This window comes from Loxodonta africana, chromosome 6 (genome assembly GCF_030014295.1).
Source record: "Loxodonta africana isolate mLoxAfr1 chromosome 6, mLoxAfr1.hap2, whole genome shotgun sequence".
NCBI classification, from domain to species: domain Eukaryota; kingdom Metazoa; phylum Chordata; class Mammalia; order Proboscidea; family Elephantidae; genus Loxodonta; species Loxodonta africana.
The window spans coordinates 74,215,828-74,360,006 of record NC_087347.1 but is presented as its reverse complement, the minus strand read 5'-3'; the positions used below and the strand labels follow the sequence as shown (position 1 = coordinate 74,360,006).

Genomic DNA, 144,179 nt, shown 5'->3' with positions numbered 1-144,179 from the left:
ATGACCGTGTGAAGCCATCAGGATTTTCGCTTTTTTTCTTTCTTTTTTTTAATGAGCAGTGGCTGGTCAATACGGAACTGAGGAAAGGAAATCTATCTCATCTCTAGCTGCTAAAGTATGAGCCAGAGCTGCTGCTAGCCATGATACCCATCTCACAGAGGAACTGGTCTGAAAAGATCAGCAGATACATGGGAAGAAGTGGAGCAGAGGAACAGAATGAGACTGAATCATGTTCAAAGCCCTGTTCCAGTTGCCCCGACTGGCAGCTCTATCCAGCATTTCCTGTACTTTTTCCTCTGAGTCCGCAAAATCTGGTTGCTCTTTAGAATTTGATGTTGAGGCCCCTCACCTGGAGACTCTGATTCAATTGGCCTGGGGAAGAACTTTGGCAAAGGTATGTTTTAAAGCTCCCCGGGTGATTCTAATGTGCTGCCTTAAGCTCACTCAAGTTGAGAATCCAACAGCAGCCATATAACAGAGTCCTAAAATGGGTTCTTGGGAACCACCAATCTAGGGGAAGAGGCAGACTAAGCAAAGGGCTGGGACAGACTTCTAAGAGGATGGCATCTACAGAGGGACTAAAGAAAGGGGGGCCAGAAGGAACACTCCAGCCTTTGGTGACCTCTCTGCTCCCTAAACTCTGTGTCATAACATTAAAAAGAAAAAGTTGCTAGTGAATTAATTTCATCTCATGGCAACCTCATGTATGTCAGAGTAGGACTGCTCCATAGGATTCTCGAAGGCTGGTTTTTTGAAAGTAGATCACCACACTTTTACTTTGAGGAGCCTCTGGGTGGACTCGAACCTCCAACCTACCATTTAGCAGCCAAGTACATTAACTGTTTGCACCACCCAGGCACCACAAAAAACTCCTTCTGAAGTATATGTAGGTTTTAGTCTTGGTTTGGTCTCTGATTGTTTCCAGTGAGTTAGTTCTCCCTCTACATTGGTTTGGAGTCTTTGGGTGGTACAGATGGTTAACACTCTAGGCTGCTAACTGAAAGTTTGGATGTTTGAGTCCATCCAGAGGTGCCTTGGAAGGAAGACCTGGTGATCTGCTTCTGAAAGGCCCCAGCTTTTGAAAAACCTGTGAAGCACAGTTCTATTCTGACACACATGGGATTGCCATGTGTCAGAGTCAACTCAGTGGCAACTGGTACGAAATTTTATGCTCCTTAAGGGCAGGGATGATATTTAATGCCTCTTTCATGTCTTCAAAGCATCAGCCACTGTACATGTGTTTACTGGCATTCCAAGATGTTGTTGCTCTTGTGAGGTGCCATCTAGTTGGTTCAGACTCATAATGATTGTCTTAATTTTCTGGTGCTGCTATAACAGAAATATCACAAGTGGGTGGCTTCAAGAAACAGTTGTTTATTCTCTCACAGCCTAGTAGGCTGGAAGTCCTAATTCAGGGCACCAGCTCCAGGGAAAGTTTTCTCTCAATGTCGGCTCTGGGGGAAGGCCCCAGTCATCAATTTTCCCCTGGACTAGGAGCTCCTCAGCACAGGGACCTGGGGTTCAAAGGACATGCTCTGCTCCTGGCACTATTTTCTTGGTGGTATGAGGTCCTCCTGTCTCTCTGATTGCTTCTCTCTTTTATATATCAAAAGAGATTGACTTCAGACAACCTAATCTTAAAGATTGAGTCCTGCCTCTAATCCTGTCACATGAACATCATCCCACAGCAACCCTACGTAGAGGTAGGATTTATAACTCATAGGAAAATCACATCAGATGACAAAATGGTGGACAATCACACAATACTGGGAAGCATGGCCTACCCAAGTTGATACACATTTTGGGAGGACACAATTCAATCCACAACAGTGACCCTATGTACAACAGAACAAAGCTGTGCCTGGTCCTGTACCATCCTTACTATCATTGCTATGTTTGAACCCATTGTTGCAGCCACTGTGTCAATCCATTTCATTGATGGTCTTCCTCTTTTTTGTAGACCCTCTACTTTGCCAAACATGATGTCCTTCTCCAGGGACTGGTCCCTCCTGATACCATGTCCAAAGTACATGAGACAAAGTCTCACCATTCTTGCTTCCAAGGAGCATTCTGGCTGTACTTCTTCCAAGATAGATTTATTCTTTCTTCTAGCAGTCCTTGGTATATTCAATATTCTTCGCCAACACCATAATTCAAAAGCATCAATTCTTCTTCAGCATTCCAAGATACAGAATGATTAATTGGTATCCAAATATGTGCCATAATTAGTTGGCCTTGTCTTTCAAACTGAAGTCTTCCCAACTTCTTCCTTGTATGTAAGGAATTTCCTAGGCTGTTCAATATCTGTCCTCGGCATGTATTTTGGAGGAGGAGGGTATCTTAGTTATCTAGTGCTGCTATAACAGAAATACCACAAGTAGATAGTTTTAGCAAGCAGAAATTTATTCTCTCACAGTTTAGGAGGCTAGAAGTCCAAAATCAGGGTGTTGGCTCTAGGGGAAGGCTTTCTTTCTCTGTTGGCTCTCGGGGAAGGTCCTTACCTCCTTTCAACAATTGTGGGCCTGGTGTTTCTTGGAGATCTCCTTGTGTTTTTGCATCAATCTTCCCCTGTATCTAGGAGGTTCTCAGCTCAGAGTCCCCAGGTCCAAAGGGTGTGCTCCACTCCTAGCTCTTCTTTCTTGGTGGTAGTGAGGTCCCTCTCTCCCTGCTCAATTCTCTCTCCTTTATCTTCAGTAAGATAAAAGGTGATGCAGCCACATGTCAGGGAAACTCCCCTTATATCCATCAGGGCTATGACCTGAGTAAGGATGTAATATCCCACCCTATTTTAGTTAATCCTGCCTCACTAACATAACAAACATAACCTAATCCTGCCTCGTTAACGTAACGGCTCACTCCCAAATGGAACCATAACCACAGGCATAGAGGCTAGTTTTTACACACATCACAAAATGGAGGATAATCACACCATACATGGCCTAGACAAGTTGACACAATTTTTGGAGGGAAATGATTTGTCCCCACAGAGGGGAAGTTTCGTCAAGTGCTTATTTTATAGTCCATACCCACATCTTAGTCCAGAGTGGATAGAACATGCCAGAAGTGGGGGATCAAGAGGTTTGTGAACTCTCTTGCCTCTTCAGGTTCAACAACTTGTTCCCTTGAAATAGAAATAGCTGCTTGTGTTTTTTCCAAGGTCAGGCCCTTTTCTCAAAAATGCAATTAGTTGCTTGTGGAAAACTGACACTCCCTTAAGAGTCCTTAGCAGCTGTCTGCTCCACAGCAATAGTAATTATTCTGCAGCTTTCCTGCGAAATTCCTGTGATGATCTCTGCCTGGGCCCGGAACTCCTGCAACACATGCGCACTGGAGTTGGCAGGAGCCTCACAGAGCTCATTGGGTGGTAGCCCCTCCTCTTCTCTCAGGAGGACTTGTCCTGGGAGGCTTCCAGGCAGACCTTCCACAGCTGGTGTGAGGAGACCCGGAGAGTGGGTGTAGAGCTCTCAGGCTGAGCCTCAAGGCAGTTCTCCCTGAATTCAAAGAATCTTAAGCACAATAAGAGACTAAACTGAAGGTTAAGCAGAGACACAAGTCTTGCCACTTAAAGTCATCACACACACGCACAAAAAGGTACATGACAGCTTGTTAACAAGTAGAAGATCCTTCACAAGTGTAAACACTATCACTCTTATTTTGCAGTATTATTATATGGGTGAGAGCAACAAGATATTCCAGAGCCCTTCTGTCAAAAGCCCTTGGTCAGGTGTCAAGAACTTGGCTGTGGTCTTCTGGACTTTATTCTGCCTCCAACTTGCTGTACAGCCCATGACAATTCATTAACTGTTCTGGGCCTCAGATTTCTTAGGCTGGGTATCTATGGTCTCATCCATCAACATTTTTAAATTCTCCAAATTATTTATTACCTAAGGTCAACAGTCAATAGCCTCCAAATAACATGTGTGGGAAACTAATTATAATCAGTGGCAAGGATGGTAGGAGGATTTTAACAAGTGACTTGAATTCACACACGTATCATTTTTTTTATTTTTTTGCGACGTGGCCAAAATGAAATGTTAATTGAGGGAAAAATTATAGCCCCCCAGTTGTAGGCTCCCTAGTTGGATCCCTTTAGTTTAGTGAGATAGAGAACTCATTTTTCCAACTCATTTGGGAAGTTCGGTGTGCTCCATTTCTCTCTCTCTTCCCCTTCCCACAGTCTCAATAGTATCCAGAGGTGGTTTCTCCCAGCATGTCTGGGAAAGACACGAGGGAGGGGGATGCTAGTCAGGTCAGCTGCCCCACACAGCACACCCAAAAATGGCATTAAGCAAATGGGGAGGAATGCCTACCCAGAGAGCTGCCCCTCCCAGGTCATTCTGAAGAGGTGGAATCCAGCCAGCTCCTCCCAGCTGGCTTGGAAATCAGATGCCTCAGTGATTGATTTCACCATCTGACTCCAAAAGACTTGCACACTAGGGTAAAAGGGATATCTCTCAAGAGTGTGATAATCCACGCTTCCTGATAAGGTTTCCAAACACCACTCTTCCCAGTTTCTTTCTCACTTGAGAGCAGGTTTTTTCTGTGGAGTCTAAAAACACCTCTCAATGCTATAATGAAGTTGGCTTCTACTTTTTTTGTTCCCAGAATATGAAGGACTCAGAATTGTGGCTTGTCTCCTCCATGCTCCCACAGCACTTTGTGCATCTCTCTGTTGACAAATATCATGGTGTATTTTACTCGTTTGGGTACTTTTTCCTCATTTGACAATGATCTCCTCAAGGGTAGGAACTGTGCCTTATTTGTTCCTGTAGACTCAACAATAGTGTAAAGTTCTTAATGCAAAACCACCCAGTATTGCTGTGGAGTCAATTCTAATGAAGTCATGGTGACCCCATAAGTGTCAGAGTAGAACGATGCTCTATAGGGTTTTCAATGGCTGATTTTTCAGAAGTGACCCCCAGGCTTTTCTTCTGAGGTGTCTGTGGGTGAACTCAAACTGGCAATTTTTCAGTTACCATCAGAGCACTTAATCATTTGCGCCACCCAGGCCCCCCCCCCCAACACGTTGTTGCTGATAGTTGTCCATTGAGTCATGTTAAATAAAGGTTATTTGAACAGCATGTTTTGTCATGTACTACATCAGGGAATTTTGGTGATTTTTTAGGAAAAGTGGGGCCACAAAGAATCAAAATATAAAGATCCATGTCTTTTAATGGGCCAGTAGGGAAATACAGTTGACTTCGTGTTCGGAATGTTGTTCTGAGCCTGAGTTAAGAGTTGGAGACCACTTTTGATTTCAGTATAATTAAATTCTTGGTTAAATCCAGTTTTCTGTCTTACAAATAAGATTCTAAAGTCTCCTTTGGACAGATATTAGGAAACAATCCTATGGCAACTTAAACATGTAGATGCATGTTTGTTTATCCATTCATAAATATTTGTAAAATGTATATAACAAAATTAGTCTTCTTTTATAAACAGATAGACTAGATATAAATCCCTTTAACTTTCTTTAAACTCCATTGTTAAAAATAAGTTATACCTTTAAATGAGATAACAAAGATAAACCTATGGTATAAAAAAAAAAAAATTTTTTTTATATCATAGGTTTATCTTTGGACCTCTCCTATTGGCTCAGTGTTTGTGACCCGTCCCTGTCAGAAGTTCCGGCCAGCCTTCCGGTGGCTGTCTCCATGGTGATTGGGAAAGAAGCCTTAGGCCCCGCACTCAGCCTTCACCTGGCCTACCTGGCCTCTTTAGTCTCATCTAGACCGCTGTGTGGATGAAAGAAAGAATGTCGGCCAATGACCACATGTCCTCATTGCCTTTGAAGGATTAGGCTCCTTGCCTGGGCAGAAGACAGCCAACGTCAGCCTGAGCCTAGACACCTAGTGAATATGGCATACCAAAGTTAGGTATTTTATTATTTTAATGTAAGTATTTTTTTTTAATGAAGTGGCATGCTTCTCTGTTTACAGTTAATGCCAAAAACTCTCTACCGCCACTTTTTATTAAATTAAAAGCAAGTAAAAAATAACTTTTGAAAAATTCTCTAGCTAAATATACAAAATAATTTCATGTGTCTGAAGCACAATCCCTTGATATAGCAAGGCAAGTAACATTATCTTCAATGTATAGATGAAAAAATTGGTGGTTAGTAGCAGAATTTGGCTTGATCCCAGGGCCTCTTGCCTAATCTCTTTACAGGGAACTAATTCTGAGTTTAGTAGCCTGTGAGTTCTCCTTTTTGCTTCTGACTCATTCCCTTTGCTTCCCATGGAGTTTGCTGAAGAGGATTCTATAACCATGATAATGGGCTCCAAAGCTTCCTATAAAATGGGGCTGGATTAAAGGGCTGAGAAGAGAGAGGTTATAGGGAAAATAGTATGCATTTCATTACTTACTGGTGTCTTCAAAACTCTTGAGAAGGTTTGGCTCATTCCATTAGGGATTGAGAGGGTCTGATGTTTTTATCAACCCTGGTGAGCAAGGCCTTTTTCAAAGCAGGCAGCCTCTCAGCCCCTGCCCAACCCCTCTCCCCTGCCTCAGCACTGAAGACAGAGTTCCATCAACCACCCTAACTTTCCTCCTCCCTCCATGCCTAGATTTGATATGATCTGGGTCTCCCTCCCTCCCTTCCTCCCTCCATCTATTGGAATTAGACATAGTATGTGTTTTTTTTTTTTTAATGTGGTTTCACATTACCCTGGTGTCCCTGAGGATAGGCACATAAGTCAACCCATTTTAGGGTTATTTTGCTGTTTATGATGGGAAGGTAGATGAGACAAACCTTATAAAGCGTAGAGAGCTACCATCTGGGAAGCAGGGCCAGAATTAGGGTAAACCGAGTAAGGATGAGCCATGCAAATACATTCGGATGCTAGCTTTATGTAAAATTTTGATGTTTTGTTTATTGTGCATTTTTTGCATTAATTTCTATTTTTTTAATATTGCATTAAAATATTATTTATCTTGACTACCAAGGTTTTTTTTTTTTTTTTTTTTGGCGTGTTATTACATTTTGGCTGAGTCATCTGTGTTTCAACCATCAGTGCTGTCAGATTGGATTTAGCTGTGGGGTCTCACATAATTGACACATAAAATGATGATCAATCATTTTTTCTGAGCTAACAAAATGCCCAGCACAGGGTAGGAATTCAACAAGTAGAGGTTCTCTCAAGTATGGAAGCTTCTCAAAGCTTGAGGGTATGTTTAATATGTTTAAATTGAATGTGGTAGGTGAGCATGTCGGTGGATCTCTTCTCCACTGAAATGGAAGTATTGTTTTTACTTCTGACGAAAGCGAGCTGTTAGCTTCCTCCTTTGGGTTCCCAGAAGTATTTGGTCCTGAACTACAGCATGTACTTGGTTAATGTATCTTTTCATATGTCTGTCTCTTTCAGGACTGTGATTGCTCTATGCTTTATCTTACTCTGTTTCTCCCTATCACCAAGCGTGGTGTCTGGTCTTAGACCTGCTCATTAAGTGTTATGGAGTGAATGAATACAGTCAGGCGGTGTTCCTGACTCCTGCAAAATATTTCCGGGAGACACCTTAGCATGGTGCTATTTGTTGACACGAACTTTTTATACCAGAAATCCTCTATTAAATCAGAGCCAAGTGCTTTCTGTGAACGCTATCTAACTCTTTCTTCCAATTTTCCCACTTGTGAGATTTTGATGTACATAGGGCCTAGTCATTTAGAGAAATCCTCAGTAACTGACCACAATGTTTATCCCTTTCAAACATTATTTTAGTGACTGAAAGTTTCTCTTGCATTGATCAGGTCCTTTTTGGTTGCAAGTGACATAATCCAACTGTTATGGATTGAATTCTGTCCCCAAAAAAGTGTGTATCAATTTGGGTGGGCCATGATTCCCGGTATTGTATGATTTTCCTATATGTTGTAAATCCTGCCTGTATGATGTTAATGAGGGAGAATGGTTGGCATTTGTGTTAGTGAGGCAGGACTCAATCTACAAGATTGGATTGTATCTCGAAGCAATCTCTTGAGATATGAAAGAGAGAAGCTAGCAGAGATAATAGGGGACCTCACACCACCAAGAAAGTGGAGCTGAGAGCAAAGGGCATCCTTTGGACCCAGGGTCCCCGTGCAGAGAAGCTCCTAGTCTAAGGGAAAACTGATGAGAAGGCCAACAGAGAAAGAAAGCATTCCCCTGAAGCTGATGCCCTGAATTTGGACTTTTAACCTAATTTACTGTGAGGAAATAAACTTCTCTTTGTTAAAGCCATCCACTTGTGGTATTTCTTTTATAGCAACACTAGATGACTAAGACACCAACCCAAATTAGCTCAAGCAAAAACGGAAATTGGCTCAAATGCCAGAGAAGTCCAGGGATGGATAGAAGCCTATGAATGGATAGCAGTTCCAAGGGCTGAAATGATGAAGTCAAAACCTCATCTTTCACCACTTGGTGAAGATGGTTGTGAGCATCAAGGCTTACATGCAACCAACTTAGCCAGTCCCAATGAGAAAGAGCTTTTAACATTGACCGCACCAGAGAAGTCCTGGGAATGATGTCAGTCGAGCCTAAATCACAAGCCCACCTATGAACTGCTCACTGGGGCCAGAGGAATGTGATACTTCAGACAAGCCTGGGTCATATTCCCATACCTGTGATGCAGGAAGTCTCACCTGAACTGCAGCAGGCCTGGTACCCTCATGAGAAAGAGAGGCACCATTACAGAAGGATGAGTGTGGGTTCTGAGTGGCAGAAACCACAGATGCCCACTATGCTTGTTACGTTGGATTTACTTTGTTACTTCTTTTCAACTTAATTCTTATTAATTTATTTTCACTTAAGTTACCAGTAATTATTGGAGCAGTTTTATGGTTTGACATTAATACGTTTTTTTTTTTTTTCTTCCCTTTGGGAAATCTTTTCAGGTCTTTCCTATGGTTGCCTGTTTTCTTGGTCTGTTTGTATTTATTCACGAGTCTTTCTTATTTTGTCTTTGGCTTATTGGTTGGTATTCATCATCCAGGTTGTATCTCTGGCTTCTGGCTATTAACCACAGTGTCCTCTGTGTGTGTTGTTTTGAGTCTTGACTATCTTCAGATGTCACTTCTGATGGCTTTTAGATTACTTCAACAGTAGGCTGCCTCATTTCACAGGGCCTGCTTCTGATAAGCCACACTGGGCACACGTGACTTGGGTGCTCACTAGGGGTATCTGGTGAAGGAATGCAGATATTCCCAGATATGCACTGCACTCTCACACCTCCGAGCTTTTGCATGGGCTGTTATCTCTGTCTGAAATGCCCTTGCCTGGCCAATTTCTACTTGCCCTTCAAGAGTCTAATCAGGCATCACTTCCTCCAGGGAGCTCCCTGGCCATCCAGTCTGGGTAGGGACGAGATTCTTTAGTAATCAGCCAGTATAGCCAGGTATGGAGCCCACCGTTTGCTGCTAGAGTCAGTTCTGACTGATCAGGTAAATGTCTAGAGTAGCACCCGTGGTTAGTGTCCTGCTCGTAGTTCCCACTGTATTCCATGTGTGTCCCTATTATGCCCCTGTCACATTATTTGGCATTCACCTATTTGCTTAGGAGATTGGGAGCTTCTTGAAAATAAGGGCTATGTCTTTTTAACTCTATGTCTAGTGTCTGGAACATAGTAGGCCTTTGATAAATGTTTGAAAAATGACCCACCCCTCCCTTCGAAGTCTTTTAGGCTGTCTACATGGCCCTGCTGTTCCCACATCTAGAGCATCCATCACACTGTTGCTATTTGTTTATGTGTCGCATTTCCTCTGTTGCATTGTAAAGTTCCCTGTACTAATCAACTATGTCTTTATTCATTTCTGTTATGTGGTGCCTAGTCCAATACCTGGCATGTATGGTAAGTTCTAAATAAGTATAGAATATTTTTAAACTTATATCTCTTTATTTAAGAAGTTTCAAAGTGGCAAACTATTATATACCCTTTTGTTTGTATCTACTGAAATACTCGGTTGGTTTAATATGAGCTAAAACCATGCAACTTTTGTCAACATTTGTTTTGGATGCTCTGTAAATGTCCTGAGGTTCAGACTATTAAGTAGCATCACATGATATGTCTTTATATTCTTGCAGAAGTGGTCCAAGACTTTGGCTAAGCTGGGATTCCAAGACCCCAGTCTGGTAGTGGAAGTGGATGGGGCTGGGTTTGAGTCCAAAAAACAAGGGTAGGGCTGGCATCAAGTCCCTACTGGTAGGTGGAAAGCAAGAACTGGATTCCACCTGGAGAATCCAGAAGGCAGAAGAGGCTAAAAACAGCCTGAGGCTTTGAAAGAAGGTACTGGAAAGTCTGTGGAGGCAATGGGATGCGGCAAGAAGTCCTTGTCATTGCAAACCTGCCATTGATTCTACGGATGGAGAGGGACTGGGGCAGTGGGAAAATTCCAAAGTAGACAGGAAGAAATTGGCTTCTTAGCAGTGACAAGTTATAGGGCCACCACAACACACCACTAGTGTCAGGAACCAGAGGACATGGTGTAGATAGTACATCCCAGACAAGTGTACCCTGAACCTCTCTCAGCCAGGACACCTATTGCCTTGATGATGGAGGCCACATACAGAAAGACAGACTGCAAGATGGGAGTTCTTGGTCTCTTCTGTGCTGGGCAGCTCAGATTCTGACAGCAAAGTCTCCTCCTCATCCGCAAATGAGGTGAAATCCGCTTAAATCTGAATGATTAATAGCATGTCAGATGCCATCCAGATAAACGATCACAGACCCAGGCCTAGGTACTATCACAGGGACAGATGATGAGCCCAGGCAGTCATTAGCACTAAATGAGTGCCAGTGGGCTCACTCTGTGCTGGATAAATAACTGAATGTAAGTATTAGGGAAGACTGGGACAAAACTACAGTGAAGAGAAAATGGGAAAACTCGCTTTTACTTTTTTTTTTTCTTTAATCATTCCAATTAAGGTTAACAGGGTTTTTAAGTACAGAGAAAACAGATTCAAACCACTTTCCTCTCGGAAGGAGAGGCTTTCTTTCCCAGCCAGTTTACGTCAGAGTAAGAGATGAAGTTTTGTAAAAACAATGTCTTTATTTCCTATGTATATTTCCTTGTTTCGAAGAGAGCTCTAATGTGTTTTCTTGGTGGGTTCAAAGACGAGATTGTCTTGGAAAAATCACAGCTTCTTTGGAAGGTCAACCAAGATATGAAATCCTTTCCACTAAATCTTTGCCCTGCTAAGCTGAGGAACCACTTCCAAGCTGAGAATTGAATTTCCTGAGTGGGGAGCAGGGTTAGTGAGCTTTCTGGCTCAGGTGGTTTTTAATTAAAGCAATTTATATTCAGAGAATGTGCACACAGGCAGGCTCACACAAAATCAATGAGGTCAAGAGAGGAGACAGGGAAAAAAACCTAATATAACCAAGAAGGAAAACTTATGTGGAAGGGTAAAAAAAAATTTTTTCTGTTCTTAGTTTCTGTTTAAAATATTTGTACAGAGTCTTATTTCAGCCAAAATTCTAAATGTTCTGTATATTATTTTCTATTCTCCCCCTACCCCCTTGCCCTAAAAATAAGGCTGAGTTGGTTCTAGATTAGGCATCGTTCCTTATTTTTCTTACATTTGAACAAGTACATAGTTTGAGTGCCTAGTTGAACACATGGGGTAATTTGTTGCCACTTTCCTTCAACCAACCCAATGGGAATGAGGTATTCATAAGTCTCCCCTTAAACAGGCTCCATGATTTTATCATTTCCATGAAGTTTGCTAGCATATAAATATGACCCTACATTCTTTTATGAAATACATAAATTCTTTTTTATGTATTTGGTTCTTTTCTGGAGGGCGAAGGAGAAAAATGTCAAACTCTCATTGTTCACTGTTTCTAACAGACCTCTTTTGTATAACTAGTCTGACTTTCCAGCACAACGTTCCAAACTGCAGATAATAGCTTAAAAGGCTATCTAAACCCATTCTGTTATGTAGATGAAAGAAAGTCTTTAAAATTAATCTATGGCATCTCTGAATAAAAAAAGAAGGGCACTCATCCAGCGAACTTCCTTGGGCCAAAGTGGTGAGCAAGCAGAACAAAAATGCCAAGATTCAGTTCCTCAAAAATCAGAGTTCGACATAGCACAAGGGCAGCAGATTGGCAGCTAGATTTTTGCGGCTGATTCGCCACTGCTTGGAAATATGAAACAACATCACACTATCCTGGAAAGACAATTTTATAAACAATTTTTTCTCTAAATTTATTTTTATTATAGCAAACATTATATTAAGGAATAGAATGCAAAATTCAGCAATATAAGAGGTTTAAAGAAATTTTTAATTCATAGCATCAGTTAAAATGGCATCTGCCATTAGGGGCATTCAGGTGAAAAAGTTTTAGAGGTACTCAATTATCAGGACTAATAAGCATTCAGGGGACCCATTTACAAAATAATTGTGTAACTCAATATTGGTCCTTTACCAAGCAATAAAAAGAAAGCATAATAAAAATACAGATCCCATTAGTGATAACATACACACACACACACACACACACATGCACAACAAAAATATAAACTACATAAGAATAGAAATATGCTGGACCTATATGTAGAAAGGAAACCCTGGAGGCATAGTGGTTAACAGCTACAGGGGCTAACAAAAGGTTGGCAGTTCGAATCCACCAGGTGCCCCTTGGAAACTCTAAGGGCAGTTCTACTGTGTCCTGTGGGGTTGCTGTGAGTTGGAATCAACTGAACAGCAAGAGGTTTGGTATATGTAGAAAACAATTTTTTTTTTTGAGAGATGTAAAAGAGGATTTGAATAAATGGAGGAATATACTGTATTTCTACCAGTTAAGACACAATATTTTTAATAAGCCAATTTCTCCTAATTAAGCACTAATTTTTAATACATTCCTAATAAAAAAATACCAATGGAATTTTAGGGCGAACAAGAGAAAAATATTCTAATGTTCATTTGGAAAAAAAAATCATGTAAGAATATGTAGGAGAATCCTGAGAAAATAGGATAACGATGTAGGACTTATCCAGCTTTTAAAATGTATCATAAAGTTATTTTGATCAAAACAATATGATACTATCACAGGGATAGATAAATAGGATAGGAATAAATAACAAATTATTTGATTACCAGTTTGTCAGACATACTCAGAGGTGAATATATATAGTTGGAGTTTTTGTCCCCAAAAAGACTCTTACCGCCCAGACAAATAGATTTCCACTGAGCATTTCTTCAGTTTCTCAGCTATACCCTGATATACTTAAATTCCCAATCAATGGACTCAGTCTAGGCTTAAGCTTAGAAATAACTACCGCATGTTAAACTGTACTCCGCACTCTAGGGGTAGATCCTGCTAGTCCTAAAAGATTTCGTGCACAATTGGTCCAAAGATGGACATGTGTCCTACAATGACCCAGTGAAGTCTAAGAGAAGGACTTACCTAGGAATAAATCTAACCAGGGATGTAAAGGACTTATATAATGAAAACTATAAAACACTGGTAAAAGAGATTAAAGAAGACTTATTTAAATGGAAAGATGGTCCATGTTCATGGATTGGAATACTTAATATTGTCAAGATGTCAGTACTACTCAAAGCAATCTATAGATTCAACAACATCCCAATCAAAACTCCAACAGCCTTCTTTACAGAAATAGAAAAACCAACCCTCAACTTGATATGGACTGACCAGAGGCCCCAAATATCTAAAGCAATGTTGAAAGAGAAGAACAAAGTAGGAGGACTCACACTTCCTGATTTTAAAACATACTCTGTTGTTGTTAGGTGTTGTCCAGTTGGTTCTGACTCATAGCGACCCTTTGTACCACAGAGTGAACAAAACACTGCCTGGTCCTGCACCATCCTTACAATCATCGTTAGTATATTAAACGTGACTATACAGCTATAGTAATCAAAGCAGTCTGGTACTGGTATAACAATAGACACGTAGACAAGTGAAATAGAATTGAGAGTTCAGAAATAAACCCACACATCTATGGTCAGCTTATTTATGACAAGGGTGCTAAGCCCATTCAATGGGGAAAGAAAAGTCTCTTCAATAAATGGTGCTGAGAAAATAGGATTTCCACATGCAGGAAAATGAAACAGGATCCATGCTTCACACCATACACAAAAACAAATTTGAAATGGATTAAGGACGTAAATGTGCAAACGAAAACAATAAATTCTTAGAAAAACAAGCAGGGACAACATTGTCAGGCCTAGCTTTCAACAATGGATTATCTAATATAATAACAAAAGCACAAACAGCAAAAGACAAAATCAATAAATGGGACCTCATAAAAATTAAAAACTTTTGTTCATCAAAGAGAAGGACTTGTGTTCCATGTTTGGGAAAGATAGCCTCTCAATTTAGAGTATTCTCTCTTTAGATGTAAAAACATGGACACGAAAGCTCTAATTACTCCTGGGAACCACTTTTCAATCACAATGTGTCATGGATTGAACTGTGTCCGTCAAAATTATCTGTCAACTTGGGTAGATCGTGATTCTCAGTACTGTATGATTGTCTACCTTTTTGTCATCTGATGTGATTTCCCTATGTATTGTAAATCCTATCACTATGATGTAATGAGATGGATTATTGGCAGTTATATTGATAAGATCTACAAGATTACATAGTGTCTTAAGCCAATCTCTTTTGAGATATAAAAGAGAAGTGAGCAGAGAGACATAGGGACCTCATACCACCAAGAAAGCAGTGCTGGGGGCAGAGCATGTCCTTTTGCGTTTCCTGTGCTGAGATGCTCCCAGATCAAGGGAAGACTGATGACAAGGATCTTCCTCCAGAGCTGACAGAGAGAGAAAGTCTTCCCTCAGAGCTGGTACCCTGAATTTGGACTTCTAGCCTACTGGACTGTGAGAGAATAAACTTCTCTTTGTTAAAGCCATCCACTTGTGGTATTTCTGTTATAGCAGCACTAGATGACTAAGATACAAGGGGAAGCAGCCTTAGGATAGAGTTAATGTTATGGACAGTAGAACAAAAAGAATCTGAGTTCCTATTCTCTTAAGTCAACCAACCCTGAAGCCAGCCTACTTTAGGGCTTCATTTTTATCAAGATGGGGCCCTGGTGTTGCAGTGGTTAAAAGCTCCATTGCTAATCAAAAGGTAGGCATTTCACATCCACCAGCTGCTCCTTGGAAACCCTATGGGGCAGTTCTACTCCATCATATAGGGTCCCTATGAGTCTGAATCAACTCGATGGCAAACAGTTTGGTTTTATTTATCAAGATGATAATTTTCCTTTTAGCTTAAACCAATTGGAATTGGCATTTCTATTATTTACAGCCATGAACATTAAGTTCAAACAACACCTAACTATAAATTTTCATTTGAGGTGACTTTTTGGCATACACTAATATTTTCGATGATTCCTTCTTCTAGAAATACTTTCCTCTCTTGTCTTCTGTCACACCGCTTCCTCCTGGTTCTCTTTCTAACTCTGATCTTGCTTCAATCTCTCTTGCTGGCCTCCCACATGGTGGTAATAACCAGGGTTTACGTACACCCCTCCCCAGAGAAATTTGGCAATATCTGGAGACATATTTAGTTGTTACACCTGAGAGCAGGGAGGGAAAGTGCTACTCGCATCTAGTGGGTAGAGGCCAGGGATGCTGATAAACACCTCACAGTGCACAGACTGGTCACCCACAACAACGAATTATCCAGCTCAAGATGTCAGTAGTTCGAGGCTGAGAAACTAGTTCTTTCAGGTTTGACCTCCTGCTAAGAATTTGCATTTCTACCTTAGATATACTGAATCAGAATCTATCATATTCCTCATTCTATCCTTGATACTTGCACAGTGCCTGGAATATAGTAGGTGTTCATTGTTTGATGAATGAGTAAATGAATATATGAATAAATGTGCATTTAAAACTCTGAATAATATTAGGAAGATCCACCAACTTTAAATCTCTGTTTGAAAGTTACTGATAAAATTCCTTTACAACAGCAAACATTGGGATGAGATTTCCTATTTAATAAGACTATCAAAGCCAGTTAATGCCTTTGCTCAGTGTTTATCAAATTTGATTAATTTATGGATTGCTTTCAGTGGAAAAAAGTCTTATTAGCACCAAGTGATGACTCAAATTCTTTTTTTTCAAGCAACATTACTTAAATATAGACAAACACAAAACTAGGTATAACCTCTTAGATTTATGACTCTTAAGCAAGCATAATACTGATGTACATTTATCAGTTAAATACCCATAACACCAAACTCAATAAAATTCAAACGAGCAACATGTTAAACATTTGATAAATTTCATAAATATTTTATGGAAACTAAGTTGCTCATGCATCGTTTAATATTTTCCCCATGGAATCCTTCACTATTGCAACTCGAGGACTGAATTTTTTTGAATTTTATTCCCAAGAAAGGTGACCCAACCGAATGTGGAAATTATAGAACAATATTATTAATATCACTCACAAGCAAAATTTTGCTGAAGATCATTCAAAAATGGCTGCAGCAGTATATCGACAGGGAACTGCCAGAAATTCAGGCTGGTTTCAGAAGAGGACGTGGAACCAGGGATATCATTGTTGATGTCAGATGGATCCTGGCGGAAAGCAGAGAATACCAGAAGGATGTTTACCTGTGTTTTATTGACTATGCAAAGGCATTTGACTGTGTGGATCATAACAAATTATGGATAAACATTGCAAAGAATGAGAATTCCTGAACACTTAATTGTGCTCATGAGCAACCCTTTCATAGATCAAGAGGCAGTTGTTCATACAGAACAAGGGGATACTGATTGGTTCAAAGTCATGAAAGATGTGTGCCAGGGTTGTATTCTTTCACCACACCTATTCAATCTGTATGCTGAGCAAATAATCCGAGAAGCTGGACTATATGAAGAAGAACGGGGCATCAGGATTGGAGGAAGACTCATTAACAACCTGCGTTATGCAGGTGACACAACCTTGCTTGCTGAAAGTGAAGAGGACCTGAAGCACTTACTGATGAAGATCAAAGACCACAGCCTTTAGTATGGATTACACCTCAACATAAAGAAAACAAAAATCCTCACAACTGGACCAATGAGCAACATCATGATAATCGGAGAAAAGATTGAAGTTGTCAAGGATTTTGTTTTACTTGGATCCACAATCAACAGCCATGGAAGCAGCAGTCAAGAAATCAAAAGACGCATTGCATTGGGCAAATCTGCTGCAAAGGACCTCTTCAAAGTGTTGAAGAACAAAGATGTCACCCTGAAGACTAAGGTGCGCCTGACCCAAGCCATGGTATTTTCCCTCACTTCATATGTATGTGAAAGCTGGACAATGGATAAGGAAGACCAAAGAAGAGTTGACGCCTTTGAATTGTGGTGTTGGTGAAGAATATTGAATATACCATGGACTGCCAAAAGAATGAACAAATCTGTCTTGGAAGAAGTGTGGCCAGAATGTTCCTTAGAGGCAAGGATGGCGAGACTGCGTCTTACATACTTTGGACATGTTGTCAGGAGGGATCAGTCCCTGGAGAAGGACATCATGCTTGGCAGAGTACAGGGACAGCGGAAAAGAGGAAGACCCTCGACGAGGTAGATTGACACAGTGGCTGCAACAATGAGCTCAAACATAACAAAGATTGTAAGGATGGCTCAGGACCGGGCAGTGTTTCCTTCTGTTGTGCCTAGGGTCGCTATGTGTTGGAACCGACTCGACGGCACCTAACAACAACAACAACAAGTTGCTGATGTTTAGTTTAATAATAGAAAGATGCGTTTGGTTGTTTTATGTTTCATCAGTTGGTTTTATTCTCTTGAGCTTGAGTGTGATGGACCAAGTCGTTGCGGTTATTTTCAGTTCTTATAGTTCTGTTTTTAGCCATTGATCCATTATGTTAACTGCCCAATTAATTTAGTACATTGTCTTGTATACATATAGTGTGTAGTACTGTATATAACACCTAAGATTGAGTGTTTTCAAAACACATCTCAGGCATGAACCAACTTATCCCCCTTTAGAGACAGGCACTGCTAACCCTATTCACTGATGTGCAAACTGAGGCAGAGAACAGTACTCCTGGGCACAGAGAAAGTTGTGATGAAATTTAGATTAAAGGTCAAAATTGCACCTAATTTTGAGGGAAGGTGGGATCAGTCACAAAAATTAGTCAGCCTTTGGTTTACTCTGACAATCTTTTAGGCTTTATATTTGTTTTGTTTTGTTTTAAATTTCTGGCTAAACAGGATTCCTTGATATCTCACACCTCGACACACAGACTGTCATCCAACATTTGTGCAAAATACACACTCCCTATAGCTCATTGGCATATGTCCTCTTCAGCTACGAGGAACTAAATGGAAGCTTATAGCTTGTCTGACACCATGAGAGCCAGCACTCGGCTTGCAAGGTGTTATCCACATCTAATTATAGGCCTGCCAGGTGAATGCTTAGCATGGTGAACGGTTACCAGTTTTTCTCAAGTACAGGTGTCCCTTCTTTTTGAGCTACTGCCAGGTGCTCAGCAGCCGTAAGAACCCTTCGGATAAATAACACCTGAGGTTAAATCTCCTCAACTGTGGCATGTGGAGGCACAGCCCTCAGGTATCTGGGCGTAGACATGCCTAGTCAGAGTGAGACTGGAGAGAATGTTCCTTCAAAGCAGACCAAATTATAACCACCTCCCCCAAGTATCAAGTGAACACCACACTAGCCATAGTTACTATTGTAACTATGCCACAGTCACTATTGTAACCAAAAGAAATCACTGGATCATGGAGAGCACCAGAGAGATTGTGCCAAGTACATTCGTAATTAGTGCTAAGTTTAGTATTAAACAGGTTTTTCCTATGCTTGAGACTTTTCTACAACTCAGCGCAATAACATTAGAAAATAATTTCTGTTCCATAATTTTTATTAATAACTATGGTAAGAACTATAATCCTATTTTAAAATTACTACAGTTGACTTATTTGCATGTTTGGGGTAACCCGGCAAACTAGTCACAGCAAGCCAAGTTACCCTCATCCTGTATTTATATTATTTTTGTGTTTTGGATCCTGAAAGTAGGGCTTAAGACATTATTAAGAGGGAGTTTGACCTATGATTTTTAATAAGGAGCTTCTTAACATTAGTCAAAGTTTAAAACCCAAATATTTATAAACATGTCCCTACATGCATAAAAGGGAGGATGTAAACCAAACTGTTAACAATGATTATCTCAGGGGAGTGGTATTGGACGGGTAGAAAATGTCACTTTATGTTTTATACACTTCTATTTTTTTTTTTTGTCTAAGTTTCTTTTTTTAATAAGGAACATGCGATTCATACTTTAACTTTTTAAAAACATCATTTCATTTGTATTAATGTTATTTGCTTATCAAAAGTTAAACTGGTTGCATACTCATGCCATGAGCAAGTCTGATTCAAAGCGTATTAGAAGAAATTGATCTGATTTGATTGACTTTACACACATGGGGTCCCCATGAGTTGTAGTCAACTCTGGAAACTTTTTTTTTTAGCAGAGATAGGCTAACAAAACTAAGGGCAGAGTCTCTCTCTACAACAAGGGGGATACTATCTCTCCTTTTCTTCTCATCCAAAGCCCTGTATTGAGTAGTATGAAACCAAGAAAATTGCAATAAGATTGGAACCTGGGTAGCAAGCGTCAGATCCTATTAAAGTGGAGAGGATCTGGCTTTAGTGGAAGTGTGATCCCAGGACAGAGTCACGGAATTGTCTGAACCTCTGCCAAGTGTTTGCTCTACAACTTTATGATTTCTGGACAAATACAATTTCCACAGTTGTGTTCCACTGCAAAGCTCTGTGAATTCTAATGTGTTGGGTTGTTGTTGAGAAAAAGAACATGCCACTTCCATTCTAATTTGGCTTGCTGGGGAAAATAGTAAAATTAACGGGGCTCACAATCTGGTCCTGATTCTGTCCTTTACTCTTTATGGGCCTCAGTTTCCCACCTCAAAACATAATGTAGTGGATGAATGGTGCCACCCCCAAAACATGTGTTGAGATCCTAACCCCTATACCTGTGGATATAATCTAATGTGAAATAATGTAATTACTTTATATCTACTGTAATATAATTACCCTTCATAATGCAATCTGATATTATATAATCAATCAATAGGTTGAGGTCATACCAGTGTAGGGTGGATTCTAATCCTAATCACTTCTAAATTATATACATATTAAAAAAAAAAGACAGCTTAGGCAAATACACATATTGGAAGATAGACACTCTGTGAGGACCATCTATAAGCCAAGGAACTCCAAGAAACCAAGGAATGCCCAGGGCTACCAATAAAGGCGGAATCAACACTGCCTAGATTCTGATTTGGACTTCTAGCCTCCAGAACTGAGAGAAAATAAATCTCTGTACTTTAAAGATCCCCACTGTTGTTCTATTACAATAAAAAAAAGGAGAAAAAATACCCTTCTCTTTATTTTTATTTTTTTATTACAATAGCACTGAGAAACTAAGACACATGAGAAGATCGAATTTTACATGATCTCTAAGATATCTTTTAGTATGAAAACCTTATGATTTCTAAAGTGGTCCTTAAACCAAAAACTTTGAGTGGTGAGTACCATACACAGGAACAGATTATCCAACAAGCAAGGTATGCACGGGTTTATTTGCTCTTATTGATCCGTAGTGTACAATTTCACACAGGTTTCACCACATCTTTGAAATTGTGCTCTACAGATTAGTAAGTGCGAGTAACCTCGCGCGTACCTTGCTTATTGTAAGTCTGTGCATACCTTGCTTGTTGGTTAATCTGCCCCTGACCATACAGGTCCTTTCTCATACTTTAAAAAAAAAAAAAAAGCTCAACTTTAATTAAACACAGTAACTCAGTCAGCTATGCAGAGAATAGCCAGTTTAAATCGCTTTATAAGGATGGAAATGGGAGAACTGAGAGAAATGGTGTGTTCAAGGTTTCTCATGAAATGAGCATGGATTTGAGATTAGGTTTCAGCCCTCCATGCTTTAACATGGAGACAAGGCTGCCTTCAAGCCTCCACAGCACAGTAACTCAGAATAAGGAGCGCACATCACCCGCCCTCCTTCAAATTTCATCCTAACCCAGGGCAGAGCTGTGTATAGTGCAGGCAGAGGCAGAGTGGCACCATGGCCACTTTGGAGCCACTCTCTGGTGGGTTCCTGAAGGGATTTGATGAATCAGCCTTCGCCTGACTCTCTCAGGTGTTTGAGCTGCCCATGACAAGGTCTTGTAAGAGTAGAGAAAGGAGGCTGCGCGTGAAGCGCCTTAACTCTTGGTCACTCTATTGGCCATGCTCAACTTGGGTCATTCTGAACCAGGATGTGATTCGATGACAACCATCCTTTTATATACTATATTCTACAAAATAAGAGAGCTCAGAGTGACCTTTGGAAATCATCTGAAAGTTGAATGGTAAGTTGACCATTTCCTACAACACATTTCCCTTCTTTGCTAGTTTCTTTTTCTTCCTCTCTTTTTTCTCCGTACTCTTCCTATTTCTTCCTTATCTGACTCCCGGTTTCCCATAGTGCTCATGGATGGGCCTTATGTATTTCTGCTGGAGGCTCAGATTCAAAGAGGCTCTGAGTCCTATTCACCAACTACCCAAGACTGCCAGGTATTTTCTAAGTTTCTTCTTAAAGGTCTCCAGTACTAGACATGCCTTGGCCTTCTTCTGAAGCCTGTTAACAAATTCTTCCTTTTGACTGACTGACAGAAAAGTTTTGACCAAAGCACATTTCTATGTCTGTGAATACAAGAGATAATCGTGATTGAAAACCTTCCATATCCTTGAAGACAATAAAGAAGTCACTCATTTGCATTCTGCTCTCCGGACCATATAACACCAATTTCTGTAAGGCATATTACAATAATTATGATTATTCTTAGAACCCTGGCAGGAGATTTAAATCTTTTTTTAAAGGGTAATTAAAATGACACTCTATCCTAATGGGGATCTCACTAAAATATAGCAGAAAATTAAAAAAAAAAACCTCCTACTCTTTAAAATCACAACTGATAAATATATTCCTTTTCATATATGCCAATATCATTTTGGATTTTAACAATGGTTTCGTATTGGTAAATTAGTCTTCATTTTTCTTTTGTAAATCTGTTTCCATTTCCTGTTTTGAAGTAGAGAAATTCTGCCTAAAGTGAACCATTTTTCATTGTGTTAGGCTTTTCTGTTTACAAGGAACAGAGACCCTCTCAAGTTATTTAAGGCCATGGGGACTTGTTGTAAGGGTACCTGGAATCACAATGGAAACTTGACAGCCATGAGAAACCATTGCAGCTCAAAGCACTGCTGCCCTTTGGTTTCTTATATCCGTTCGTGCATATATCCTGTCCCCCTTTCTCTTTTACTTCTGCCTCATTCTTCTCTCTTTACTAGCTGCCTTGTTCTGCTTACTCAAAGCTTCTGTGCCTTCCTATGTTCACATAACCAAAATGGCTTCTCCTAACCCTTCCCTATATCATAACCTTTCAACTTTAGTTACTGTTGCCAACTGTATCACTCTGTTTTCCAAAGCATATTCCCAAGAGCCAGGGTCTGAGAGGCCCAGCTCATCTTTTAACTCCAGCCTGTGAGCCAAATCCCACTGGGTCAGGTGCTTACCCATGTCCCATCACCTGTGGCTGAGCATGGGAGGTCGCAACTCAAAGAACATGACCCAGGGAGTGTAGCTGATTGTCAAGCACTGTGATTAATAAATATCTCTGGTACATTTTAAGTGAATTGAATAGTTTTTATACAACTTTTCTCCCATTTTTTGAGTTAGTTTGAATTTCCATTGTCGTCCAGAATATTATCAATTCCACTAGATTTACTGTCATCTAAAAATTTGGGGCATATATTTTAACCCTTTTTTGTCCAGCTAATAAATAATGATATCAACTTAAGTTGTAAGAGTGAACCCCATGGGATTGTGTTTAGAACATGATAGGTGGACACTGTGCTATCGACCCCCTACATTTTAGTTCAGTCTTTAAGCTGTGACTCTAACTCATACCAAATAACGTCGAAAGACAATACTTTTTCTTGATTGGTAACTTAAAGAATCACATGGATGAAGAACTAGTTTGGTGTGGGGGTCAGGCATGCAGATTCTGGAGCCAGAACACCTGGGATCGAATCCTGGCTCTAACACTCCAAACTGTAGAGCCTGGGAGAGTTCTATGACTCTGCTGTTCCTCGCTTACCTCATGTCTAAAAACGGGGACACTAGGATAATACAGGGTTACTGTGAAGATTAAATGAATCAATCAATGTAAGATATTCTAAACAGTGCCTACTACAGGGTCAACACTCCATAAGTGTTAGCTGACATTGTCATAATTTCACAATCTTTTGTGGAATGCCTGTGATATAGCTTAAGCTAATTTCAGGTAGGTTTTTGTGAATTTTATAACCACAGTGGTCTTAACCAAAAAAAAAAAAATGCAGCTGTATTTCACATGTCACTTTCTATTGGTCTATGTGACTGCAATTTTCTTTTAGAAAGAAATTAAGACTGGTTTGTAATGCCAAGCTCTTTACAGAATCATGCTGGTCATTTTCTGTCATCTTCATACGTATTATTTCATAAATTTTCTGTTATATTTTTAACTGCCGGGGATCATATGAACAGTAATTTTACTCTATTAGTACAATTGTTGTCTTCTAGAATATTAGCAATTTATTTTATTTATTTCAATTAAAGATTCCTTAATTTACTTTGAAATATTTTACAAAACTAATTCTTTGAGTCTTGTGGTGACCTTGCTCTTTGCATTTTCCCCCTGTGTTACTTCTAGGTATAGTGACTTGAAGCTGTAATCATACTGGTGGGACAGTCTATACTGAAATAGACTCAACTGGCACTCTTGACTCCAAGTACATGAACTGCTGAAAAACAATGAAATGTGGTTGCTACTGGTTATCTTGAACCAAACTACAAAAATTCAGCTCCAAAGTTCTGTCATAGTTAATATACTTGACTTGCTAAGTATCCATATCAGGTTCACTGCCTCTAAGCAGGCAGCCTCTCCTAACCTAGCGGTAAACATTTTGATTGGCGACAAGTGTTTCCACATCTGCTTATTTGAAGCACAAGCCCTTTTCTTTTTTTCGAAGAAAAATTGAGATAAGGCAATATCATCAGCTTCATTCATTTCACTTGCAGTTTCAGCTAGTATGCAAATACAAGTCTCGGAGGACCAGAAAATGTCTTAATTTAACACAGTATTATAACTGCACTGCCCAATGCTAGGGGGTGATGGGAAATCGGCATTCCTAATGGAGTTGTGGTGAATACTCATTTTTCCATCTGGAAACTAAGCGTGTGTGATTTACTGGATTGAAAACTGGTGTGACTTCAGTGCTGTAACTACATAAAGTTTACAATCTTGAGAGTGTAATTCACCTTAAAAAATCAATGTTTTGCTCTAAAAGTGTATAAATGAGAAATAGAACTGAATCAGTGGCTAAAATTAATTAAGCTCATTTTTTGGGGGGTGATCTGGAGCATAACTACTTAAAAAAAAAACTATGGGTGGGGATGCAAGAGCACAGTTTGATCACCATTACGAGGGGCCATAGGAACTTGGAGACGTTCTCTGCTCATTTCTTCGCAGGATTCCAATTTCAACAAGAGTTGCCAGGATCTCCTTAGACATACAGAATATTGGGGAAAAGGAAGGAAATTGAGTAACTCAAAGACCTTATGCCATAAATAAAATTCTGTAGTTAGGATTTGGTTTGAAAACTCCCTGGGTATTGACAGCTCTTTCCTCTGGTAGAATCACCCTTTGGAAACTAACAGGCCTTGGATTTGTATCTCCGACTGTTCTGCACAAATGAACCAAAGTAGGAATCAGTTGGAGTCACTGAAGCTTAACACACTCTAGCTATTGTTTACAAGGCTTCCATGAAACCCCTGTGCCAAACTGATTAGATTTACAGTTCATTCGATAAGCTTCTCTGCTCATGGCACATGAGGCAGTGAACCTTTTCACAAGATGAAACTAGATCTGAGGCTGGGGGGACCCTTCAATGAAGAGGGAGGCTGAGAGGCTTTGGTGGGAGACCTTTTAAATTTTTAGAAAACCCCCCTTCTGCCAGGATTCTTAGGCTGGGTGTTGAAATGACACGTGGGGATTTGCCCTCCTGCTTACCACAAACTCTGCAGTGACATTTAGAAATTCTTTGTGATCATGGGAATGTTAATACCAATAACAAGTAGGAACTATAAAAGAATCTCTAAAATAAAGATGAAGTGGGTCAGGGAGCACTGTGTGAATCAGTGGAAGCTATCACCAGCTACATGATGCCAGACAGATTGGCTTTTGTTCCCCCCACCCCATACTACACACTAGAGGAAATTGTATAAAACCTACCCTATTGACTATTATTGAGCAGTTGCAAATAGTCATTGAACTATGAAATTATCATCCCCAAACTTTATCTAGTTACCTTCAAGCAAGTATAACTGATTTCCTTTCTCAAAAAACATGGCTCATTAGCTTTACCAACCATGGCTCCATACTGCAGACTTCCTACTGAAAATGGTGGCAGAGGAGGTGGCTGGCTGAATAGAAACTCAGCCTGCCCACCAACAGAGGAATCCCACGTGGAAACTTTATACCACACTAGTTTGGTTAGCTATTGCTTCATCACAAACTACCTTAAAACTTAGTGGCTCAAACAACAACTATTTTATTGTATCTCACAGTTCTGTGGGTCAGGAATTCAGGCAGGGCTTTACTGGGTGATTCTTCTACTCCACATAGCATTGGTTGAGGCTACTTGGTGGTTTTCAGCTGGTGGCTAGGCAGGTACATAAGGTCCAAGATAGCTTTATTTCCATGCATGGTGTGTTAGAATGAATAGCTGGAAGACTGGACTCAGCTGGACCTCTCTCTATTAGTCTCACGGCCACTGCACCATGGAAGTTAGACTTCTTACATGGTAACTCATGGTCCAAGAATGAGTGTTCCCACAATTTCAGGAAGAAGCTAAAAGGTTTATTATCCTTTAACCTTGAAAGTCCCAGAATGTCACATCTGCCATATTTTAGTCAAGAAAGCCAGTCCAGATTCAAGGGGATGGAAATTAGACTCTACCTCTCAATGAGAGGAATGTTAAAAAAAAAAAAAAAAAAAAAACCAGTCTGGTGCCTTCTTGAATCTGCCTCACTGTCTTTTGTGACCTTAGAGAAAGAATTCAGTATTATAAGTCAAATTATTTCTCAAACCCTTACCTAATAATGTAAAAAAAAAAAAAGAAGACGAAAACTCTCCAAAAACCCTTATGTAGTGCAAAATAAAAGTGGTGTATTTCTTATTCAAAAGATCTTATATTCCATACCTGGCCTGTTTTTTCTCAGAACATAAGCTGTGAATTTATTTAGTTGGAGCCCCTACTTCTACCCATGTGGCTTTTAACCCCTGTGTGCATTGAGTGCTTAATAATATGTAGTAACAACTGAGAGATCCTTTAAGTGGAAATATATGATTGACAATGATCGCACAGGTTTCAAATGGATAACATTTGGCTGGCAATTCTATCAACCTTCAGTAAATCGCAGAGAAAATTAATGTTTATGTAAAAAACATAATGTTATGTTTATGTAAAAAACATAATGTTATGTTACAGTATAGTCTGTAAGTACTAAACTCTGGGATTCATACATAGAATGCCGTCTTAGTTTCTTAGTGCTGCTGTAACAGAAATACCACAAGTGGATGGCTTTAAAGAACCGATACTTATTTTTCATAGCTCAGGAGGCTAGAAGTCCAAATTCAGTGTGTGGCTGTAGGGGAAGCTTCTTTTTTTTGTCTATTTCAGCTTCTACCCGTTGCTGTCAAGTCAATTCCGACTCATAGCAACCCTATAGGACAGAGTAGAACTCCCATAGGGTTTCCAAGGAGTGGCTGGTGGATTCGAACTGCCAACCTTTTGGTTAGCAGCCAAGGTCCTAACCAATGTGCCACCAGGGCTCCATATGTAGCTAACAATCCTTGGAGTTCCTGGGCTTGTAAATTCATCTGCCTCTGTCATCATCAGATAAAGCCCGTCTTCCCCCTTATGTGCTTCTTCTGTGTCTAATCTGCTCTTTTTATAACTCAGAAGTGATTAGGATTAAGACATACTCTATACTAATTATGGCCTCAATAACATAACAAAGAAAACCCTATTTCCAAATGGGATTATATCAACAGGTACAGGGTTTAGGATTCTAACACATATTTTGAGGGGACACAATTCAATCCATAACAGATGCCTCTTGCCCTTGTTTATCTCATGGTCTATCATTTTATTGCCATAACCACACTCCCTCCAAATTATCCACTTCTCCAGAATTCTCTATAAACTATTTGTGGCTTTGAACTGCACCATATCATCCTTGCAAGTGCCAATAAAAGCCTGTTTCCTTCAGAGTCTTTTAATTTCCAATGCAATAAAAAGTCACATCTGTGGTATTGCTTCGAGTTCATAAACCTCAGCAGCTGTTTCTGGTGTGATACTCAATGCATGTCTTCTCCCAGAATTCTCTCCCTGAGAGGACCTGTCACCACTGAGTGTCCTTCTGTCTTGGCACGTGCAATTGGAATTGGGAGAGGGCAGGGGGCAGAGGCTGACCCCCAGTTATATACTGTTGGGGGGTTCATGAGTTGTGGTGAAAGTGGAGTGGGGAGTCTCTCATCTGAATCATTTTCTTCCAACTTATGTCACCATGTTGTCCCTTTGCCTGTTTGGTGGCAGCACTGTGAGCACCCAGGGATGATAGACCAAAAAGAGGAACGAATATGTTTTCCAATTTTGGGAATCTAGCCCTCCTAGGAGCCTGCTGCTTTGTTCACAGGACTCCCAGATTTTCAGTCATCACACATACCCCCTTCACCAGCACTCCCTCCTCCTCCCTATACTTCCCCACCTCTGCCAACTGCTCTGCTAAGAATTTCCACTCCAGATTGCTGCAATCCACTTTCACTTTGTCCTAGCTATGTTTGAACCATTGGTAGGATTACAGCATCAGAGACTTTAGGTCCAAAATGGTGCCTTGTTAATCTGCCAACTTGGTGCTGGGCATTTCCATCTCCATGAGAATTACTGATCTTTAGAGGAAGCTGGATAGGGAAGATGTGCCCTTTGGATAAAGTGCACTATTGGGTATGCTCGGTTGTAAGCATGTAATACAAGGCGTGACACATTTTCTAAAATAAGCTCCAGTGAAGCCCACTGGCCTAAAAGTGATGATGGGTGAAAAACCTTAGGTCACATAGTGGGTCATTTTTTAGTACCTTGAATATCCCAGGACCTATGTTTGGTGCTGGGGGTACAAAGATGAATAAGGCATGGTCCCGACTCTGAAGGAGTTTAGTAGGCAGGCAGTCTTGTAACCAGATAAATCACAGCATAACTCAATATGAGGTAGGAGAGATGTGTGTGCAGTGTGGGCAAACAAGAGGGAGCCTGGGCAGATGGAAAGGACATCTACTTAATCTTACCCTCCTCTGAGAATATTTAGCCTAGGTAGCTGGTGACTGGGATATAGATATAGATATGGAGACATAGAGACAGAGATACTTAGATATATATGTAGAGATACATACACATCTCCTTTTAACGAACTTTTGAAAGTATTTCAACTTGAGAATATAGTAAAAAAAATCACATGTAACGTTCAAAATATTTTTTGCTGTATTTGAATTATTTGAAAAATACTATTGGAGCTGTTTGTAACTGTTAAAGACATTGTGGGCTGACTATAGTCAGCACATAAAGCAAGCCTCAGAGAAGTAGATGTATTTTGGTTATTTACAGAGTGTAAATTAGGAAATTCTAAAAGGCCTTCAAAAATCAAAGAGCTGACTGTCTTCAATACTCTCTTAACTCCTTTTCAACCAATGTGGCATATACCCAACTGTTTCTGTAACCAATGGCAACCGGGGGTGGGTTGGCTAGTTGGGGAAAGTAAACTTCATCTGGAGCAATGAGGTGGGGGTTCTAGTTCCTAGTAGTGTCCAAGGTTGAAAGAATTCACTCTGTTTCTTTGGCTGGGTAGGGCAGGAAGCCCCATGGTTAACCTGTCTTTTCCATCCTTTGTAACAGGAAGAATAAGCTTCATGTGTTTATGTATGAACCTAACTGAAAACATGTTACCAGTGGCTTTTTTCCTGCCAGATAACATATTTGATCAACATCGCACTTTGTGAACAGCTACAGTTCCTTCTTTGGTAGGCAGGAAATTTGTTCTTGGCAGACCAAACGTCTGCCAAGGCTGAAAGAGGGTCTGAAGGTGTGGTCTGCCTTATGAAATCAGATGTCGGGAAATCCTGAGTCTTAATTTGGTCCCAGTACTGACATTCCATCTTACGAAAAGTCTTTGTTTTGGTGTCTCCATATATAAAATTAGGACAGTGGCTTTTGCATTGTGGAGATGCAGTGACTTTAGTGTTTCTAAAGATATTTGAGAACGAAATGCGATATAAGTACCAGTGAGCCTATTTTTTCCTTTTTTAGCAGGGAGCATGCACTGGGTTTTGGTTAGCAGGGAATATGCAGAAATACACCATATAATGCTGCAACGTTTGGCCCTTCACTTCTGGGCATGTGGTGTGGGACAGTAAAACCATTGTTATAGGAACATTCTCAGCTTTTAGGTTGTCCAAATTTCTGCATTCTTGTTCTCCCTTCTTTATTATGTGTTCTACACAGCGGTATGTTCACAGGGCAGAATTTATTGCATTGCTTTCAAGTCTCTTGTTAATGTGCTAGGAGAAGCAACCTCTTCAATACAGTGAATGTTTCATTATTTATATGCAAACAACTTGCTTACCAGAGAAATTTTGCATATTCTCCCCATCAATTTATTTTAAATAGTACAAACTGCTTAATATTAGCAGTAAGATGTAGTCAGTAAGATAAAACTCCAGGAAAAGAATTATTTTTAAATTGGCTATGATTTGGGGTAATCAGAATAGTGTTATAAACCCACCAACCAAAGTGGGTTGGTGGGTTTATAACACTAATTCTTCTCCTCCCTAGATAGAAAAGATTGTGAAAAGAAGAATCTCTCTGCATTCATCTTTTTCTCTGACCAGGCTTCCTAGCTGGCATCACAACTTCAGAAGAGACAGACAATCCAAAGTTTGGGATCCATTATTTCTTCTCCAAACAGCGGCAAGATCTAGATGGAAGTGTTCCAGAGCCGCAAGCGAGGTACTACCTTCCTTCCACCCAAACCTCAGGCACTTAGAAATGATTATGTCACAGGGATTACTTGCCATCTATAACCTAGCAGATCAGTGGTAGAATTCTCTCACCTTCCAAGTGTGAGAGCTGAGTTTGATTCTCGGCCAATGGACCTCATTGCGCAGCCACCACCTGTCTGTCAATGGGGTCTTGTGTGTTGCTATGGTACTGAATAAGTTTCAGAGGAGCTTCCAGACTAAGACGGACTAGGAAGAAAGGCCTGGCAATCTACTTCTGAAAATTAGCCAGTGAAAATGCTATGGGTCACAAGAGTCTAATCTGCAGCTGATCATAGGGATAGAGCAGGACCTAGCAGTGTTTTGCTCCATTGTGCATGAGGTCGCCCTGGGCAGCTAATGACAATATTAATGGAAGGAATGGTTTATCTTGCCCATTGAGATGAAGTGAATGTGGGACACAGCTGTCCTCATGGGGCATATTCTCTCTCCTTCATAGGCTTAATGCTCCTTACTTGAAGCCCTCTGTGTTTTATTTTCTAATATACTTTATTCTTCATTTTCGCAGCTGCCATTTTATTCAGCATTTACTTAATGCAGACATTGTGCTATACGCCTCATATACATAATCTCATTTAATCTTTGTAACAACCTAAAGAGGTAAGAATTCTGGCCACTTTAAAGATTAGAAAACTGAGTCCTAGAGATATAGGGTAACTTGATCCAGTCCCTCAGCTAGGAAGTGGGTGAGGCTAAGCTGTCTTTCTTGAGTACCTGCCTTGACCTGAATTAACACACTCCAGAGATCTTTTTTTTAGAGATCACACATTTAAGCCTTGACTCAGAATCAGCTTGTCTTTTATGTCTTTCACTGAAAAATATTTTTTTAATGGAAAGCAAACACATTTCTTCTTTAAAGAAATTAAGAAAATTAGCCTTTCAAGGTTGCTTTGCATGTGGTGTGAGATACAATAGCTTCATGTTTGTTTCTAATGATGGTGGGGATGGAAAACCAAATTTGCCATGCAGGGATTTCACCAAGCCTTGGGAGCTCCATTATTAAATTCAACTTGATTCATTTAAGGTTTGAGTTTATTTCTGGCTGGCAAAATATGGCTTCCTGGCAGAGCTTTGAACCAATTTTCTCTGGTTCAAATCCCCGCTGATAATTTGCATTTCTAACAAGTTCCCAGGTAATGCTAACACTGCTGGTTAGGGACCAGTTCTGAGAACAACTAGTAGAACAGTGGTTCTCAAAATGTGTTATACCTAAGGATCACTGGGGATCTTGTTAAAATGTAGATTCTGATTCTGTATATCTGGGGTGGAAAGGAAAATTCTCAGTAGGGGTTCAAACTGGAGCAAACCGGTTCAAAGGCCTGGCTTAGAAAAACTGCCTCAAAACAAACTTGAAAAAAACAATTCCATCTAAAATGACGATATGGAACACTCTACAACATGTTAATGAGCTCATGGTAAGTGAATTATAAACATTCAAATGAAATTTACTTAAAAGCAGGTATAAGTGTTAAAATAAGGCACAGTTGGCAGTTTGGATTCTCCTGACCCCAAATAAAGGGAGGTCTACCCCTATAAAATATGCTGTGACTTAAGTAACTAAAATGTTCCCCCTTTTAAACTAATGCATTAATGTTCAGTGTGGAAGACAAAACCCCTGAGCCCTTTTATACAGGGCTTTGAATGGGTTCATTCCAGTTTGACCCCCTGCTGAGAACTCACATTTCCACCCCGGATATAGTGAATCAGAATCTACATTTGAACAAGATCCTATCCTCTTGTTAAAATGTAGATTCTGATTCAGTATATCTGGGGGTAGAAATGCAAATTTTCAGCAGTGGAGTCAAACCAGAATAAATTGGCTCAAAGTCCTGCCTTGCCTTGCCTTTATATAGAGACAAATAAAAAAGAAATACAAAAGGACTCTTTTTCTGGGAAAAAAAAACTACCATTGAATAATAGAATTACTACTTAATACAGTTTACTATATATCTCTAGTTTACAAAACTATAGCTATATTGTGGGTTAATGCATGGCTCTTATCCGCCATATTTTGAAAGCCTGTATACAGGTGGAAGTTTTGGTTTTGACACAGAATTTTAAGTGCTTTTAAAAAAAAAAAAGTGCTTTACATAACAATAACTCTCTTAATCCTTTAAGGCAAGGCAACTCTGGGGTAAATGCTACTATTATTCCCACTTTATAGTTGGGGAAACTGAGGTGTAGAGAGATTGATTTGCCTAAGGTCACATAGCTGGTGTGTAGTACATGTAAGATTTGAACTATGAGCTTGGGTTCAGTTGACCATGTATTTTGATACATGACCTCTCATTAAAAGGTGCCACAGAATCTGTAAAGTTGTTGGTATAATGCAACCACAGAAGGAGAATAAAAAGGTATCTTCAATAACTAACCTCTATGGTGTGTAAAAGCAGTAAATAAGATATTCTCTGCTGTTGGTAATGATGAAGTCACTGTAGCAGTGAACCTGATAGCAAAATGATTAAAGTAGGTCTCAGGAAATGGAAAATATATCAGACATAACCTGGGCTCCACAGACTTTACTACACATGACCAATATTTAAAAATTATTTGAAAGTTCCCCACCAAAGGTGGGATACAAAACAAGTAATTTTCTCTTGGAAAGTGTATTGGTAAAATATAAGGATTCAGAATCTCTCATTTGAGTGAATACTTCTATTCATAGCTTCCACTTAGAGGTGATGTTCAGTTTTTTAAAGTTTCTTCTATGATATAACTGTGTTCCTGAGTATTTCTTTTTTCTTGTTTTTTAATTAGCAATTTTTGGAACATGACACAATTTTTTCAGTTAACTGGATTTTTGGATCCCTTGGTTTTTTTGTCTTGCAATGTGTACATCTTGGGTTTTTACATGTATGTGTGCACACACACACTTCATGTCCTAAATGGTCAGCACAACTTTATCTTCAAGCTATCTCTTTCCATTTGAGTCCAGACAAATGTCTTCCTATCCTAGATTAAAAAAAAATTTAAACTATGTACTCCCCTCCCCAGGTCTTTATTTCATAATTTTTAGGGCTCTCAATTCTTTCATTCCTTTGGTCCCAGACACTGAGATCCTCCTCAGCAGATCCTGAAGGATCTCAAATCCTATCTTTTATTAGCAGGGCTTTGAACTCGTTCATTCCAGTTTGAACCCCTCCTGAGAATTTGCCTTTCCACACCAGATACATTGAATCAGAATTTACATTTTAACAAGAGTCCCACATGATTCTTATGTATAAAATTTTGAGAACCACTGCTCTACTAGTTGTTCTCAGAACTGGTCCTTAACCAGCAACATTAGCTTTGCCTGGGAACTTGTTAGAAATGCAAATTCTCAGCAGGGGTTTGAACCAGAATGAATCAGTTTGAAGTCTTGCTTGTGAGACACCTCTCTTATGTTGGCCCAATTCTGTTTTACTAGAGAAATGACATCTGAAGGTTGGAAAAAAATATCAAGCAAACAATAACCTAAAAAGACCATGAGCGTAAAGTCCAACAACCACTCCTTAGAAAAATTTTCAATAAAATAGATACAGAAGGGAAATTCCACAACATAATAAAGGGCATCTTTATACAATTTTTTTTTTATACAAAACCAACAGCCAACATCATTATTAATGGAGAGAGGCTGAAAACATTGCCCCTGAGAACAAGAACAAGACAAGGATGCCCTTTATCACCACTCCTATTTAACATTGTGCTGGGCAGTCCTAGCTAGAGCAATAAGGCAAGAAAAAGAAATGAAGTGCATCCAGATTGGTAAACTATCCCTATATCTGGATGATATGACACTATACACAGAGGACCCAAAAGACTCCACAAGTAAGCTACTGAAACTAATAGAAAGATTCAGCAGAGTAGCAGGATACAAGATCAACATACAATAATCAGTTGGATTCCTATACACAAATAAAAAGAACTGTGAAAAAGAAATTGGGAAAGTAACACCATTTATAATAGTTCCTAAAAAAATAAAACACCTAGGAACAGATCTAACTAGGGACATAAAAGACCTATACAAAGAAAACTACAAAACACTACCTCAAGAAACCAAGAGACTTAAATAAATGGAAAAACTTACCATGTTCATGGATAGGTAGACTCAACATTTTGAAAATTCTACCCAAAGCAATCTACAAACACAATGCAATCCTGATCCAAATGCCAACAGCATTCTTTAATGAGATGAAAGAACATCATTAACTTTATATGGAAAGGAAAGAAGCCCCGGATAAGTAAAGCACTATTGAAGAAGAAGAAAGTAGGAGGCTTTGCACCACCTGACCTCAGAACCTACTCTACAGCTATGGTAGTCAAAACAGCCTGGTACTGGCACAATAACAGACCCACTAACCAATAGAACAGAATTGAGAATCCAGATGTAAATTCATCCACCTATGGTCACCTGATCTTTGACAAGGGCCCAAAGTCCATTAAAAGGGGAGAAGACAGTTTTTTTACCAAATGGTGCTGGCGAAACTGGATGTCCATGTGTAAGAAAAATGAAACAGGACCCATACCTCACACCATACACAAAAACTAATTCAAAATGGATCAAAGACCTAAATATAAAATCTAAAATTCTAAAAATCATTGAGGAAAAAATAAGGACAACGCTAGGCGCCCTAATATATGGCATAAACAGAATACCTAACATAACCAAAAATGCACACCTAGCAGAAGATGAACTAGATAAATGCGACTGTTAAAAATTAAACACTTACGCTCAACAAAAGACTTTTCCAAAAGAGTCAAAAGAGAACCTACTGACTGGGAAAATTTTTTTTGGCTGTGACACATCCAACAAGGGACTAATCTCTAAAATTTATAGAGAACTTCAACATCTCAACAATAAAAAGACAAACAATCCAATTAAAAAATGGGTAAAAGATATGAACTACCGTTTCACCAAAGAAAATATTCAGGTGGTGTCTTAGTCATCTAGTGCTGCTATAATAGAAATACCACAAGTTGATGGCTTCAACAAAGAGAAATATATATTCTCTCACAGTCTAGCAGGCTAAAGTCCAAATTTAGGGCATCAGCTCCAGGGGAAGACTTAATCTTCTCTGTCAGCTCTGGAGGAAGGTCCATGTCATCACTCTTTCCCACTTGAGGAGCTTCTCAGCACAGGGACCCTGGGTCCAAAGGATGAGCTATGCTCCCAGTGCTTGTCCCTCTGTCCCTCTGCTTGCTTCTCTCTTTTATATCCCAAAAGAGATTGGTTTAAGATACAACCTAATCTTGTAGATTGAGTCCTGCCTCATTTCCATAATGCCCCTAATCACATCTTATCAACATCATAGAGATAGAATTTAAAACATACAGGAAAATCACATCAGATGACAAAATGGTGGACAATCACACAATACTGGGGATCATGACCTAGCCAAGTTGACAGATTTTTTGGAGGGACACAATTCAATTCATAATAGGCAGCCAAAAAACATATGAAGAAATGCTTGCAGTCATTAGCAGTTAGAGAGATGCAAATCAAAACTACAATGAGATACCATCTTACCCAGACAATACTAGCAATAAATCAAAAAACAGAAAATAACAAATGTTGGCAGAGTTGTGGGGAGATTGGAAATCTTATACACTGTTGGTGGGGATGCAAAATGGTACAACCACTATGGAACATGGTACGGTGCTTCCTCAAAAAGCCAGAAATAGAAATACCATATGATCCAGCAATCCTACTTCTAGGTATATACCCTGAAGAAAGAACAGACATATGCACACTCATGTTCATTGTAGCATTATTTACAATAGCAAAAAGATAGAAATAACCTAAGTGTCCATCAACAAATAAATAAACTGTGGTACATACACACAATGGAATACTATACAACAATAAAGAATAATGATGACTCTGCGAAACATCTCACAACATGGATGAATTTGGAGGACATTATGCTGAGTGAAATAAGTCAGTCACAAAAGGACAAATATTGTATGAGACCACTATTATAACATCACGACAAAAGGTTTATACACTGGAAAAAAAAAAGAAAAAAAAATTATTTGATGGTTACCAGGAACGGGAAGGAGAGGGAGGGAAAACTACCAATTAGATAGAAGGCATGTGTTAATAGTGGCAAAGGGAAAGGCAATACATAATATAGGGGAAGTCAGCAGGACATGACCAAGGCAAGAGAGGACAGAGAGGAACACAAGAATAAAGAATAACTATATAAAAAAAAAAATTTATAGTAACTGGTAACTACTATAGCTTAGATAATCCTGCAACAGCAGTGTCTTAGGCTGGGTTCTAGAAAGCAAAACCAGTAAAGCATATAAATATATATGTAAACCAAAACCCAAACCAAACCTGTTGCTGTTGAGTCAATTCCGACTCATAGTGACCCTACAGGATAGAGTAGAACTGCCCCATAGGGTTTCCAAGGAGCGCCTAGGGGATTTGAATGGCGAACCTTTTGGCTAACAGCCATAGCTCTTAGCCACTATGTCACCAGGGTTTCCAAATATATACATATATAAAAAAGAGATTTATATCAAAGAAACAGCTCATGCGATTGTACAGGCTGGAACGTCCCAAGTCTGTGGATCAGAATAGAGGCTTCTCCAAATTCATGTAGCCACAGGAGCTGGTGAACCCAAGATCAGCAGGTCAGAAAGCAGGGCTCTTGTTCACAGGCTATGAATACCCACGAATCCCAAGATTGGCAGGCAAGACAGTAAGGCTTCTCCTGATTCACGTAGCTGCAGAGGCTAGTGAACCCAAGATCAGCAGGTCAGGGAGCAGGGCTCCCCTCACAAGCTGTGAAGATCAATGAATTCCAAGATTGGCAAATAGTCCCAAGAACCAGAGGGCAGATGAACAGGAGTCACCTGCAGGATCCAGAGGGAGCAAAAAGGCAGAATGTCTGCTTATATTCGAATGCAGGCTACACCCCCAAGGAAACTCCCTTTCAAGTGGTTGGCTACTTACAGCAGATCCCATCATGGGAGTAATCACATATAAACAATGAGAATCATGGCCCAGCCAAGCTGACACACAATTTTACCCATCACAAATAGTATTAACAAATAATAATTTATGAACGAATAAATAGGTAGATACGCCAAGAAGTGTGGGAGGGTATAAATGAATATACCCACCAGCAGATACAGGTGCTACATATTTCTACATAAATGACTGTAGGTGCAGCTCATATAGAGCACACAACAGATAGTCAGGGAAACCTCTTAGACATAACCAAATACCTCACGGAGTGAAGTTCCTAGGCTAGACGACAAAGGACCATAGGCTCGGGGCACAATTTAGTTCATGAAGACAGTGTTCTCTGTCCTACTTTGGTGAGTAGTGTATGGGGTCCTAAAAGCTTGCAAGTGGCCATCTAAGATACAGCCATTGGTCTCTTACCACCTGGAGCAGAGCAGAATTAAGAAAACCAAAGACCCAAAGGAGCAATTAGTCCAAAGGACTAGTAGACCACATGAACCACAACCTACACAACCAAGACCAGAAGAACTAGATGGTGTCTGGCTACCACTGCTGACCACTCTGACCTGGATCGCAACAGAGAGTCCTGGATACAGTATGAGAAAAACTGCAGAATTAAAAATCAAATTCACAAAAAAGATCAGAGTTACTCGTCTGACAAAGTCTGAAGAAACCCCTGAGACTATGGCCCTAAAATACCCTTCTGATCTGGATCTGAAGCCATTCCCGGATACCATCTCCCAGCCAAACAACAGACAAGCCCATAAGATAAACAATAAACACCCAAGAGGAACATACTCCTTAGAACAATTAATTATAGGAGATCAAAAGGGCAATGTCTTCCCAAAAGCAAAGATGAGAAGCCAGAAAGGGGTAGAAAATCAGGGCTAAAGGCAATGGGGAATCCACGGTGGAAATGGGGAGAGTGCTGACATATTGTGGGGCACGAAGCCAAGGTCATGAAATACTTTTTGTACAAACTATAGAATGAGAAACTAATTTTCTCTGTAAACTTTCACCTAATGCTCAGTTAAAAAAAAAAAAAAATGACAAGTGAGTCACAAAACTTGATTGTTATAGTTAATCAGTCAGGAAGAGCTGACATTCTTTAAAGAGATCATTGGTAAGCCTGAGAAGTCTCTGAGTCTAACTCAATGTCAAGTATGTTTGGTATCCTAGGCAGAAGTTTTGTGATAAGTAGGGGTGTGGCTGATCAGTTGTTCGTCTGTGATGGGCACTTGGCATAGTCCAGAACAAGCCTAAATCTAATCCTTATTTTTCTTTATCCCAATCTCCTTCCACACAAGTATCATTTAATTCAGCAGCACGATATATTTAGTTGCAATATTAACGTGTAACTTAAATTTTCAATTTGAACACAATGAATATCTGGAATCAAGTAGATGACTCTCCCCCATGTGTCTGTCAGTTTGTCTGTGGGGGCTTGCGTGTTGCTGTGAAGCAGAAAGCTATGCTGCCTGTATTCAGATACCAGCAGGGTCACCCATGGAGGACAGGTTTCAGCTGAGCTTCCAGACTAAGACAGACTGGGAAGAAGGACCCTGCAGCCTACTTCTGAAAAGCACTAGCCAGTGAAAACCTTATGAACAGCAGCGGAACATTGTCTGATATAGTGCTGGAAGATGAGCCCCCCAGGTTGGAAGGCACACAAAAGATGACTGGGGAAGAGCTGCCTCCTCAAAGTAGAGTCGACCTTAATGACATGGATGGAGTAAAGCTTTTGGGACCTTCATTTGCTGATGTGGCATGACTCAAAATGAGAAGAAACAGCTGCAAACATCCATTAATAATCAGAACATGGAATGTACAAAGTATGAATCTAGGAAAATTGGAAATCATCAAAAAATGAAATGGAACACATAAACATCGATATCCTAGGCATTAGTGAGCTGAAATGGACTGGTATTGGCCATTTTGAATCGGACAATCATATAGTCTACTGTGCTGGGAATGACAACTCGAAGAGGAACGGTGTTGCATTCATCGTCAAAAAGAACGTTTCAAGATCTATCCTGAAGTATACTGCTGTCAGTGATAGGATAATATCCACACGCCTACAAGGTTTTTTTTTTTTTTTTTACAAGGAAGACCAGTTAATACGACTATTATTCAAATTTACGCACCAACCACTAGGACCAAAGATGAAGAAACAGAAGATTTTATCAGCTGCTGCAGTCTGAAATTGATCAAACATGCAGTCCAGACGCATTGATAATTACTGGCGATTAGAATGCAAAAGTTGGAAACAAAGAAGAAGGATCCGTAGTTGGAAAATACGGCCTTGGTGATAGAAACAATGCCGGAGATCAAATGATACAATTTTGCAAGACCAATGACTTCTTCATTGCAAATACCTTCTTTCGCCAACATCAACGGCGACTATACACATGGACCTCACCAGATGGAATGCACAGAAATCAAATTGACTACATCTTTGGAAACAGAAGATGGAAAAGCTCAATATCATCCATCAGAACAAGGCCAGGAGCCAGCTGTGGAACACACCATTAATTGCTCATAAGCAAGTTCAAGCTGAAACTGAAGAAAATCAGAGCAAGTCCACGAGAGCCAAAATATGACCTTGAGTATATCCCACCTGAATTTAGAGACCATCTCAAGAATAGATTTGATGCATTGAACACTAGTGACCGAAGACCAGACAAGTTGTGGAATGACATCAAGGACATCATACATGAAGAAAGCAAGAGGTCATTGAAAAGACAGGAAAGAAAGAAAAGACCAAGATGGATGTCGGAGGAGACTCTGAAACTTGCTCTCGAACGTTGAGCAGCTAAAGCAAAAGGAAGAATTGATGAAGTACAAGAACTGAACAGAAGATTTCAAAGGGCCTCTCGAGAAGACAAAGTAAAGTATTATAATGACATGTGCAAAGAGCTGGAGATGGAAAACCAAAAGGGAAGAACATGCTCGGTGTTTCTCAAGCTGAAAAAATTGAAGAAAAAATTCAAGCCTTGAGTTGCAATAGTGAAGGATTCCATGGGGAAAATATTAAACGACCCAGGAGGCATCAAAAGAAGATGGAAGGAATACACAGAGTCATTATACCAAAAAGAATTAGTCAATGTTCAACCATTTCAAGAGGTGGCATATGATCAGGAACTGATGGTACTGAAGGAAGAAGTCCAAGCTGCTCTGAAGGCATTGGCGAAAAACAAGTCTCCAGGAATTGATGGAATATCAATTGAGATGTTTCAACAAACAGATGCAGTGCTGGAGGTGCTCACTTGTCTACGCCAAGAAATATGGAAGACAGTTTCCTGGCCAACTGACTGGAAGAGATTCATATTTATGCCTATTCCCAAGAAAGGTGATCCAACCAAATGTGGAACTTATAGAACAATATCATTAATATCACACGCAAGCAAAATTTTGCTGAAGATCATTCAAAAATGGCTGCAGCAGTATATCGACAGGGAACTGCCAGAAATTCAGGCCGGTTTCAGAAGAGGATGTGGAACCAGAGATATCATTGCTGGTGTCAGATGGATCCTGGCTGAAAGCAGAGAATACCAGAAAGGATGTTTACCTGTGTTTTATTGACTATGCAAAGGCATTCGACTGTGTGGATCATAACAAACTATGGATAACATTGTGAAGAATGGGAATTCCAGAACACTTAATTGAGCTCGTAAGGAACCTTTACATAGATCAAGAGGCGGTAGTTCAGACAGGACAAGGGGATACTGATTGGTTCAAAGTCATGAAAGGTGTGTGTCAGCGTTGTATTCTTTCACCATACCTATTCAATCTGTATGCTGAGCAAATAATATGAGAAGCTGGACTATATGAAGAAGAACGGGGCATCAGGATTAGAGGAAGACTCATTCATTAACAACCTGCGTTATGCAGATGACACAACCTTGCTTGCTGAAAGTGAAGAGGACCTGAAGCACTTACTAATGAAGATCAAAGACCACAGCCTTCAGTTTGGATTGCACCTCAACATAAAGAAAACAAAAATCCTCACAACTGGACCAATGAGCAACATCATGATAAACGGAGAAAAGACTGAAGTTGTCAAGGATTTCATTTTACTTGGATCCACGATCAACAGCCATGGAAGCAGCAGTCAAGAAATCAAAAGATGCATTGCATTGGGCAAATCTGCTACAAAGGACCTCTTCAAAGTGTTGAAGAGCAAAGATTTCACCCTGAAGACTAAGGTGTACCTGACCCAAGCCATCACATCATATGCATGCGAAAGCTGGAGAATGAATAAGGAAGACCGAAGAAGAATTGATGCCTTTGAATTATGGTGTTGGTGAAGAATATTGAATATACCATGGACTGCCAAAAGAACGAACAAATCTGTCTTAGAAGTACAACCAGAATGCTCCTCAGAGGCAAGGATGGTGAGACTGCATCTTACATACTTTGGACATGTTGTCAGGAGGGACGAGTCCCTGGAGAAGGACATCGTGCTTGGCAGAGTACAGGGTCAGCGGAAAAGAGGAAGGCCCTCAAAGAGGTGGATTGACACAGCGGCTGCAACAATGAGCTCAAGCATAAGAACGATTGTAAGGATGGCTCAGGACTGGGCAGTGTTTCGTTCTGTTGTGCATAGGGTCGCTATGTGTCGGAACTGACTCGAAGGCACCTAACAGCAACAACAGATAACTCTGGTCATTTTTACATCATCTAGTAAATATAGGCTGAGAAGGAAGTAATGAATGATCCATAGAATTACTCTTCTAAGCAAAGAGTGATATTCAAAATAGTTAACAGCTGGTATGAAATGGGCACAACCAATCGGAAGGAACCCTTGGAGCTCCACCGCTTAAGTAAGTGCTTAAAGCTTTAGTTGATGGATTGTGGGGAAGTCGGTAGGGAAGTGGCCAGGACGGGAGCAGCTACAGTTGGAGAATTCAGGGCAGTGGCTTTTATCAACCAGTTCAGCAGTAATTCTATATTTCAGCAACCATTACCACCACATCAGTGGGTGCCGGCTGAGTACCAGCCTGCAGTGACCTTCACTATGCGCTGAGTATAATAGCATGGGCCCCGTCTTTCTGGAACAGTATGTGCTTAACATGAAGAAGAAAGGCTAACTTACAGCTCACTTGCATGAAAAATCATCTTGCAGATATTCTCCTAGTTACTAAATAACTGTCACTGAAACTTTCTCAATCTTACCAAACGTGCCATCACCAAGATTGTTTTCTGAATTTAAAAGCACTGCACCCCAGTTTGGACTATATTCGACTTGAGTTACTGATTGGCAGGGAAGTGGCACATACCCCAAATATAGTGAGGGACTCATTCTGGAAGCTGCTACCACCTGTGGCGACCCTTGCTGATGTTCAGCAGTCTTTCTATGTGGCACTGGCTGCTCCCTTGGCACAAATATCACCAGAGAATGGCACCCAAACACAGCTCCAACTCTTCCCTGAAAAGGTACCCTGCCTCTATTTCCTATGCAGGATGTCAGATTCCAGGAAGGGCACCCCAAGGCATTCCAGCACTTCTTAACACTTTTCATGCCATGGCTCCTTTGGCAGGTTGCTGAAACCTATCAGTCCCTCCTCAGAATAAGGTTTTTCTTTTTATTATTATTATTTTATTGTGGTAAAATACTCAAAACAATAATTTAGCCATTTCAACCTTTCTTAAGTGTACAATTTGTTGGCATTAATTACATTCACCATGTTGTGCAACCACTACCACTCTCTATTGTTAAAAGTTTAATTCACCCCAACCAAACTCGATACCCTTTCAGCAATAACTCCTCCCCCTAGCCTCTGGTAACCACTAATAAACTTTTGTTTCTAAGCATTTGCTTATTCTAGACAGTTCATATAGGTGGGATAATACAATACTTGTCCTTTTGTGTCTGACTTATTTCACTCAGCATGTTTCCAAGGTTCATCCATGTTTTCGCATGTGTGAGAACTTCATCTCTGTGGCTGAGTAATATTCGGTTGTGTGTATATACCACATTTTGTTTATCAGTTCATCTGTTGATGGACTCGGGCTGTTACTACCTTTTGGCTATTGTGAATAATGCTTTAATGAACATTGGTGTACAAGTCTCTGTTTGAACCCCTGTTTTCAAGTCTTTTGTGTATGTACCTAGAGTGGAATTGCTAGGTAATATGGTAATTCTATGTTTTACTTTTTGTGCAACCGCCAAACTGTTTTCCACAGCGGCTGTACCAGATTACATTCCCCTGAGTAATGCATGAAGGTTCCAAATGCTCCACAATCTCAACACTTATTATTTTCCATTTTTTAAAAAAGTAATAGCCATCCTAGTCAGTGTGAAGTGGTATCTCATTGCGGTTTTGATTTGCATTTCCCTAACTATAGGGTTGCTATGTGTCGGAATCGACTCAGTGGGAACAGCGGGGTTGGTTGGGTGCAATGACTTTTGACCATCTTTTTATGTACTTATTGGCCTTTGTATATCTTCTTTGGAGAATTGTTTATTCAAGTCCTGTGCCCATTTCTAAATTGGGTTGTCTTTTTTTTTGTTGTTGAATTATAGTTCTTTATATATTCTAGATATTAAATCAGATATTAAACCTCATGTTAATAAGGAAGCACACATATTGCTATATCACAAATTTCGTTGTATATAGTTACCAAATATTCTGTAGGTTGTCTCAACTTTTTTGATAAAGTCCTTTGATGTACAAGTTTTTAATTTTGATGAAGTCCAATATACCTATTTTTTCTTTTATTGCTCATGCTTTTGGTACCATATCTAAGAATTCATTGTCAAAAACAAGGTCTTGAAGCTTTACTCCTATGTTTCCTTGTAAGAGTTTAATACTTTTAGTTCTTATCTTTAGGTCATTGATCCATTTTGAGTTAATTTTCGTATATGGTGTGATGTATGGGTCCAACTTCATCAGAAAAAAGTTTTTAAATGCATAAAATAAAATAAACGGGATTACAAAGGAAAGCAATTATATTGAAATACGGTTATTGAACTATTAAGATAAATTTGTGCGATAGCAGTATGTATGCTTCCTTATTAACTTAAGCCCAGGCCAGTGCTGTCGAGTCGATTCTGACTCATAGCTCAATAACGAATCTAGCTTGCGGTCTAATAACTACTGTAATTAGAGGCAATGATGAGTGTAAATGATATTTTGAGATATGTGCAACAACTATGATGTGTTAAAAAACCCTATGACTTCCGTTAGTGACTAAGTCACAGATACTTATCCTAATGCCACTGTAGTTTGTTGCCTACATTCATAATGGAAGGAAATGTTAAATGTCAGTTAGATTTAGCAAAAATAAAAACGTAACTTTTTTTCTCTCAAGTTCACAGAACCCCCTGAATTCTCTCTCCCTTGCTTAAGAATCCCTGCAGGGATAAGGCTGTCCTAAGGGCCACATCTCATTTGAACCCCCACCCTATGCCCTGTAGGCAAGAGCCTTCATGCCACCCCCTTAGAGCTTAGAGCTGCCTCTTGGCCCGCTAGTCCCTTCTACCTATTAACAAAAAAAAAACCCAAAAAACAAATCTTTGACCATGAGTCGATTCCAACTTACAGCGACCCTATAGGATAGAGTGGGACTGTCCCTTAGGGTTTCCAAGGAACGTCTATTAGATTTGAACCACTGACCTTTTGATTATTAGCCGAGCTCTTAACCACTACACCACCAGGCTTTCCCCTCTACCTGCTAGTCCTGGAAATTTGGGGCCAGGAAAGGATGATGACTGAGGTCCTGGGTACCACTTTAAACAATCCACCCTTTACTGCTGCGGGGCTTTTTTCCAGCCTCAAAAGACCGGGAAACCAAGTTTTAAATTTCTGACACAAGTGTGGCTTCCCCCACAGATTCTCTTCACATGGGCATTGATCCCTAGGTGATCGGGGGCAATACTGATCTTCAGTTTTCTCATCTGCAAAGAGAAAATTCCCAACTCACAGGATTGTTATGATTAAATGAGATAATAACTGTGTCCTGTAAACTCTACAGGACTATCAGTCTGTGCTATTATAATTTTCGAAGGTACAGCCCTTGAGGACCCAGAACTGTCTAGGCGGCTCCACTCCCCGTCTCGGGTACATGTTAAGTGCTTAACAAACGCTTGTAGAACGAATGAAGTATGCATTTCCAGAGGCGATAAGGTCTGGCCCATCACCAGCACCTTTCTCTACAGGTAGTAAACGCCGTTCTCGCCGTGCCCTCAACTCCAACCAGAATCCAAGCGCTTCTTTCCAGAGGTGGTCTTCCGGGTGGGGCTGCCAGGCTCCGTGCGCGCCTTCCCGGCTCCGTGCTCGCCTCCCCATTCTTGGCAGGTCTTCCTCGTTTTTTACGCTGCTCCTTCCAGGCCAGGTAAGGGGCGGCGTCGGCGGGAGAGGCTTGGGGCCGAGGCCGGGCCCGGGAAAGGCAGCGCCCGGAGCGCGGGCAACCCGGCCGGCCGGGAAGGTGCTGCAGATGAGCAGGGCCCGCGGGCGCGCGAGGAGGGGTGAGGGGGGTGGGAAGGGGCGGGGCCGGCGTGCTCGTCACTTGATAAAACGCCTGAGAGTCTCCAGAGAACAACGGGCTCATTCAGCGGTCGGGAGCTGCCCGCGAGGGGGAGCGGCCGGACGGAGAGCGCGACCCGTCGGGGGTGGGGCCGGGCGCAGCGGCGAGAGGAGGCGAAGGTGGCCGCGGGCAGCGCGGCAGTAGCAGCGCGGCGGGCTCGGACCTGGACCGGAGCGCATGGCGGCCGCCGGGCAGCTGTGGCTGCTTTACCTGTCGGCGGGGCTCCTTTCCCTGCTCTGCGCCGCCTTCAACTTGGACACCCGCGAGGACTATGTGATCCAGAAACTCGGGGACCCCGAGAGCCTCTTCGGCTTCTCACTGGCCATGCACTGGCAGCTGCAGCCCGAGGACAAGCGGCTGTGAGTTCCCCGACTCTTCCTCCCCCCACCAGGGCGCCGGCCCGCGCGCGAGGAGGGGCGAGGGCGCGCCCTGTTCCCTCCCGCCAGTCGCGCCCCGGAGCCTGAGGCCGGCCCTACCCTTGCCCGCGCTGGGCTCCACCAGCCCAAGGGGGTAGCGGGGCCCGGGCCGAGCCAGCTGCGCCCACCGCCCTGTGCGCTTTGCTCCCAGTTCGCCCAGGGAGAGGGAGACCCCAAGGGCCGACCCCCTGAGGCCGCGGCCCGGGTGCGGGTGCCAGGCGGGGCTACCCTCGGCCCCCCGAGAGTTTACTTTTTTTTTTTTTTTAAAGAACAAAGTGCTTTCCGCCTGTCTCTCCCTACGGGCTGTATGCTGGGAACCCGGCAGGTGGCATGCTTTGCTGAGCTTCACGTGTGTGTATCGGGCCAGGGTCACTGTATAGCTGCTTTGGGGCTGCTGGGAGTTTGTACCAGGAAGATCCAGGCCTTTCCCAAACTCACGAAAACACCCAGTCCTGGGGCCGGGCAGAAGTTGGAAAGCCACTTTCTTCGTGCTCCGCGTGGTTTTCCCCGCAAAGCAGGCGCTCCAGTAGGAGAAAATTTGTACGGCTCTTCCTCCCCCCACTCCCCTAAGATGGATTTAACCAAGCACCTGTTCAACAAGACTAGATCAGCTGAGAAAACAAGAACTTCTGAGTGGCGTGTCCGGCCCCCGCCCAGCCCCCATAGCGTCCGGCAGCATCCGAAGCCTTCGGGGCCCCAGCATTGGGCAGGCGCAGCCCAGGGGTTAAAGCAAAATGTCCGATCTGAGCTGGGGCTTTGCAAACAAGGTTTGCAAGTGACAACCCCTCACTATAGCGGTGCTCGTCTCAGGAGAAAGTGGCAGCCGGCAGTCATAACCTTTTTCTTTTTTAAACAAAGTGTTTGGTTCCCACCTGATCGAACTGTTTAGGCTGGAGAGGGTATTTTGAAGCTTAGTCGCCGTAATGGTTGTGGGATTGCATTCTTGATTTGTGCCACTGAAAAATAACAATAAAAGGGTCTTCCCCCACCCCCAGAGGTCTTTAGTTGAACCGAGGCCCTTAGAGGACCAACAGACCAGAGAAAGCAAAGTGTAGCCAGTCAGGAGAGGACTTTGTGTTTAGAAGAGGAGAATGGGATTTTAGAGTTGAAGAAAACCTCTTGACTTCAGCAGTTAAGAACTTTGGAATTTGTGAATGTTGTGGGCCCCTGAATCTGAAAGTCGGATTTTTTTTTCTGGTAACACCTGCTAACTATGCAGAGAATTAGGGGGAGAGAAGGTGGGCTGGGTCTGCAGTCCTGCCCAGCTGCTTATACTCTGCTTTCTCTCAGAAATAATCGTTAAGCTGTAAATCCGGAAAGGTGGTTTCTGTTAACTCAGTTAATGGATGAGGTTTTGTGTCTCTGAACATTTAGGAGTATGTAGTTGTGTGCCCACCCTCATGGAGAATTTAAACTTGTTGGTGCAGAAATGATTGTGGGCTAGCAGAGGGAATATATTCTTGGCATTCCCTGCAGCAAATGCCAACTGAAGCTGATGGCTTCCTTGAAATTCTTGTGCAAGCAAAAATTGTGAAGGGAAATACTGGGACAAGAAAGTGTCCTTGTGATGGAGATTTGCTCAGCGTGACTTTAGCCAGGAATTTCTGTTGTCACAAGGTTATTAGCATTGTGCTTGCTAAAACTTGTTACTGCTGCTGGGCTTTGCTGGTATTAAAGCCTCTGTGAGTAGTCCTGGAGTAGAATAAACCTTGTGGTTGGGGTCTGAGTGTCTTCCAGAAATGATGTTCTTAGAGGCTGACAGAGGGGAGTAGCTGATCAGACCCTTGAATGGGGAAAGCCCCAGCCTAAGGAACTGAATCTTTCCCTAGAGCCCAAACGCAGTGACTGCACTTGGGGGGCTGTGGTTTTTATCAAGTGCCTCCCTCTTTTCATAAGGTACTCCAGTTTCAGGTGCAGCATTGGGACTTCCCAGGAGAACCAGCATACACAGGTCATATCACATCAGTTGTCACCTCTGAAAGTAAATAATGTGTGTGTCAATAACAGAGCCAGTGAGATTGAGATCCCAGAACTCCTTGTCCAGCTTCCTGGACTCTATTCTGTATGGAAAAGCTCAGTGAGAAAATTTCAGGAAGCTAGTGGGAGAGACATCTGAGTTCAAATTCCTGCCCAGCATTTAGCAGCTGTTACCTTGCTTTAATCTCTGTGAGCCTTAGTTTCATTATCCATTAAATGGAGATAATATTACTGCTTAATAGGTTGTTTTGAGGATTAAGTGATAACATGCAAAGTGCTTGGTATGGGTACTTGATGACTACAAGTTACTGTTAAATTAATGATGATAATAAATTTAATAGTAGTTACTGAGTTCCTGCTGTTATTGTGTGCCACAGAGTCAATTTTGACTCATAGTGACCCCATAGGACAGAGTGGAACTGTCCCATAGGGTTTCCATGGCCATAAATCTTTACTAAAGCTGACTGCCACATCTCTCCTGTGAAGTGGCTGGTGGGTTCCAACCTCTGACCTTTTGATTAGCAGCTGAGCACTTAACCTTTGTACAATCAGGGCTCCTTGAGTTCCTACTGTGTGCCAGGTACTGTCCATAATGTAAAACATTCTGTGATTCGAAGACTGCAGAAAAGTGACATCTAAATAAGCCAAATTTTATTGTAGTTTGCTTAATTGATATTTTAAACTTTCAGTCACATTCATGAAACCCCTGTTCAAAGCAGCTTTAATTGGTTTTAACTAGACTTACATCAAAAATTAAATTTACTGAACAAGGGACTTTCGTGAGGGAGAAGTAGTAAGATATCAAAGATGTGTGAGAATAACAGAAATGCACTATTAAAGAAAACCCATCATAGATTTTTAATGGGTTGAATTTTCTGTAATGCTATTTATTTAATAATATCTTAAGCTCTAGTTAGGATTTTATTACAGAATAATATTGCTCTAAGAGGGTCAAAACCCTAAAACTTTGAGGACTATAAAACTCATCTACGGACCTGAGAAACTTCATTCAGGTTTTTAGGCTGTGTATTAAAAAAGGAGTTGCAGACTCCAAAAGATTTGGATGGTTGGCTGAGTTACTGGGGCTAGGGGCCGAGCTTCTTGGAATCATTAATTTCTCTTAGGTAGTTAAGGTTGAGGCATCCCCAGAGGCAGAAACGGTATGATGACATCTTCAGGTGTGTCTGTCCTATGAATCATCACTCTGGGTTCTTCTGGGAAGAGATGGATCTATGGCTACAGGGCAAGATACCTAGAAGAAGAAGGAGACCTGTGCGTGATATTCCCATGGAGCAATTCTGGATTTCTCCCAATCCCTATTTTCTTCATTTTGAGACCTGTCTTAGTTATCTAGTGCAGCTGTAACAAATACCACAAGTAGATGACTTTAACAGACAGAAATTTATTCTCTCACAGTCTAAGAGGCTAGAAGTATGAATTCAGGGCACCAGCTCCTGGGGAAGGCTTTCTGTCTGTAAGTTCTGGGGGAAGGTTCTTGTCATCAGTCTTTCCTGAGTCTAGGAGCTTCTCAGCGTGGGGACCCTAGGTCCAAAGAACGTGCTCTGCTCCTGGAACTTCTTTCTTGGTGGCACTTCTGTCTTCTCTGCTCGCTTCTCTCTGCTTTTATCTCTTGTAACATAAAAGGTGATACAGGGAAATCTCCTTACATTGGATCAGGACTGCGTAAAGGTATTAGATCCTACCCCAATCCTCTTTAACACATAATCTAATCTTGTCTCATTAACCATAGCCAGAGATTAGGATTTACAACACATGGAATAATCACATCAGATCACAAAATGATGGACAATCACACAATACTGGAAATCATGGTTTCGCCAAGTTGACACATTTTTGAGGGACACTATTTAGTCCATAACCAAACCCAAAAACCAAACCCATTGCTGTCAAGTCAATTCTGACTCATAGCGACCCTATAGGACTGAGTAGAACTGCCGCATAGAGTTTCCAAGGAGCACCTGGTGGATTTGAACTGCTGACCTTTCGGTTAGCAGCCATAGCACTTAACCACTACGCCACCAGGGTTCCCCAGTCCATGAGAGGACCTCCCTAATCACCATCTTCTAGAGGCTTTCCAGGCCCACTATCACTTCTCTCCTGACTCTGTTATATCTGTTCTTGATTTTTCTCAGACTTATGATGCTCTGTAGTCTGGTGGTCCAGTGGTTAAGAGCTATGGCTGTTAACTAAAAGGTCAGCAGTTCTAATCCACCGGCTGCTTCTTAGAAACCCTATGGGGCAGTTCTACTGTGTCCTTAGGGTCAATATGAGTCAGAATCGACTCAATGGCAAAGAGTGTGATGCTCCAGCTTTTAAAATTGTATTTTCTGAATTAGATATCGTCTAGTCCAACTGGCTCTCTTGACAGATGAAGAAATTGAAGCCCAAGTTCTGAAATATCTTATGCAGAGCCTCACAACTACTTAAGCAGAATCTTAACAGAACCTGGATTTGTTTTTGGTATTTCTGATTTGTGCACATGCCATCTCTAAAAGGAAAAGTCAGAAATGTCCTTCAGACCTGGAGAAACTGGCCAGCATCTGAGTTTTGTTAGTGTACGGAATTATGTTGATTTATTAAACTGCTTCACGTATGGGCCAGGGCTGTCTATTTAAATATCTTGCACTTGGGACTCTCTTCTGTTGACCCTTATTCTAACTGGCATGGGATCGGCTTCTGGGTCCTTCCTTTGCGTGCCCTCTTGGCCCGACCCTTTGTCTTTATTCTGAAGAAACCGAGCGAGGTATGACTGTGAGCCAACCCGGGGTCAGAGCTGTGCCCAGGATGTGTAGCTAAGCACTTCCTTGCATTCACTCTGTTGGAGTGCCATGTGGCCCAGGGCCATCTTCCAGGCACTGTGCTTGGTCACCTTGAGTCCCGAGAGAGGAGAAAGAGTTGAAATAGACCTGAAGACTTGGAGAAGGCCTCAGAGAACTTTGGAGACTTCGAGGACTCAGCAAGAAAGTGACTGGTTTAATTTTAACACAGGCTGATATAGACCAGTAATGAATGACTTAGGGTTGAAAAAAGGGGTCAGAGTATTAATACGGTGTGAATATTCTGTCAGGAAAGTGAGATTGAGTGCTCATATGAGATTCCCTGCTCTATTATAAAGAAGCAGTTGTTCTGTGTTCTTAGTTATATAGGCTCTACTTTAGCATAACATAGGCTCTATTTTAGCATAACAGTATTAAGATCTAATTTAAGCTTTTGTAACCAAATAGTACTGGGACTATAGCATATAGTTTCCTGTGGACTTTGGCTCAACATATAGTAGACAGCGTGGCCAGTGAATTGGGATTTTCCAAAAGGACAGTGGAACAAAACAGAAAATACTATCTCACGCTTAGATGACAGGGTCAGTTGTACGTGAAGCACTGATTAGTTCTGGGTTGGCCTATAAGAAAGGACATAGTATATCAAAAAAAAAAAACCAGATTAAATGTCTCCAGGAAAGCCTCTGGAGCCCATTCTACACTGTAACAGTTTCTTCTTCCTTTGACTGTCTGTAACACTTAGTATCGTGTGTTTGGCAGTTCTGGTGGTGTTGTGTTTAACTGTGACCCATTATTTTCAGGGGATGATCAGACCTTTCCCAACTGGATTACAGGTTATGTGAGGGCAGGAGTCTTAATACTCATTTATTTGCCTGATAGCACCTAGCATATGCCTTGCAAATACAATGGACTCATATCATACACGCAATTTAACTTGTGAGATCAACTCTTTCTGCTACCGGTTGAGAGAGGGAGAAATCCCTTTATTTAACCCTTTGCCCTTCCTGTTCAAAGTAGGCCTTGGTCTCTGCTGCCCACGGGGAAAGAGAATCTATAACCATAATGCAAAGAGACACACAACAAGTTAATTTTTGGTTTTGGAGTTTTCAAGGGCCAAGTCTGAGCTAAGGGACTTTCATGAGTGATTTTTAACTACCTTAACTTTGCCTTAGAGGGCAGACTTTGGAACTTAACCCCAGAAATGAAAGCTGACCCTCTACTGCAGTAGGCACTTGGGATTCACTTGTCGGTTGCTAAAATGAGACTAAATAGAGAAGGATGGCTCTGGAACAGAGATCACGCAATCAACTAGACAAGGATGTGAGGGCCAAAATGGGAGAAGGTATGTGAGGAGACTTTGTGACCTGATAGTCGAAGGTTTGGTTATTCAAGGATAGTAAGGAAATATATTTAACTTTCTAGATGGAATGGTGGGGAGGCTGCTCACCCCCTCCAACTGGGATCCTGAGAGCCGTAGAATGGGGGGCCTGGGTGGATCACATTTCTGAACCAGAGTTTCAACATCCTGTGTAACACCCCTACCGGCCTTTTTGAAGGAAAGTAAAAATTGACCATTGTAGTAGTGGGCACTGGGGACTCCCGATGCCTGTCTTCCCCTTCTGTGCTTGAATACAGCTTTAGAATCAAATAACTTTACATCTGGAAGAAACTTTTGGGTTCTTAGACCTTGCTGGTCATCAAGGTAACTTGGTGAATTTTTTCTATAAAAAGTAGGTTTCTCGGCTCAGCCTAAGATTGACTGTGTCAGTTTCCATGGACTTGTATGAGTTTCCATGAATGTGATCCAGGGATCTGTTCTTAAAGTTTTTCAGGTTTGGTAGTAGTTGACCTGGGTGAACTTTTGTTTTTTCACACAGAAGGCAGAATAATGTAGTGGAGAAAAGCAAACACTAGAGCTAGGCTGTTGTTGCTGCTGAGTAGGGTCCTGCTCGTGGTGACCCCGTGTATAACAGAACGAAACGTTGCCAAGTCCAGTGCTGTCTTCACGATCCTTCGTATGCTGTAGTCTGTGGCTGTGATTTATAGGGAGTAGATCTACAGGCTTTTCTTCCTAGAGTGCCTTAATCTGGGAGCTCTATTAAAACCTGTCCACCATGGATGACCCTGCTGGTATTTGAAATACTGCTGGCAAAGCTTCCAGCATCATAGTAACACACAAGCCGCCATGGTTTGGCAGACTGGCAGATGGGTGGCAGAGAGCTAGATTACCTGGGATCAAATCCTGTTTGACATTGTGCAGGATACATACATTGTCTATGCCTGTTTCCTCAGCTGTAAAGTGAGGCTAGCAGTGCCTGCACAGAGAAAGTACTTAGTGTTGTTAAATTAATGAGGAGACCAAGGCTGTGAGGAGGTGAGGTGGCCACAGAGCCTGTTCAGGCAGAGTTGGTCTTAAATCTGCATCTGTACTTCCTAGCCTGTGCAGTGCATGTGCTTTCTCCTTTTGGGTTTGGTTTTGACAATGTTTAAATGTGCATTCTCCCTTTTCTTTTACTCTTCTGTAGTTACCATATGCTGGAAAAGTATATCCTAGAAGAACCATGCCTTGTAGCCTTTGGTAGTTGCCAAGAGGTAGATAAATACCAGCAGGGTTTCAGTACTCAGTGGGGATAAATAAGCAGACTGGTGGTCAGATAAGGAAGTTCCTGGGCAGGCAGTGCCTATGCATGGCACACCATGGAGGGCAAGTGGTAGTTTCAGCATGGAGCTATTTGTTAGGAATACCAACTGTCGTGTTTTCCAGGCCTTCTGAGACCTCTGTGAGAAAGCACTCCTGTCCCCTCTTCCTGTGAGGCTGGGCAATTTGCATTCTACCCAGGGCAGGGTTGATGACAGTTTAATTTTCTTAGTCCCTTGTGTGATGGCTTTAACGTACAGTAGGAAGGAACTTGCACAGAGCTGGATCTGATTGTTGGTGATGCGACTACCTAAGTTTCTAAGATACATGGGGACGAACTATGGAAATGGTGTTTTCTTGGCAGATTTTTGTTTGTTTGTTAAATTGGCATTTAGAATCACAATGATCTCCTGGAACTAGATTAAGAGGCTAATGATTAATTAGGCCTGAACTCGGACAGATGGATGGACTCATCACCAGTGCGGATCCCTGTCAGACTAATAATAGGGCAGAATGGTTACCATCTCATCTGCTACTGTCTGGCTTTCTGTTCAGAAAAACAACGCAGAACAATTCCAAATCAGTTTACCGATTCTGATGTTGGCATGTTTGCAGGACAATGCCTTTCACAAGCCACAGAATCACAACTTAGTCTTCCCTGCCTAATGCGTGCTAGGTTCTAGTTAGGGCTGGGTTATCCAGTAAGCAAGGTAAGCACAGTGCTTACCAGATCATCTGTAGTGAATGTTTTCACTTTTTTTTTTTTTACCACGTCAAAGATTCTGCTTCTAAGTATGCCTGGCATCTGTGTCTCTCCCAACCCCACAGCACCTTCCTACAGAATCAAAGCCTCTTTTCAAATTTACAGTCCCTGACAGTGGCAAATGACCCAGTTAGTAAGGTAAGCACAGGCTTACTTGTGCTTACTTATGAGTCCGTAGTGAAAAAATTTCACATTTTTTTACCACGTGTGAAACCATTCATTACAAATTCGTAAGTAAGCACAAGTAAGCTTACCTTGCTTATTGGGTAATTAGCCCCTAGTTCTAGTGTTGGCCATCACTGTCAGTTCATCTAATCCCAATTGGCAAAAGGACTGTTTAGAAAACTTTTAAGTGTCTGAAACCAATTAAATGGTAAAACAGACTGTTCTGAATGAGGAGAAATGGGGGGTGTGCCACTAAAAGCAAATGCAGAGGGTAAAAAGTCACAAGGTGCCGTGATATCTGTTTGTGTGTTTTTTTGCCAACCAACTAGATATATTTTGCATGTCATACAATCTGGGAGCTTACTTTTTTGAAAGCTGTTTCAGCTAGAGTATAAGAAAAACCTTTTAGGGAAGTGTGCTTTCTAAGCCTGGAAATTTAGAAATAAAAATAAATTTTGCGATAATTTGAAAGGGGCACATTGGTTAGTGATATGAAGAATAAATGATGCCCAGGGTAATGCCTGTTTCCCCGAGGTCTGTGTTTCCTTTGCTCAGTGATATCAGTGTCTCTGTGGTTTGTTCAGTTTGAAATAGACATTCATTCATGCTGAGGTTATTTTAATTGTATGTGTATGCGTGTGTTACACAAATAATAATAAACATTTCAGACCCTCAGGGTAGGATGTCACTATACCGTAAGTCTCCTGAACCAAATATCATCTTTAGAAGCACCAGTTTGCTCTTGAGTTGATTCTGACTCATGGTGACCCCGTGTATGTCAGATAGAACTACACTCTGTAGGATTTTATATTGGCTGGTTTTTCAGAAGTAGATCACAGCTCTTTGTTCCTGGGCACCTGTGGGTGGACTCACACCACGAAGCTTTCCGTTAGCAGCTGAGCACATTAACTGTTTGAGCACCCAAGGGCTCCAGTAACCTCTTAGACTTGCAGAACCAGAGGAGAATCCTGTATATATTGCCACTGATCAAGTCTTCAGTATTCGCTAGTCTTGATAAAGCAATGTCATGGATTGAATTATGTTTCCCCAAAATATGTTTCAATTTGGCTAGGCCATGATTCCCAGTATTGTGTGATTGTCCACCATTTTGTCATTTGCTGTGATTATCCTGTGTGTTGTAAATTCTACCTTTATGATGTTAATGAGTCAGGATTAGAGGCAGTTATGTTAATGAGGCAGGACTCAATCTACAAGATTAGGTTGTGTTTTAAGCCAACCTCTTTTGAGATATAAAAAAGAAGTGAGCAGAGGGACATGGGGACCTCATACCACTAAGAAACAAGAGCCAGGAGAATAGTGTATCCTTTGGACCTGGGGTCCCTGTGCTGAGAAGCCCCTCCACCAGGTGAAGATTGATGACAGAGACCTTCCCCCAGAGCTGACAGAGAAAGCCTTCCTCTGGAGCTGGCACCCTGCATTTGGTCTTCTAGCCTCCTAGACTGTGAGAGAATAAATTTCTCTTTATTAAAGCCATCCACTTGTGGTATTTCTGTTAAAGTAGCACTAGATAATTAAGACACAAAGTGATGTAAATTTAACGAGAGGCCTAAAGTATGGGATGGCTGTACCCTGGTGTGGATAGGCCATTGGCAGCACTGAGAGCAGAGTATGGAGTTGTTCTGTGTTCTCTTCCCTCCTTTCTAAAGAGAGAGTCAAATCCTTCTGGAGTCTTTTTCCCACTAATACATCTTATCAGATGATGCCCTGACCCTCCTCCTACTAGCAGTGTGGTTCTGCCTGTCCCTTTAGAGTCAAGGTATTTTGATCCAGTAAAATGGAAGTGGTTAGAATTCTACAAGGCTTTGGAGAGATTGGGGATAGGTAGGCAAACGATATTTGAAATTCGTGGGGGAGAGTGTGAGATGTTGAAAGCCTACTGATTGGGCTTAAGGAATCCAGCTTTGCTGTGGCTTGAATAAACTTAAGAGCCTTTTCAAACAAGGAGAGGCTCAAAGAGACTGAGATGTGATTAGGTGGACAGGTGGACATTCTTCTGGGGAAATGGTATTTGCCACTGAGGCCATGTGGCTGTTAGTAGGACTAGGCTCACGTGCCAGCTTATGACAATACTTGAGAAAAGTTGAGAGCCAGCTTTAAGATCCAGGTGATGAGAAGCCCTCATGTGAGCCGTAAGTGCAAATAGAGTTAGGTCTGGACACTCTTGGGCCTTTGAGAGGCTCGAGGATAGAGGACTTGGGAAGGCTGAAAGAGACGCCTGCTGAACTAGATGGTCTGAAGCTCAAGAACTGCTACAGAGATGAACTGAGGAAGAGTCAGGAGGGTGTGGAGAGGCATCCTGGGACCCTCACTCAGAAGATGATCCCAGGAAGTAAGCTCTGAGACGTACCTGTCTCCTACCCCCCCAGCTCAGGCTTTACAGCAGTACCAGCCTGAAGCAGTCTGATGAGGTTTATCAATATCTTAAGATAAGGTATTAGTCTTTTGCCAGCTCATTTATTTTTTATATACATATATGTTTTGGTTTATATTTATTTTCTACTTCACCCTCAAAGAAATAGGGATTTTTATCCTCACTTGAACATGAGGAAGAAGTAAAAACTTAAAGAGGATTGTGCTCTGGACCTTCTAGAGAAACCATAGCCAGCTATTTTGGGTTTTTCTGTAGAAGTTGTTCATTCAACAGGTAATCGTTGAGCACCCACTATGTATTAGGTACTCTTCTAGTGCTGGAGATAGAGCAGCAAACAAAATAGACAAAATGGGGAAGACAAACAAGATAAGTAGGTATATTAGATGGTAATCAGTGCCACACAGGAAAGTGAAGTGGAGAAGGGAATAAGGAGTGGGGCATGGGGTGGGGAGTCGAGGCAGTAGGACAACCAGGGAAGTCTTCACTGAGAAGATAAGGCTGTGAGTCATGCTGACACTGGGGGTAGGGAGAAGCGCCACTGGTAAAGAGAAGGCAAGTGCAAAGGTCCTGAGGCAGAAGCATGCCTGGTATATTCAGGAACAGCGAAGAGGCCAGTAGAGTAGGGTGTATTCTGACTTAGATTTTAAGTTGATTTATCTGGCTGCTACATTGAGAATAGACTATGGGAGGGCAAGAATGCAAGTTGTTGTGTGCTGTCAAATCGATTATGACTCATAGGAAGTAGTGATACTAATTAGGAGTCTCCCACAGTAATAGGCAAGAAGTGATAGTGGTGTGGACAAAAGCGGCCACGGTAAAGGTAGTGAGAAGTTGTTGGATTCTGGGTATATTTTGAAAGTAGAGTCGACAGGATTTCCTATGGATCAAATATTGGGTCAGAGAGACAGAGTGGAAAAGAATGTCTTCCAAGGTTTTTGGCCTGAGCAACTGGAAGGATGAAGTTGTCATATAATAGTTTGGGGAAAACTATTTTTTTTTTTTATGAGAGGGATAGATTTTTGGGGGCAGAGCAGGAGTTTGGTTTTAGCCATATTTCAGATATCTAGACATCCAAATGGAGTTGTTGAGTAGGCAGTTAAATAAGAGTCTGAAGATCAGCTAGAGAAATTTGGATTGGAGATGCAAATGTGGGAGCTGTCAGCTTCTTTTTTGTGTTTAGGGTGATGGACTGAACGAGATCACCAAGGGAGTAAGAATAGAGACTTAAGGACTGAACTCTGGGGTACGTCAACATGTAGAAGATAGGGGGATGAGGGAGAACCAGCACAGGAGATGAAAAGAATGGCCAGTGAGAAGAAGGACTAGGAGATGCGCTGTCCAGGAAGCCATGTGTTGAAAGTGTTTTAAAGAGTGATCAGTTGTGTCCAGTAAGTCTGAAAGAGTTGACCACTAGATTAGCAATATGAAAGCCTTTGATGACCTTATCCAGAGCACTTGTGTGGAAGTGGGAGCTGTTCACAGATTGGAGTGGGTTTGAGAGAGAATAGAAGACATTGGAGACAGTTATAGGAATGCATTTGAGGAGTTTTGCCACATTGGAGAGCAGAGCAGTGGGGCAGTAGCTGGAGGGAAAATGGGGTCAAAAGGTAGTCTTTTTAAGATGGGAGAAAATGGTAGGAAGTTTGTTTGCTGAAGAGAATGATCCTGTAGAGAAGGAAAAGTTAATGCAGGAGAGGGGAGAATTGCTGGAGTGATGCCGGTGAGAAGGTGAGAGGGTTGTGCCAGTGCAGGGGTTAGTACAGCTACTGGAGTGAGGGCAGCTCATCAGTTACAGGAGCGGAAGGTGGAATAAAGGGCACAGATGCAGGTGGATGGGTAGTTGTCTGGTAGGAAGTTGTGAGTTTTTTGACTGCATCTGTAGTCTCTCAGTGAAATAGGAAGCCAGGTCATTAGCCCTAAGTTGCTTAATACTTGTCTAGAAGTTTGCTTTGTGTAGGGGTAAGTATTCTAGACACAGACAGATGTGGATTTGGACCCTGGCTCCTTCACATTCTGTTGATTTAACCTTGGATAAGTTTCTTATCCTAATCAGCAAAATCGAAGTACTAGTAGTACCTACTGCATAGGGTTGTGAAGATTAAAGGTGGTAAATAAGTACAAAGCACCTTAAAATAAAATTTCAGTGTAATTCCTTCACAGTGAGGTGTTTGTGTAGCTATTTCTACAGTCTGGTGAACTACAGAGGTTACCCTTTTGGAGGAGAAGGTCAAACAAAGGTTAAGTTGCCCTACGGGAGACCTATGACTGGAGTTGGGGGAAGTTCATGGTCAGATGGGGACCTATAATGTTGTTTCTTGAAGAAGAGTACAAGGGGAAATATGGGACTGGGAAGAAGGACGAGAAAATGGCAAGATGTCAAAACCCTTTGAGGAATTGTACGTGTGAAGAATGTTGAAATGGCAAATGTTTTGTTACATACATATATACAGTTTAAATAAATAAAACCCAGCCGTTTGAGGATCTCCAGTTCTTTACGCTATATTTGAGCTACAGAGAACCACAGCCTTTTGTTTTGTTAAATTCTTGCAAGGGTCATTTTGGTTGTGTAGTATACTTTTTCTGTGTTTGGAGTATCTGCAGGCCCAGAATGTGGTATACTGTCTTGGGTGGTACAGTCTTCTAGTGTCATCCAGCCCAGGTAAACACCAGGGCATTGGATGGTGGGCATGTGTTGTGCAGGGTGGCAGGGAACACTGGAAACACTGAAGGAGAGCCAGGGCCTTGTTTCCTGTTCCTGCTGGCCCAGTTGATGGTCGTCGTAACCCTAGTCAATTTATACAGCGTTTCATTGCATTACTGAATAAAAATGATGGGTGGCCTTGTTAAATTGTCAGGAGTGTGGAAAACGAAGCTAAATCAGCACTTTGAGTTTTAAAATACTGTCGGTTTTCAATCTCTTCTTTCAAGATAAGTGGTTTAGACAAGGAGGTAGCTAGAGGTAAATCTGCATTCTAAAGGAAATGGAATATATTTGAAATTATGTCATAATGTGAATCATCATGACTTTAGCATCCGTTCCACTAGGGTGTGCCACAGCTTAAACAAAATACATCTTCGTGAGGGGGCATGATGATGATTAAAGAAAAAAAATAGCTACATCGTTATTAAGTAGAATGAAATATGTGTACATTTTTAATATAAAACATGAACCCTGAAGTTATTTTAAGCTTTAGGTGGCCCGTTTGGGCTATGCCCACATACACGTTCACCTTCCTTTGTCATTCAATACTTCTGTGAAAATTGTTGAGAAGCACTGACCAGTCCTACCTTTTCTCTATAGAGTGAAGACCGAGACCCAGAAAAGTCAAGTGTAGCTAGTTAGGGGGATTGTGAACCCTGGAACTAACTCAGCCATCCTGATGCCTAATTCACCTAGTGCTATATGCCATGTACTTGTACTTTTTTGGTGAAATAACCCATTCTTCAAGTTAAACCTGTGTCATATAATCTTGCCTTTAAGAGAGTAGTATCGTAGATTTTTAAATGTCTCTCCACATAATGGCCTGGGAGAGAGGTAGCAAATATATAGCTACTGTCTCCATTTCTTCTCACTAATTGCGGGTACTCCAAATAACCATTGCACTTTTTTCAGCTGAGTCTCAGAATTTTTCGTGTCAGCTTTAGTTAGCCTGTGCTGATGTATGAGTGTTTGCACATAAGACAACACCCATTTGCCCCCTTGGCCTAACCAGATCCCTTGCATATGGAAAGGTACTCCATAAATGTCTGCCTGATGGATATTATCCCGATTGGTTTGTGAGCTTCTTAAGAGCAAGGCTGACATGCTGTCATTTTTGGTTCAAGTCAGATACACAGAGATGAGTACTTATTAGGTGTTTGTTGAGCTCTTTGAGTTGAATTAGTTTTCCAAATACATTAAAGATTTCTAGAAAATAGGAACTGGCTTGACTATTTCTTTAGAGTGATCCTTTATACCCTGGTAATTTTTAAACTTGTTCTGGAAGTGGAATGCCCAGAAATCATGTCCATATTATGAGGCTATACGATATTGATAGGATAAGCTTAAAATCATATGTCATCTCAAACTGTATTCTAGAATAGGTTGGGGGCAATGGAATTAAAAATTTAACAGGTACATACCTATTGCCGTTGAGTCAATTCCGACTCATAGTGACACTATAGAACAGAATAGAACTGCCCCATAGGGTTTCCAAGGAGCCTCTGGTGGAATCAAACTGCCAGCCGTTGGTTAGCAGCTGTAGCTCTTAACCACTACGCCGTGAGTGTTTCCAACAAATGCATAGTAGAAACTAAAATTCAGTCTTTGTAACTTTGTGTTTTTGCAATTTGGTAAAGGACCGCTGATAGCTGAATTTAGCAGCTGTGTACCTGGCCCGGCCCATGGAACTCAGGTTTCTTCCTGAGCATCATTGGAGAATCCCAAGTAATTTGTCTTGACATCTTTTTAATTGCGTTAAAGAGAAAATTGCAATGAAAAAGCCAGGCCATTTTAGTTTCTCATTTATGTCTACTTACTACTCCTACCTAACTCTTGGTAGCTTTAAAGTGAAACCGAGAGCAGTTCAGTTGCACGCTGTGTTCAGGTTGAAGCTATATGACAATAGCACATTTACGGGTCAAAGTTCCAAAGGAAGTGTGTGTTCAGGGAACACCAAATTAGACTCACAGCTGTCCCTTGTTGTAAGGCCATATTGGCTTGTCTTGCAAATACTTTCCTTGTTCACCACCACCCACCCCCAAGCTTCCTTTAAAACCATGTTAATCTGTTAATCTGGGAGCACCTTTCTTTTCTTTTTCTGTCCCTCATATCTTTGATTTTCTAGTGATTAGTTTCTCTTGCCCAGATTGTGTTGAGTTTACCTTAATAGGCTGTGTTTATTTGTATTAATGTTTTCATTATGGAATTTTTAACATGCTATTTGAGTGCTGGCAGAGTAGATGTTTGCTGATGGTTCTAAATTGTGGACCCTCTGAAGGCAGGGAGTTGGGTTTGATTTATCTTTGTGTTCCAGAGCTTTTAACATGGAGCCTGATACACCTTGTTCTTTAAAAACAAAAATATATTTCAGAGAAATCTAAACCCAACGCTTCAGCTACCAGTATAGACATTTTCATCTACACAAAGTTAGCATATTCTGGTAATATTACCTAGTAATGCTTTTGTGGATTTCTTTACCATTGAAACTATCACTTGCATGAGTTAGGAAGAATGAACTCAGGATATGATCTATAACAGTAGACCACCTTCCTCATTTTACAGATCAAGAAATGGATGCTAGGATTTGTGGTAGGTCATTAGCCAGCTATTGCCAGAGCTTCCCTATTCCTCTGGCATCTCCAGAGTTCTCGCTACTATATTTCCCCCTCAGCAGGGGTCTACCAAGCCAATGTGCCTGATACAAAATGTCACCAGAAGCTTCAGCGGGTCTGCTCAGTCCCACCAAACTTGTCTCAATCTCTCTTTTCCCATCATAGAGAGGTATGATCCTGGGTTCCTGACATGAAAAGTGTTTCTTGATTAGGAGCTAGGCCTATGTTTGCCTTTGACAACAAATCCAGAAGCAGCCGTATGTTCTTCATGTTGCTTCCTACCCCCTCAGTTATGTTTCCAAACAAGGAGTCCTGGTTCCTTCGATACCTCTTATTCATTGCATTAGATTAGATGAAAGGTGAGGTGCCTGACTCAGACTGTGACTAAGCCGAGTTTGGGTAAGCCAGTCTCCTCCCTGTAGGAAGTTGTGGCTGCGGGCAGGTTGGGCAATGGTGCCAACATTCAAGACTAAAGCATTTGGGCCCTGCAGCTATTTATAATCAGTTCTTACAGCACTTTAGCCCTGGATATAGAGATTCCCCTGAACTAGACTGATTCATTCCCTTCTAAAAGGGAGCATTATGAGCAGTGAGGATTTTATGTTGGAATACTTTTCCAAAGCTGAGATGCTCCCCTGAATGCAGTCAGTGCCATGGACTTCCATAGTGAAAGCTAGAGTTCTTCTCTGATGTCATGACATTTGGCTAGTCTGCATGTCAGTTAACAATAGTACTCTGTTAGGAAGTTTGTCTACCCTTTCAGCTGCTTGGATTTCCTCCCCTCAAAATATTTCAGCCCCTGCCTTCCCTGCCTGGACATTCTGGAATGCCCAGGTTGCCCAGCCCAGTGTCTGCTTTATTGTGTGTTGTCAAGTGTTTAAAAAAAAAAAAAAAAAAAAATAGGCAGTAAAAATCAACTTTCGACTCTTTTGCCTACAAGTGTCGACATAAAGATAGCATGTGTGAGCTTGTTTTATGCAGTTAGGAGGTTTACTTTTTTCGTGACTTCTAGGCACTGGTTTTGACCTCCATGACCATCTCTGTCGTTTTCTTTGCAAGACTTTTAATGACCCAGTGTCCACTCACTGACATCATTTTTAAAATTGCATTTCTTTATTTTGGAAAAGGTGATACAGTCACATGGTACAAAATTTAAAAACTACAAAAAGATATGGAGTGGAAGTCACCCACCACCCCTGGTCTCTAGTCACCCTGTTCTGTTTCTTAGTAAGAGCCTGTTGTTTTACTAAGTTGTTGTAAATCCTTTCCCAAGTAATGGATACATTTATAAACAAACGTAAATTATACACATACAGTCCTGCATAGTATAACGTGCCAATGGCATTGTCCTACCCTGTATGGCGTGGTCCCTTACCAGAGTAAATAAAAAACTAAACCCATTGCCGTTGAGTCGATTCCAACTCATATACGGTGACCCTGTAGGACAGAGTAGAACTGCCCCATAGGTTTCCAAGGAGCACCTGGTGGATTCGTACTGCCGACCTTTTGGTTAGCAGCCGTATAGCTCTTAACTACTACGCCACCAGGGTTTCCACCAGAGTGAATTAGAGGTAGCCAAACATGTAAAAGCTTGAGAAGTCAGAATGATAGGTGGAGATTCATGATTTTTTTTTTTTTCAGATATGCACTTTCAGATGCTGCTTAAAGGTCAAGCAATATGAAAAAAAAATTGTACATTTATCTATATGGTATCCATGCACTTCTTGGCATCTGCTATTTTCTAGCCCTCCTTTATAGTATAAATTACCCCCGACAAAATGAAAAGAGTTGGAATTTAGAGTAAAGGTGAAGAAACTGGCCTAAGGCAGGAGGAATTGCATCTCTTTTACTGTAACTAGAGGAAATTTTATGCAATTGTTGGTTTCGTGGCTTCTATTGAACTCTGAGAAGTGGATGAGAGTTGAAAAGGGAACATTTGAGAGTGGAGGTTTGAAATTTCCACTGAGAAACTTGCAGCACCAAGAGGCAAAGGAGAAGTATTGATTTGGCAGTGAAACAAAAAGTTGTTAACAACATCCAAATCACATAACATCCTATTTCACAGAACGTATCATGGACGGTAAGTGACGCATGACTGTATACTCTGTTTTACACATATGGTAGCGTGCTATATACACTGTTCTGCCCTTGGTTTGTTTTTTGTTTTTTTATAGCTTTTTCTATGTTGTAACTAAAGAGCTTCCTTAGTATTTTTACTGTCTGCATAGTATTCAGTTTCAAGGAATGAAGCATGATTTATTTAATCAGTTTGGATATTTAGGCTATTTCTAATCCTTTGTGGTTAGAAGCTGTGCTGCAGCGAAGAGCCTTATTGTTAGCTGCTGTGGAGTTGGTCCTTGACATGTGGTGACCCAGCGCACACCTGGATCTGACTGTTATGATCCATAGGGTTTTCATCAGCTGACTTTTTGGAAGTGGATTGCCAGGCCTTTCTCCTAGTCTGTCTTAGTCTGGAAACACCACTGAAACCCGTTCAACTTCATAGCAACATGCAAACCACCACTGACAGATGAGTGATGAGTACACTTGGGGTGCACTGGCCAGAATCAAGCCCAGGTCTCCCACATGGGAGAATTCTACCACTGAACTACCACTTTCCCCAAAGAAGTTTGTACCACCTCCTTTCACTTAAAGGATCAATACCTAGTGCAGTGACTTGCCTCCCAAGTCGTTGTTTTAGTTATCATGGCTGATTCTGGAGGAGTGGCTGCCCTGCATTACTTCCTATCAAAAACTATGTTATATCATACCATCTGATCTTACTTAAGGCTGCTGTACCCATGGGGTTGGTAGAATCTTTTCAGCAGTAAAGATGACCGTCTTATGTCCAAGCTCCTAGATTCCTGATGGCTTCAATGTTTGCTACCCGCCTATACTTCGACTTGTTAAAAAGTGTTTGTTGAAAATAAGAATGGCTTGTTGGAGTGTGTGTTAACTGCATACTTGTAGAGCTCATGTAGTGTTTTATCACTGTGTTAGCGTTTACAAAGTTCTTTAACATTATTTCATTTGATCCTTGCAACAACCCTATGAGAAAACATAGAACCATTTCACAGACGACACCACACCCACACTGATGACCGCCAGCTAACAGGTGGTACGGCTGGGCTTTGAACCTGCCAGGTTGTCTTGTAACTGCCTCTGTATTTCTGATTATGGTTTTGGGTTGCCAGTCTGTTATGAGGCAAGTAAGATGATGTAAGCGTTCTGGAGCATGTATCATATTATCCTGATAATGACAGGCCCAAGGATGTCTGATGTTCAGCGGTATATACCAGTGAAGTAGTTGTTGTTAGGTGCCATCAAGTCGGTTCCAGCTCATAGCTCATAGCTCACGGTCATTGCTATGTTTCAGTCTATTGTTGCGGCTGCTGTGTCGGTCCATCTTGCTGGGGCCTTTTTTTCGCTGACCCTCTACTTTACCAACCATGATGTCCTTCTCCAAGGATTCATCTCCCCTGATAACATGTCCAAAGTACGTGAGACAACGTCTCGCCATCCTCACTTCTAAGGAGCATGCTGGCAGTGCTTCTTCCAAGATCGATTTGTTCCTTCTAGCTGTCCATGGTGTATTCAATATTCTTTGCCAGCACCGTAATTCAAAGGCATCAATTCTTCTTTGATCTTCCTTATTCATTGTCCAGCTTTCACATGCATAGGAGGTGATTGAAAACACCTTGGCTTGGGTCAGGCACACCTTAGCCCTCAAAGTGACATCTTTGCTTTTCAATACTTTGAAGAGGTCTTTTGCAGCAGATTTGCCTGATACAATACGTCTTGGATTTCTTGACAGCTGCTTTGGTGGGTGTTGATTGTGGATCCAAGTAAAATGAAAACCATGACAACTTCAATCTTTTCTTCATTTATCCTGATGTTGTTTACTGGTTCAGTTGTGAGGATTTTTATTTCCTTTAAGAAAATGCTCAGCTGCTTTTCTTCTACATAAGATTTTCAGTGGCCAGTTTTTTAAGACGTAGATCACCAGGTCCTTCTTCCTAGTCTGTCTTAGTCTGGAAGCTCTCCTGAAACCTGTCCACCATGGGTGACCCTGCTGGTATTTGAATACCGCTGGCATAGCTTCCAGTATCACAGCAACACGCAAACCACCACAGTACGACAAATTGACAGACGCACGGTAGAAGTGGTGAAAATATAACAGGCCATATTAGTCACTATTTTTAAATGTCATCTTTAGATGCAGGAGTGGAATAGTAAACAATGTAAATGTTTAGCAGGATAACTTGATTTCTGTAAATATTTATATATTTATAGTCATAGGCAGTCATAAGTCACTTAACATCCATGATACATCCTGTGAAATAGGATGTTATGTTATTTGGACATTGTGCCAATACCGTATTATATACACTGCCTCCCCAGTGGCGCTCCTGATGTTGCCTGAGGATGGGGACGCGCCCCTGCCCACTTCAGCGACAGGCTGTACCTCCGGGCCCTACTTACGTTCCCTGGCTGCTGCCACCTCCAGGCTCTACATTCTCAGGCTGCCCTGCAGGCCTGTGTGGTGCCCGGCTACCTTGTCCCTGTCACGGCCACCATCCAGCACGGAGGGGACAAGCAGTGCTCTCGGTATCCCCCCCACCAGCTGGCCCTTCATTGTTCACCAAGCACCGGCCCTCTCCCCTGCTTCAGAAATCGCTCCCTGTGGCTACTCCTCCAGCCTCTTAGGGCCACTCTGTACCTGGAGGAGGAGAACCACCAGGGCCGTGCTTACACAAAGGAAACTTGCGGGGCAGTGGGGACCACGGACGTGTAAGTGGTTGGACGTTGCCTGAACAGACGTTATGTGGCATGTGACTGTACTTGGGAAATGCTGGTGGCTTAGTGGTTAAGAGTTCAGCTGCTAACCCAGAGATAGGCAGTTCAGATCCACCAGGCACTCCTAGGAAACCCTATGGGGCAGTTCTACTCTGTCCTCTAGGGTCGCTATGAGTTGGAATCTACTCGATGGCAGCAGCCTTGGTTTTTGATTGTATTTTTAAGATTGTATTCTTTCTCTGTTCACAGAATCCTATTTCTGAATCTTTTTTTTTTAATCCCTAAAGACCTCTTTTTTTCTTTTTGTTGTTTTTTGTTTCCTTGCTATATAAAAGGCTGGGTAGCTGATCTATAGTATCAGGAACCCAGAACTCATTCTCTCCTATTATTCTACCATGCACCGCCTCACCCTCATAATCCAAGATGGCAGGTGAAGAAGGGACAAAGAAAGGTGAGGAAGGGACAAAGAAGAATAGAGCAAAAGGCACATGTGCACCAACTGTATGAGGAATTCCGGGAAGCAGCAATATGACCCTTTGTCATGTATCCCGTGTAGCAGGACTGAGGTGCATGGGCACATCTAGCTGAATATGGAGGCTTTTATTCAGGGTGGCCATATGCCCAGCTAAAAATTCCTTTTCTAGGAAAAAGGGGAGAGAATTGATACTAGGCAATAGCCGGCAGTCTTTGGCACAGTTACTAAGCCTGTTGTTTCATTTATCCCATTCAGAAAACAGACTATATGATTATATTTATTTCCTTTTCAAACTGTTGAAAAACTTAGACTTCCTAAGGTATTAAAATAATAAAACGGATATGGCAACCTACCAGGTGTGAGACCTTTAAAAATATACCTTTTCTCTTTCTGGTTCTTATTAAAAACGTTTTCCTGAAAGATGATAGAACTTGAAAAGTCACTTTTACACTTGCAAATGAGCCATTTGATAACAGCTTTTAAGAAATTATTATTATTATTTTAAGAGTTAGCACTGATGATATTGATGCTGGGCACACTTGGCATGTAAAAATCTGCTTAATAACAAAAACCTGCGTGTTAATATTAAAAGTGATAATAAATTTATAATAAAATGAACTTTATTTAACAGAAATTTACTAGGTATCTACCATGTGCTATAAGTACCGCGAAGGTCAAGGATGAGAGAGTGGGCTCACAGTCTAGTTTATATATGTTCTTAGACTTTGTTCTTTGAAAGGAAGATTCACTAAAGGTTGGACTTCCATGAAAGATAAATGTGATTGGGCAACTGGAAAATCAAGTATCTGATAATTCAGAAGCACATGAAGTGATTAAATGTCTCATTTGATAAACTCTGGAGCGCTGCTAATTGAAAGGTCAGCAATTCGAACCCACCAGCTGCTCTGTAAAGATTTACAGCCTTGGAAACCCTATGGAGCGGTTCTGCTTTGTCCTGTAGGGTCACTATGAGTCGGAATCGATTTGATGGCAGTAGGTGGGAGCTGCTTTGTGAAACTGAAGGAACCAAGGTTGCTTGGAAGACAGTTATCAGAACTTGGACTTTATTTTTCAGTTTTATTTGGTCAGTGTAAAAATCTTTTCAGCTAGTACCTTTATATTAAAGATTAGCTGCTTATGTTAAAATTTTTTGTTGAAGTGGAATTCTTGGTCACTTAATGTAGGTAGCAGCTGTTGTAATTTTACATTGTCGGATGCTAATCGTATTCTTTTTCCTTGAGATTTAGAAGCAAGTGTTGATGAGCTGAAAATTGATGCCAGGGATAGAACCAGAATTCCTTCCCCAACCCCTCTCCAGTTTGCTGATTGACCACTCTTGTTTTGGTATTCCCTTTAAATAGCTGAACTCAGTAGTTGTTGATTTATTTCTCCCCCACCCCCCTTGGTTGATGTTAAGATTTCTGAGCAGAAGGAATTGAATGTTGTGGATACTAAAAACATGTTCAACTTTGGTTGTTCCCTTTACTGCATGAGCTCCTGTGTCCTTAGTCTGGGACACACCCGTATTAAAGTGTGTAAGTCACACAAGAACTAGAACCTTCAGGCTCAAAAGTCAGAAGAGTTTCATAGTTGCTGGAAACTGGGTTTAGTTCTAGCATGCTTCTCCGAGGAGATAGGAAAAAAAACTCTTGTGAAATTTTGGTTATTAGTGAAGTAAACTCTATGGGGAGGGCAGGTCAAAATTACCGGTCTTGTGAGGTAGTTAAAGGCAACAGGCATTCTTTGGACCCCCATGGCACAGATCTCAAGGCATTTTTATAGACCTTAATTATAAGCTACCATGCTCTTGTAGGAGCCTTGGTGGCGCAGTGGCTAAGAGTTTGTCTGCTGACCAAAAGGTTGGCAGACCGAATCCACTGCTCCTTGGAAACCCTATGGGGCAGTTCTACTCTGTCCTATAGGGTCACTATGAGTCGGAATCAACTTGACGATAGTGGGTTTGGTTTTGGGTTATGCTCTCATAAAATAAATATTCTTTATCTTTAAATACTGTTTCTTCAAGGTACTTTAGTGATGTTTGTTATCAAATTAGGCAAAAAAGAGATTGTGGGTGTAGTGGTTATAAGAGCAAGACCCAGGAGCCAGGGAGTGCTGGGCACAAATCCTGGCTTTGTCACTTAACCAGTTGTCTGACCTTGGGCAAGTTACTGGACCTCTCTGAACCTGCATCCATCCATATTTGTAAAATGGAGGTGGTAATAGTATGTATTTCTTAACTTACAGCAGAGTGCCTAATAGGTTATAAGGATATGGGAGATATTGTTATTAACACACTGGCACCTGTTTATCCTAATTATGCCGGTCAGATAATTGGAAGATTAATAGAAACCCAGTATTTTGAAAGTAGGGGTTATAATTCATAGGGAAAAGAGCTTGAGCTTTTTAATCAACTTTCTGTGTAAATGTGAAAACCCGAGGGTAGGAGGTGAACAGATTTGTTCACTTTGTTGAGCTCATACTTGTCCAACTGGAGCAGCCAGTTATTATAGTTAAATAGGGTTTTTTTTTTTTTTAAACCAAATACCCTGAGGTTACAAAAAAAAAAAAAACAAACTAGATCCCTGCCCTCAAGGAGTTTATAGCCCTAAGTAAGTGGAGTTGAGAATAGTTCTTGCTCAGGGAAGTTTACTTTGGAGGTGGTAAAACTTGAGCTGAGTCTTGAAGGCAAACTTATAGGCAAAGCCTAGAGCTGGAGTTTAGAAATTGTTGGTGGAGAGCATTTGGGTGGTGGGAGGGTCAAGTGACAGGAAGCATGTGAGCAAAGGTACCAAGGCCTTTGCGAGAGGAGGAGGAGCAGCTCGTAGGGGGTGGCTGCCAGAGGGTAGGAGGAGGGCTCCCAGTTGTAGTGGGAAGAGTATGGCAATAGTGGGAAGAACACTGGGCTTGAAGTCTTAGTAATGTCTGAGTCTCAGTTTCTTTATCTGTAAAATAAAGACCCTACCTCATGACTGGATATACCCACTTCTGGTCATATTTGAAGAAAAATGAAAAAAAAATTGAGATATATGTATAAGTCTTTGTAATTATACCCACTGCCGTTGAGTCTATTCTGACTCATAATGATGCTGTAGGACAGAGTAGAACTGCCCCATAGGGTTTCTGAGGCTGTAATCTTTATGAAAGCAGACTACTACATTTCTCCTGAGGAGCGCCTGGTGGGTTGGAACTGCTGACCTTTTGTTTAGCAGCTGAGCACTTAACCCTTGTGTCACCATAGAGTGTCCTAAAATATGAGTAGGAGAGTAGAATTTGCTCCCTTCCCAATGAAAATATTGGTATCCATGACTAGTATCTACCTAGGATTGCATTTATCTCATTTATTGAATGCCAGGGATGTGCCAGGCACTTTCTAGGTGTTGTATTCAGAAAACAAGAGAAAAGCTTCTGTATCTATGAAGCTAATAATGTTCTAATGGAAGAAAGGCGGATAGTTGATAAACAAATGAATACAATAATTTCAGATACTAGAAGCAGGTAGACCATTTAGAGTGATACTACAGTTGACCATGCAGGACAGGATAGTAGCTTGGACCACCGTTACAGAGAAGTAGGAACAGAGTGGCTCTTAGGAGCCACCGAGAAACCGTCAGATTCAGAGTAAAATCTAGAACTAGAGCCAGTAAGATATATTGATACACCTGGATATGGAATATAGGGGGAAGAAAGGAACCAGGGTGATTCCTAAGCATTTGGTTAGAGGACCTGGGTAGATAAGGTACATTTGTGAAAGTAGGGAAGGCTTGTGGAGTGTGTGGCTGTGGAGGAAAGGGAGTTCTGCTTTGGACATATGAGGTGTGAGGTGCCAAATGGAGATGTCCAGTAGGCAATTGGGTATCTGAGAGTGGAATTGGTACAGAGGTCTGGGCTGAAAGTTAGAGAGCCACTGATGAATGGATGGTGTTCCCAGTTATAGGATGAGAGTATAGCTACAGACTAGAAAAGGGTGAAAAATCTGATGAAAGAGGAGTAGCCAGTGAGGTGGGAAGATAAATCTGACAGGTATCCACTAACTCAAAGTTAGACCTTGCCACCCTTTCTCCAGCTATCTAGTCTAGTTCCTACTTGAATAGGATTAAAAGGTCAAACTTGAATTAGATACTGGAAGTTACAGAGACTCTTAGGACCCCCTTCTCTCAACTACAGGAATTGACCCCACAGTTTAAAGCTCTTCTCATGGAGCAAAATAGAAAAGATCACAGTGGACACACTTCCTACCTTGAAGAATATACAGGTAATGGGACACTTTCAGTTATGTAAGGGAGAAAAGGTTGGAAAGGGCTCTCTCTGCACTGTGCCCACCCAGTGTTATCATTGAAACCTCTAACAGTGAAGACCAGGCCCTGAGGCTTATTCTCACTGCTAACTCTACCCACGGATTTGGTTGACCAGTTAAATTTTGTGTTTTGCATCAAGGTAGGTTCCTCCACTGTCTGTCCTGAGCTGCTGTAAACTCCTGGTAGTTAGAGGGAAGGAGGGGAGGGGTGGGTGTCACTGTTCTGGTATCTACTTTTATGACTCAAAATTCTGTTATAGTCTTTAAAATCACATTGTATTTAAAGATACATGGGTAAGTGTCATTTTGTCAGTTGTCTCTTTCCCCATCCATTTTTTGCTTGGTGATTTTGTGTTAAGATTATTTGACATTTTGAGGGTCCCTCTCCAACGACGTAATGAAATGTGTTAGAATTTGATTCAGAAAGAGGTTGAATGTAGTCAGTTTCATCGTCGAGGTTCCCTCAACCTTCTAGTTCCTCTTTCCAGATGGTTAATTGTTTGAATAGCAGAGGTCTTATATGCAGGCTGTACATTGGACAGATCCTCTGAATCTTCATTCCTATTTCGATGAAATTAGGGGCTCAGATGGGATTGAGCTAAGCTCCTTGAGTTCCTTCATGGGAGCCACGGACAGGTGGGGGCGGGATAAGCAGCATGTCTGCCCAGAGGAACCCCCAGGCTCAGTTAGAGTACACGCAGGAACGGTAAATTACTGGCACCTAAGGACGGGATTGCGGGATGAGTAAGAAGCAGGAAATTACAGGTTTCAGTGATGATGGAGTGAAGCTTGAGTTGAGTGGAAATGTAGGAAGGAGCTGAGAATGGGACAGGCATTCTGGAGAATGAATAACGTCTGCAGAGCGTGGAGGTGCGAAGAGCCCGGTATATCCCAGTGGTTGGTCCAGAGTAACAGTGGTGAGATTGTAGTGTCACAGGGCCACATCCCTAGGGCCTGGGCTGAGGAGCTTAACCAGCTACAGATAAGTGGCCTGTGTGCAGAATGATTCGCCTGTATTTTCTCGTCTGTGAATAGCCAAGTGGAGAATCCAAACTGGGTTGAGTAAAGACATTCAAAACCATTAGGGCTGTTTTCTGCCTGAATAAAACCAGAAACACAGAGCAGTAGAGAGCAGCTCTTAAAAATGGCACTTGCGAGATAGTTGAGCTGTGATTGGTAAATATTTGTTGAGGGCTTGCCATGTGCTGGCCCTGCCCTAGGAGCTTGAGATAAGTCTGTGGTTAAAAACAGAGCAAAATCTGCGCCCTCTTGGAGCTATATTCTAGCCTATCTCATAGCCTTGACCCATACAGAGCACCAGCGAGGGCGGGGATTTCATGCCCAGATATCAAACCTGAAGCTGAGGCACTATTAAATAGTTGTGGATAGCAATGACTTTCCCTGAAAAAGAAGTCTGTCGCCTGTTTTAACTACCTGTAGGAAAACTGGGGTTTCTATCAAACATGTTTATGTTTAGTTTTCTATTCAGATTGTTTTGAAATGATTCTTCAGGACGGACAAAATAGGATAAATTAGATACAATAATATTTGCTACTGCACAACTCACTATTGCTTGACATAACATTTTGTGAGTGCATTTTGTGGTTCTTAGATATATTTTTGGAAACCCTGGTGGCGTAATGGTTAAGTACTACGGCTGCTAACCAAGAGGTCGGCAGTTCAGTTCCGCCAAGTACTCCTTGGAAACCCCGTGGGGCAGTTCAACTCTGTCCTATCTGGTCGCTATGAGTCGGAATCGACTCGACGGCAGTGGGTTTGTTTTGTTTTTTTTTTCCTGTTTAAATATGTTTTTAGATCTCCAAATAACCAGTCACCAAATAAAGAAAATAGTCATTTCATAGTTTTTTTTTTTTTTTTTTGCCATTTCAACACTTTTTGTGTTCATCATGTTGTGCAATCATCACCATTACCCATTTCTAAATTTTCTTCACCCTTAGTAGAAATCAGTGCCCCTTAAAGCAATGACTCCCTCTTTCCTCCATTTCGTAGCTTAAAAAAAAACCTATTTTGATGGGAAAACATACTTTGGAGTATTAGTCTGATGATGGAGTGATATTATAGTTCCAGGGAGAGGGATGCAGTCTCTGTCTCTTCTGAGGAGAATTTTACATAGAGGCAAGGAGAGGTGCAGGATTTAGATAAAAGCACAAGCAAGCTCTAATGCGTCCTTCACTTATTTCTCACCAGGTAGAGAAGGGAGAGAAAGGAGGGTCCTCAACTAAAGGAAAAAACTCCTCAGCAGTCAAGGCAGAGACTACCAGGAATCCTGAACTTGGCCCGTGGTGGGTGGGTATGGACGTTCCCTGTTGATCACTGGTCCTTAGAAAGCAGGCTCTTTCCCCTTCTGCCAGAGGAGGTCAGTACTTCTGCCAGTGACCTTGGTGGGCCTTGGGCTTGGAAAGCTGCTCTCAGCTTTCCTGGAGAAGTCAGCGTAGGGGAAGGGAGTGTTCTGACAAGGCCAGTGGAGCATCGGCAGCGGCCAGGTAAGCTGCCCTCAGGTAGCCTGACCATGTAGAGAGATCTTCCCAGGCCAGAATAACTCACCAGTGCCTGTAAAGCCACAGCCAAATCAGCCACCCAGTTTAAATTCCAAGCATGGCATTATAGCTTCGATTCAATCTGCTGCACCACAGACAGGTTCCATTGCTAGCATTATATCTGAGACTGGGGTGGCCATGTAACTTACCGTTTTTGAGAGTGGAAGGGGATGGGACAGATGTTAACCTTTCAGTGTACCAGGACAACAGTGTGAACCAGGATTGTCCTGGAAAAAAACTAGACATATGGTCACCCTAGCTAGGGCCTGGAAACTTTTAACTACTTTCTGGGATAGTATGATGACCCAAAAAAAAAGCCTCAATACAACATGACCTTTGCGTGGAAGGGCCCTAGGCCCTCAGAAAGAGAAAGGAGATTGTCCGTGAGGCCTTTCCTAAGATACCTGTCCACAGCGTAGAAGGCTTTCCAGTTTAGGGTCTTCAAGAGGTATTTTCTGTATATCCCTGAATATAATGTCAGGTTTCTTTTTTCACCCCAAAATTAAATTCCACCTTATATTTGAATCCTTAAAATGTCTTTTTCTTATGAGAGCTGCCCTCTTGATTATCTTGAACAACAAAGTTCTCTTCTGTGTAAACACATCAGCTGAAAACGACCTCAGTTTTAATTGTGGATGCTGATATTTAATTTGATTTTAAAACATTTAAAATAAAGTTAATTTAAAGAAGGCGGAAGAGAAATTTAACCCACATTTAGCAGTAATTCCTGAGGATTTGACTTTATAATTGCAAGTCTGGGATGTTGATGTAAACTTTAAAAGCACAGTACCATAGATGGTTAAGATGTGGAGACCATGAATGTACAGCTACAGGCGGAATGAGGATAAGCGTTCCGGAAATGCTCTGGAAAGTGGGGTGAGGCATCGCTCTCTGACAAAGTGATATCAAAGAAGCATATGGAGTTTGGATAAAGTTGCTTCATGAAATACAAATAAAACTTTTTAATGAATGTTTAGTATGTGTGATTTTAAATGTTTGTGTAAGTTAAGTGTTCACATGTTGTCAGTTGACTGTTTCATCTACGTTCATAAAAGTTTAAATATTTATGTTGACCGAAAAAAAAAAAATCGTTTTTAGGACTTTTCTTTTCCCCCATGGGAGTGGTCTTATATTTAGGAGGTGGCGGTGGTAGGAAGGGTGAGAAATGGGTGTGAAGTCGTGGACAAGGGGGGAAACATCCACCTCAAATTGCCAGGAAACCTGGCAGGAAACTGATTTCCTTTAAGGAATCTGACCTGTTTAAGGAATGACTGGATTTTGACTTGTGGCTCGAGATGGCAGGCTAGGTGTGCAGGTTTGCCTTCAGGCTCCCTCACGGCTGAGAGATTTTTGAAAGGCAGAAAGCAGATGGGATTTGCTTTATGACCTTAGCAGGGAAAGAAGCCACAGTAGGGAGTGCAAAGCAGACACTGCCCTGTGCCCCTCTCCGTCCAGAGAACCATCAGGTTAGGCAGACTGGGCATGAATGAGGAGTGGATCTGGAAGAGAAAGCTCATAAGCTGGACCACGGACACCAGCTGACACCATCATTTCCTGGCTCTGTACAAAGTGCAGACTGCTAGCATGTAACATTCTGCCCAAAAATCAGGCCATGGCCCTTCTTTTGGGGACAGGGGTGATGTTAACATACGATGTTTTACAAAGTTAAATTGATTTCACCTCTCAAAAAGAATGGATTCTCTTAGAGGTGGACAAGGTAGTTAGGACATTATTATTTAAAAAAGAACAAAATTAGGGAAAGCTAGGTCTTCTGGAGCTAGCCTTCCTCATTCTAGCACTTAAAAGGGGGGTTTGCAGTCTGACATCAGCAGGCCCCACCCAAGACTGACTGCCTTTCAGCATGCCTACTCGGGGTGAGACCTAGCTAGAAATGGACCTTTTTATATAACAGCAAAACAAACAAAAGAACTGAGGATTGTTTATCAGGGGTGTGATGAGAGCCAGCAGCATGAAAGGGAATGGCTGAAGCAAACCAAGAGAAAACCTGGAAGAAACAGATAATCTTGGGAACAGAAAGAAAACTTTAGGGAAGAAATCTGTTAAAATGCTCAGAATTTGAGACCATATTAAATCCGTAAAATGAATAGGGTACGATGTAATATATCCTATTATGTAAAAGGCACAATCAAAACAGAGCTTTGGAGATTACAAATCTAACTGCTGAAATTTAAAAAATCAGTAGAAATGCTAGAAAATAAAGTTGAAAAAAATCTAAGGACAACAGAAAAGCCATTGCTGTCGAGTAAATTCCAACACACAGCAACCCTGTAAGACACTGTAGACTGCCCGATAGGGTTTCCAAGGAATGGCTGATGGATTTGAACTGCCAACCTTTAATTAGCAGCTGAGTAACCACTGCACTACCAGGGCTCACACAGAAAGGGAAGGAAAATGAGAGAAAGACTAATCCAGGAGCTCTAACACCTGACTAATTAGAGGATCCAGGAAGAGAAAAGAGAAAATGTGGTGAATGAAATGATCAATTCATGATTAGAAGTTTCCTGAAAGGAATGTTCCAAGTGTACAGATTCAGAGAGGCCACACAGAGCACAGTAAGTGAATAAGGACACACACAGATACACCATCACAAGATCCAAATACCTAGGATAAAGTGAAAAGCCTAAAAGACCCTCAAAGGAATGAGAATCAGAAGGAAGTCAGATTTTTCATTGGCAGCACTGGATACTAGAATCATTTAGAGCATTGCCTTCAGAGATTTGAAGAAAATACTTTTCAACCTAGAATTCTACACCCAGCCCAACTATTAAGGATGAGACCAGAATAAGAATTAAAAAAAAAAAAAAAATTAGGGTCTCAGTTAACCTATCATTTGAGGAAATAATCCAAATAAGAGGAAAACATAGGCTCCCAGATGAGACAGATTCAACCCAGGACAGCAGTGAAGGGAAGTCCTATAACAGGCTTGACGGGCAACCTGTTTACATAGTAGCAAGAGGTTCAAAGGCTCTGAGAAGGAAGGCGCAGCAAAGGAGAGATTCTGATTTAATAAAAGTGTGATTGAGTACTTAGAAAATATGGGGGCTAGAATAAAGTCAAACGATATAAGAAAAAAAGGCAATTAGAAATGCCAAGAAAAGCAAAAGTCATGGTCCAAATGTGAAGTACACCAAGCAATTGATAGAATGTAAGAAAAGCAAATCTGTTTGACCTTGATGCTAGGAGCAATTTCCTTTGAGGCCAAGAGCTTCTGATATTAGTTCCAGGTAGGACATGATGTGAATGGAGCACTGAATAATATTTACTCAGTTATGTAAAAGCACAGATGACCAAATTACAAGACAAAAAGAAGCGATAGGAGCTCTAATACAGTGTAAAAGAATAGCTGATGGATGGTAGGACTTGGAGAAACCAAGAGGAAAGTTTGGGAGAAAAGGTCAGAGTGCCAATAACACCATCTCAGGAACTGGGGAATCAAGGTTTTGTCCACTGTTGATGGGGGAGGAGGGATAGAGGTTAAAAATGTGTTATTTAAGTCTGAGAGGGTAAGAAATGGAAGACTTAAAGTAGTAGGGTTATTAAGCATTGAGGCAAGTAGGTTTTTTATTTTTTTCATATTGTGAAGTCAACAGTTACTGCCTAAAGCTGATAAATCAAGAAATAAAAGCATAATACCTAGTTTCATGGAGAAGTAAATACCAGAAAAAAAAAACCAAAGAGGTTTTTGCCCATAGAGCGGAGACAGGGACAGTGTTGTAATCCATTGCTTTCACCATGAGGTCTTTTTTACTTTTGGAGGCCCTGTCATTTGCATCTACTACTTTTTAAAAAAATGAAAAATTGAATTTGAAGAAGGGTTAAATGTGGATGTGACACCATTGCCACGGTAATACCATATTCTGACTTTGTAAGTCTTAATCTGGGAACACTAAGCCATGTTTTGAATTAAGCAATAATAGTGGCCTTGTCCCTTTTCCTGGGACAAAGTTGCATGGCTAAAGGCAGAGTCTTTAATCCTTAAGGAAATGAATTATTGCCAAAGACAATGAAGCAAAGCTACTATTGTCTTTAGAGTTTTAAAAGTGCTTCAGTGTTTAGAACTTTTGGCTGAAATAGTTATGTAAAAGCAAACCCACTCTACCTGGGGGAGAACTTGAATCCCTGAATCGGAGTGAATTTTGAAATAACCTCGGAGTGAATATAAGCATGAGAGTAGGCCCTTAATCTTTGTGCCGAGAATTCTGATCCAGACACCAAAGACCTGAATTTATGTCATATCCTCAGTTACTGCCACAGGTGTGTAGTTAGCCTCTTGTGTTTTTTTTTGTTTTTTTTTTTTTTAATATTTCAAATTTTATTTCTTACCTTCAAAGAAGACGTTGTGGTTTTACGAGTTTTGAGTGTTTATTTTAAATACAGGTTTCCAATATGTTGGAATCCCCAGGCAGTTTTTGTTTCGATGTACCTTTAAGACTCTTGGGAGGTGATTGTCCCCTGGCCCTGTGGAAAGCAATTTGGAAAGTAATTTTTCTTGATCCTTTTTGTGTCTAAAGAAATCTTAGTTTGAATCCTGATTCTTGCTGTTATAGTTTTTGTCTTTTTTTTACTGATTTGGGAATAGACTTTTTAGATCCTGTTCTGTTTAATTTCTCCCACTTCCCTGTGAAGGCCATAATTTATATCCCTTGGTCTCTCTCACTCTGAATGTAGAGTTGGTACTGTAGTTCTGACTTCTCTGTACATCCTGGTGGCTCAGCGATACGAGAGAGACTGGGCAGCTGCCCCCCTGGTCCTAGGAGTCACTGTGGGTGTCCTGGCGATTTCCAGAGAGGACCCTGGCGCTCACACGGAACTGTCTCTGAGGCCTAGAGCCCAGGTCTTGGCAGAGAAGGGCATTTGTGGGGGACAGGAAGAGAGCTGGGATTTGAGAAGAAGCCCCAGCTTTGGGTGTGGACTGAGCCCCCGCACCGTGTTCTTCCTGGAGCTGCACCTACTCTGCTAGCTCTGGAGCTGGCTGTGTCTGAATCAGCGCCCCTGTCCCAAAGGGCTTAGATTAGGAAGCACATGGATTGTTGCCTGGTGTCATTGTTTGACTGGACACGGCTCTGTTTTCACCATTTGCTGGTGCCAGGCATGGCCTCAGCTAATGGGCTGTGACCTCCTGTGATTAAGGCTAGTTCCAAGCAGAATTAAGAGCCTTTGTTTCCTGAACCAGCGAGGGCAGCATTACCTTGAGAGGATTAAGGCCCAGCCAATTGTTGAGTCTAGTTGGGGTTACTGTATTCCCTAATCAAGGTCCTTCTTCAACTTTCTTTTTTATATGACTGCAGTTCTGCCGATATGACTCCACTTGCTGCCTACCGTGGTTTTCCTGAAAGCGTGGTCCCAGGGAACAGGGTGTAGCCAGAGCAGGGGTGCCCTCTGCTGTTCAATGTCTGCTTTTCCTCCTTTGCCTGCCCTGGAGCCTGAGTCCCAGAGCCTGGAGCCCTTCTGCCTCCGTCCAAGGTGGGACAGATTCCGGGGTGGAGGCTCACTGTGCGATGTCCAGGCTTCGGGGAGGAAGGATGGTAGCAACGTGTGCAGGCAGAGCCCGCAGGGAGGCACTTTGACAGCTAATATTATTCTCTGTAGGTACGTTTTTCCAATTTGTGGATTTATCTTTGAATGTGTTCTTTTTTCCCCAAAACCTTGCTGCTGCTTTCATCCTTCATGTGGTCTACTTAATCTGCAGTACTCCACTAGTAAAACCTCTTCTATGAGGGTTTTAAACATATGTGAAATTTTGTTTACATGGTTCTTTTAATCAGCCCGCCAACTCAAGTTAAATGTCTCCTCTGTCAAACTTAGGTTCAAGGCCTGCTGTTAGCCAGAGTGGTAAGGGAAGCAAGTGCAAGGATGGAGGTACCAAAACCCAAACCCACTGCCGTTGAGTCGATTCCGACTCATAGTGACCCTATAGGACAGAGCAGAACTGCCCGATAGAGTTTCCAAGGAGTGCCTGGAGGATTTGAGCTGCTGACCTCTTGGTTAGCAGCTGTAGCACTTAACCACTATGCCACCAGCATTTCCGGAGGTACCAAAGAAGGAGAAAATCTGCTTTGTGCCCCCAGAGCGTGTACCCCACAGCCAGGAGAAAGGGGCTGGAGGAAGTGGGCTCATCTGTGTTACAGGAACAAACTCCACAGCTTCTTAAACAATAGGAAACCCAGGAGCACCCGCCTCCTGCATGGCGCAATGGAAGGTGGAAGTGTGGGGCTCCACTGGGTCAAGCTTTCCAAGTTCAACAGCTTGTGTCCCGGTCTGACTCTTTGTCCCATGAATGCAGAGCTCTGCAGATCAGGCTGCTGACCCCCAGCCCTGTGCTGTTACATCACCAAGTCCATCGCTTCCATTTCCTCTGGTTCCCTCTCAGCCTTTCCATGTGCTGTGCCCCTTACCTGGGCAACTCCAGCTCCGCTGTCATCTCTCTGCGCCACTCTTCCTTCCAGACAGGTTTTGGTGCCCTCCTCTGAACGTCCAGAGCACTCCGTCTCATTGTCTCTACCTCCCTGTAGTTTGTTGTGAGTCGATTCTGACCCATAGCAACCCCATGTGACTGCCTCATAGGGTTTTCTAGGCCATAGTGTTTATGGGAACAGATCCCCAGGTCTTTTCTCCCACAGAATGACTGATGGGTTTGAACCACCAACCTTTAGGTTAGCAGCTGAGTACTTAACCACTGCACCACCAGGTCTCTTTCCCTTTAGATTAATGACCTATTCGTGGATCTGGCTCCTCCAGAGTTTGAGGGATGGGGCAATTCTTTATTCATCCCAGGAGACTCTTGATAAATGTTTGCTGAGTGAATAAGTGAACGAATGAGTGAGAGGCAGCAAATGGGAAATAACAAGCCCAGTACCTGCCTTAGGTAGTTCATGGGCCTCCCTGGGTGTGGTGAGGCGGAGAGGAAGTGGTTAGAGAAACAGATGGTAGTAGTATTGGGGCTCCTGGGCTGCTCTTCATAACCATCCCCTGCCGTTTGCAGTTGGTTACCTTCACAGGCGTCTCCTCCGTGACCTCTACCCCACCCAACTACAACAATGCTTTGACTCTGCTTTCCTCAAGCTTTCTGTATTTAGTCCGCCAGCACACTGAGCTGTTCTTATTTCCGTGTTTCATTTGTGTTGGTTTTGCCCTTTCAGCTAGGTTGGACTAGTCGCCATGGAGGCCGCTCTGACTCGTGGCAGCCCCACGTATGTCAGAGCAGAGCTGTGCTTCATACATTTCCAATGACTGATTTTTCGGAAGTAGATCACCAGGCCTTCCTTCCGAGGAACCTATGGGTGGAACGGACCCTCCAACCTTTTGACTAGTGGCCACGTGCATTAACCATTTATACCACCCAGGGATTCCAAACTCCTTGAAATTCTGAGTTATAGTTCCTAGAAAGTAGCTTAAGGGAGTGGAGAAAACATTGCCCCAGGTAATTTTGGTCCTAGCTACCCACTAGCTGTGGGATCTTAGGGGAGGAGTCATTATCCCTTCGAAGGCCTCTGTTTCTTCATCTATAAGATTAGAGGGCTAGACACTCAGGTGCTCTCTAGTCCTAATTCCTGGATCCCATGCTTCTGGCCCAGCACCTTGCTTATCTTTCCCCAGTGCCCAGGATGGTTCCATCCCCACCTCTGCTGAATAGCTGAATTCATCTACTTCATACTCTAGGCCAGGTCACCTCTCAGGTACATGTTGGAGCTCCTGAGAATTAGGGACAGCATTACTGGAACAGGCGTGGAATGGGCCTCTGGAGGCTCTGCTGCCTCTGGCCTTCCCTCTGCGGTCTGTCCAGAGGAGCTGGGCGCCAAGGACACCATCTGGGCCCTCTGCGTCTCATTTCATTTTGCTCTCAGAGCCCGGAATCTGAGTGTGTGCTGTTTTGATCTTTGTACATAGTCAGATTCTTGTCCAGGGAGTGGAAGGGGAGGGATGGTGCCAGGACCTGTCAGGCCACCCCTGCCTGCCTGACTCTCCTGGGCAGTCCGACTGCTCCCTACTCTGCTCTCCAAGTCCACATCTTCCTGTAATACTGCCTGTATTGTATTCATTTTTTTTTTTAAATGCGCTGAATCCTTTATTGGGATTCCAGCAGGGTCAGAGGTGGGGAGACTGTTTGGTTTATATTGTTTTGCTTTTGCATCTGAGATTTGTGGGTTCCTTAAAGGCAAAGGGTAGCTTGTTTTCTGTTTGGGGAACTCGTTGGTTTTTTCACGTTTGTGTTCCCCACCCTTTCCCTCAGCTCCATCCTGGTTTCCCTTTTAGCCTTTTGTTTCTCTCTGTCCAGTCAGGTATGTGTTCTTTCCCTTTGTTTCTCTTCTGGTTGTTCCTTTAGTCAGCCAGACCCCAAGGATTTTAACAACCATGGTGAATAAAGACCACTGGCAGAAGGAGCCCAGGAAAAAGGCAGTGGATCCCTAAAGATCCCTCTGGCTGTCAAATGATGTGATTTTAAGGATGGTGGGTTGGTTTGGGGGCCCCCTTATAGGAGAAAGGAGCCCTGGTGGCACAATGGTTAAAGTGCTCAGCTGCTAACCGAAAAGTCAGTGATTTGAACCTATCAGCTGCTCCGCAGGAGAAAAGACCTGGCAGTATTCTCCCTGTAAAGATTACAGCCTAGGAAGCCCTATGGGGCAGTTCTTCTCTGTCACATGGGGTTGCTAGGAGTCGGAATCGTCAGCACATCCAACTTACAGGAGATGACAAGAACACTGGGGTGGGAGGGAAGGAGGAACATTACAGTGCCTAGAACATAAGTGGCACCACACAAATCTTTGAATCCCTGAGTCCCTCGTGGGAGGATGATTGGGTGAGAAGCTAGTTGGTATGCCTAGACAGGAATGCCGAGAAATAAGGGTTGACTCAGAAAGAGGTCAGAGCTGCGAAAGAGAGCAATTCAGTTGACCTGTATCTTAGGTACAAGTTAGGTTCAAAATCACTGAAAGCCTGGTGTCATGGATTGAATTATGTCCCCCCAAAAATGTGTTTATCAACTTGGTTAGGCTGTGATTCCCAGTATTCTGTGGTGATCTTCCATTTTGTGATTGTAATTTCATGTTAAAAGGATTAGGGTGGGATTCTAACACCCTTACCAGGTCACATCCCTGATCCAGTGTAAAGGGAGTTTCCCCCGGGTGTGGCCCGCACCACCTTTTATCTCTCAACAGTTAAAAGGAAGGGGAAGCAAGCAGAGAGTTGGGGACCTCCTACCACAAAGAAAGAAGCACCAGGAGCAGAACGTGTCCTTTAGACCCAGGGTTCCTGGGCAGAGAAGCTCCTAGTCCAGGGGAAGATTGACAAGAAAGACCTTCTTCCGGAGCTGAAAGAGAGAGAAAGCCTTCCCCTGGAGCTGACACCCTGAATTTGGACTTGCAGCCTGCTGAGAGAAAATAGACTTCTCTTTGTTAAAGCCATCCACTTGCGGTGTGTCTGTTATAGCAGCACTAGATAAGTAAGACATCAAGGATACAGTCAAAAAAAACAGTCAAAATCACCCTTAAAAATACCTTAGGAAGGCACAGTGTTAAAAATTGACATAACTTAACAGACAGCTGTACTCGCTCTTTCCCATTGTGTGAATTTGCCCTCACTTTGAAACCACTTGCAACAAATTCCTCGTCACAATCACCTTCACTTGCTGCACGTGCAACTTTTAAATCATTCAGAAGGTACTAACCGACCAAAAACCCAAACCCACTGCCGTCGAGCTGATTCCGACTCCTAGCAACCCTATAGGACAGAGTAGAACTGTCCCATAGGGCTTCCAAGAAGTGGCTGGTGGATTCAAACTGCTGGCCTTTTGGTTAGCAGCCGAGCTCTTAACCACTGTCATTAGGGCTCCTTTCTTGCGCTAAAGTGAGATTAAGTAAGAACTGTATGTACCTGTTCTGACTTGCCTACAAATTTGACTTAAAGATACACTTAGGAACTGATCTCGTTTGTAACCCGTCCCAGGGACCACCTGCATTGTCATTAAGTTCAGTACGGCCATTTTTTCCTTCCACTGTTAAAAAGTATTTGTTGTTTTGTCAGTTGAGCTTCGTATGGTATGTTTGGCTTATTAAGGAGTCCCTGGTGACTCAAACGTTAGATACTTGGCTAGTAACCAAAAGGTTGGTGGTTGAATCCACAGAAGGCACCTAGGAAGAAAAGCCTGGCGATCTACGTCCAAAAGATCACAGCCACTGAAAACGCTGTGGAGCACAGTTGTTCTCTGTCATATAATGCAGTTGTCATGAGTCAGAGTTGACTTCATGGCGGTGGGTTTGGTTTTTGGCTTGACTTAGGTGGGAGTGTCATGTTATATGAAAAGTGTGTCTTTTAAGCTCCACAGTCTTACCCAGAAGAGAGATACTAATATGACAGCTAGGACAGACAAGCATATTTTTGCTTTGTTTAAATATCCTCTCCTCTTTTGACCTGACTTCCGTAGTTGTATTTATGTAGGTTATATGAGCTAATCACGGTCTCCATCTTTGCTCTCCCTTACTGTTCAGGGGCTGAAGAATTAATAGACTCCTTGGCAGAGGACAGTGTTGATACCTCTTGGTTCTGACTAACCTAATGGTAAGTTTGTATTAAACTCAAGTCTCCAAGTTTTCTCTGTTTTGTCAACAGGTTGCTAGTGGGAGCCCCCCAGGCCAAAGCCCTTCCACTGCAGAGGGCCAACCGGACAGGAGGCTTGTACAGCTGCGACATCACCTCCCAAGAGCCATGCACAAGGATTGAATTTGATAACGATGGTGCGTTCTGCTGACCTCACTGTTCACTTGGCCAACTCGCCTGTACCCCAGTTGCTATTCCTGTGTGAAGGGAAAAGAGGGTTCAAGCGTTTATTCCTAGAGAGAGGACCACTTTTAATTGCAATAGCGGTGACTGGTTTTTGTCTACTAGTTGCCCTGAAAGAAGCCTTGGTGGCACAGTGGTTAAGTGCTCAGCTGCTAACCAAAAGGTTGGTGGTTTGAACCTACCAGCTGTTCCACAGGAGAAGGATGTGGCAGTCTGCTTCCGTAAGGATTACAGCCTCAGAAGCCCTATGGGGTGGTTCTACTCTGTCCTATAGGGTCGCTACGAGTTGGAACTGATCAACTCGTTGGCAATGAACAGGTTTTTTTTTGTTTTTTGAGTTTGCCCTGAAAACTTTTACTTTCTAAATCCCACTGGATGCATAGCATTGCTGCACCTCCTAATCCTGGTTTCTAAATTAATACGGTGTATTGAGGTTGCCACCTAGTGACGGCTTGAGATTCTACAGGGAGCTGTGGATTGAAAACTGAATTCACAGCAGTGAAGACAGCTCAGTGTGCCTATCTTGTACTCAGCCACCAAAAGTTCTCGTTTACTGTTAAAATATTTGGGCGAAGGATTATTCAAATGTCAGATCTCTCTGAAATGAGAGCTGATCAATATGGATAAAATTTGCCCTCTTGTCGCAGTAGAGACTCACTTTGCAAGACCTCTGGGTAGCTGGAGGATATCATTCTGTGGGTCCTGTTAATATCCTGTTTGCCCAGTTTCCTGTAGGTTTGGCAGAATAATTCATGTCCTGAGAAGCTCCAAGCCAAATTTTGATAGGGTCGCTGTGAGCCGGAATTGACTGGAAGGCAATGGGCTTGGTTTTTTTGGTTTTGGCCTAAGTAGATTTGCAGATTCATGTTTAAATTCTTTTGCTTTTTCAGCTTTTAAAAATAACATTTTTTTTTAAGCGATGAGAAAATAGTAACATGTTAATTGTAGGAAACTTGTAAAATACATGGACCTTTAGGGAAAAAAAAAAACCTACCAGTATTGTCAGTACCTAGACATAACCATTCTTTATTTAACATTCTGGCATTTTTCCTTCTGTCTACTTAAGGTTGTTTAGTTCTTATGTAATGTTTTAAGATTGAAGATTTTGCCCTGCTTCTCACTGAGGAAAGCAAACATTCCTTCCCCTTTTAAAGAAGAAATTTGGATCCTGCTTAAGGGCAGATATAGGGTTAAACAGTGGGTTTAAATGAACACTGAAGAGAGTATATGGTGATATTTGTGGCTTCTCAATAGATTTTTGGCTAAAGATAAATACATTGCTCTCTTTCTGGCATTGATAAAAGGTACGACTTGTCAGACATAAGACATAAAATGAACCCGAGGCCTTGTCTTCCCATTTCGAGTAAGGAAAAGAACAAATTTCCCAGTGTATTGAGAGGCAACTACTTTTTGTTAGTTTGGATAGTCCAGTGAAACCTGTGAGAGCTGGAGTTCGATGGGACTGCCTTGTTTTTCTGGGTCTTGTGAGTTTTCCACTTTTGACAAGGTGCAGTCTTACCACTTTTCTGTTGCTCTTTTCAGTGGAAAATATTTTGAGTTTTCCTTCACTGACAGGTTTCCACCTTGCACAGGTCCCAGCTTTTGCAGGTTTTACTGTAGTTGGACTTTAGAAACTGGATCTTGCATTATTGCTTTAAGGGCGTATATCGGAGGGCTACCCCTTAGTCTCACAATTTTCAAATACCTCTTTGTGTTTAGGACTCTGGTGAAGCAGATTGTAGGTGAAGATAGGCCACCGTGCAGAACTATGTATTTTATGTAGAGAATTCTAAGAAAGATCCTTCCAGATAACCACTTACTTATTTTCTTGAGAAGAGCAATAATTATTCTGGATTGAGTAATAGAATTTACTAAGTGGTTAGACTTAGAGTCAAGGCAGTTTTTCTTGTATTTTTGTGATTTGTTGGTACAGAGGCTGTTTTCAGCCACTTTGACATGTTAACTCTGTGTCTAACCTGTGCTACTGTTCCACAGCTGACCCTTCGTCGGAAAGCAAGGAAGATCAATGGATGGGTGTCACAGTCCAGAGCCAGGGCCCGGGGGGCAAAGTTGTGGTAAGTGTAAGAAACATGTTCATTCTACAAACATCTGAGCACCTACGGTGAGCCAGTACCACCGGACTTACTCAGTGAACGAAACAGACAGGACTCCTGACCACAGAGTTTGATTCTAGCAAGCTGATTGCTTTAAAGCAGCAATTCCTGTTAGGGAGAAATTGAAGCATCATTTTTCCTGTGATTCCTAATGTACTTTGAGACAGCCGTACAACCTGCTTTTCTTTAGCACTTTCCACTGAGAGAACTTATTCTTAAAACAAAAAAGCAAAACAAAACTAGACATGGTTTCTGCTCTAGTAAGTGTGTAGCTCTTACAAAACAAAACCCATTGCCATCGAGTCAGTTCCGACTCATAGCAACCTTATATAGGATAGAGTTGCCCCATAGGCTTTCCATGGAGTGGCTGGTGGATTTGAACTGCCGACCTTTTGGTTAGCAGCCTGAGCTCTTAACCTCTGTAGCTCTTATAGATAAGCTTAAAAAACACGAGAGTGGTCACAGAAAGTACCATCAGATAATTTTAAACTTGCTTGTCATTTATTCTGACCTTCTTCAATAAGTAGTGAAGAAAACAGAGTTTGTTAGTTGAGTTGTATAGATGGCATGGTTGTTAATAACAAATTTATATAGAATTTTGAGAAAGATGGCTATTTTACTGAACTCTGAATTTTGATACTTAAGGAGCACATGGGAAACTGACTTGGGTAATGTAAAATATTATCAGCTTGTGTTATATGGAGAGTAACCATGAATACCTGGTAAAAATCATAGAGATTATTACACCTCTTCAGCAGTGTAATTCTCTCTGTGTTTCAAAACAAACATTTCTAGGGAAATAATCTCAGAGTTTAGAATGTAAGTTAGGACTGATGACAAGGAAATAGTGTGAGTAAAAGGAAAATACGAGTTATGTTTCCTTGATCCCTGTGAAGATATGTCTGTGACTTCTCTCCTCCAGACATAATTGCTTGTTTTCACAAACATGCTGATGTGAAAGTTTATACAGTCATTAAAAGCCAATTAAATTAAGAATATAAGAAGGTGTTTCCCTTTGTCTCTGTGACAAGTAAAGTTTATAAGTAAGTTGCCTCGCATTTGATATTTGGCTTATGGTGTTATTCTCGGGGTGAAAACAAGAAAGAGGTTTCAGTTTCTAGATTCAGGTAACAGTCTTCTGGAGGGGGCACTTTGGGAAAGAGTTGCTGGTTTGAGATCCCATCCCAGAATGAAGACACATTTAATCATCAGTGTCCCTGCGTGGTGCACAGTTAACACACTCGGCTGCTAACCAAAATGTTGGAGGTTTGAGTCCATCCAGAGGCACCTCAGAAGAAAGGCCTGGCTGTCTCCTTCCTAAAAGTCAGCCATTGAAAACCCCATGGAGCACAGTTCTATTCTGACACATGTAGGGCCACCATGAGTTGGAAGGGACTTGACAGCAACCGGTTTTTTTCTTTTTCTTTTAGTATTAACCTCTTTATTATTGACAGTGCTATTAAGGTTTATAGATACAAATGGGCTACTTTATTCTATATATTTGCAGACATGTGCTCACAGATATGAAAAAAGGCAACATGTTAATACAAAGCAGGAGTCCCGAGACATCTTTGGAAGGTGTTACGTCCTGAGTCAGAATCTCAGGATTGAAGATGATATGGATGGAGGAGACTGGAGTTTTTGCGATGGTCGTTTGAGAGGCCATGAAAAATTTGGTTCTTGCCAGCAAGGTGTAGCAGCTACTTTTACTAAAGACTTTCATTACATTGTGTTTGGAGCCCCGGGTACTTACAACTGGAAAGGTATGACATTTTTATTTATAGAAATAGAGATTAGAATGTCTATATAATTTCTCTAGATTGTACCAAGATTTAGTGCATTTTAAGTTGAGATAAAGTGTATTATAAGGCATTTGTTTGTTATGGAAGTGGGGTAGGATAAATTGAATTCTCTAAATCATATGATTTTTTAAAAACAAATAGTGATGGAAATGTATGTTTGTTTTAGTGTTGAGAGGTGTTTTGGGTTTTGGGTTTTTTCCCCCCTACCAGTAATTTTCATGGATACAAGCAGTTAATTTTTTTTTTTTCCCTGTAAGAACATAATAATTAGCATGAATAGTTTTTGCTGTTTATATTTGCCTGTTTTATGAAGTTAAAGGTTTCAATTTTTAGTGTTTTAAACACCATGAAGAATTAAGTGGTGTTGTGTACAAATAAAGGAGCCCTGGTGGTGCGGTGGTTAAAGCACTTGGCTGCTAACCAGAAGGTTGGCAGTTCGAACCCACCAGCCGTTCCTCGAGGGAAAGACGTGGCAGTCTGCTCCTGTAAAGATTACAGCCTTGGAAATCCTATGGGGCAGTTCTACCCTGTCCTATAGGGTCTCTATGAGTCGGAATCAACTGGATGGCAATGGGTTTGGTTTTTGATTTGGTGTACAAATATGGCTGTGTGATTATAGATGTTTCTTTTGTCATACTTTATCCTAGGAGGCCGTGCTTTGCTAATAAATCTATAAAGTGAGAAGGGCAGATGTCAGACAAATTAGGGACTTTTGAGACAATAATTTTAGATAAATTGAGGAAAAGTTACTTATTGGTATTATTTGATTATTATTGTGATGTGGGTAAGAGGAAAAACTGTGTAGAAGGGAGGAATATGGCTCATTTTTTGACTGGATGAATCTGGTCAGTTACTGTTATAAGAGTTTAACTTTTGAAGAAATTAGGCAAGTCTAGAAAGCCACTGTATCATAAAGGATGATTTTCCTGACTCTAGTCCATGATGAGGGGAAATGTGTCTGATTTGGACATAAAACCTTTTTTGAGATATTTATTAAAATTACATGTTATAACATTTTCACCAGTGAGAAAAAACTTAGAAAAAATTTCCATTTCCATTAAAATAATTTCAAGTCTTTGCTGTGACAGGGATCACAATAGGGTGTCCTGGACAGAGCTGGAGAAAAATGTAGAACAAAATTCTAACTCACAAAACAGACTAGACATACTGGCTTGACAGAGACTAAAGAAACCCCAAGAGTATAGACCCCAGACACCCTTTTAATTCAATACTGGAGTCAGTCCTGAGGTTCACCCTTTAGCCAAAGATTAGACAGGCCCATAAAACAAAATGAGACTAAATGGGCACACCAGCCCAGGGGCAAGGACAAGAAGACAGGGAGGAACAGGAAGGCTGGATGAATGGGAATGTGGAACCCAAGATCAAGAAGGGGGGAAAGTGTTGACATGTTATGGGGTTGGTAACCAATGTCGCAAAATGATATGTGAATTAATAGTTTAATGAGAAACTAATTTGATATGTAAATCTTCATCTAAATTACAGTAATAATTAAAAAAAATTAAAGTTTTAATTCCTGTTAGAAATGACTCTTGGGAAAACATCCTCTGCTCTGTCAGCTATAGATGGACTTGTGCTAGTAATTTCACTTTGCCCTCCTACCCCAACAGGAACTTTAGTGTGATTGTGTTTGTCGGGTGATTTTGATCTAATTTGAAATACAGTGTTGAATTTAGAAATATTTTTATTTTAGCAAAAATACATGTAATATATTAAAAAAAATAAAACCAAACCCATTGCCGCTGAGTCGATTCCAACTCAGAGCAACCCTATAAGACAGGGTAGAACTGCCCCATGTGGTTTCCAAGGAGCACCTGGTGGATTTGAACTGCCAGCCTTTTGGTTAGCAGCCATAACTCTTAACCATCGTGTCACCAGGGTTTCCGATATCATAGAATCAAACCAAACAAAAGCACCCACCAACTATGTATGTTTCAACTTACGGGCAATATGTTCTAACTGCTTTTATAAACTCTGGCCTAAAATGTTGCCATTTTTAAAAAGCTGTATTGTAATTTGGGCTTACTGTGTGATCTGCCTTTTTAATTAGATAATTGTGAGCATTTTGAAAAGATGAAATCTTGGTTCCAGTGATTGAAAGTAAAGATCAAAATGTTGATTTCACTTTTACACTGCAGCAAAGGAGCTAAATTGATTTTGGAATACAGAGAATGTAAAATATCATATGTATTAAGTTCATGTCCTTTTAAAAAATTGTTTTCTGTAGGTTTTGTTAACTAAGTAAACGTATTCCAGTTTCCATCTAGTTTCATGGCATTATAGAGATAATTCATGAAAAAGCAGGGAGAATTTTTTTTTAATTGCTACAACAAATTTCTTTGATGTAAAAATCTACATTAACATTATTTTAATTTTAACAACCTTAAAAGTCGTCTCTTTCCTTCATCTTTCTTCCTTCAAACTTTTCTTCCTGTACTCAGTGATAACATGGGGGCATATATTAGGAACCATTTATTTTATTTTGTTTCATCTTCATTTTTTTTGTTGTTGTTTTTACCATTTCACTCCTTCAGGGATTGTTCGCGTAGAGCAAAAGAATAACACTTTTTTTGACATGAACATCTTTGAAGATGGGCCTTATGAAGTTGGTGGAGAGAATAACCATGACGAAAGTCTAGTTCCTGTTCCTGCCAACAGTTATTTAGGTAGGAATGAGCGCTGTGTGGTACTCTCCTCCCAGGGCCCACAGGACCTTGGGCTCCTTAGGTTCAGAACTAGGTGGAGCTAGGGGCCCCTGGCTGCATTTGCAAGAATTTGATTTAAACCTTAGTGATTCTGAGGTTACCTGACTGGTGTTTAGAATCCTTCAGATAATAGGTGGGGAGAAACCTCTTATCTCCTAAAATTGTCCATCCCCCTACTTGGAAGCCCATCTCCTGAGCTAATGGTGGCCTCTGTAACCTGAAACGGCCATTCATGCAGCCACGATAGAACGCAAGAATGTTCGCATTACACCGAGCTGCCTTTCCTCGCCCTTCAACGCCTCTTTGTAGAGATTCTCTTAAGAGCTACATTCATAAAGTAACTCTTAAGTGGCAGTTCAAGACCTCTGGGTCCTTACTCTGTGATTGCGGGTCTCTTAAGGTTGACCTCGTTTCTGGATTGGGGCCCCCATGTCACAGAGCCCCCGGTGGGTGGCATGGGGGCTTTCTGGCTGAGGCTGCACAGAATTGCTAAAGCAGCTTTGAGGACACCCAGACTGCGCCTAAGTGCCAACTCCTTAACTCCTAAGGCTTGTTTGCATTACTAATGGGTGTCCTAAATTATTCATATGCATTATGATAATTACAAAAAGGCTTTTAAAAGCTTTAATTCTTGGTATGAGTTGACATAAAGAATAATTACTGTGCATTTCTTGGAAAAAAATGTAAAAAGTCTCCCAAACTTAAATAGTAACCTGTTAAAAAAAAAAGAGAGAAAAGTACCCATAAGCTTAGAGAGATTACTGGAACTATGGAAGGTGAAAAAGGAAAAAACAGTTATAGATATGAATTATTCTAAACAATGTCTTAGTAAATATACTCTGAAACAATTGTTCTAATTGTGTAAATATGTATGAAGCACACTGTTAAATGTAAAAAATTTTTTTCAGCATCCTGCCCTTCCCTGCCCCATTAAAACTTGGCATAAGATATGGAAGATGGAAGAGAAAAATTATGCTTAATTATTAAGCACCAACTGTGTGCTACAAGTCAGGCACTACATTCAGCATTTCTCATATCTTATTTAATCTTCCCAACAATGCAATAGATATTATTGTCCCTTTTTTGCCAGTGAGAAAAACTGCAGCTTAGATTAATTTCTTAGTCCAAGGTCACACAGTAATCTCTCAGCCAATGACAAAAATACTCATGAGAGTGACGGGAAGAGCAGGGGAAGCAACTGGGTGTGTGAATGGAATGTTAGTGGTCTTGTGGGGCAGGAAGGGAACTTGGGTGAGCAGTTTGCAGTCTCAATTATTTAACATGGTTTTCAAGGTAAAATCTTTTTCCAGGTAAATATTATCAACACACCAATATTTTATTTGAATATATTTCAACAGACAGCCTCTCTCTCTGCAAATACATTATTCAGAGACTATTTTTGTGATGAAAAGTATTTTATTTTAATTGTTCTGGTCGAGAAACCAACACTTTGGTCTTCAAGATCGATGCCCAGGGATTTTATAACCATAGTTGCTGATAGAACATGTTAAAGTAGAAAACATTTTTATGAAACACATTTGCCACTTTTAGAATGAATTTTCTCAAAAGCAGATGCCTGAAAAAAAATCAGGTTCTCATTGTTACGTTTTGGTTGTCCATACTGTCTGTGAATCTGTCATTTCAAAAGATCAGTGGGTCTTAGGGATAAAACCATCTGCTGGAGGTTTTGGAAGCCAGCAAAGATCACAGCTTACTGACGCAATGGTGGCCTCATCCTTTGGTGAGAACCGTGACAGCCGTCCTTGCCTATTACCAAGCATAATTTTTTTTTCAATCTCTTCCATCCCGTGCATGCATACAGGCCTGCTGTTTTTGACCAGCGTCTCCTATACAGATCCTGATCAGTTTGTTTATAAAACACAGCCTCCCAGAGAGCAGCCTGACACATCCCCTGATGTGATGATGAATAGCTACCTAGGTTTGTGACCTCTGAGATGACAAATAAATTGTCTTGGTCATGGTCATTTAAAAAAAAAAAAACTGTTTGATCCATACAGAGCATAAATCTTTTTATTTTTCTATCTCATTTCAAGTGCAGCACACACAAAGCATACCATGGTTGAAGCTCTGCTGCCAGATGGTTTTCAGAGCTGGAGTAGATTAGATCACCCTATTCTAAACTTGTAGCTCATCATATTTTTCATCTTACTTCACAATTTGAGAACTGCAACAGTAGTGGTGACGTTTTTCATAAATAAAGCCCAATAAAAGGGGTGAGCTTACATTATTCTGTACCTGCTTCACCTTTATGTAGAAAGATGTACTCGATTTGAATGGGCACTTATATTTGTTCTCTGCCAAATCTCAGTATTTGTCATCTCAATCCTACCGAATAACTTACAATTAAGTGTACTAATAGTTTTTTGCCCTCTGAACAAGAACATAATTGAGACCAGTGACAACTTACTCACCACTATTGTTTATACTAGGGTCTCAAATACTATATATTACCAATCATGGTTTCGTTTGCACGTTTGTGTTTGAGAACTGAGTTGGTCCAAAATAATGAAGTGCTATCTATGGTATATTAATGACGTTAGCATTGATCTTGCCCATTTACCAAGGAGACAGTTACCAAGGAGATGGGTGAATATGGAAGCTATTCATGAATCAAATGCTAATCATTATAGCAGACCCTTATAACATGAACTCGATTGCACTGCGAGTCAAATATCGCTCTCTGTATTTGATGTAACTTCCCCACAATATGTCTAGTTTGATCTCCTTTTATCGCAGTTTCAGGATTAAAATGGGGATCAAATTGATTCTTAGTACAGCATGAATGTTATGATTCAAGTTACGCAAATGCTAAACAGCATAGATACTTTTTTTTTAAAGTCTTAATATCCATAGAAAGCGGTGAAATAGCTATGCAACCCTGTACTTGTGTCAAATCCCTGAGCTCCATAACTCATTCATGTTATAAATATGATAGTCGGTTGAAGGGCCCAGGAGATGGGTGGGAAGCGAGAGGAAAAGGTAACGATGGTGTCACCAATGTCAGGAACCTCCTGAAATACAAGATTGATGTGAGAGACTGCATTTTCTTTTTCTAGGCTTTTCTCTGGACTCAGGGAAAGGTATTGTTTCTAAAGATGACATCACGTTTGTATCTGGTGCTCCGAGAGCCAATCACAGCGGAGCTGTGGTTCTGTTAAAAAGGGACATGAAGTCTACACATCTTCTCCCTGAGCACATATTTGATGGGGAAGGTCTGGCCTCTTCGTTTGGCTATGACGTGGCAGTGGTGGACCTCAACAAAGATGGGTAAGAACATCTTGGGTTATTTTATATGGCAATTCATCATTTCTTTGCCTGGCCTCTGTAAATCTTGATAACAGCCTTCTTTTCAGGTTAGTTGGTTCAAAGAATTACTTTGCTGCTAGATTTTTACCATCCCGTCACATATTCATCACTCGTATGATGTCATTACCCTTCCTAAGGTGTAGGATGACATTTTCAGCATTCAGATTTTGCTTATGTCTTGGGATTATGGGTCCATGAGAATTAAAATTCAAAAAAAGAAATTAACCCTACATAGTGACCCCTACGTGGTGCTGTTCAGTGGTTTCTTAAGGGGCTATCGGAGCATCCAGAATATCCTATTGAAAGTAGGGATGGGTGATAACAGTCAATTCATAGCTCTGTGGCTATTGGTGCCAGTTTGGGTGGGGTGGTAGAATCTTTCCTGGAAGTCCCACCGCACTGCAATTGTAATTTAGGGAACTAGATTTGAGTTCTTACCCTCAGTACCTTTCTTTTGGCATTTATTAGAGGCTACCTTGGATTTTTATTCTTTGATTTTTTTCAGCTTTTAATTGATAAGCCATAACTCCTATATTTGAAGTTCTTTCCACCATATCTCTTTGTCTTTACTATCTGGCCTGGTATTATTTTTTCTAAGCTTGCTGATATTTTAGCTGATGATTCACAATTCTTCCTCTAATTATGTTTTTAAGGTGGCAAGATATAGTTATTGGAGCCCCACAGTATTTTGATAGAGGTGGAGAAGTTGGAGGTGCAGTGTATGTCTACATTAACCAGCAAGGCAGGTGGAATAATGTCAAGCCAATTCGTCTCAATGGAACCAAAGATTCTATGTTTGGCATTGCAGTCAAAAATATTGGCGATATTAATCAAGATGGCTATCCAGGTAGATAATAGATTGTGAAGTAGTGATGATGTGTAGATGGATTATTTGGTTGTCTAAAATAACGAGTGTTTATGGCATTTTGTTTTAAAACATTATATTGGGATGTTTTAAATATGTAATGTTTGTCAAATGTGGTGTTGTCTACAGATATTGCAGTTGGAGCTCCTTATGATGGTATGGGAAAGGTTTTTATCTATCATGGGTCCGCAAATGGAATAAATACCAAACCAACACAGGTAACCCAATAACGTGGATTTTTTGTTGCCTTGTAATGGAGTATTTATGTTTAAGTGGATTGTTACGCTAATCATGTTTTATTTACTAATCTACAATAGTATGAATTTTTTAAAACGTATTACTAGGGGATAACTTGGAAATAGATATAAACGCAATGACCTACTTATTTTAATGATGGAATTTCTTAAATCAGAAATCAAAGTAATCCAAGGTAAAAGACCCTGACAGGATAAGGAGATGGAAATGTGATATGCTTCCTTTAGCAGCATACTAAATAGAGGTGAAACCAGGCAAATGACATAGATGCTTATAATTATGTGAGAAATTCAAGCACCAAAAATTAAAAATTACTTTTGAGAAAAATAAGACATTTAGAGGTCAGGTAGGGGGATTCAGTTTGAAATATCCTGATTGACTTAATACAGTACACCACTTCTTCAAAAACTGGCTCTTTTATCCTTTGAGGTACTATGTAAATCAGATGACTTGTATGAAATAAAATATCTGAAGTGTTAGGTCCTATATGTATGTATTTGTTTATAAGTTTATTCTAATTTATTTGTAAGTGCATTCTTAAAGTTCAGTTCCAAAGAAACTTGCATGTCTTTTTCAAAGCATAGATAAGAAGCTCACGTTGATGGCTCACTGTCCACTCTGATGCCCTGGTCGTTTCAGGTTCTCAAGGGCAGATCACCTTACTTTGGATATTCAATTGCTGGAAATATGGACCTTGATAGAAATTCCTACCCTGACGTCGCTGTTGGTTCCCTTTCAGATTCAGTAACTGTTTTCAGGTGTGTTATCTCTGATTTAACTTAAGCATGTTCAATAATCAGGTTACACTGAAATTTTTACATTTTGGGTTGAAATTACTGAAATCTAATGCCTATATGTCAAAGGCCAAGATCTGTGTGGATTTTTAAGCTCTTTTTGTTTTTGTTTTGGAGGATAGTGTAAAAACTTACTTTGGAAAATCTTGCTAAATTTGAACAAATTAAGGGATACGTCAGAATTAGAACTCTTTAGAAATATATTTTTTTAAAACTTTATTAGAATGAACTATGTTTACATGTAAAATTTGACAGTACCAAGAACATGAAAAATAAAACAAACATCCCATATAATTCACCATCCATTATTGAACTCTGAAATTGTGGTTTACAGTCTTCTAGTTGTTTATTTTCTGTGCATGTAGATGTGCATTTTTGAAAATTGAGATAATGTAGATTGTTTTATACCCTGCTTTTGCCAATTTATAATGCATAATGGGTTTTTTTCCACGTCGTCGAGTTCTTTTCCAAATGAAGTTAACTGCTCTTATCCGTCATCACATAGTTTATTTAGCCAGCTGTTGGGTGCTGTCAAGTCAGTTCCTACTCGTAGCGACCCCATGTACAACAGGACAAACGCTGCGGGCCCTGTGCCATCCTCACGACCGTTGCTGTGCTTGAGCCCCTTGTTGCAGCAGCTGTGTCAGTCCATCTCGTTGGGGGTCGTCTCTCTCTCACTGACCCTCTACTTTAGCCAATTGCTGTGCTATTATTGGGCACTCATATTGCTTTCCAGATATTTTTGTTTTTGTTGTTTTTGCCTCAATGCACAAAACTCTGGTAAACATCCTTACTTTTGTTCATGCCCTTGATGACTTCCTTAATGATAAATTTCTAAAACAAATTGCTGAGCTGAAGGATGTGTGCGTTTTAAGACTTTTGACTCAGATTCACCAAAATGACCTTCAACAGTTTGTATTCCCATCAGCTGTACTTGGATCTCCTTTCCCAATGGTTTCATTATTGCTGGAAATCATCATTAAATTTGTTTTGTTTAATTTTAAAAGTAGCATATTTTTGTTTAAAAAAAAGTTAAAAATATAAAATTGTAGAAGGTGCAAGTTCCCCAATATCCCCATTTTCCACTGAACAACTTTTAAGAGTTTTGTGTACTTCCTGGGTATCATCAAATGCACCTACCCATTGCTTTCAAGTTTGTTCCGACTCATAGCAACCCCCGTGAGACAGAGTAGAGCTGCTGCCATAGAATTTCCAAGGCTGTAATCTTTATGGAAACAGACTGCCACAGCTTTGTCCCCCGGAGCCGCTGGTAGGTTAGCAGCACGTTAACCATTTACACCACTCAGGGACTCCGACCTAACTTTAATCAGTTAAATATTTGCTTCTCTGTGTGTAATTGACATTTTAATACCCTTATTTTAAGGTCTTCATAAGTAGGTTGATGATAAACCTTGTAAACTTGTTCTTTCTTTTCCTCATCTATAGTAGTAAATTTCAAAATCCTTGAACTTAATATGACAAGAGGGGAACCAATTCTTTTACTTTACAAATGAGGAAGCTGAGGCTCAGGTTTGTTAGGTGACTTGCTGAGCTCCTAAGGCTGGATCCTGAGAGAACAAGAGCTGCTACCCAAATCTTCCCAACTTCAGTCCGGGGTGTTTTCCTTACTAAATCATGCTGTTAGTACTTTAGGGTAGTTAGTAAAGTATGTCAATTAAACAGGAGATAGCTGAGCCAGTCAAATTTGCTTCATAGCCCTGTGTTGAAAGACAAGTTTTCACTGATTCATTTATACTGTCTTCAGAATTGTGTGTGTGGGTATTGTATGCTTAAAAAACAGAAATAAAAATAGGTTTTAGGCAGAAGTATGTGTTAAAATATTTTCTTTTCAAATTTAGGCCACACTAGAACACTTTCTGCAGTATCTGTGATACACTGATTTTAAAATATTTCTGAATGTTTGCCTTTTAAGTAGGGTCTCAAAACTTAAGAGTTGACAATGTACCTAAATGCAGAACAGAATTTCAAATTCTCATGGAATCTAGACTTTCTGGAGCCATGGAGGATGGATGAGCCCCCCAAAACTATTGCCCTGAGATAATCTTTAAACCAAAAATATTCCCTCAAAGTCTCCTTAAAACCAAACAGTAGTTTAGCTTAACTAGTAAAGAATGTCTGCCTTGAGCATTGTGCTCTTTTAAGATCTATCTATGGGTCAAACTAACAATGGCAACTCAAATAGATAGTAACTTTAGGGGGCAATGAGTTTATGTTAATGGGGCAGGAACAACTCAGAAAAGGTGAGTGAGCATAGTTGCACAACTCAAAGAATATTATCAATGTCACCAAATTGTACATCTAGAAAGTATTGAATTAGTGTATGTTTTGCTATGTATATTCTTAGTAACAACAACAAAAATAAAATAACTTTTAAAAATGTATCTAGTTAGTATTTTAGAAACTAACAGGTGGCTAATATGAAATAAAAAATAGAAAGGTTAACAACTGAGATAAAGGGAAATAAACAGGATCAGTATTTACCTATTTTATTGGCTCCTGCCTTCACCTTAAATAAAAAAAACCCAAACCCAGTGCCGTCGAGTCGATTCCGACTCATAGCGACCCTATAGGACAGAGTAGAACTGCCCCATAGAGCTTCCAAGGAGCGCCTGGCGGATCGTTTTTCACTCATGCTGTCTCTAGCTTACCAGTAGATTGATCCCAGAAGTTGGAGCTAGCTGTTTGGGACATGATATACATTTTCCTATAGAAACACTATCCCTGAAGGTGGCTGGTTGGGTTTATTGCAAGCCCACCAGAGTCAGTGTAACCGAAACCATGCGGTAATGAAACCATAGAGCCTATTCTAAGTTCTGGCTGAAAAGTGTTGAAGGTGAGAGGTGAGGCAGCATCTCCCCATCCCACCCCATACCCCGATCTGCCGTACGCTGGCATTTCTTATGCCTGTGGCAGAGGTTGGCCATTGGTGGTCCTTTTGGCTGTAGAGAGTAGGGGAGAATATGAACACTAACATGTACGGGAGAGAAAAGGTGTTTATGTGCTGAGAAAGGGTAAAGGTGTGGGATTTCAGCTTCTTGCGTGTTTGTAGGTTTGGTTATGCAGAGCAGAGATGGGACTCCCATGGGAAAGGTTAAGGGGTTTAAGGTTTTGCTTACAGAGTTATAGTTGCACATAGAAAAGTTGTAGTAAATTCTGGCAGCAGGCAAAGATTTAAGGTTAAGGATGGGAGGTTCCGAGGAAGGATAAGGAAGAAGGAAGGGCAAATGTTTGTAAGATGGAGACTTAAGTCAAAGATTGCCTGTATACTAAAATTCATGTGTATGTAGAAACCTGATAGTTAACATCCCAGGCATTAAGCGTATTTTGCATAACCTTTTTTTGGAGGGTATTTTGGCATTATCACTCATAATTTAAAGTGCACATATTTTTTGACTCAGAAATTCTGCTTCTAGAAATTTACCTTACAACTAAACTCAAATGTGTGCAACAATGTATGCACAAGAATGTTTGCCACAGCAGAAAGCCTGGAAACAACATAAATGTCTCCCAAGTAAGGATGTTGATACAATACACCACCACCAGCTATGAGAACAATGAAGTAGATCCCAGTGAAGAGATTTGAGATCTCTGAAAAGTTAACAGATGGGGGGAGGGGGACAGAATAAGCATAAAAAGCTTCCATGTTTTGAAATTTTATGTTTATTTTTAAATGTTTAATTTTAGATATAATAGTAATAGAAACACGTGCGCTATGGTATGTCCCTGGAAGACTGCTTGGGGGTTTGTGTGGGGACAACCATATAATATTTGCTTTAAAACTGAAAATTTTGCATGTTCCCATATTGCTTTTAATTTTAAAACTCTAGTATTAAACTTATAAATGATTATATAATTTTTATAAATAATTTTATAAGTTTTAATATAAATATTGCATGACCAGGTTCTAAATTATATTTGTTAGGAGTTATTTTCTTTAGCAGTGGAGGGAAAAAAAATCACACGTGCAAAGATTTTTTTCCTGTGGTTTTTAACATCTACTAGGTAGCTAAAAGTAGCCCTAGTGGTGCAGTGGTTAAGCACTGGGCTGCTAAGCAAAAGGCTGATGGTTCGAACTCACCAGCCTCTTGGCTGGAGAAAGGTGTGACAGTCTGATTCTGTAAAGATTACAGCCTTGGAAACCCTATAGGGCAGTTCTTCTCTGTCCTGTAGGGTCACTATGAGTTGGAATTGACTCCGCAGCAACAGGTTTAGGTAGATAAGGATGCAATGTAGTATGTGAATTTGTCTTATATTGAAGGTAACAAGTCAGAGCATTTTTTTTTTTAACTCTTTTGTCTCCAGAGCTCGTCCTGTGATTAATATTCAGAAAACCATCACAGTAACACCTGACAAAATTGATCTCAGCAAGAAAATGTCTTGTGCAGCGCCTAGTGGGATATGGTGAGCGTTGTGCTATTACCATGTAGTTCTCTGCAGTTTCACACCTCTGCTTTATGATGACCCTGTTGCCCGAGGAGCCACAGGGAAGATTAAAAGAGAGCTGGGCAAAGGGAAGAGGAATCTGCCAAGTGAATATATAACATTTTACTCCTCGCTGGGCTGTTGGGGGGCATTCGAGAGCTGGGGAAACGTGTTGGGTTTTTCCTACTGCAATTACACGTCTTTTAAGAAATATGTGTTTGGTTTTATACAGCCTCAAGGTTAAAGCCTGTTTTGAGTATACTGCTAAACCCACTGGTTATAATCCTTCCATAGGTAAGTACCCAGAACTTTTTGCAAAATATTTTCTTTTGGCCAGGTTGAAAGTTCTGCCTAAATAACAGAAAAAGAGATCTGCCATGTCCAAAATGGTTTCGTGAAGTCTTTTTCTTAAAAAAAAAAATTAAGTACATGTGTTGTCTCTCCTTTAATCAGGAGGGTATAGCATAGAGGGGAAAAAAATCTCTCCTTCTGGTTCCCATTTGAATTTTCCAGAGCAGATGGTTAGGACAGAATGTCTTGGAAAAGCACTTATTTGTTACCACAACCATTTCCTCAATTTCTGTCTTTGAAAGCCATTGTGGAAAATCGGGTTTGTGGTTGTGAGGTGGTGGGTGGTAGTTGTAGAAGAGTGCCTGTAGGAGCCTGACTACAGCACGGAGTAGGTGCCAGTTTATATGCCCTTCATTCTCCCATTCCCTCCCTAAGAGGCCCCTGTGGCCTGGAACACCCAAGCTGGGTCCCCAAGCAAGTGCAGGCCCCTGGTGGAAGTTGACGGCTGACCTTCAGAGTTCAGAGGCCTGGGCTCTGCTCCTGGTTTCAGCTTTGATGCTGACTGACCCTACAACACAGGGCAGCAAGACCCTTAACGTTTGAGTTTTTGTTTTCCCATCAGTTAAAGTGTTGAATGGTAATTCCTGCACATGTTTGTGGTGGGATCAAACGAGATGATGTGGTGAAAGCAGTTTGTAATTTATGAAGTGTTACTCTGCTTGCACTCTTTAAAGGGGATTTTTGCTTCCATGTTTTGAAATTTTATGTTTATTTTTATGTTTAATTTTAGATATAATCGTAATAGAAACACATACACTATGGTATGTCCCTGGAAGACTGCTTGGGGATTTGTGTGGGGACAACCATATAATATTTGCTTTAAAACTGAAAATTTTACATGTTCCCATATTGCTTTTAATTTTAAAACTCTAGTATTAAACTTACAAATAATTGTATAATTTTTATAAATAATTTTATAAGTTTTAATTTTAATATAAATACTGCATGACCAGGTTCTAAATTATATTTGTTAGGAGTTATTTTCTTTAGCAGTGGAGGGAAAAAAAATCACACGTGCAAAGATTTTTTTCCTGTGGTTTTTAACATCTACTAGGTAGCTAAAAGTAGCCCTAGTGGTGCAGTGGTTAAGCACTGGGCTGCTAAGCAAAAGGCTGATGGTTCGAACTCACCAGCCTCTTGGCTGGAGAAAGGTGTGACAGTCTGATTCTGTAAAGATTACAGCCTTGGAAACCCTATAGGGCAGTTCTTCTCTGTCCTGTAGGGTCACTATGAGTTGGAATTGATTCCACAGCAACAGGTTTAGGTAGATAAGGATGCAATGTAGTGTGTGAATTTGTCTGAAATTTTGAGAGTGTTTTTTAAATGATGCTCTGGTGGTGCACATGGCTAACGTGCTTGGCTGCTAACCAGAAGATTGCCGATTTCAGTCCAGCCAGAGGTGCCTCTTGGAGCCCTGGTGGTGCAGTGGTTAAGCGTTGGGCTGCTAACCAAAAGGCCAGCAGTTCGAATCCACCAGCCACTCTTTGGAAGCCCTACGGGGCAGTTCTACTCTGTCCGGTAGGGTCACTATGAGTTGGAATCGACTCCACGGCAATGGGTTTTAGAGGTGCTTCTGAGGAGAGACCTGGGGATCTACTTCCCAAAAAATCAGTCACTGAAAACCCCACGGAGCACAGTTCCACTCTGACAAACACAAGGTCACAGTGAGTCAGAGTCAACCTGACAACAGCTGGTTAATTATACTCTAACGATAGTGAGTGTAACTGAAGTCTGTTATCAACTGGACAAATTGGTTCCTCTGGTATGTTTTAGTAGCAGCCTCACCTCTTCAGGTGTCAGCCACCTGATCCAGCTCCAGGGCTGAGGCCAGTGCATGGGAATTTTTCAAAAAATCTTTTTCTCAAAGAGGAAACTAAAAGAACAATAGGATTTCCGTCCTGGGTCTTCCCCATGAACCATGCAGCTTAGTATTGTGGTGTTTTATACCAAGGGAAACTTTGTACCCGGGTGGGGTTGTTCTGCTGTTTTTATGTGTTTTTCAGTCCTTACCACACCTTGAGGTAATGAGTTCTCTTAAGCTCCCCACAGTTAATAGTGTCTAGTTTGCAGTAGGGCTCTGATTTGGAATGAGGTATTCCACCTACAAAATAGAAACGCAGTTAACTTCTGCCCAGCTTCTCCTTGTTATCGAAAGGACTGCTTTGTTGTCTTTATTAAAAGAAGTCCCTTTTAAAATCCCAGAGTTTGGCAAGTAAACCTGTCTTTACCCAATTCACACTTCCATATCTTTGAGCTGTAGTGTGCACGCTTAGCTTTCATCAGTCCAGACTTTAAGCTGTCCTTGCAGGTGGTTTCTTCATCTCCCTGGTCTTTGTTGGCCCCTGTCCTGCTGTACTGCATCTTCCTTGGGGGCTGTGGACCCCTGCACAATGCGTTCTTGGTGTAAATGTGTTACGCCTTTGTGCAAGGTGGAGCTGGGGCTTTTCACTTTGCTCTTTGATGTGGCCGACTTTTTCTCGAGTATAGATAGCAATTTTCTATGTGGCTTTAATGACAAGAAAATGTCGACTGTGACTCCCCAGGATGTATCATTCAGTATGGTTTGCATTGTTTTTACCTTACGCTTGCCCACTTGGATAAGAGGCTCTCACCATTATTTGGAAGTGGACTAGAGAAACGATGGTTCTTGGACTGGCCAGGGGAGCCATTTTTATTCTACTAGTCAGACTGTCATTTTTTCAAGCCACACTCAGTTTGACTATAGATGTGAAATTTCATCAGAGTGTTCCTTGTTTCTCCCCAAGTCAATCATTTGTATGTCATAAGTTACAAACTTTCCCCTAGCTTTAATGCAGCGTTTGACACCATGTATGAGTTTTCGGTTTTATGCTAATACCTTTATACTACAGAGTGACTCCGTTAACCAGGCATTTACTGATGGCCTGTTACCACGGGTAGAAGTTTTTTCTCTGGAGATATTCAGTGAAAACTCATTTTCATTGTCTGTGCTTCCACAGTGTTGGAAAATTCTATATGAAATAGAGCAGAACTTCCACAAAGCTGCATAAGTTAATATATCTAAAGTATCCCCCTAGTATCTGAGAATATGAGCTATTGTTTGACCAGGAATTTTAACTCAACAGGCCTTAGATGTAGTATTCCATACTTAGAGAGATTTATAATTGATCCTTAATGAGTCTTCTACTTGGCTTGCCCCTCTAAAGGTCAGCAGAGGTGGCTGGCAAGGATTTTTAGATGATGTGAACTGTCTGGAGGGTTAGGGAAGGTCAGAGTGGGTTTGGTAGATGAGCGGTTTTAATGCACACGCATCCTCCCCGACTTTTGCTGCCAGGGGCACTCAGCGTGTGAGCCTTCATCTGGTTCATTGTGAAGTTAGCAGGTCATCAATAAATGGACTATGTCAAGACGGCAGAGGGCCTAAAATGGGGAGCGTTCCACTTGGCAGTGGTGACATTTAAGAATTCTTTGGATGGACTCAGAAATTACTATTGAAACTGTCAGTATTTCTAAAATTTGGTTTTACACATCTGAATAGCTATTGTTTCAGTGTAAGAATAGTGTTTTTATGTGTATTTGTGTGTAGGAGCTGGTATGCAACCAGTTACTCCAACCTCCGTGTCCCTTTATTTATTCCTGCAAATCATATGTATTTGCAATTCCTGGGGAATATCATGGGGAACAAGACTGACGTGGCATGTCTTTGGCTTTGCTCCACCAGGGGATAAAAAAAGAAAAAAAAAAACCCATGTGTATTTAATAAATTTTTTTATTAGAGTAGACCTGTACTCCATAGGGTTTTCAATGGCTCGTTTTTCAGAAGTAGATCACCAGGCCTTTGTTTCAAGGCATCTCTGGGTAGATTCAAACTGCTAACCTTTTGGTTAGCAGCCAAGCACATTAACAGTTTGTACCACCCAGGGACTCCCCACTAGGGGATACACTCAGGCAGTTATAGCACAATAGGCTGAGTGTTGTGGTTAGAGAAATACAAAGTACTCTAGGATAACACAGGAGGGCTTCTTAGGGGAGGTGATGTCCCAGGTGGGAGGGAGGGCAGCAGGCTGAGGGAGGGAGTAGCTCCTGCAGAGGCCTAGAGGCAGGTGAAAACTTTGACATCACCACCATGGTTAGTTAGCATTTGTGACAGACTTAGAGGCGGGTGTCACCTCTGTCCCTCACGGTGTGGCCCTGGGCAGCTCACCGACCTTGCTGGGCCTCCATTTTTTTCATCTGCAATTAAAATAGGCACTTTTAACAGTCAGTCCTGACTCTGATGTGAATAGTAGCAAGTGGGTGGAACATTTTCTACGTTTTTTGTAGCAGATTTTTTTCCTCCAGGCTGACTTCTCTGGCCCTTTGCGCGCTTGTTTTGCTGTCTTGTCTGATGGTTAGTGAATGCTAAATGTATGTAAGTAATTCAAATCCCAGCCCACGAAAAACATAGTTAGCAGCTACATCCAGTGAACCAACAAAGGATGCATTCTGAAGTCAAGAAAACAAGATTTTGATCATCCAGACCCTGGCTTGCCTCCACGGTCCCTTAGGATATAGATAATCGAGGCAGGCTGTTAACGTCTAGAGCTATGGGGCTTGGAAGCACTAGGCCATTCAGGAGCCCTGGTGGCACAGTGGTTAAAAGATCGGCTGCTAACCAAAAGGTTGGCAGTTCGAGTCCACGAGTAGCTCCTTCAGAACTCTATGGGGCAGTCCTACTCTGTCCTATAGAGTCACTAAGGAGTCGGAATTGACTCAATGGCAATGGGTTTGGTTTTGGTTTTAGGGTGTTTAAGCACCAGACAGTTTGAAGAGAGTCAGTTTAGGCCCTTATAGAGTGTTGGACCCCCTCTAGTTAGCTTTAGTATTCTGTGAATAATTGAATTCAGCCAGAAAATGACTCTTAGTATTACTGACTCTGCTGAGAGGTTTTGACTTATTCTCGAGCTCCCCCAGGTGGCCTGATGAAAAGTTAACTTTGATACGTTGTTAACAGCAATGGGAGGGGAAGGACAGCTGTTGACATGTATATTAGCAGGAAATATGAAGAGAAACATTGGCAGTGGGAAAAAGTGTTCTACAAGAAGTTAAGAAAATATTTTTTAAAACTCAATATACTTACAGCTGAATTGTGCAAGAATGCACTAGAAGTTAATATGATTTTGTTAATTGTATTTAGTAATTGTGGGCACACTCGAAGCTGAAAAGGAAAGAAGGAAATCTGGGCTGTCGTCAAGAGTTCAGATTCGAAACCAAGGTTCTGAGCCCAAGTACTCTCAGCAACTCATTCTGAGTAGGCAGAAGCAGAAGGCGTGCATGGATGAGACCCTCTGGCTGCAGGTGAGGGCCGCCGGTGATCAAGTCAGTTTTTTAAAGAAGACAGAAGCTGGATTTTACATTGTCTATATGGATTTCTGAATTTTATTCTAGCCATCCATTATTTATTACAAAATAAAGCATTGTTTTAGACTTCCTCAATAGCATTCTTCAGTATCTCACTTTCTATATACTGCAGTTAACTATATCACTGCATACTTTCCAGGAAAATATCAGAGATAAACTGCGTCCCATTCCCATAACTGCTTCAGTAGAGATCCAAGAGTCTGGCTCTCGGAGACGAGTAAATTCACTTCCAGAAATTCCTCCAATTTTGAATTCAAATGAGCCTAAGACAGTCCACGCAGACGTAAGTCTTTCTGACTTTTGTTTTGTCTTTTTTTTGGCTGTATTATCATGCTAAATCAAATGTTTTTGAAGACAGTAGAACTAGTAATTTGCTTTAAAGGCCATTCGTTTGTATTAAATAAGCTTTTTAATATATACTGTGTCTGAGAAGATTTGTTTCCCAAATTAGCAGTGAGTATAGAAATGTGAGTTGGAACTGACTCTGCGGCAGTAGGTTTGGGTTTGTTTCTTTTTTGTTAGAAACATACAGATATGATTTGGAGCCAGGGAGTATTTTTCTCATTTTTTGGCTGTTGCAATTTATTGAGACTATATAGTTGGCAGAGTTTATTATTCTCACATCAAGTTTCTCCTGTAACTGCATGCGGAAAATACTTTGACCATTGAGAATATTGAAATGTAGAAAGCAAACTATTTGTTGTTAATCTGAACAAGGGCTAAGAAAATCAAAGAATATCAAAATCCAACAACACAGAAGATTATTAGCGATGAAATAGTTATCGAGTGCCTCAGGTAGCCTAAGTAACCTTAGAAAGAAAAACTTATATCATCTGGCTTGTTGGACACCTCATATGAATTGGGGTCTATTTGCAAGGGTTTAGGGTGGCAGGGAGGCAAGTTTAGGATAGGAGTGGTGGCATCTTGATTTGGCAAATGTCTAAAATCTGGTGGTGCTGGAATATCTGCCCCGGGGCTCTTGGATCACCGATGTAGCTTTTCAGAAGAAAGGCCTCGCTGTGTTAGGCTTAGGAGGTGACGTGTAAATCTATGGGAGGCAAGTTTAGGATAGGAGTGGTGGCATCTTGATTTGGCAAATGTCTAAAATCTGGTGGTGCTGGAATGTCTGCCCCGGGGCTCTTGGATCACCGATGTAGCTTTTCAGAAGAAAGGCCTCGCTGTGTTAGGCTTAGGAGGTGACGTGTAAATCTATACTTGTTGGTTGTTATTACCACCAAACATAGTTCCTTATACTTTGTAGACCCTCGGTGTTTGTATTATTTATTGTTACCACATTAGTATTTCTTGTGAACATTTCCAGGGCCATAGCCATGTTAAACATAACAAGACACTTTTCCTAATTGTTTGTCCATGTGATTATTGCACAGTTAACATTGTGCTAAGCACTCCCTGTCATTTCCTTTCCTGACCTTAAGCTCTGTTTCTGCATTTTTACAATGCAGCTGATAATAGTATATTCCTCAGAGGTCTGTTGTAGGAATTAAATGAGTTGAAATATGTAACAATGCTACCTGGCATCATCATCGTTAATAATTCTTAACAATAGCCCTGTAAATAGGATGACAGTATTCCCATGTTACCTGATGAAACCTAGACTCTGAAAGGTTAAATGACTTGCCCAAAGCCACACACACACAGCTCAGTAAGTGACAGAGCCAAGTCTGGAACACAGATCCAGGTGGCTGCAGGGCTCATGGTCTTTACTGCCCCATGTTGCCCGCCTGCCCCTGCCAAAGTGTACTTAAAGCACAGTTTTCTTAAAGGGCTGAATAGGAATTAGATGCATGGCAAGGTATCTTTGAAATTTGAATTCGCCCAGTGACCTTGACGTGCAGGGAAATGAACTCTATGGAAACAGCCAGTGACCTGTTTAGACGCCTTTCTAAACTCTGAGTGGTGTTAAAAAAAAAACAAAAAACCAACCCCACTGCCCTCAAGTCAATCCTGACTCATAGCGACCCTATAGGACAGAGTAGAACTGCCTGATAGAGTTTCCAAGGAGCGCCTGGCAGATTCAAACTGCCAACCTCTTGGTTAGCAGCACTATCCCACCAGGGTTTCCAAGTGGTGTTAAATACACTAATTTTGTTTCCCTACAGGTACACTTCTTAAAAGAAGGGTGTGGAAGCGACAATGTGTGTAATAGCAACCTTAAACTGGAATATAAGTTCTGTACCCGAGAAGGAAGTCAAGACAAATTTTCTTATTTACCAATGTAAGAATCGCTCTGTGACGACAGCAGAATGACTCTGGCTTTGCTATGGTTTTCTGTTAAGAAACAGTTACTAAAAATGTATTGAGGACTTTGATGTTTCTTTCTTGTTTTTTATAGTCAAAAAGGTGTACCAGAGCTAGTTCTAAAAGATCAGAAGGATATTGCTTTAGAAATAACAGTGACAAACAGCCCTTCCAATCCAAGGAATCCCACAAACGATGGTGATGACGCTCATGAGGCTAAACTCATCGCAACATTTCCGGACACCCTGACTTATTCTGCATATAGAGAACTGAGGTCTTTCCCTGTAAGTATTTTTAGAGGCCAGCTGGTGGAAGAAATCCACCATACTGTGGCATACTGAGGCCATACTGTATGGCCAATGAATATATTGTGACCTAGTCCATTCTTCTCTTATAGGAGAAACAGCTGAGTTGTGTTGCCAACCAAAATGGCTCGCAAGCAGACTGTGAGCTTGGAAATCCTTTTAAAAGAAATTCCAACGTAGGTGACACTTCCACATATTTTATTTTACAGTTTTAAATACTATTACAGTACAGATATGTTTGGCCTGTGTTAACAGCTATTTGTATTTTCTAGGTGACTTTTTATTTGATTTTAAGTACGACAGAGGTCACCTTTGACACCACAGATCTGGATATTAATCTGAAGTTGGAAACGTAAGAGTTATTTTAGTCTTTCCATTCACTATGATTTCATGAAAACGCAGGCAGTCGATGAATTGGCTCTGATCTAGCTCATAAAAGGAGTGTAATTGTAATAAGAAAACTGACTGTTAAAATAAAACCCCATTGTTTCCTTTTCATTTCAGAACAAGCAATCAAGATAATTTGGCCTCAATTACAGCTAAAGCAAAAGTGGTTATTGAACTGCTTTTATCGGTCTCTGGGTAAGTGTTTGTATTTAGCATAACAAATCAATGTTTGAAAGAACCATTTACAATCCTCACTAAAACTGGTGTTTTTTTAATTTAACAGAGTTGCTAAACCTTCTCAGGTGTATTTTGGAGGTACAGTTGTGGGTGAGCAAGCTATGAAATCTGAAGACGAAGTGGGAAGTTTAATAGAGTATGAGTTCAGCGTAAGTTGGAGCAGAGTTCCGTTGGTCCTGTTATTATTCCAGAAGCTAGCATATACTATGTATGGTCTTGAATATGTAAATTTAATAAATAATATTTATAAATAACTAAACATTATAAAGGAGCCTGGGTGGTGCAGGATTAAGAGCTACAGCTGCTAACCAAAAGGTCAGCAGTTTGAATCTACCAGCTGCTCTTTGGAAATCCAATGGAGCAGTTCTGCTCTGTCCTGTAGGGTCACTATTAGTTGGAATCAGCTTGACAGCAGTGGGTTTTTTGGAAGCATTATAAACAAGTGTTTAGTTAAAAATTGGTTTGCTGGGGGAGGAACAACTCAGAAAAGGAGGGTGAGAGTGGTTGTGTAACTCAAAGAATGTAATCAGTGTCGCTGAATTGTACATGTAGAAACTGCTGAATTTGTGTATGTTTTGCTGTGCATGTTCTCAAATAGGGCTTGTCCAGAACCCAGTTTATCTTGGTTTTTTTCTCTAAGTTAGAGTTTTAATATATACATTGTGTAGAAATACTTGATTTTTCTACCTAGAGTCTATAAAACAAAGAAAAATCTTAAAAATTCATAACTCGTGTGGGTTTGGCTCAAATCACCTTTCTGAAAGCATAGTGACCATTGAAATGAAACTCTGAAACAGTAGGAATGGACCTGCCCCTGACTCCAGCAAGACAGAGAAGCTGAATTCTACCCTATGTGTCTCTTAACACTAAAGTCAGCAGTGTGAGTTAATAGCGGTGGTTATGAATCTCTGTACAGGTGTGGCTGAAAAGAAGTCTGTGGGTTCAGGAGTGAGGCTTTACACAAAGAGAGCTCTTCTTCTTACTTTGGGTTCTGCTGCAGGAAGTTGCTTCTTTCCTAGCTTGGTCTTATAGATTCATGACTGTCATATGGTTTTACTCAAAGTCTCTTGGTTGTTAACGCAAGTCTCCCTGGGTAGTAGAGGACAGAGGCCCCTTCATTTCTCAGAGGGTGGGGTTTTCCTGAAGTAGGTTGGGGTACTGCCTCAGCACAGGCTTCCTCACCTGCTGAGCAGGTAAATACGGAGCAACTCACAAACATACACATGCCTTTGCCCATTACCCTGGGTATGTGGAGAATGTAGCATACCTAGAGTGCCAATTCTATTGCACATGGCAGCTTTTCCGGATCGAGTTAGCAATCATTTCTCTTTGTATTTTTTTCCAGTCCATCTTAAAACATTTAACGCACTTTATTAAGATGTAATCCACATGCCATATAATTCACTTATTTAAAGTGTACAGTTGAAAGGTTTTTAGTATATTCACAGAGTTATGCAACCATCAATACAACCTAATTTTAAGCATTTTCATCACCACAAAAAGAAGTCCCGTATCCATTAGCAGTCATTCCACATTCTCCACACCCTCCTCCCAGCCCTGGGCAATCACTAATCTACTTTCTGTCTCTTTGATCTTACTAAAAACAAAAAATTTATTGACAAGAACGTTTAAGCACAAATCTCTATTTTGAATACCCTATATATGGTCCAGGAAACCTTGGCGACATAGTGGTTAAGAGCTACGACTGCTAACCAAAAGTCGGTGGTTTGAATCCACCAGGCACTCCTTGGAAGCCATATGGGGCAGTTCTACTCTGTCCTATAAGGTTGCAATGAGTCAGAATCGACTTGAGGGCAATGGGTATACATAGTCCTGGTGGTCCAGTGGTTAAGAGCTACAGCTGCTAATCGAAAGGTCAGTAGTTCAAATCCACCAAGCTGCTCCTTGGAAACCTATGGGACAGTTCTACTCTGTCCTGTAGGGTGGCTATGAGTCGGAATCAACTCCATGGCAGCAGGTTTTTTGTTTTTTTGGGTTTATTTGGTATATATAGTTCATTTTTGGGTCTGTGCTTTTATGTAGGATTATGTCAAATATTTTGGCTTTTTTCTCTTGGCAATAGGAGCTTCTACTTAATTTTGCATTTAAAGAATTACACTGAGATAATGTGTATTATTTTCTAACAGGTAATTAACTTAGGCAAACCTCTTAAAAACCTCGGTACAGCAACCCTGAATATTCAGTGGCCAAAAGAAATCAGCAATGGCAAATGGTTGCTTTATTTGGTGAAAGTAGAATCCAAAGGATTGGAAAAAATAGGCTGTGAGCCACCAAGTGAAATAAACTTCCTGAAGCTAAAGGTATGTCAGCAGACTTAGCCAATGTCTCCATAGACATGAATAAGAGAAGACAACTTTTGAGGGAAAAGTCATCACTCTTACTTAGAAACCGGCATTCTGAAATGTTGAGTTTTTCTTCGGTGTCACAATTTTTCTTTTTTAGTTGAGTAACCAAGTCAGATTGAGGAGTTCTTGCTGATTGGCGACCATCCTGGCACATAAGGCAGAGTGCCTCAGTGCTTGTTGAGGCCAATGACATTTTCTGAAGTTTTATGACCAGCAGTTACCCAGTATGATAATATATAAGGAGGACTGGGATGTGGTCCTGGCTGGGGGTAGGGAGGGGGCGCATGTCAACCACCAATGTTAACTCCTAGTTGACTTCTAATTACACTGACCAAAAATGTGTTGCATTTGTTAACCATAAAAATAACCTACAGAACCAAACTTATTGCAAAGGGTATTGGTACCTTAGCAAATGACCTTGAAAGCTTTTCATTCTTACTCTTTTTAAACAGTAAATATGCATTGAATACCTGTGGCGTCTCAGGCACGGTGCTAAGCTTTTTGTCTGCACTTTCTCGTTTCATTCTTTTGATAGCCCTAAGAAGTAAGAACTTTTATTATCCCAGCCATTTCACAGATGAGCAAATTAAGATTCAGAGAGATTAAGTAACTTGCCCAGAGTCACTGGGTTATGAAGAGGCAGATTCAGCATTCGAGCTCAGTTCTGCCTGATTTCAGAGCCTGCACTTCACACACCCGCTGCCCTGCCCTCACTCTATACAGCTCCACATTGATTTAACTGATTTATTTCCAGTTTGATGAAGGTTTGCTTTGTCACTGCGTTGTCTGTTTTAAACTCTAAGATGACTGGGTATGACCAGTGTTCATACTTGGTGGCTTACAGCATGATCCTCTGGACTCATCAACTTTTAAAAAACAAGATGGCCCATCATTCCCAACGGTTATTATAAGGAAAAATGCAATTTTAAAACTTCTTATATGGCTGAGGTTTCAGTACTCTGCTTTGGATAAGTCAAGTGATGGGTTTTTTTGGCCTCTTTCCCTGTTCCTCAGTGTCACTTATTCCTTCGAGATGTGTTGACTATCTCTCGTACGTTAGGTACTGAGCTGTGTCGGGGTCTAGGAGTGAGATATGATCCCTGACCTAAGGATGCTCCCAGTTTGGTGGAGAGAGAGAGGAACAGACAGCATTCTTTCTCTTTCCCTGTGTTTTAAGGTCAGGATGGAATGAATTGCCTGAATAAACTTGACTTTTAAGTTGGTAATAGCATATGCCGGTTTTACATCTAAGTTATTTCTGTCCCTTTGGTGACAGGAGAGTGGCTAATCTTAATTGTTGGTTATGTGAATTTGGCATTGTTTGGGAGGGTGTGCCTTTGAGGTTTGCCCAGTATGACAAAGAAGTGAAGTGGACCTGTTTTGGATATAACTCTTCTCAGGAATCTCACAACTCAAGAAAGAAACGGGAAATTGCCGAAAAACAGATAGATGATAGAAGGAAATTTTCTTTATTTGCCGAAAGGAAATATCAGACCCTTGTAAGTATTTTCAAGAACTGTGAAGATTTGACAGGATGGGGGAGAAGAAGGTCTTCCCCAGAATGTTCCATTTTTACTACTGATCTTCTTTTCCCTCTAGAACTGCAGTGTGAACGTGAAGTGTGTGAACATAAAGTGCCCGCTGCAAGGGCTGGACAGCAAGGCCTCTGTGATTCTGCGCTCGAGGTTATGGAACAGCACGTTTCTAGAGGTGTGACTCTATCCTGCCCCTGGAAGTCATCTGCCACCTACGAGGATATTCCTCATGTCCCTAATGCATTCACTAACTTTGTCTTCAAACAGGAATATTCTAAAATGAACTACTTGGACATTCTCACGCGGGCTTCCATTGATGTGACTGCTGCCGCAGAGAATATCAAGCTGCCAAATGCAGGCACTCAGGTGAGGGAGACCCCTGTCCTCCTTTATGTTCAAAGAAAATCACTCTTTCCTCTACCCCACACCCAAGGCCTGAGGCCATACTTCTTTGGCTGCTCATTTTCCTCGTTACACTGCTACCACCATTAAGGAGAAAACAGACATTATCTTAAGGTACTGCTTTTCAGTGGAGCTTTCAGACTACGATGGCCCAGAAAGAAAGGATTGGCAATCAGCTTCCAAAAATTAGCCAGTGAAAACCCTGTGGATCACAACAGTCCAATCCCATCGTGCATGGGGTTGCCATGAATCTGGGGCTGACTCGATGGCAGCTAACAATAACAAGCCAAGCTGTGTTTAAATAGTATCTTTGAAAAAATAAATAAACCTAGGGTCATCTAGCTCGTCAGGGCACATGGTAGACTTGAGAGCTATTGGCTCAGTGAAAGAATGGATACACCCCCTAGCCCTGCAGAAACCCCACGTCATACAGGATCCCTGCTGTTGTAGCCATTATTGGAGTGCCCACAATGATGATAACCTCATTGCATCATGGGGTAGCCCATGCCATGTTTAACCAGATGCAGTTATTAGAGCAGACCTCTTTATGTATGAATCCAGAATTGAACCTTGTGAAATACGTCCCTGGTTATGCCCCTTAGAATGAGTCCAAAACAAGTTCTTAACTCTTTTTCATGTAGCACCCTTTCAATTAATGGAAGGAAAATGTCAACCCTCTTTGGACAGGTTGTCGTCTTACTTTCTTCAGCACTAAGTATCCCAGCTCTTCAGCTGTCATCATGAGAGGCACAACTAAATTGGTTCCAAGCCTCTCCCTGTCCTGGGCCTGCCCTTGTTGGGCAGTGTCCTAGTTCAGATGTAAATCTCAGTAGCTGAGCTGCGGTCTGCCCAGTTCAGCTTACCCCGGGACGATCACCTCCCAGCATCTCAGCACCACACTTCCATCAGCCCAACTAAAGTTTGGTTTTTAAATGTTTCCTTAAGATTGCCTTTGCATTTCTAGCAGGTGCTACTTTTGCATTTTTTTGTTCTATTGAAACTTCCAAGTGTTTTTCATCAGAATTTGTGGTCAAGTTACATTTCCCATATCCTGTCCTTGAGCAAGTTTAAAAATCAAAATGTGTCTTCACAATTTTTATGTGATTTGCTTTGGTCCATTGTTTCTGTTGGCAAAGTAATTTTGAATCTTGATTATTTGCTCTCAACTTTCTGTCACTGTAAGCTTTATCAAAACTAGGAAGCATGTCTTCTATGTCTGCATCTAAGCAACTAAAAAGAAGATTGAATAGGACTAGGAAGAGAACTGTATAGTGAACCACCAGTGAGGGATTCCTTGTGGGGGTCTGGAACCCACAGGGACATGTTATCAGGATCTCCATGTAGAATGACTTCACATCACAAGAGACATTGTAGTTTGGGGACTGTTATACAAAAAGACTGAGTGGAGGAAGGATGATGGTGAATTACTGCTCTTAAGTTGACACTGATCTACTAATGGAAATTTTCTGGCTTCAGTTGTTTAGCCGGCAGAAATCTGGAGACCTTCCATATCTAATGGAGCTACCCTGATCACTCTGATTTCTGGTGGTCCTTAGGATGTCCTTACAATTTATCATCCAGACCAGAATACATTTGTCTGGGACAAATGCTAACCCAGGCAGGACACTGAGACAAGTGGCATAAACCAGGACTGTCTCAGGCTCACCAGGACATGTGGTCACCCTCACCATGTATTATTTCTGCAAGTTACACCAGCCCATTTTTCTATATCTTTTATTAATAAGGCAGCATAAGGGACTGTCAAATAAAGCACACCTTCCCTGAGAACCCTTTCCGTGCATCTCTGGCCGAAGGCCGTGGCTGTAGCTTTCTATAACTTAGTAACTCTTGAGAATGACTGAGTTTTTAGAGCTGGAAAGAGAGCTAACATTTTAGAGGTAAGGGCCTAACATTAATAAAGCATTAATAAAATGTCTCTTACTAGATCATTTACCTGTGCTCTTAGTATGTAAAGTTCAGAAGAATAGCAAGGTAAACATTGTACCTGTTGCAGAAAAAAGAAAGTAGGCTCAGAGAGGAGATGTCATATGGGGTCCTGGGTTCAACCCCATGGCCGTATGACTTCAGGGCTCTTGTTCTTTCACTCTGCAACCCTTGGTCCTCATTAAGTCTCCAAATCTCAAATTTAGACAAGGAAACTGAGCCCAAGGAAGGTTGTGTCCCCCTCAAGGTCACATGGCGAGCAAGTGGCGACCAAACCTCAGTCCCGTAACTCCTAGTCAAGTACTCTCTTATCCTGGAAGATGACGATGCTAGGGCCTCTGGTGTCCACTCTAGTTTCTGGATCACAGATGGAAATGAGGTTCTCTTAATCATGCCATGTTCTTAGGACTTGGAGAACTCATGCCTCCTGATAGGAATTGGAGCCTTTGCTGTGACCCTACTTTATTTCTTTAATAATTGGTAGATGGTGAGTGGATTGTTGTTGTTGTTAGGTGCCATTGAGTTGGTTCTGACTCATAGTGACCCTGTGCACAACAGAACAAAACACTGCCTGGTCCTGCGCCACCCTTACAATCGTTGTTATGCTTGAGCTCATTGTTGCAGCCACTATGTCAATCCACCTTGTTGAGGGTCTCCCTCTCTTCCACTGACCCTGTACTCTGCCAAGCATGATGTCCTTCTCCAGGGACTGATCCCTCCTGACAACATGTCCAAAGTATGTAAGACCCAGTCTGGCCATCCTTGCTTCTAAGGAGCATTCTGGCTGTACTTCTTCTAAGACAGATTTATTTGTTCTTTTGGCAGTCCATGGTATATTCAATATTCTTCACCAACACCACAATTTAAAGGCATCAATTCTGCTTCGGTCTTCCGTATTCATTGTCCAGCTTTCACATGCATATGATGTGATTGAAAATAACATGGCCTGGGTCAGGTGCACCTTAGTCTTCAAGGTGACATCCTTGCTCTTCAACACTTCAAAGAGGTCCTTTGCAGCAGATTTACCCAATGCAATGTGTCTTTTGATTTCTTGGCTGCTGCTTCCATGGCTGTTGATTGTGGATCCAAGTAAAATGAAATCCTTGACAACTTCAGTCTTTTCTCCATTTATCATGATGTTGCTCATTGGTCCAGGTGTGAGGATTTTTGTTTTCTTTATGTTGAGGTGTAATCCATACTGAAGGCTGTGGTCTTTGATCTTCATTAGTAAGTGCTTTAGGTCCTCTTCACTTTCAGCAACCAAGGTTGTGTCATCTGCATAACACAGGTTGTTAATGAGTCTTCCTCCAATCCTGATGCCCCGTTCTTCTTCATATAGTACAGCTTTTCGGATTATTTGCTCAGCATACAGATTGAATAGGTATAGTGAAAGAATACAACCCTGGTGCACACCTTTCCTGACTTTGAAACACTCAGTATCCCCTCGTCCTGCCTGAGCAACTACCACTTGATCTACGTAAAAGTTCCTTACGAGCGCAATTAAGTGTTCTGGAATTCCCATTCTTCACAATGTTATCCATAGTTTGTTATGATCCACACAGTTGAATGCGTTTGCATGGTCAATAAAACACAGGTAAACATCCTCCTGGTATTCTCTGCTCTCAGCCAGCATCCATCTGACATCAGCAATGATATCTCTGGTTCCACGTCCTCTTCTGAAACCGGCCTGAATTTCTGGCAGTTCCCTGTCGATATACTGCTGCAGCCATTTTTGAATGATCTTCAGCAAAATTTTGCTTGCATGTGATATTAATGATATTGTTCTATAATTTCCACATTCGGTTGGATCACCTTTCTTGGGAATAGGCATAAATATGGATCTCTTCCAGTCAGTTGGCCAGGAAACTGTCTTCCATATTTCTTGGCGTAGACAAGTGAGCACCTCCAGCACTGCATCTGTTTGTTGAAACATCTCAATTGATATTCCATCAATTCCTGGAGCCTAGTTTTTTGCCACTGCCTTCAGAGCAGCTTGGACTTCTTCCTTCAGTATCATCAGTTCCTGATCATATGCTACCTCTTGAAATGGTTGAACATTGACTAATTCTTTTTGGTATAATGACTCTATATTCCTTCCGTCTTCTTTGATGCTTCCTGCATCGTTTAATATTTTCCCCATAGAATCTTTCACTATTGCAACTTGAGGCTTGAATTTTTTCTTTAGTTCTTTCAGCTTGAGAAATACCGAGTGTGTTCTTCCATTTTGGTTTTCCATTTCCAGCTCTTTGCACATGTCATTATAATACTTTGTCTTCTCGAGCCGCCCTTTGAAATCTTCTGTTCAGTTCTTTTACTTCATCAATTCTTCCTTTTGCTTTGGCTGCTCGACGTTCGAGAGCAAGTTTCAGAGTCTCCTCTGACATCCATCTTGGTCTTTTCTTTCTTTCCTGTCTTTTCAATGACCTCTTGCTTTCTTCATGTATAATGTCCTTGATGTCATTCCACAACTTGTCTGGTCTTCGGTCACTAGTGTTCAATATGTCAAATCTGTTCTTCAGATGGTCTCTAAATTCAGGTGGGATATACTCAAGGTCATATTTTGGCTCTTGTGGACTTGCTCTGATTTTCTTCGGTTTCAGCTTGAACTTGCATGTGAGCATATGAGCAGTTGATTGTTCCGCAGTCAGCCCCTGGCCTTGTTCTGACTGATGATATTGAGCTTTTCCATCATCTCTTTCCACAGATGTAGTCAATTTGATTTCTGTGTGTTCCATCTGGTGAGGTCCATGTGTATAGTTGCCATTTATGTTGGTGAAAGAAGGTATTTGCAATGAAGAAGTCCTTGGTCTTGCAAAATTCTATCATTTGATCTCCGGCATTGTTTCTGTCACCAAGGCCATATTTCCCAACTACTAATCCTTCTTCTTTGTTTTCTAGAACCTATTTCTTTTGAAAATTGAGACATTGGCTTATCTGTAGTCTTCTGATACCTCTTATATTCTCAGCTACAATAGCTCAGATATCGTATCTACATGTTTCTTTAGTATCTTAGGGTGCAGTTTTTCTAGGCCTACAGATTCAAACTTAATTCATGTCAGGATGCCTTCCTTTATTGTGGGTTTCAATTTCTTCCTTACCTTGGTTTACGTATCCTTTCCAGTCTGAAGATCATTTTCTTTGGAGATGGAAATAAAAGAAGTTGAGTAATTCAGCCTGTCATTCGGTCTTATATCACAACTTTTTCCCATTGCTTTTACTTCAATCCTGGCATTTAAAAAAAGGACGAAGAAATCTTTTTGTTTCCTTAAAATTCAACCAGTTTCAAGAGATTTTTTGTGTACTTTGCAATAAAGTACCTTTAAATCAAGATACTACAACAAGGTCAGAGAGAGCAGGAATCACATAATTCAACCAGATGTGATGGTTGCATTTTAGCATCAATTAAACTAAGTCCATCCAATTAACAAAGACTTATTAAAGATTCATGGTGTGCCTTCCCTGTGCAAGATGCTAGAGAAGCAGAGTTGAAGAAGATACAGCATCGTTATTAAGAATATCATAGTTTGGGAGACAGTGAACCAGGTGGGAATTATTGAATTAAGCCAAGAAAGGAGGAAATTGTTTCCTGGTTGTTTTCATATAACCCCAAAAAACCCAGTGCCGTTCAGTCGATTCCAGCTCATAGCGACCCCCACTTTATTCGTAAGGAAGCAGGAAGAGATTATCTGGCCACCAGAGATAAAACGTGATAGATAAAAATGAGCACATCATTCTTTAGGGGAAGGAGATTTTCTTTTTTCAGCTCTAAATTCAGAGAAGAACTTGATATATTGATCCTTTTATAAAACGGGTTCTTCTGTAAGGAGCACTCACTAAGACTAGATTTAATAGTTTTGTAAAAGATCTGAAAATCTCTTCATGTGGCGATTTCTCATATTGATGTTCAATGAAAGTGGAGGATGTTACATTACAGAGTAATTTAGGGAAAGTACTTGGCAGTTGGCAAGCTAATGTGTTCTAAGCACTGCTCAGTGATGGTCTAATTTAATGCATCAGCGGAGCTGAAGGCTCTCTCCCCTCACAGGGAACGGGGTGGGTGAGGTTCACATGCATGGGTCATCCCCACGGAAAGGCCCAGATTTTGATGAAAAAATTTTTTACATTTTTTTTTTTTGGAGTTGCTAAAGCCTTACAATAGTTTCTGGTCACCTTAACATTTCATCGTGTGTCAGTAACAGTTGCTGTGACAAAGACAAAGTTTTCCACAGCTCTGGGAATCACAGTCCGTCTCCCCTCACTTGGTTCCAAGTCCAGCTCCACTCTTAACTCCCAACCCCAGCTGTAAAATGATTACCATACAAAAAAAAAAAAGAAAACTTCATAAACTTCATACAAAACCGTCAGTTGACAATGTAAGTAAACAAAGTACAGTAAAAACTTGCTAACTGGTCTCTCTCGCCCTCCTGGACTGCAGCCTGCCCCTGTACACAGAAGGTTTGCAAGGGCATATCTGCCCTTTTTAATTTGTAACCCAGCACTGTATTTCAGGCTTCATTCTTTTGATCCCGAACAAGTTTTACAGTTTCTAAAAGGTTCCAAGCTCTAGTTTTAATGGTGGTCAGGTTCAGGGCTTAGGGCTCTCAGCGGCTCCCCTGCCATGCCAGGCTGCAAAATCAAAACTTGCCTGTTTTTCAGCCCTTATGCTGTTGGATTGCAGCCATTTATGGGACTAGTTTTTCCCCTTGTTATCAGCAATTTTAAAGGCTCTGATACACGGTGTGATTTTAAGGCTTTCTATGAACCAGTCTCCACTTCCAGATTTACCAGCACTTATTCTTACAAAAAGGAGCCTTGGTGGTACAAATGGTTAAGCACTTGGCTGCTAACAGAAGGGTTGGCAGTTCAGACGCTCCGAGCACCTCCACAGGAGAAAGACCTCGTGATCTGCTTCCGTAAAGATTATGGCCTAGAACACTACGGGGTATTTCTTCTCTGTCACATGAGGTTACTGTGAGTTGAAAATGACTCGATGGAGCCCAACAACAACAGCATGCTTACAGAGGGAGTTCTGGGTTGTACAAGTCCTTAATCAAAAGATTAGAGGCTCAAGTCTACCCAGAGGTGCCTGAAAACTCAGCCATCGAAAACCCTATGGAGCACAGTTCTACCTTCACACACATGGGGTCAGCATGAGTCTGAAACAACTCCACAGCAATGGGTTTATTCTTTTCAATGATGATGTCCTGTCCAAGTGGTCTCCTTGCTCCAAGGACACACTGCGTGCCTTGCCTGTGCTAGATACTAGGGAAACAAAGGTGAATGAGATACAGCAGAGGCTAGTTAATATTTTTTTTTTTTTTAAGAGTAGTCAGTTTACCAGTTACATAAGATAATCAACTGTTTTATTTCTTCCTTGATCTCTCACCATTACTTATTTCTTCTCTCCTGGATGGGTGCCCCTGTGCTGGAACCAGCAATCTTAAGGAAGGGTTGTTTTAGCTTACAGCTGGGGCACCTGTGGGGGAGAGGAAGTGAGCCACAGTAGGGCTGGGAGCTTGGGGGAAACCTCATTTAGAGCATAACAGGAAATATGGTGAGTGATAGTGTGTGTTCTACCTGCCTGTTACAGTCAGTATACGCGGCTAAAAACTCTAAACGTGAATTCCTGCGTATTACATACTGAAAGAAAAGCAACTGTCTTTCTGTTGAGTATTTCCTGTCGGTCAAATGAGGCTGATACTTATTTTCTAGTAGAAGTGGAAAGGGAAGTACTTTAATGGAAAGATTTTTAAAAAAAGAATCATAGTATATATAGTTTAAAAGTACAGAAGCACAGTGTAGGAGAGAAGCATTTTTAGGCAGCGTTCAGAGTTGAATACTTGACTGAAAACACTTCTCAGAAGCTAAATGCTCCTTCTGAGTTTTATTTGCCCTTTATCGTCTTAAATTCAGATCTCTAGTCGGTGTGGTTTCCAAAATCGGAATCACCAGGTCTTTTATATGCTTTGAAAGATGGTCTCCTCGCATCACAAAAGTCCACTTGAATTCTCCTAAACCCTTATAAATAAGTTGTTGTGAATTGCCATATGCAATTTTTTAGGTTTTTGAATAAACACGATTTCTCTTAAATTGGTATTTACCAGCTATCAAATGTGTAAGGCTTATGTTCCTCAGCAGGTGCAGCTTAAGCTCTAAGCTGCCTCTGAATGAACCAAGGGTTTGGTTTGCTCATACACATGATGGCACCAAGCCATTTCAGGAAATGTTACCATTTACTGAGAGTTCTTAGTTTGATATCGTAAGGAAAAGCCGTGTAGCTCTACTCCTATTTTCATATTTCACAGCATCTTTAAAATCTGAATGAGGAATATAGGCTATTTGGGGATTAGCTGGACCTTTTACTTCCATTACTGAAAGTTAGTTAAAGGAAAATGTGATCTTTCTCAAAAAGATACCAGATTATATAGATTAAACAGGATTGACAATGTATTGGTAATTGTTGAAACTAGGTGATGAATACATGATGGTTTATTATACAATTCTCTCTACTTTTGTTGATAACAAATTTTTTTTCTTTTTTTTATTGTACTTTAGATGAAGGTTTACAGAACAAACTACTTTCTCATTAAACAGTTAGTACACATATTGTTTTATGATATTGGTTAATTAACCCCACAACGTGTCAGCACTCTCCCTTCTCAACCCTGGGTTCCCTGTTACCAGCTTTCCTGCCCCCTGCTGCCTTCTAGTCCTTGCTCCAGGGCTGATGTGCGCCTTTAGTCTCATTTTGTTTTATGGGCCTGTCCACTCTTTGGCTGAAGGGTGAACCTCAGGAGTGACTTCATTACTGAGCTAAAAGGGTGTCTGGGGGTCATTCTCAGGGTTTCTCCAGACTCTGTCAGGCCAGCAAATCTGGTCTGTCTTTTTGAGTTAGAATTTTTAGAACAAATTTTTAAAAAGATAACAAGTTATCAGAGAAAATGCCACTTTGTCAGAACAACATCCAGCATTTTTCAGGTTCTGCCAAACAATCTCCAAGAAATGCCTCTTGAGGCAATATTCCATTATTAAGGGAAAGAATCTTGCATCAAAAAGTCATCTCATCCACCCACAGGTTGCATTGTCCACAATGTGTTTGGAATCAGAATTAGGACTATAAACTCCATAGTTTATAATACTGTGCTTTCTTTTGTGCCCCACAGGTTCGTGTGACTGTATTTCCCTCCAAGACTGCAGCTCAGTATTCAGGAGTCTCTTGGTGGATCATCCTAGTGGCTATTCTTGCTGGAATTTTGATGCTTGGTCTATTAGTGTTTTTACTATGGAAGGTAAGTCATATCTGGCATTTGAGTTTCATGATAAAACTTTATTTCATATCTTTAAAAATGTGAATTAAAATAACACTGATAGTGTTTTTCATTACTTTTCCCCCAATTTTTCTTTATGAAAATTTTCCAACATAAAATGTGTAAGAATTTTACAATGAACACCTGTATACCTACCTACCGACCTAGTGTTTGTTTTTAAAGGTGCATTATTTGTACATGATCAAAAGTTTCTTAAATTGTATAGACTTTGATTCCTTTGTATATAATTTAGTGTGGCAAATAATTTTAATACTTTAACATTTTCTCCATCTAAGATCAAATTCTGTATCTAAGTCAAGTTGTCGAGTATCAAATGGATCTGGATCTGTACCCCTGCTGACTTCAGTTTCTGTAAGGAAATGTTCATGGTAACCGTTAGGGTAGCCATGAGTCAGGATGAACTCAACAGCAACAACAGTGGTCGCAGCTAGATGAGGAGTAGAAAATCATGAAAATGAATGAATAACTCCATCTCTAGGGGTCATCATCGCCTACATCAGGGACAAGGAAGGCTTTGTCTCAAGATGATGCTCCTCGTTAGAATCTAGGGACTGCAAATAAAATATCTTCCACTTGTTTCCCTCTAGTAAATAGTCTTCATTACAAAAAGTTGTATATGGGATGAGCTTATACTTTGGTTGCCAGAGATTATGACCTATAGATTTTGGATTCTTTCCAGTGAGTAATGGAGGCTCACACCCTTATCTACAATCCCAAATTCCAAAAAGCTCTGAAAACTGAAAGCTTGTAGTGACTTTACGTGGCAGCAAACCCCGACGTGATATGAAGAGGGGCTATTTGTAGTCTTTATCTTTTATTCATTAGTTTCACTACAGAAATATTAACAGTTTGTGATTACGGTGTCTTTATGAACCATATTAGTTTTCTAAAGAGCAAGAAATTCTGAGCTCCAAAAAATCCTTGGTGTAGAGAGTTTTGGATAAGGGACTGTGAACCTCAACCGCCAATCTTCTAGAGTCAAACACCTCCATATCTAAGGAGTATAATGGATAAGGGTTCAGATTAGTCTTACTTTAAAATACTGGGCATCTCTTTTTGGCTTTATTTTTCCAAATAATTTCCTTTTGCCAATCTGAGATCACTTTCTGTTGTCCTCCAAATATATATTTGAAGCTTGGTATCTGCTCATGCCAAGACTCATCCCAAAGTGGGACTTCAGCCAGCTCACATCTGATGTGTAGCTCAGGCAGTAGGTTTTTCTGGCAGGTACAGCCAGCCAACATAGAGATGCCCTGAAAATTATTTTGACATCAGAAACTGAATTTGGGGGTTGATATTGGAGGATGACCTTATCTGCTTTCTGGAAGAGGTCACAAGGACAGTCTTCATTAGAGCAGTTCTTATTGTCTCTTGGGTTGAGATTTAAGAAAACAAGCTGTGTGATTTTAGACAAATCATTTCACTGCCCTGGGACACTGGTTTGTCTCAGCTGTTTAATAAGTGTGTTAGACTAGATGATCTCAGTGACTATGTTGAAAGCTGTAAAGTATCCAGATTCCAGGCAAACAACTATAATCAGTTAACTTCTGCAGCTCCCATATGAAAATCATTTTTATTACATTTATAGACATTTTTTCTTAAACTGAACTGTTTGATTTTTATGTATTAAAGTTATAAAATATTAGGGTCACAAAGGATGCTAGCTCCATGGTTTTTAAATTCTGTTTTGCATATCCACGTAGGTGCCAAGGTTAAGCTAGTCAAGTGAGGCTTGTGCCTCCATTCTCACTTCAATCATATCATGCTTTAAATATTGGAATTCTACATAGAATTTTGTTTGGAGGAAAAAGAGTAAAGTCCTCTGAGCTGGTCCAGTTACCTTCATTTTATAGACAAAGATGTTCATGCTCAGGTATATTAAGAATGTTATCAAGTTGGATGACTCGTGGTTCCTGGTCCATTTCCTCTTCCCACCCTTTTTTTCTAGCATGTGTTATTGAAAGTTGGCTAGGTGTGTTCACTATGTATTAAGAGTTCCAAGTAGATACCAGGATAAATAGTGTAGATCAACACTGCCCAGTAGAATGTTCTGTAATGATGGAAATGGCACTGGAGCTGCGCTGTCCAGGAAGGTAGCCATTAGTCACATGTGGCTTCTGAGCACTAGTGCAACTGAGGTATTGAATTTTACATTTTATTTCATTTTAATTAATTTGAATTTTAATAGCTGCATGACCACTGGCTACTGTATGGTACAACACAAATAAAGATTTTTACCTTCATGAAGTTGCCAGCCTAGGAAGCAAAATTTTGCAGAAGGACAGAGATTTATTTGACCAAGTTCTATGTCAAAGGGCAGTTCCATGGCCTTATGAACTAGATAAAAGTAAATAGAAAATATCTCCACCACTGAATAAAGGAAATTATGGTGGAAAGTAGAATTATACTTTTATCCTCATTTAGAGTGACCTTAACCTGAGAAACTTAGGTTTCCACCACTTAACAGTTTCGTGGTGGTTCAGAATTTGGGAAAATGAGAGCAATCATTCTTTCATGATAGTGTATCCGAATTGTGCTTTATCCTACTAAAGGCCTCAAGTAGATGGTATTTGTTCCATAAAACTTATTCCGAAAGGCAGAAAAATACCCACAGGGTGTCTGTATTTTATTTGGATTTATGTAGCGTCTTACTTAGAGAAGTCTTTTTCTAACCTTTGTCTCAATAAACTTTAGAAGTCAATCTTTTGCCTATTTTAGAGTCCGTATTCTCCTGCAAAGAGAAACCACCCAAAGCTACAATCAGCTATGTATACATTTTCCCTTTTAAGAGGATTTTTGTCCTTTTAATTTCTGTTCCAAATAGAAAAATCAATTAGCCGATTAATGTCGTCCATAAAAATATTTGGCCAGAGACCTGTGGTGAAAGTTGGGTTGAATACTGTCACAATACATTATAGTATAGTGGCTGTTTGCTTTGGGGTTGATCATAGTGGTCTCTTTGTAAACAAGCTGTTAATAGAAAACAGGTGAAAATCTGAGGTTTTCTTTTGTTTAGCTCTTATACAAAAAATTGTAAAATTGACTAAATACCTTGCTTCCTTGTAGTGTGGTTTCTTCAGGAGAAATAAGAAAGATCATTATGATGCCACATATCACAAGGCTGAGATCCATGCTCAGCCGTCTGATAAAGAGAGGCTCACTTCTGATGCATAGTATTGATCTACTTCTGTAATTGGTAATTGACCGATGTTTCTTAATTGCTAGCTGTGGGACCTGCTGTGGTTGTGGTGGCTAACTTTCAGAGCAACAGCTTGCTATGTGTGTCCCATTAACAGATGTTTCCAAATGTCCACACTGGCTTGCCTTGCTTAGATTTATTTTCTTAATTACACTTGGAAGCTCACAGTTTTTTAAAAACGTTTCAGGTGAGTTGCTTTGTGTCGTTATTGTTGTCACACATCACCCTCGGCAATGAACAAAATCTCCGTCATTGTACACACAAAAGGAGACTCTAGACCTCCATAACAGCCCAGTGTGCCACATGTTGTTAAGTCTAGTTATGTAGCATCCCACTTGGGACTTCAAAGATGCATAAGAAATCATTCCAGATTTCTTTTCCATTTTGGAATTTTCCACGAATAGAAGCTTGTGTTGACTGCCTCATTAACCTATTGCATGTTGGATCCATGTTTCTCTTGATGGCGAGGCTTCGTCACTGTCATCTTTTTGGATCTCCTGTCCTTGCTATAAAGTGATGGGGGAAAGCCTGGAATGCTTTTATTGTTGCTCAGGAACTGTTTTCTGCTAGCTAAGCATGCAGCTTCCTTTTCCTGCATATCTACTGCAGGTCAAAGACCATTACAACAAATTATGACTATCAGCATGATGGAGATTACGGCCAACTTTAGAAGATGGTCCTCTTACCTAAGTAACCTTCAGTATACAAAATTCCAGTACAAAAAGTGCTCTGGACAGTTTTTATTTTGATATGTTGTAATGGAGTTTGACCTTGTTTCATGTTCCTGGAAATTTTATTCAATCTTGGGTCTTAGTTGATTTTAAATCGTGTTTTACTCCTCTATTTATAAATTTGTGGAAACGGGAATTGGTGGTGATTCCCTTTTCCATTTCTGTAGGCATGAAGAGACAGAATCACTCCCTTTCCGAGGCACTGTTAGGGTGAATCCCAGCATTGCCATTGCAGGTTTATGTATCACCCTTAATTTTCTTCTTCGTTTAACTGGGGCAGCAGTCACATGGTGTAATAGATAGGTATTTTGGCTCTTTTGCACAGAAAAATAAATGAGTCAATGTAGAAGTAGCCCCAGAACAAAATTCTTAATCTGTTTTGCCCATTGATTGAGTGATAACTATGCACATAGTTTTATTTTGCCCCCTGGCATTTTTATAACATTATTCAACATTAACATTCTATTTCTGTTGATGTCACATGATAAACTTATTAGTCAACCATTCTAAGTATCTTCCTCATCCAGATTTCTTTTAACCGCATTTCTAAATTGAAAACACCTTTTTAAAAAATCAGGTATATATTTCATTCATTTGAAAAATATTCAGCCTGATTCAAAAATATTCAGATAGGTTCTTGATAAAAATAGACTTCGGGTCAGACCGAACGTTTATCAATGAAGAAAAAATATATATACTAACAATGTAAACATAGTGTTTGTCTTTTTCCAAAAGAAAGAAAGAGAAATCAGAGGGTTCTTTGATCTTCAGTGCAATGATGCCGTCCTCAAGTCCTAAGTGGTACATGATTGATTTCATTGCAGGACACAGTTACTACATGATTTATTAATAAAACAGTTTAAATAGGAAGCATAGCAGCAAATCTAGGCAAAGTAAATTACCTTTTAGCTTAGCTGAGAGATGTGATATGTGTACTAGAGCCTCAGAAAAGAGAGAAAAGATTCTTAAAACTGGTCCATTAAATTGGACACTGGCTTATTTAACTATTAATAGGTAAAATATCTGTGACCTGATTTCCATTTTGTTAATGAGAGAGGGGCATGATATAATCTTTGCTTTATAGCCTTAGAAAAAAAGGTTCTTAAAATTAAAATGATATGCTAGGCATCTGAAAATTAGATAATCTCACGTATAACATTGTGATTATTTAAAAAAAGGAATTAGTGTTTCATAAACTCTTAAATTGTTAGTAGAAGAGGTTGCTTACATAGTTATAATATGTAAAGACGATAAAAATGGACTTCTTTCCATTTTACAGCAGTGCTGCTCTTCCCTTTATCCCTATTGGCTGTTGCATTTTCAGACCTATTAGGTCTTTCTTAAAAGAAACCATTTCTTTTTTTCTTAGTTCAAAGGTAGGCATAGCTGAATAGACATCTTAGACACTTCCATTTAGGGCACCTGCTTTTTCTGAGATTAATTCATTTGTTTTTGTTTCTCTTTCCCCCGTCGCCAGTGTGGATTCTTTAAACGCTCGAGGTACGATGATAGCGTTCCCCGATACCATGCTGTAAGGATCCGTAAAGAAGAGCGAGAGATCCAAGATGAAAAATATAATAATGATAACCTTGAAAAAAAGCAGTGGATCGCAAAGTGGACTGAAAATGAAAGCTACTCCTAGGGGAACCAAAAAAGCTCCACAGTACCCAAACTGCTTTTTTTTTCCACCCCCCCAACACAAAAATTCAAATGGATTTTAAGGCCCTTCAATACCTGAATATTGGTTGCAGACTGACTACACACAGTACGAACCTACAGTTTTAACTGTGGATATTGTTACTTAGCCTAAGGCTCTTGTTTTGCACAGTCAAATTTAAGACTGTTGGAACGGATTTTCCTTTCACCGCCTTAATTTAACTTTCCAGGTTGCCTTTGATTTGGGTGTGGCTGACTTACATGTGCTGGGGAGGGGTGGAGCCTGCCCGCTTGTGCTCAGGTGACATACTCTGGATGATGTAGCTGGAGGAAGGCGCCCCTGGTCACCTGGTCACCGTCCCAACCTCCGCATTGCCTCTGCAAACTTCTTCCCTTAGAATTGCAGAACCTGCAAGTTAATTGGCCCACATGACAAGACTCTGTTGCCAGGGTAGTTGTTTTTCAGTTTAAATGCTGTCTTAAATTAAATGTGCAATAGAAGGTGATGTTGCCATCCTGATATCTTTCCATTTCCTGTGAGTGCTTGCTCACACCAGAGTGCTTAGAAGCTTGAGTCTGTCTTTTCACTAAAACACACAGGTGTAACAGATTAGAATGCTAGTTATACTTATTTGTATATATTTAGACCAGGTATTTATTTTTTATTTTTACAAACCATTTTGTTATCGACAAGCCAAAGATTCTCCAGTTGACCCTTCAGGTTGGTTTAAGCAATTAGAATTAGAACACGAGAGGTCATTGGTTTGACCTAAATTATTTACTGCAAAAGGAAAATACTAATTCTTTATAAATGTACTAGAGCATTTTAATAACTTAAACTTATCTGTAAATGATAACATCTCCCTCCACAACAGTCCCCACTCCCTTCTTCCAAACCCGGAAGGTTTGTTTAAGAAATAGGATTAGCTGTAAGATATTTCATTCTTATTAGAAATTGGATATTTTGGAATTCAGAGCCCTGTGTGGATTTCTGAATTCCATACTGTAACTTTCAGGAACTCTCGGAGACAATGGGTGTGTTCATTGAACTCCAAGGCAGTTCACTCACTGCTGCAAATACTGTACATTCAGGACTTGAAAGAAATGGTGAGTGCCTACGTGGGTCCAAACCGATCCCGTATGTGACTACTGAATATCTGATACCAAAACAGTGATTCTAGTCAGATAAAAAACATTATGGCTTTTAAGTTTTTAAATGTTAGAACCATTTAATCAGTGAGTCAGTGTTCTGTTTTGTTTCTTATCCTCCCCTATCCTATAATCCCAAATTGGCTTTGTGACTACTTTAGTAAGAAATTGATTTTTAATTGTAAAAATGGAAGAAGAAAAAAAGACAATTATTCTATACATTCAATCAAGTTTGAAGAGATGAAAGCTGATTTTTTTTAATTACTGTGCTTCAAAATGTTAAGTTATATGAGGAGTAACAGCAAACAGGTGCTAATTTATTTAGACAGTGTAAGCTACGTCTCGATCTTTTAAAAGAACAAAATATATAGCTGTATGTGCCACTGTTGCTTTAGAGTTTAAACTGCTTTTCCTTTTCAGAAATTGTACACCCTCAAGATACTAAGGCTGTTACTCTGGTTGTACTTTGGAGTTTTCAATTGATATAAATAGTTACACAAATGATATTTTGTTTACAAAAATTTCTCCAAAACAGGGCCATGACATTACTTAAAATCTCAGTTTCTTGCTTAGGTAACTCGAAGTCTAATGCACTGGCTTTGTGGGTTGCTAAGAAGCTGATATTTTGACAGTGTTTATAGACCTTTGTTATAAAAATGAAGGTCCTGAGAAGCAGGGAGGTTGGGTGTTTCAACAACAAAGAAACAAAGAGTGTTGTGGCGTTTGAATTTAGAGTTGTTGAAATGTCATCTCAAGTCAAGTCACTGGTCTGTTTGCATTTGATACATTTTTATACTAACTAGCATTGTAAAATTATTTCATGGTTAGAACATACCTGTGGATATTTGTATAAAAGTGTGAAATAAATTTTTTTAAGAAAGTGTTCATTCTAAATAACACAGCATTGTATATGTGGAAGGAACTCTAAAATTATAAACAACAACCTGAATTGCCTTTCTTTTCATTTCGCCAAGCCAGACTAAAGTTTGCATTTAGAGTACCAAGTAGTTTTCCATGTTTTTATTACTCTAAGTGTCCCATATAATCTCAGATCAGCTGAAGATACTAGTGTGATGGAGGGATTTTTTGTTTTAGCTCACGGTTTTTTTTTTTTTGACTCAACTGTTCAAATCTTTATAATAATGTTCCTTCTTTATAAGTAAAAGAAAATGGTCTTAAAGATGGTTTACTCAAGAAGTCTACCAATTGGGAGTTGTGTTGCATTGATTTATCTGCTTTAAAGGCTTATGCCTGTGAAGGACAGGGTATTGTTTAGCAGTGATACCGTGACACGAAGAATCAAAGTTCTTGCGGCTAAGTTGCTTCCTCCTTTAGCACACATTTTGGAAGTGAGAGCAGTCCAGCTATGATCTGTGTCATTATACTGATCACAAGGACTGGTTTGGCAGAATAACCAGTCAGAAAATATTTTCTTCACCAAAAGACTTCATTTAGATTTAAGCAGTTTTATGAAACTTGTCTAGCTGGATTATCATGATGCAATAAAAGAAAACGAAGCATGCATAGGGCGCCCACACAGACTAGCACGCCCTGGCCTGAATAAATTTCCAGTCTAAAATGTGTTTATCCAGTATAGTAGGTAATCATTTCCCACTGTATTCAATATTATATACTAAGTCTTAGTTTGCTTGGCTCTGTGAAGATCAGACAGGTACTGCCACCCAAAGAAATGTGAGTGTACTTTTTAATGACTTGGGCCAGTGACTGTGAACCTTCTAAAACCATAGTTCACATATCCAGTCTCATGGATATACCCAGATTTTAACAAAATCTGAGAAAATTTTACCAGGAAGGAAATCACTGCAATAAGGTATGATCATCATAACCATTAAGAGTCTATCAGGACACAACCAGACACCTCATGGGAATTGGCTTCTTGGTTTAGAGGGTTTAGGGTCATGGTTTCACGGGACATCCTGGCCTAATACGATGTTTAGTGCTTCAGTTGTACTCCCTAGCTTGTTGCGTAGTGCCCAGGCTCTTAAAAGCTTGCAAGCGGACATCCAAAATACAACAATTGGTCTCTATTCACCTGGAGCAACAGACGAAGAAGGAGAGTCAAGAATGGGAGGAGGAAATGGAATCCTTGGCTAATTGCCTCCATGACCAATTGCCTCCTTTGCCATGAGACCAGAAGAACTGGATGGTGCCCGGCTACCATTACTAAACATTGTGGTCAAAGATTGTATAGAAGAATCCTGATCAAAAGGGGGAAAATGTGGAAGAGAATTTCAAATTGTTGTGTAATCCATACTTTCTGGAGCCATTGAAGCTAGATGAACCCCTGAAACTGTTGCCCTGAGATAACCTTTAAACTTTAAACCAAAAATGTCCTCTGAAGTTTTCTTAAAACTAAACGATAGTTTAGCTTCACTAGTAAAGAATATCTGCCTTGCGCATTGTGCTCTTTTAAGATCTATCTATATGGTATCAAACTGACAACAGGAACATGAAAGATTAGATGGGAAACGGGGCAGTGAGTTTATGTTAATGAAGGGGGAACAATTTGGAAAAGGAGGGTGAGAATGGTGGCACAACTTAAAAAATGTAATCAGTGTCACTGAATTGTACATGTAAGAATTGTTGAGTTGGTGTATATTCTGCTGTGTATATTCTCAACACACACAAAAAAATCATTCAGCTACAGAAAAATGCTCAAAATTTCCTCATGTTACAGGGAGCAAGCAACCAAAAATTGACTTGAGGCCTCTCTGGCTAGGTCACCCTGAGTCCAAGAAAGAAGTCAGGAGTTGTTTGGCTAAGGCTACAGCAAAAATGAGATGGGGGTGGAGGTCATGGTGATGCTTTACGTGACTCCTAAGATTCCACGTCTTTCCCTCCCTCTCAATCCTATAGGCATGCCTGTAAGTGATAGTGGCATTATGACAGCAATATCCTTAGATCACACTTGGATCCATAAAGGAAATCACTGGAAACATTGACACTTTAGTACTGGTTACAAATTACTTAGCATGCAGTCATGGCTTGAGCCCTGTGGTTGAAAATTAATATTCTAGGATGTGGGGTAGATGTAGGTTGGAGAATGCTTTCAGTTGTCCAAGCCAGGGAAGTAAGGGTAAGACCAAGCTTTCTACTCTAAATGAGAGCATCTTAATGAGAAAGTGGCCTCTAGCACACTAACACATGAAAGGATAACGTGGGAAGACAGATTGATTGTTTTGTTTGAAAAGCGTGAAATACTGTAGGGTTCCACATAACTACATCCTCAGGGCTGAAAAAGCAGGAATGTGGAAGAGTTGTTTGATCAGTTTGGGTAGCATAAAGTAAATGATTAAAGGCAGCTCCTCAAGACCAAAGGATAGGGTCCAATATGCTGCCTTGCATTGAGAGGGTGAGGTTCAAAGAGATGAAGGAAATGAACTTCAGAATGAGTTCAAAAGAGTGACTATTGCAAAGAAGCTAGTGGGCATCTGTTCTTCCAGTAGTTACTGATTATGGTCAAATGGTAAGTGTTTTGTTTCTCTCATATACCTTACAAAACAGGTTCTGCGGGCTCTGCAAAGCACCTGATTCAGCTGTTAGAAAGGCGGGAGTGCTCCCTAGCAGTGGCTGAGGCCTGGTCCATGGAGGTGTTCCTAACAGGTGTGGTGAGGAGAGTCATAAAGATATTTATGGCTAAATCCTCTAAGGATAAATGAACTGTAAAACAAACCAGAGCAAGGAAACTGGTCCAGCACAGTGTAACAGTGCACCAGCCACCACAAAGGGCAAAATTGAATGGGTAATGGTTGATGATTACACTGGAGTGAGGGAGATGAGTGCAATTTTTGTAGCAGCCCAAAAAGTTTAAGTGCTTCAGTCTTCTCTTTGCCAGTGCCCTGGAGCTGTCTCTCAGGCTGGCCGTGCCAGGGTCATGAAAACGGGCAGAGACAGAACCATGTTAGGAGAGGGCGAGTAAAATTATATTCTATACATCATCTAGAACATCTACCGAAAATTGCAGGAAACTTCAGGGACAGATCGTGCTTCTCTAGATAACTCAAAACCTAGCAGGTAAGTATTCATTTCACCAATAACAGCTGATAGATTTAAGTGAACGTTCTATTAAGATCTTGTCATTGTGAGGTGGAGATATTTAGTTGTGGTTCAGTCATTCTCAACTGGAAGGAAGTGGACACATTTCTAGGAATGTTAAATTGGGCTCTGAGGATAAACATAAATGTGTGTATACGTACAAATATATATGATATACAATATACATACAAATGTGTATACAAATCTAAATCTGACCTTTCAATGGAAAATTAAAACAGATGATACAAACATAAGTGAATTTACAGGAAAAAAAAAAAAAAGTTGCCATCAAGTTGATTCTGACTCATAGCAACCCTATAGGACATAGGACAGTAGAACTGTCCCATAGAGTTTCCAAGACTGTAAATCTTTACAGAAGCAGACTGTCACATCTTTCTTCTGCAGAGCAGCTGGTGAATTCAAACAGTCGACCTTTTGGTTAGCAGCCGAACTCTTTTTTGCCGGGGGGGAGGGGAGGCGGCGGCAGACTCATTTATTCACTGCTTTAAGTGAAAGCTTACAAATCAAGTCAGTCTCTCATACAAAAACTTACACACAACTTGCTATGTACTCCTAGCTGCTCTCCCCCTAATGAGACAGCACGCTCCTCCTCTCCACCCTTTATTCCCCATGTCCATTCAGCCAGCTTCTGTTCCCCCTCTGCCTTCTCATCTCTTCTCCATACAGGAGCTGCCCACATAGTCTCATGTGTATACTTGAGCCAAGAAGCTCACTCCTCACCAGTATCATTTTCTATCTTATAGTCCAGTCCAATCCCTGTCTGAAGAGTTGGCTTCGGGAATGGTTCCTGTCCTGGGTTAACAGAAGGTCTGGGGACCATGACCTCTGAGGTCCTTCTAGTCTCAGTCAGACCATTAAGTCTGTTTTTTTTTGCAAGAATTTGAGATCTGCATCCCACTGCTCTCCTGCTCCCTCAGGGCTTCTCTTTTGTGTTCCCTGTCAGGGCAGTCATCAGTTGTAATTGGGCACTATCTAGTTCTTCTGGTCTCAGGCTGATGTAGTCTCTGGTTTATGTGGCCCTTTTCTGTCTTTTGGGCTCATATTTACCTTGTGTCTTTGGTGTTCTTCATTCTCTTTGGTCCAACTGGGTCGAGACCAATTGGTGCATCTTAGATGGCCACTTCATAGAGTTTAAGACCCCAGATGCCACTCACCAAAGTGGGGTGAAGAACGTTTTCTTAATACATTTTTTTATGCCCATTGACCTATATGTCTCCTGAAACCATGGTCTTGGGGAAACTTTTTTTAATTGTGCTTTAAGTGAAAGTTTACAAATCAAATCAGTCTCTCACACAAAAACTTATATACACCTTGCTACATACTCCCTATTGCTCTCCCCCTAATGAGACAGCCTGCTCCCTCCCTCCACTCTATGTTTTCGTGTCCATTCCGCCAGATTCTAACCCCCTCTACCCTCTCATCTCCCCTCCAGACAGGACATGCCAACATAGTCTCAAGCATCCACCTGATCCAGGAAGCTCACTCCTCACCGGCATCCCTCACCATCCCACTGTCCAGTCCAATCCCTGTCTGAAGAGTTGGCTTTGGGAATGGTTCCTGTCCTGGGCCAACAGAAGATCTGGGGGCCATGACCACCAGAGTCCTTCTAGTCTCAGACGATTGGTCTTTTTACGAGAATTTGGGGTCTGCATCCCAGTGCTCTCCTGCTCCCTCGGGGGTTCTTTGTTGTGTTCCCTGTCAGGGCAGTCATCAGTTGTAGCTGGGCACCATCTAGTTCTTCTGGTCTCAGGCTGATGTAGTCTCTGGTTTATGTGGCCCTTTCTGTCTCTTGGGCTCATAATTAACCTTGTGTCCTTGGTGTTCTTCATTCTCTTCAGTCCAGGTGGATTGAGACCAATTGATGCATCTTAGATGGCTGCTTGCTAGCATTTAAGACCCCAGACTCCACTCTCCAAAGTGGGATGCAGGATGTTTTAATAGATTTTATTATGCCAATTGACTTTGATGTCCCCTGAAACCATGGTCCCCAAACCCCCACCACTGCTACACTGGCCTTCGAAGAGTTCAGTTTATTCAGGAAACTGCTTTTGGTTTAGTCCAGTTGTGCTGACCTCACCTGTATTGTGTAGCAGCTGAACTCTTAACCACTGTGCCACCAGGGCTCCTTACATTATATAGATAGCAGAATTAATAACTTTGAGTTAAGACATCACTGGCTGACATATATAGTCAACATCTGATCCTGAGGGTGTAACTTACCCTGGAGCCAATCCTGGTTCACAGGAAATTGTGGAACAGATCTCAATCTGGGCTGTACATTTGGATCTCCCAGGGAACCTTCAAAAATTCCGATGCCTAGGCTAACACCAGACTAATTACATGAGCATCTCTGAGGGTGAGACCCAGTCAATAAAACCAAACCTGTTGCCCTTGAGTTGATTCCGACTCGTAGTGACCCTACAGAATAAAGTAGAACTGCCCCAATAGAGTTTCCAAGGAGCACCTGGTAGATTTGAGCTGCCAACCTTTTGGTTAGCAGCCTTAGCACCTAACCAGTACACCACCAGGGTTTCCTAGGAACCTAGGCATAGTACTGTTTAAGTACAGCCAAGGTTGAGAACAGCTGCTTTCTGGGTCATTAGATGGCCCAGATCTTTATCAAAAGGGCTCTGCCCACTGTCTGGAAATTCCTTATTTCTGCTTGTACTTTCAATGCACCATTAACAAGAGCTGAAAAGCTAGAGGTATAAAAAAAGTTACCATAAATAGGAAGGCAATCTAGCAGCCTACTTAAGAATATGGCTCTGGAGTCAGACTGCTGAGGTGTAAATTAGCTTCACCTTTTTGAATATATACTTGGGTGATTACTGACATTTCTGTGCCTCAGTTTTTTCATCTGTAAAATGGGATTGATGATAATGCCCATCTCATAGGTTCTTGTAAGCAATAAATGAGATAGTCTGGAAGTGCTCAATAAATGTTAGCAATTTTTATTACACTTGTTTATTACACAGTCATGAAATGTTAAAATAGGAAGAAGGACCTATAGAAATCTAGTTCTACGTCCTCAGTTTCACAGATGGGGAAACATGGTTTATTTCACTTGTGACTGGAACCTTTTGTCTCCTCACTCTTCAATGTCTATCAACCCATGACTTACTAATGGGTATTTTAGTTATAATCTGTAAGCCTCAGTACCCTTCACTAGCTAAAAAATACTGTGAACCTAATTTAAATTTAAACTGCTTATCAGCATAGGTCATTTTGAACAAAAACAAGATTGACCTTTGTTCTGTGTTGAACTCTGACTTAGCCCTTCATACGATGGCCAAAAATGCAAGATTAGGTTGGGGTCAGGATCCAACTCAGAAAGTCAATGTGTTAAGAGAATCAAATAGGCATCCAAAAATTGCTATGTACCTACTCCTTCTGGTATTTTTTTCTGAAATAATGTAGGAAGGACAGATTCCCTTTTTTTTTTTTAACCCTTTCTCAGAGTTCTTTACATACTATGAATAATTTGGCTGGTTCCCTTTAAGGGGAAGGCAAACTGCAGTTTTACTGCTTACAACCTTTTCTGTGTGCAGAACAGGAAATGCTCACAGAGCCCACCTCATGTTTGAATCACATGATATATGTTAGACCAGAGTGTGTCACTGGAAGAACAGAGTTTGAAAACTCCTAAGTCTACCTCCCATATGTCACAATAATACCTTGACCAAGAGACCTGTTAAAGGCAAAGAAATGCATTTGGCCCTAGGAAGACTGAGGGGTTGTTTGGTTCTAGGGTGTCATCAAACTGCTGGTAAAATTGAAGTTCTAAGGAATTTACTTAACTGGGAAGCCTCCCCTTACTGGGGAAGTCTTAATCAACAGAGTGGCCCTTCTCACACTTGAACATGCCAAAGAGCCAACTGGGGATCTTGTTAAGAAGAGGTTTTAATTCAGAGGGCTGCTCTTGAGCTTGAGATTCTGCATTTCTAACAAGCCTTAGCTGCTGCCATGAATTACACTTCAGGTAGCAAGGGTCTTTGGAGCCAGTCTTTGCTAAAATCTTTGCCATGTCCTACTTGTGTGACCTTGGGCAAGTTTACTAATGCCCTATGCCTAAATTTGCTGATCTGTAAAATGTTATATTTATGGAATAACTAGGGTTATAACCTAGGTCACGGTTGTCTTAGTCATCTAGTGCGGCTGTAACAGAAATACCACAAGTGGATTGTTTTAACAAAGAGAAATGTATTTTCTCGCCATCTAGTAGGCTACAAGTCCAAATTCAGGGCATCAGCTCTAGGGGAAGATTTTCTTTTCTCTCTCAGCTCTGGAGGAACGTCCTTGTCATCAGTCTTCCCCAGTCCAGGAGCTTCTCGCAGGGACCCTGGATCCAAAGGATGTGCTATGCTTCCAGTGCTTCTTTTCTTGGTGGTATGAGGTCCCGCTGTCTCTCTGCTTGCTTCTCTCTTTTTTATCTCAAAAGAGATTGGCTCAAGACACAATCCAATCTTGTGGAGTGAGTCCTGTTTCATTAACATAACTGCGCTTATCCCACCTCATTAACATCATAGAGGTAGGATTTACAACACACAGAAAAATCACATCAGATGACAAAATGGTGGACAATCACACAATACTGGGAATCCAAATTGACACATATATTTTTGGGGGAAATGATTCAATCCATGATACCAGTGAATAGACGCCACACCACCCAACTCTACAACTGCCAACATCCTGAAGTGTGTGGATAAAGAACTATGGGGCACATTTTAGTCAAGTACATATACAGCTTTTGCTATCTTGACAAGTTAGATAATATTTGTCTTAGGCCACTCTTGCGCACCATGCCTTCAATATCGCTGCTCTGCTAGAAGTAAAATCCCATTATAGTGAATATCATTACAACTGAATGTTATACAGTACACCAGTTTTTGTAGCTGACCCACTGAGACAGTGATATGTTGATCTGGTTATAGTAAATTCTCTAAATCAATGACAAAAACGAAGACTTTGAGATAAGGTTCTAGTTGGTCCTAACACTTAAGCTTTTGCAATTCTATATTTCCTTTCTCAAGCAGCAGTTATTCTTCAGTTTTCTTTTGCCGGTTCCCACCATATATAACCCAACTACCCCTGCCAGAAAACACACTAAAATAAGTAAAACTCCTATAAACCATTCTGGTAGATATTAGTGGACTGGTTTGCCCAACCTCTACTCCACCATCTTTCTAGTTGGAAGAGTTGGAAAGCAAACTCCCTTGCAGTTAGAGCTTTGCATATGAATTAGAGTCTATGAATGAGATACACTTGTTTGAAGTCTGCGCAGTGGACTCAAGGTGGCCGTTTCTGCTAGCAAGCATGGTTGTGCAGACCTGAGGTTTTTCTGAGTCAGTGTTCAATGTCTTCTAGCTTTCTGACTATTAAATAAGGGTTAACTGTTGGTGGCCTCCTGATTTCATTTTCCTGACCTTGCATTGTAGTTATAAATATTCGTCTTTGATTCAATTTCCAAGGGCCTCCTCAGAGCTTCACAAGTGGGTCAGTTCTGCATTATTCTAGGAATTTCCCTCAGAGGTCCAGCCTAGAGCCCATTTCATCAATGTTGTATCTATGTATACCCCTGAGTTAAATTCCTTTGTGTCAGTAATATCTAGAGTCGTTTCTATTGTTTGCACTGAACCCTGACTGATATTGCTATCCAACAAAGAAAACGCTATAATATCTAGGAAATTGAAAGACAAAATAGGCAGAGAGGAGGTAGCTACCTTCTTCCGGCTACTGCTGGATTCAAAGTACTTTTGCTACGTTTAAGATCAACTTATGGAGCCCTGGTGGCACAGTGGTTAAGAGCTCGGCTGCTAACCAAAAGATCAGCACTTTGAATCCACCAGCCGCTCCTTGGAAACTCAATGAGGCAGTTTTGCTCATTCCTGTAAGGGTTGCTACCAGTCAGAACTGACTCAACAGCTATGGGTTTTGTTTGTTTGTTTGTTTTAAGATTAACCTGATTCTCTAAGACATGTCCAAAAAAGCTCATATCAGAGTGAACTTTGTTCCTTCTTTTTTCTAAATCTGAGAAAGGGTGGAAATATGTACATTACCTGAGTCAGGGGAAGAAAAAAAAAAAAAGACAAATGAAAGAAACAAACTTGAGAGAAAAGTGTGAAGAACCTTCTTTAAGCTCAAAAGACTATCACGTTTCGTGGATTGAACGTGCTTATTAAATCCCTCTAATAAATTCCAGAAAAGATTAAGAAATCTTCACTTAGTAGAAATTTGTAAGCACAATATAACAGAACAGATTTCCAGTCCGCCGGACATTGAAATGGGTGATAAATGTGTGGTGTTTTTGCTCGCCCAGCATCCATCTTCTTGTGAAAGGATCTGCTGTAATTCTTTAAGAATCCTTCCTTCTTGTAAATCAGTCCATGTAGTGGGGGTAGTAGACCACCTCTCCGCAGCTCTCCCCCATTTCCAGGGGTAGAAATTTGTAGCCCAAACCTTGCCGGTCAGAGTCAATCCTGGTATTTTTCTAGAGTAATTAGGCAGAGAGGTGCTCTTCACCGAGATTTTGCCCACCAAGGTCTATGGAAGCCTGGTGCTACTATATCCATCTTTGCCGTTATGGGGAGAGTCGGCCGGATAAAGAAGCCAACACCAAGGAAAGCACAACTGAAATATGGGGAGAAGAAAAGGGCAGGACCCACGCTGGTGTTCTGAATCCACCATCCCTGGAGAATTTTCAGTTACAAGAGACAAAATAATCTTTCAGGAAATTTGAACTTAAGTCTACAGGAGTCCTGCCTAATACAAAGTAAAATCTGTCAACCTCACCATCTCTCTGCAAGGATTAGCAGAAGCAAATAGATATTTGGTTATTCTGAATTTCCTTTCCTTAAATGTTTTGCCCAATGTGTTTCTCCCATCTCTCTTCCCTTAGCTATAGCCGTACCCTGCCTCCTGCTTCACAAAGAAAATGGAAAGTATCACATAAGGAGCGTCTCAATTTTCTGCCTGGATTTGGGCCCTGGTCTAATTCTAATTTAACGCACATGTGCTCTTCCCTAGCATCCTCCTCTGTAAAATAACTACTTTGTTGGTTAGTGTCTGTCCCATAGGAGGTGCTCAGTAAAGAGTAGCCATAATCATTTTTTTTTTTTTTTTTAATAATCATTGGAGAAAGCAAGTGGCTTAGGCAAGGTTACATAGTTAGAAAGTGGTGGAGCCTTGACTCCAACCCAGGTCCACCCACATCCAATTCCACACATTTCTTAAACACACTTAAGATGCATCCCAATTTTAAGAATGTTCCTCCTGCCATCTCAGGCAAACCTTCCACTCATCGACGACCTTATCCAGATAGTTAACTCTCCTTTATATTCAGCTTCCCTCATTCCCTGCAATTAGACATGCTTAGGATTTTCACATTGTAAAATACATTAATAAACTCACTCAACTCCGTGGTCCTTTCCAATGAGTGTATTTATTTACACTTATCATCGCTACTTCCTGTAATGCGGCTTCCTCATCCCTGTTGTCACGAAATCACTTACTCCAAAACCACCAACAACCTTTTGGTTATTAAATCCAAAGTATATTTCTCAGTCCTCATCTCACTGAACTGCTGGAGAATATTTGGTACTATTGAGTGTCCCCTCACTTTTTAATCTGCTCTTTTTTTTTATACTTCCCTTGGCTTCTGTCCTAGTTATCTAGTGCCGCTGTAACAGAAATACCACAAGTGGTTGGCTTCAACAAACAGAAGCTTATTCTCTCACAGTCTAGTAGGCTAGAAGTCCGAATTCAGGGTGCCAGCTCTAGGAGAAGGCTTTCTCTCTCTGTCGGCTCTGGAAGAAGGTCCTTGTCATCAATCTTCCCTTGGTCTAGGAGCTTCTCTGCACAGGAACCCTGGGTCCAAAGGACACACTCTGCTCCCAGCACTACTTTCTTGGTGGTATGAGGTCCCCATGTGACCCTGCTCATTTCTTTCTTTTATAGCTCAAAAGAAATTGGTTTAAGACACAACCTAATCTTGTAAATTGAGTCCTGCTTCATTAACATAACTGCCTCTAATTCCATCTCGTTAATATCATAGAGATAGGGTTTACAACACAGGTGACGAAAGTGATCTATGACACTCAGTGATACTTCTGGAGAACTTCCATCATTTATTTGTTTCCCTCTAATGCTTCTGCGAAGGTGTTCTGCTTGATAATCAGTATTTGGCAGAATTTGTTTTGCTGTAGTCTCAAATTTTCAAAATCTTAAAGTATGTAGATACACTGTTAATGACTGGTAGAGATCTGTGCATGTCATTAAATTTACTTCTGAATCTTGGAGAGCTTGACTTGTCTGATGAAAATGCTGCAATATATTATTCCAATAACCAGCATAAATACATATTCTAGTGTTTGCATTTCATTGCTGTAAAAATGGCATGGGGGCAGTGTCTTACCTAACTTCACAAGGGGGAAGGAGAATCAAGATCAACAGCCCAAGGCTGATTCCTATGAGTTGGAGGTCAGACATGCCTCCACCCTCCAAGCTTTTTACCAATTCGCGTAACAACCATCCCTCCCACGGCACTCTCTGCTTCTCTGCTGAGTTCAATAATTCATTGCAGTGGCCACACAGAACTCATAGATAATACTCACAATTATGGGGTTTATTAGGGAAGTAACAGGTTACAATTCAGGTTCCGGAATGCTCAGGATACAGTTCTTCGGTCAGGACAATCTCTTCTCAGCCATACCTGCAGACACACCTCTCTCTGCCCCTCGGCTCTGAAGTTCCATGGCTCCTCATCCTCTCAACCCCTTGGCGGCTCCTTGGTCTGGCCTCTGCCCTGCTCAGGCAAGTGTTACAGAGCTCTTTTAGCACTGCCTGGTAGAGTGGTCAGAAGCACTCCATTCCACCCATAAGCCTCTGCCCTAAGGTGCTCAGCTCTAGCTCCACCGAGTGTCCAAAGGCACCCCATTCTGCCAGCAAGCCTCCTGCCCAAAGGCACTTAGCTTTCTCGCTCAGTGGGGACTCTGTTGCTGCCATTTTGCTGCCACAGCTTCTCACTGTCTTTGGTGTTACAGCTGTCTCTCTCAGTCTCCTAGTTCCAATAACTTCTTAGCGCAGGGATCCTGGGTCCAAAGGATATGCTCCGCACCTGATTCTTCTTTCTTTACGGTGGTGAGATCCTCTTCTCCTGCTTCTGGGATGGTTCATTTTAAGCGTAGCAAGAGGGCAAAACTGACTAATCCCTTCATTAGGATTCCATATACCTTATTTTCATAGTCCTGAAACAGGCTGCTCAGTCATATTGAAAACCCCAATCAACATCCCTTCCCGTCTTTCTTTGTCTTGCTAAACACAAGCTTGTTTTGAGCAACATTTTTCAGGAAGTTGCAGCAGGTAGTGGCTCCGTCCACTGAAGTAGCCCGAGTTGCACCTTGAAGCATGCACAGATTGAAGAAATCACATCCTTCAACTGACGCCCTGGACCCCCAAATATAGGCATGGGAGGGCT

At 41.0% G+C, this 144,179-nt stretch overlaps 1 protein-coding gene across 2 annotated transcripts; it reads left to right on the top strand.

Annotated features, from left to right (window-relative positions):
• The first annotated feature begins 45,761 nt into the window (after positions 1-45,761).
• ITGA6 (integrin subunit alpha 6) lies at positions 45,762-132,977 on the top strand. Of its 2 annotated transcripts, XM_010602826.3 has the most exons (26): positions 45,762-46,052; positions 84,906-85,030; positions 87,072-87,151; positions 88,698-88,953; positions 91,545-91,676; positions 94,793-95,003; positions 95,696-95,889; positions 96,037-96,125; positions 96,802-96,920; positions 101,280-101,378; positions 101,632-101,693; positions 106,906-107,066; positions 107,269-107,412; positions 109,250-109,365; positions 109,483-109,672; positions 109,786-109,869; positions 109,966-110,045; positions 110,198-110,275; positions 110,364-110,466; positions 112,465-112,638; positions 114,084-114,182; positions 114,283-114,393; positions 114,486-114,584; positions 123,728-123,853; positions 126,959-127,088; positions 129,300-129,422. In XM_010602826.3, exons 1-25 carry the CDS (start codon positions 45,871-45,873, stop codon positions 127,064-127,066), a joined length of 3,222 nt encoding a protein of 1,073 aa, XP_010601128.1. In that variant the 5' UTR covers positions 45,762-45,870; the 3' UTR covers positions 127,067-127,088; positions 129,300-129,422. The 2 variants fall into 2 exon arrangements, with proteins under 2 accessions (XP_010601128.1, XP_010601127.1); XM_010602825.3 differs by lacking the exon at positions 126,959-127,088 and having other exon boundaries at positions 129,300-132,977.
• The last annotated feature ends 11,202 nt before the right edge of the window (positions 132,978-144,179 follow it).

Excerpts from the sequence above, each read along its gene's own strand:
- ITGA6 (XM_010602825.3), top strand. The coding sequence starts at position 45,871 with ATGGCGGCCGCCGGGCAGCTGTGGCTGCTTTACCTGTCGGCGGGGCTC. Across the intron at positions 101,379-101,631 it reads GCAGCGCCTAGTGGGATATG|CCTCAAGGTTAAAGCCTGTT; the intron begins GTGAGCGTTGTG and ends GGTTTTATACAG. Across the intron at positions 112,639-114,083 it reads TAAACTTCCTGAAGCTAAAG|GAATCTCACAACTCAAGAAA; the intron begins GTATGTCAGCAG and ends AACTCTTCTCAG.